The sequence below is a fragment of the Lontra canadensis genome, unplaced genomic scaffold, assembly GCF_010015895.1.
Source record: "Lontra canadensis isolate GAN:19392208 unplaced genomic scaffold, GSC_riverotter_1.0 scaffold57, whole genome shotgun sequence".
NCBI classification, from domain to species: domain Eukaryota; kingdom Metazoa; phylum Chordata; class Mammalia; order Carnivora; family Mustelidae; genus Lontra; species Lontra canadensis.
Genome location: NW_022631051.1, coordinates 10053013 through 10192271, shown reverse-complemented (window position 1 = coordinate 10192271; position 139259 = coordinate 10053013). Strand labels below are relative to the sequence as shown.

Below are 139259 nucleotides of genomic sequence, written 5' to 3'. Positions count from 1 at the left end.
TGCCCGAGGCTCCCCTGGGCCCCCAGTGTGCCCTTGGGTCCCTAACCCTAACCCTAACCCTAACCCTGCAGGGGACGGACCCAAGGCTGAAACATCCTGCAGACAGCCTTTGGCTGTCCCATACCCCATATCCACGGCATCCATGTGCCTCTGTCTTTCATCGGAGTCTCAAAAAGCATCAGCTATCAAGGACATTCTCTAAGCCAGGGACAAGGCCAGGCAGCCATGCAGCTATAGTCCTGTGAGTGAGCTGGCACCACTGTCCCATTCTCTGCCCCCATCTCCCCTCTGGAATCACCCTGAGCTATAGGCAATATATGGAAAAACCTAGAGCACCACCCATCACCACTCTGGCATCAAGATCACTGCTGTCGGCCTCTTTCCATTTTTGGTGTCCCCCCACTCCTCGTCACAGTTGTCTCCTCTCTGGGGTTCCAGGAGGCCCTGCCCACATCCATCCCCCAAACAGGGTCCCTTGTCACGTCCTGGTATCTGACAAAATCTGAAGCCCAGGCCTCTCTGTCTGTGAATATCCCTTTCCCTGACTCTCCCACTCAGATCTTGCTGAGGACATTTGCTGTGTGCCAACTCCTGGGAGTGCTGGGAATGAAAGAGGGAACAGAGGAGGGGCTCCCAGTCAAGACTGGGGGTGCCAAGATGAATGTATGGAAAGACTCTTGCCAAATAAGGGGAGAGGAAGAAGGCCAGAGACAGTGCCTGGGCTCAGCATGGCAGGAGGTGTGTCGCCTGACATTAGGCCATATGGGTAGAAGCCAGGTTGTCGTGGTCCTCAGAAAGGTCTTTGAAAGTGGCCCCAGGCCCATGCTTGACACGGGAAGGAAGGTCCCCAGAAGGCTGAGCGTGTGGGCCGGGGTGGCAAGCCTGGGATGTGATGGGTCTCAGGAATCTCCAGCTCCTGTCTCTGGCTGGCTCCTCTTGGGAGAAACATCAGTTCAGTTCTTTGCCCATTTTGGAATTGCATTGCCTTTTTGTTTTTGTCAGTCTCTGGATTTTTTTGGTTTTTGTGTTTTTGTGGGGGGTTTTGCCATTTGGATTTTTTAAAAAATTATATTTTTAAATACTGTACAGTGAAAAATAAATATGCCTGCTCATCCACCAGACAAGGTTGGTTTCCCCTCCCCTGAGGGACCTTGTCACCCCCCTTCATATGCACCCCTGGTTCTTCTCCGAAACCTTTCCCATGCCTCCTACCCTCTTATACCCTTACTATCCCCATCTTCCACAGTGACGAGGACCCAGAAATGGGGGGTGCAGGATGGGAGGAGGGATAGCAGGGGAGCCCCCTGAACTGTCAAACCTGGGTGGGTCAAGGAGCACCCCACACCAGCAGGCGGAGGATGGGTGTTCATAGAGATCGGGGCATTTAGAGGGTAAAAGCACACCTCGTCTGATGGGAAGGAGAGAGACTCCCCTCACCCTGGGTGGACAAGAGGGAGAGGGTAGGACCCTGTTACCCACCGTTCCATTACCTCCTTGAGGTTGAGGAGGGACCCAAGCTGCTGTGCCACCTCCCTGCCCCCCAGATGAGAGCAGCTCCAGCACAAGTCAGCGGGACCTGTGAGGGCCATGATGTTGGGCAGCAAGCGAGATGGAGAAGGGAAGGATGTGGGCTAGAGGTTTTATGAAACCCCGTTCACCAAACTACCCAACTCCAGGCGGGGGTGGAGAGCTCCCCATTCTCTGAGGGGCCCTTAGGAAGCTTGCTGACAGTCACCCTTCTGTCCTGAAAGAGAGTCCTCTGAGGGTTTGGTGCATTCCAGAGCTGGGGAGTGGGGGGGACTGCTGGCAGCTCTGAGACTCTGCTCAGGAGATATGGTCAGCCACAGTCACTGGCTGGCGGTCTCCACGAATGGAACCATCAGTCCAGTTCCCACGGTTACAGCTGCAGCAGCTCTGTTTTTGGATGCGGGGGTCTTCACTCATCTTCCAGGCCATTCTTTGTCATGCTGGGCCCATCAGATTCCAGGCCTCCATCCATGACAGTCCTGTCCTCATCTGTGTGGCGTCTGGCACTTGACTTGGGTGGGGGGGGCGGGGAGGGGTTCCCCAGGGTCTGAATCAGCTGGGGTCTCTGGCTCAGATGTGTCTAGCAGGCTGTAGAGATTACTGTTTGGATCTTTCCAGCACTGAGCTGATAGATGAAGCAGTGTATCTTGTGGTGGGCCAGGGGGCTGGTGGGGGTCCCCTATCCCAGCCCCCAGTCAGCTGCCTCCAGTTTTCTTCCCCCCAGGTTGGGATCTGGGCTCCTCCCTCTTCTCTGATTTGTTTCAGAAGCTATGGATGGGTCTGAGCTCCCTGCCCTGCCCCCCTCCCAAAGCTGCCCCCATAGTTTCCTGTAGTGTGGAGGGAGGAGGAGGAGCCCCGCCCACTCCCAGGAGGGCCAAAGCCCAGCCCAGTCTAAGCTGCTCCAAGTCCTGAGGGGACCTGAGAGATGGCATTCCAGCAGGACCTGGGTGTGGCTGATACTCTTCTGGGTGCCCGGGAACATGAACAGAACCAGCCCCTCCTCCCCAGGGTTCTTATCATCATCACCTTCTTGAACCCTCGCCACACCAGATTTGTCCACGATCTCCAGTCCCCCAGTGGCCGGAACTTGAGGCAGGCCTGCTCCAGACCTCAGGATGGCTGGTCCTGCGGCCTGGGACAGGACTTCTGAGGCCTCAGAGGTGCTCTAGTTGGACCCCTGGTTAGGCCACTGTCTGTTATGGGAGTCGTGGATCCCCACCCTGGGCAGGGGCTCTGGCAGAGCTTTTCACACTGCCTTGGCAGCAGGGTCCATCCCAGCATGCTGGTCCTGCTCCCAGAAGCATGAAAGTGGGGAGACCAGCCAAGCAACACCCTTGCAAATGCATGCTTTCATCCCCAGCTCTACAGACATCCCTGCTCTCCTCGACCCTGATTTGGCCAGCATCTGCCCAGGACCCCTCAGCCCTGCTCCAGGTGGCCCTCAGGCCTTTGTGCTCAACCTTGATGGCCCATGGCCTACCCCTGGCCTGTGGGTAGCATCCTCTGGGGGCCTCTGGTGTGTTGACCCCTGCATTATGAAGCCCCAGAGAAGGAGGCTGGCAGCCACCACTTTGTCCTACCTGTGCCATACAGCCGGGCAGGGCTGGTGGCTTGGAGGCAAGAGGCACCCTTACCCGCAGCCCACAGCTGCCTGGGAAGTTCCAGAGGGAGGACCAGTTTAACACATCAGCAGTGTGTCCTGCCAAGGAGGCCACTTCTGCCTTCTCACCAGGCGACAGCATGAGGCAGGACTCACTCTAGCACATGCCAGCACCTGTGGATGGTTGGAAAGTGTCATGACTGCAAAAATGAGCCTTTGGCAAGAGCTTGAGGAAGGGGAGTGAGTCCGAGTAATTCCTTTTTCCTAGGGGTCCCACTTCCCAGATCCAACACTGAAACGCACCCTGGTGATGCTTCTTTGGTCTGAACCCCGGCCAGAAGCATTGATGCTTGGTGGCCAAGCCCCGTGCTTCCCAAGTGCCATTCAGAGCCACTGGTGATGTCTTGGGGGTCTTCTTTCCTGTAAAAGCTGCCCAGGCTCGGGAGCTCCATCTCTCGCTGCTCTCCCATCTCAAGAAGACCCTGATGGTGGTTCCCATCTGCCTTGGAGGAGCTCCCGGGCTTCACTTTAAAGAATGTTTGGAGGGGCTCCTGGGTGGCCCAGTTGGTTAAGCACCTGCCTTTGGCTCAGGTCATGATCCCAAAGTCCTGGGATCGGCCCCTGCATCGGGCTTCTTGGAGCCTGCTTCTCCCCCTCCCTCTGCACCTCCCTACTGCTCTTGTGCTCTCTCTGTCTCACTATCTCTGTCAAATAAATAAATAAAACCTTAAAAAATAAAGGAAAAGAAAAGAAAGAACTTTTGGAACGGGGAAGAGGCAGACATCAACTTCAGCACAGAGCATCCTGCCGGGGAACATAGACCTTCCTGCACGCATTATCAAGGCTGTCTCTAGCTGGCCACAGACCTTAGACATTTGGCCTCGTCTAGTGGAAGGAGTGTGGAGGCTTCCTAGTGTATGGCGGCTGGTCTGTCTCCCACCCACCAAGAGCCCCCTTGAGGGCAGCACAAGGCTCTGGCCTACCGTGGGTGTGCAAAGAATACCCAGTGGGGACTGGCCACCTGGAAGCAGAGAGGAGGCAGGGAGAGCCCTTGTCTTCACCCTGGAGGAAGGAGCAGGTGCCCAGCCAGGCCTCAGGGATGATAGCTCCTTTAACTCCCTACCAATGCCCAACCCTGGCTCCCACCTCAATGGTACACTAGCATAGGCAGTGGGATCCTCCACAGCCTGCGACCAGCACAAGGGGTGGGGAGGAGAACCTGAATCCCTGTCTTCGCCCAGCTATGTCCAGTCACCAGAGACCTTGAAAACCAGGTGACTGACGCCCGTTCTGAGGGCCCTATTGTCTGCTTTCTCGCCTGGGTGTGATAGGCAGTGTACTTGCACCACTGACCAGCCACACCCTCCCTGGGAGGGCAGGGGGTGCCATGGCCCTGTGGCCAGCGCGCACGGTGTAGGTGCTATGGACCAGGCGTGTGCCAAGGCCAGTAAGGGACATGGCCTGCATGGCTGGGTGGCACGGTCCGAAGTCCTCCCTACATCCTGTTTATCCTGGGGGGATTTCCTGATCTGTCTCGGCCAGATGCTCACATGGCAGACCCAGAAGCTGGGTGCGGGGGGGAGCCAGAGCCAGCCTTTGGAATCCCAACCCTTGGCCTTCTCTGGCAGGAAAGGCAGGTCACAGGGAAAGGGCGGGAAGCTTCCCTACTTTGCCAGGCTGCTCCGGGTACCCGCGCTCTGGCCCCACACTCTGTCTTTCACAAGCGATCTTAACAATGCTTGCATGCCTCTGGGAGAGATTCCATATTGGCACATTTCACATCTCTACCTTATGCTTCTCCTGAGATCTCAGGGCTGCAGCAAGGACAGAGCCTCAGAGGTGCTAAGATGCTTTGGAGGAGGTCTCATCTTCTCTTGACCCCTGCTTGTATACCTTTGGAGGGCCCCTTTGGAGGACATGGTCAGACATCTCTTCTGTACTGAGTCACACTGCACTCTGGGTCCTGTTGGTCCTGCTCTTGCCCTGAGCTGTGCTCCACAACCTCCCCCAGAACACTTCAGGGGACTATGTTTCATCAGATGTGGCTGGAAGCCCACGCCGCCCCCCACTGACCCTTGCCGTGGGGGGAACCCGTCACCCGCTGCTCTGGGTCCCCAGGTCCCCATGCTGGCTCACTGCCTCAGAGCACAGGCGCCCTTTGTAGCCCTCCGCCAGCTGCCCAGTGAATGGGCAACTCGGTGTGGACCGTGGCTCTGCCCCACTTGGAACTCTGCTCTGTCCCCTGCCACACACAGGCCGCTTTAATGGGGCTGGGCAGCACCCTCCTGGAAGGGGCAGCTGCTGTGGACTCGGCTCTGATTGGCGAGGAAGACGGGCGTGTGTCGTGACCCCCTTACAGTTTTCTAACAAGGAGATCAAGAAAAGCCTTCTCCAGCAGCTCCTAAATGCACACATTTCCCTGTGAGACAGCCGCCCCCAGAACTCCAGGGGCCCACGCACCCCACTCAGGCAGGCGGGGGTTGCTGGGGACAATGCGTGAGGCTCTGAGGCCTGGGCTCCCCCAGGGTCGAGGGGGTAGGGATGAGCTGTCCAAGTAGCAGACGCACAGAGGCACCAAGCTGTGGGATGCACACGCAAGAGCGGGGCGACACTTCTGATGGGGAGCCCCGGGGCTAGGGGTAGTTTCTGGTCTTCTCATAGGGCTGGCTGAGCCAGAGCAGAGGGACCAGCAAGGATCGGGGTTTGGAGGCAATGCCCACCAGCAGACAGAGGCAGGGAGCAGGAGGGTATCTGGTCACCAAGCTGGTAGAGGGTCAGACTGGGGCTGGTCAGGGGGCAGGGCTGGAGGCAGGTCACCCTTCTTTACTGGAATGAGGCCTGGACCAGGAGGTCCAGCTGTGTGGTCTCACCACATTATGAACCTCTGCTTCCGGTCTGTGTGGGGGGCCACAACACCCCTCCCTATCAGGCATCGGGGCTGCCCCAAAGAGAGCCATGTAGGTAGGCGGAGGATGACCAGAGTCGGGGAGGGGAGAATGAACTCACCTCCCAGCAGATCAGGGAACCATTCTCTGAAACCAGGACACTCAGACTGCCTCAGGAGGGGAGGAAGCCCTTCTTTGACCTTGGCCTGAAGCCAGGTTCAAGGTCCCAGCATTGCACAGGGAGGAGCGGGCACCTCAGGAAAGCGACATGGGACGTTGGGGTACAGTCCCCCAAGCCAGAAGCTGGAGGATACTGCACATAAGTGTTCAGGACAGTGTGGCTGGAGGGAAAGGGGTGGGTGGGGCTGGATGTGGAAGGTGGCAGAGCAGGTGGGAGAAGAGGCAGTGAGAGGAGGTGAGAAGAGCCCTGAGCAGAGCACCACCCATTGGCCAGAGCAGAAGGTCCTTAAGCAGGTTTTTACTTAACTTGATCTTGCCTTCCTCTGCACACTGTTCCCATACTCAGCGACAAATCCCTGGGAGTGACTTGGGAGTGTGTCACCTGAAGCAAACCTCGGAACCCTGGCACCTGCTTTGCTCGCCACCCACTTGTCTTTGCGTGGATGTCACCATCCTCGAGGTCTACTGTGAGGCCATCTTCCATCCCGTGTGACCACACTGACACCCACAAGTTTGTGGAAAGGAGGAGGGAAACACAGCATGGGGTTGAACGCAGCCTCTTAACTAAAAGAAAAAATTTTTTTTTCTGGAAAGCATCAAGCTATTTGTAGCCCAAGTTGGTTGAACAGATTTTTCTGGATGTAACTTGTTTTTTCACTCATTAACTTCTTTTCCTTATGAATTAAAAAGTAGCATTTTTCCCCCACCCAGGAGTGTCTTATTTACTTCTCTTTGAACCACAGCCAGCACTTTTTCCGCCTGTTGGGGAAGCAGGCTCAGAGCCTACTCAGCAAGGCCACAGCCCCTTACCTACGTTAATGCAGTGGGTCCAAGCCTGTTACTCCTGCCCCCTCCCATGTCGCCCATCCCCCTCAGGGCTGCACTGATCGATCCGCAGGAGCTGGGTGAGGGTTTCGCTCAGGCCCTCCCATTGGCAGTATCCAGGCTAGAGAAATGGAAGGAGGACTTACGCTGTCCCATCTAGGAAAACTGGAGCCACACCCCACCAGCACCTTCCAGTCCTGGCCTCTGAAATGTCCCAGGCAGATATTCTGCCTGTCAGTCAATGGGTGCTGCCACCCTGGGGTCTCTCAACTAGACAGGGGACAGCTCCAGTATGTCTGTTTGGGGCTATCTGCTGGACTCAGTCCTGGGTGACCACAGCCCCAGAGCAAGGAGTGAAGCCTCCCCCTCCCCCTTCCCCTTCCAGGCCAGCCGCTTCTGGTAGGCATTTCACAGAAGGCATTGACTCAGGCCTGCCCTTGACTCCTTTTGCTTCCAGGGAATGGGTCTGGTCTCTTTTCCATCAGCTGCACACTGCTCCATGGCTCCACTCCAGACCTAAGACACTGGTCCCCAACCCCGCAGCATTTCTGCATGGATGCTTTTGGAGTGCACTTACCTTAAGACATGTTTAGGCAGTACTCCTTGTTCTTGTTGTCTCCCATCTCCAGAACTGTTGCAAAGCCCATGATTCTTCTACATGTGCACCTCCCACCCTCTGCCCGAGCTATGCCCTTGACCTGCAGCCCACTCCCCTCAAGGCCTGACCCAGGGCTGTCTAGAGCCCCGAGGGGGCCCTTCGCAGAGACACATCTGCCTTTTCGAGGACAGGTTCCTGCCTCCTCCTTTGTACCCACATGCCCAGGCTTGTATGGGTCAGTTCATGCTAAATGTCCAAGTGTCAGTTTTCACCAACTGAACCATTTTTGCAAAGCTCCACGCCCCCTGAAATGGGGTTCCCACTGAGCCTCTCAGAGCTGATGAAGCCTCAGAAGTCCTGTCTATCACTTGGAGTGCCCCCTCCCCATCCCATTCCTTTATCCACAATTCCAAATTCCCCCAAAGCTCTGAAACTTAAAGGTGTTCAAAACTCTGTAACAAAGCCAGCCTTGAGCTGATGTGTAGCTCTATATTATGGCCTTTGCTTATTTCAGTTTGTGTGAATGACCACGGTTTACTACAAATGCCTTAATGTGTTTATGAGGTGTAGTCACAGGTTCCAATGAGATCTCATGTAATGTACAAGATATATGACAAATTCTGAATTCCAAGCACATCTGGCCCTGAGGCTTTGGATGAGGGCTCGGATCGGTGGAGTGTCTCCACACGGGTCAAGTTCTGGAGCAGGTGGGTGTCCCAGTAGAGGGGAAATGGGCTTTTGCCACAGAATCTGGCAGAACAATGATGGCTTTTTCATTTACTGGGCAAAGAGCTCTGTGCTAGGTGCCGGGGGTTCAGAGATGGAGGAGCCATGGACCAGCGGACCAACCAAGGGGCACACAAGGGGCTGGGGAGAGAGGAAGGTTTCCTGTGTGTAGAAGGTGCAGCAGCCATCTCCTTCTAAGGGGGCCTTCGCCAAGGGAGATGGTGACCACAGGCCAAGCTGTGTCTTTCTATGGGACTGAATGCTCCAGATATGCCACTTGGCGGCATTTCAGGGAAGCTAAAGGTACTTGGGAGTGTGATAGTAACAGAAGACAGGAATCTGTCTGGAATCTGACAGGAATCTGAATCCTGCTAAGTCAGCAAACTCATCTGCAAATGGGGTGCAGGCCCTGACCCTGCCTTCAGTCCCCCTAACTGCCCTCTAGCACAGAAGTCTGGGATCTCCCTGCCCCACCTTCTCCGGTGAGGGGGGCAGGTCTGGCTGTGGATCTGCAGAGCAGAGGGAAGGCAGGCATGCTGGAGGTCAGGCCATGTCCTGTCCCAGATGTCAGCTCAGTCACTCTTCAGAAATAATCCCAGAAAATAAGCCAGGAAAAGAGAGGAGGGACCACTGTCCAGAGGCTTGGCCTTTGCAGCTTGCCCAGGTATGTCTCCTTCCAGAGCAGGTGTGTCCAGCGCTGAGTCCAGCAGGGCAGCTGGGGTGCTGGCCGAGCATCCGACCTTCCATGCGGTGACCATCACCTTTCCTGCTGCGGCCAGGAGCAGGACTCCCCTGGCCAGCATCTCCCACGTCCATGGTGAGGTGAGGAGGGGCTGGCAGGAGGCTGCAGCACCCGGGGTGGGGGAGGGGGAGGGCAGGCGTTATGGAAGGGCCACACGGAGGTTAGGTCAGAGGCCGAGGAGAGGACCGAGGTCCCTGGAGAACGAAGCAGGCGGCGTCCAGGCCTGTGCACGGGAGACGCGAGGTGGGGCGGGAGTCGGGCAGCCGCCACGCGGTGGGCGGGGGCAGCGCGGGCGTCTCCGGGTTCCCGGGGCGCTGGCGGGCCGCTGGAGGCGAGGGCGTAGCCGGGAGGCGGCGGGCTCGGGGCCTTTGGGGGGCGCCTGGGTCCCCGCCCCCGCAGGCCGAGCCGGGTCGCGCGTGGGCGCGGCGGGCTCCGATTGGCTGGCGGGCGCGCGGGCGGGGCGGGCGGCGGCGGCGCGGAGGGGCCGGTCACCCCGCAGCCTGGCCTCGGCCTCCGCCGCTCATCGCCGCGCCCCGCCCGCGCGCCCGCCGCCGCCCCGTCCCCCCCGCCGGCGGTCACCATGAGCACAGGCCTGCGGTACAAGAGCAAGCTGGCGACCCCAGGTGAGCCCGGCGCCTGCCCGCGCACCCGCGCGCGCCTTTGTCCCCACCGCCCGCCCGCCTGCCTCTCACGGTGTCTTTCCTCTCTCTTCCGCCCGCCGGCCGGGACGCGGACCCTGACCCGACCCCGACCCTGCAGAGGACAAGCAGGTACGCGCGCGCCGCCGCACCCCCCCCCCCCCCCCCCCCCGCCCACTGTCACCCATTGTGGCACCGACGCTGCCGGTGCCCAGGCACGACCCCGCCCCCGCCAGCCGTCATCCCTCCGTGTCGCGATAACCGATAACCGATGGTCAGCTGGGGCAGTGCCGCCAAGCCCGGGGATAGGAAGGGGAGCACTGGGCGTCAGGCCGCTGGGGGCCTGGCCCTTGACCCTTACAGCATGGGCGTCCCTCCCAGCCTGGGGGGATGGGCCGGGTGTCCCTCTTCCACTGATCCAGCTCCAGCATATCCTCCCTGACCTGGCCTTGGGCCTCATGCTGGGGGTCCTGAGTGACGGCACAGACACAGCAGGCCACAGGCTTGGGGAGGGGTCTTTGTCCATCAGCCAGCACCTAGAACCTGAGCAGCCCCACCCCACTCTTGTGCATCTTTTGCCTTTTCTTCCCCACACACCAATTTGAGTGGGCTGATCTGTGGCCAGGCCTCCTCCCCAGTCTGGGAGCCTCCAGGGCCTGGTCTGAGTCATGCCTGTGTCCAGCAAGAGTCTTCCAACCTAGGGGGTACAAATAGGCTTGTGGCTTTCCAAAGGGGCTGGCCTGGTCCCTGTCCTATGGGAACATAGGGCCCGATAGGAGGCTGACCTGGGCACCCACTGTGAAATCCAGCAGAGGCTGGGGTTCAACAGAGCTGAGATACCCTGAGAGTGGGGTAGGGGTGGGATAACCAGGTGGGCAGGGGGCTCTGGGGCAGCCCTGCTGGGGCCTGTCTGGCTTGAGCTCAGTCACATTTGGGGGATTTTCTGGACCCAACTCTGCCCTCACGGTAGCCTTGGCTGCCCTCGGCAGGGATAGGGATTTACACAGTGGGTAGATGCTGGGTGGAACCCTGGAGTCCTGGCCCAGGTTGCGGTGGCAGCCCCGGGAGAGACCCAGCAGGTGGGGTGAGGGCCAGGAGTCACCGGCTACCAGCTCCCAGTCTCCTGGCAGGGACGCACCCAACCCCAGGAGAGGTGAGGCTCTTGGGGAGGGGCCCTTCAACCTCACCCTGTTGGCAAGGGCTGCTTCAGGGAGCCGGAGCCAGGAGCCGCCTTCCTATCAAGGCAGGTCAGACAATGCCTGAGATGCAGGGACACAAGCTGCCAGGCTATTGTTTGAGGGAGAAAGAGACAAGGACTGGAAGATGAACCCCCACACCTTTTTGGGGGCCTGCAGGCTCTTGGAGTTACTGGGCCCAGCAGCTGCTGCCCAGTACCACATAGGGACGCCCTCCTACAGAGGCATGAACCCCTTCAGGCCTGTGTATGTCCAACCTATGTGGTCAGTTAGGAGGCAGCCTCGCCCATCCTCTAGGACCCAAGAGAGAGGGCACCATGCAGGTGGAAGGGGGAGCCCCGGGAACAAAGCCAGGGAGCCAGGTGTTGGGGCGGGCTCTCTAGGATCTGGAGGGAGCTGGAAGCATGTGGCAGTTTCACTGTTAGCATTATTGGTGCTACTGAGCCATAGTCTATCTGCACTGGGAAAGAGGGTCGGGGGGAGTTCTGGTGGCCCTCTGCCCCATCCTCTGGCCCCCACCGGCTCTCAGGCAGCGATGGTGCTCTGTTGGCTCTGGCGGCTGCTTCCAGAGCTGACTCCAGTGATTCTAAGAATGGAAATGCCTCGAGAGTCAGGCACCAGGAGGAGGTGGGCGCAGCTGTGTCTATGGCTCAGAAAGCCCTAAGGAGTATTTGTTGTACTTCATGGGCCAGAGGGAGGGGGTGGCAGGGTCCCTTCCTTGGAGCTCCCCCAGGGAGTCCACAGGCCCTACTGGGGTGAGTTCAGGTGTGGGGACAGGCAGGTTGGGAGCTGGGAGTGAGACTCTTACCCTCCTGACTTGGGCCTCCCCAGAGGCTCTTACTTACCAATGGGGAAATTGAGGCAATCTGAAAATAACAAGCTCCATTGGCCATGGGGCTGTGGGGTGCTGAGGTTCCTTCTCAGCCTGAGGCCCATACCCAGGGGTGTCTACCTTGGAGATGCCCTGAGCCTGAGATGCCAACCTGTCTGGGTGGGGGCTAGGCTGAGGGGCTATGACTACAGTGGGCCTGCTGGTGGAGGCTGGGTGGGACTTGGGCCAGACCCCTCCTGCAGGTTAGTATGGCAGAGGCCTGGGGCCAGTTTGGAGGCTCTCTCAAGGCAAGGACTGAGGGCCCCTCCGAGACAGCTGAGGGAGGTGCCCTGTGGCTTCCCCTCTCCTCTCCTCTGCATGAAAGACTCTCCTGTTCCCAGCTGTGGACCCATCCCTCCTCCCCAGGTGCCACGCCCCACAGCAGCATCATGAGCCTAGACAGATGGACAAAGGACCCTCAACCAGGGTTGCCAAGAAGGGAGGACCAGGGTGGGGAAGAGCTGGGGGGGGGGTTCTCCCCACTGACGCACAGCCCAAGGAGTATGTCTTTTCGTGTTGCAGCTCCTTTCCAAGCCTCCCTCTGCCCAGCTGGCACTGGCTGGTTCAGATTCTGGTGGGGTCCTGGAGGAAAGGGTGAGAAAGGGTCTGGTAGCTCTGTGGTCTCTGGGGTGGTCACAAAAGGTGAGAGTTACACTGGCTGGAGGTCTCCAGTCCCCCGGGCCTTGTCCTGTGGGTCAGAGCAGGCGAGGAAGCTCAGAGGGAGCCGCATACTGGGCAGGGGATAAGTTTACTCCACATACACCCCCACCTTTGCTCACAGGAGTGGTCTAGGGTCAGTTGTGGCCAGTGCTGGCTGCAGCTTCCAAGTTTCCAGAGATAGGGTGGGTAGGCCTCTAGTGCTCTAACTAACCCCCATCCCCAGCTTTAAGCTTCTGCAAACGGGATGGTGGGTGGGGGGTGTAGGACGGGTTGGGGCGGGGTGTTGGGGGTTGTTGTCCAAGCTGGGGAAGTAGGCTCTGACCTCTCCAAGTTCCCACGCGTCTGGGGAGACCATGCCAGTCAAGAACACCCCTGCCCAACCCCCCCCTCCCCCCGCGCGCGCGCGCACACACACACACACACACACACACTCACACGGGAGGAAGGAGGGAGCAGTGCAGGGAGGGGTGTGGCTGTGAGTAGTTGGAGCGCCGTGACACCGCCTGGAGGTTTCCGGGCCAATTCTGCGAGGAGAGAAGGAATGAAGGGGCCGGTTCCCGCGTGGGTGAGCCTGGGTACCCGGAGCGATTCCCCCACCCCCGGCGCCCTCTGGCGGGCAGAAGCCGCGCTGCACCTGGGGGGGTCCCGGGCGCGGGGCGGCCACAACCGCGCCCCCCCCCCGGGCCCTTGGGTGGGCCCCGGCTTCCCCCACCCGCCCACTCGGGTGGTCGCGACGCCGGGACAGAGGCCTCAGATCCGACAGCGGGACTCCGCCCCCGCGCCTATGCGCGCCTGTGCTCGGCACTGCCCTCCGCAACAGCTTTCCGGTGGCTCCGCCTGCGGCCCAATTTCCAGGCGACTGTTTCCCAGCGACCGCACGGGTGGGGCGGTCCTGTCCCCCCACCCCCCGCCAGCGCCGGCGAGGCCCCGCCTCTGGTTCGGATGCGGGAGTGGGGCCTGCTGTGGCTGCGACGCCGCGGGCGGCTTGGGGTGGTCGGCAGAGGCACAGGCATGGCACGCACGGCCTCCGGGGTCGGCGGCACCCCGGGTGGGCCACGTCTCTTCTCTGGGCCTCACTTCCCGCGTCCGTAAAACGGGGGGCGAGAACCGGCCTTCAAGGCAGTACCGCGCGTAAGTCCCTCCTGTAAGCCCGGCCCCCGGGGGGCCTGACCGGGTCTGAGGTGCGGACGCCGCGATGGACTCGCTGGCAGCGCCCCAGGACCGCCTGGTGGAGCAGCTGTTGTCGCCGCGGACCCAGGCCCAGAGGCGGCTCAAGGTGTGTGTGGAGAGGGGAGTGGAATGTGGGTCAACGTGTGTGTGCCCTCCAGGGCCCGTCCCAAGAGCTCTGGGACGTGACAGGGACCAGTAGAGCCAGGGTCCGCTGGGGTGGGCACTGGGACCCCGCGGGCGGGGGCGTCGCCTTGCCGCTGTCTATAAATAGCCCTTGCTCCGCCTTGGTAGCAGCAGCCAGCCACCCCCGCGGCTGGATCAAGGCCAAATGGGGCCTCCCACCCCCGGTACACTCAGGACGGTGAGTATTGAGGCCAGGGGGCCTCTCCGGTCTGTGAAGGACCTTGGGTGTGTCTGAGGGGTCTTGGTCCTGGCGCCCTCTTCCCACCACCCAAGGGAGGGCACAGCCTGGGCCTGCCGCAGCCAGACATCCTAAACTCCACACACACAGACACATTGTCAGGTCCCTGCAGAGCCCCTCGCTGAGGCTGGGCAAGGATGCCTGCTCACCCTCTTACCTGCCTTTCCACCACCAGACCTTCGCCCACAGGCCCTCACCCCATTTGTGCCATTGAAACTCCCCACCCAGGGGACTCTGCCCTCTGCTGCCTCCATGTCTGAGCCAGGTAGGGAATGGGGCATCAGACTGCCCCAGGCACTCCAGCATGCCCTTGACCTGCCCTGCCCGGCCCCCAGGATATCGACAAGCAGTACGTGGGCTTCGCCACACTGCCCAATCAGGTGCACCGGAAGTCTGTGAAGAAGGGCTTTGATTTCACGCTCATGGTGGCCGGTGAGTGGGCTGGACTCCCAGGCAGGGGGGGGCTTGGGCCATTAGCCAGCCAGGCTCTGTCATAGAGGCCTCAGACTTAACCCAACTCTTCCACTACACCTGCTGGCAGGTGAGTCGGGCCTGGGGAAGTCCACACTGGTCCACAGCCTCTTCCTGACCGACTTGTACAAGGACCGGAAGCTGCTCAGTGCCGAGGGTGAGTGGGCCCTGCTTCCCCATCCCCTGCTGCGTGACCCCTCAAAGGGTTCCCTCCCAGATCTGGACCCTGCTCCTCCCTTCTCACAGCATGGATCTCCTGTTCAGGGTCCAGGAGGAGTGGCCCAGATCACAGTCAGGCCAAGGCGCAAATATGAGAATGAATGAGAACAAGGGTCCTGGCTGCCCAGTGGGGGTGGGGACTGGGAGATGGAGAGACCCCCCCCCAGACCATGCCCCGACCCCCGCAGAGCGCATCAGCCAGACTGTAGAGATCCTGAAGCACACAGTGGACATCGAGGAGAAGGGCGTGAAGCTGAAGCTCACCATTGTGGACACGCCAGGCTTCGGGGATGCTGTCAACAACTCGGAATGGTGAGCAGAGCTCGGCCGGGGGACAGTCTCCGCCTAGGCTGGCCCAACCTCCCCTCTGGCCTCACAGACCCTCCTGTCCCTCTGCAGCTGGAAGCCCATCACTGACTACGTGGACCAGCAGTTCGAGCAGTATTTCCGCGACGAGAGCGGCCTCAACCGCAAGAACATTCAAGACAACCGCGTGCACTGCTGTCTATACTTCATCTCCCCTTTCGGCCATGGGTGCGTGAACAGCCTTGGAACGGGCTCCCACCTCCACAGAGCACCACGGCTCTACCGGCCACTGCCTGTCCCCTGGCCTTGTGCTCACAAGCCTGCCCACCCTGAGCCTATCCCAGCCTCTCCCCGGGCCCCCCACCACCCCCGCTCTGCCCCTCACCAGCCCTGGCTACTCTCTGCAGCCTGCGGCCCGTGGATGTGGGTTTCATGAAGGCCCTGCACGAGAAGGTGAACATTGTGCCCCTCATCGCCAAAGCCGACTGCCTGGTCCCTGGCGAGATCCGGAAGCTGAAGGAGCGGGTGAGCCTTGGACTAGGTCTCTGGGATGGACACCAGACACCGTGCTGATCGCGGGTACCAATGTGGCTGGCCCTGAGTACTGGGTCTGACAGCCCTTGCCCCGCCACAGATCCGGGAGGAGATTGACAAGTTCGGCATCCACGTGTACCAGTTCCCCGAGTGTGACTCCGATGAGGACGAGGACTTTAAGCAGCAAGATCGGGAACTGAAGGTGAGCAGCCTGGGGTGGCAGAGGAGGGAACCGAAGGTCAGTTTACATGGAGCCAAGCATCCAGGTCCAACCCAGTGGACAGGAGTCTTTTGTCTGGGCAATAGAGCCCCTTCACCTGGGGCTGGGGTGGGTACAGTCACCCATGTCCCCACTGGCTTGTATGGTTTGGGCCCCATGTGGTTCGGGCCCCATGTGGTTCATGTGTCCTGGGGCACTTGCCAGGACCCAAAGGCACAGTGCTGGCTAGTGCTCCACTCTGACCCTACTCCTCAGTCTTCTTCCAAGGGGTTACCAGCATAAGGGTCTGGCCCAGGGCCCTGTGGTCCCAAGCCTACTCATGCCCTGGCCCCCAGAATTCTGAGCTCCAGAAGGTGGCTATAGCTTTGGGTGACCCAGGATCTAGAGTGGTGAGACAAGACATAGGATAGTTGGCCTCTGGGCCAGGAGCAGAGTGGGCCTCTTGGCCCCAGCCAAAGTCAGCATCACCAACAGGAGGCCGGGGCTCAGCTCTGGGGAGGGATGGCAAAGGTAGCTAGATGGAGCAGTTCCTGATGGGGGGTGGTGTCAGAAGGGGACGATGTGCCTGGTGGCACACGCCTGGCAAGGGCCCCTGGGGTAGAAGCGGTGCCAGGTCCTCGCTTCCGAGAAGCCAAAAGAGGTGGGCAACTCCAGGATCTCTTTGGGGAGAGCCTGTTGGTAATGCTGGAGGTGCCAACAAGGTACGGCATGCCCAGGCCCATCTTCAGCCACTAACCCCACACTCACACTAACTGGGCGTGAGCCCGTGTGCCTGCCCTCCCCAGGAGAGTGCGCCCTTCGCGGTTATCGGCAGCAACACAGTGGTGGAGGCCAAGGGGCAGCGGGTCCGGGGGCGACTGTACCCCTGGGGGATCGTGGAGGGTGAGTTCAGGAGTGGGGCACCGCCTAGGGGGTGGGAAGGCTCCCCCCACCACCACCAGGGCCTGCACCCACCCCCGCTACCCACTCCCGCCCCACAGTGGAAAACCAGGCGCATTGCGACTTCGTGAAGCTGCGTAACATGCTTATCCGCACGCACATGCATGACCTCAAGGACGTGACATGCGACGTGCACTATGAGAACTATCGTGCACACTGCATCCAGCAGATGACCAGGTGCGCATCCCTGACCCCCGACCGCATCATGCGCCCCACGACCCCCAGCCTCGTTTCCCTAACAGAGATCTGGTCCCTGCTGCCCACCCAGACCTGCTCTTGGCCCCCGGCTCCCTGATAGCTCCCTCCGCCCACGGTGCATCTTGTCGTCCCAGAGCCAATGGGAGCTCAGAGGGGGAGGGCCTTCCTAGTGCTGGGTGTCAAACAAACTCCCGCCCTCTGGTCTACCCCACAGCAAACTGACCCAGGACAGCCGCATGGAGAGCCCCATCCCCATCCTGCCACTGCCTACACCTGACGCAGAGACAGAAAAGCTCATCAGAATGAAGGATGAGGAGGTGATGAGGGCCCCAGGGGAGGAGCAGGGGCTGGGGGTGGGGTGGGGGGGGTCAGGCCCCTCCTCCTCCTTTCTCACTCCATCCTCTACTCTTCCTGTCTCCCCTCCAGCTCAGGCGCATGCAGGAGATGCTGCAGAAAATGAAGCAGCAAATGCAGGACCAGTGACCCCAGCCCAGCCCCACATCGCCATGGATAGACTGCCAGTTTCCAGGCTGGCCCTTCCCATTCCTGGACCCCAACTGGCCTGGACTCAACCCTGGAATCATCTGGAGCTGCAACAGACCTGGGCACAACCCCAGTCCCAGAGTGACCCAGACCAGGACTGTTCCCAGCTGTTACTGACCTGACCCAGAGACGCGGGGTCACAGCCCCCAGCCAACCCTAATTTATTCTCAGCATCATTCCCTCCCCTCATTTGTATCTGCTTCCAAGAAGCCTGAGAGCAGCCCCTCACCACAGCTGGCCCCCTGTGGCCTTGGGGGAGAAGCTGCTAGGTTGGGGCATGGCTTTTAAGATCTACCCCTGCCCTAAAAGGCCATGAACTCCAACTCCAGGCCCTACTCAGGTGGGTGGGTAAAAAAAGGCAGAAGAGGGGAGCAGATCCCCAGCATCCCGGGCCTAGTTCCCCACCCCGGTGCCACAAAGTGGATGCGGGAGCCCTCCTGTGCCCACTCCCTCGGGCCACCCAGCTTAAGCCGAGACCTCACTTTGTGCCGAGGTGGGCCAGGTCTTTCCTTACCTCCTCACCCCCTCACCGGGTAACTCAGTGGGCGGGCTGGGCAACAGAAGCACTCATGATCCCTCCAGACCAAAGGAGGGCAGCTGGCTGCAGGCAAGGATTTCATGGGGCTGGTGGGGCTGGGACACCCGTGATCACCCATGCTCCTCACCCATGGCTGTGGCCTGGCCTGAGGGCTCTAGGAGTAGTGGGTGGTGGTGGGTGACCCAGTAACCCCCTATGCCTGCCTAGACTGCCATTCCCTGCCTGTGGCCGGAGGTCCCTTCTCCCCAGCAGCACTGTTGCCCTGAGTTCCCTAGCCCACCCCTCCCAACCCCCAACCCCCAGCATGATACCTTCCCCCCAAACCCCATTCTCCAGTTTTGTTCAGTTGTGAATGCCACGTCCTGTCCTGGTGACAGGAAAACAATGTTGGTGAAGTCGCAGCGGTGTCAGAGTGATCCATGTGCCCCTGGGAGGTTGTGAGGGGGCGGAAGCCCTGGCGGCCTGCGGGCCCTGGTGATAGCGCTCTATCTGGGGCCACAGCGCCTGTCCGCTCGGCCTCCAGGTTATTTCTGGCGGATGGCTGCGCTGTGGTCGGTTTGGTGGGGGATCTGGGGCCTGGCAGGGGCGGGGCAGCCTTATCGCCTGGCTCTCCAGCCCAGGCTTCGCGGTCCAGAGCAAGCCGGGTCACCATCCTCTCGCCATGGGCTTCGGTGAGTCTGGGGTCAGGCAGGGCCCCGGCTGCGCTCCTTGAGCAGAGTCGGGCTGGGAGGCGCTGCGGTAGGGAGACTTGGGTGGGACTTCGAGAGGACCTCTAGCCAGCGCACGAGATGATGGGGGTGGAGAGGCTTGCGGGCAAGGCTCTCGGGACCTCGGGGGCTGGAACCTGGCCCGGCGCCCCGGGGTGCACAGGGACCCGCCCAAGAGCCCCACAGGCCTCCAGGCTCACTATGGCGCTTCCCTTCCAGGGCCGCGCGGGGCGCTGAGCCTGCTGCTCCTGCTGCTAGCGCCGCCCAGCCGCCTGGCCGCGGGCTGCCCCGCGCCGTGTGACTGCGCGGGGACTCGTGTGGATTGCGGGCGCCGCGGGCTGACGTGGGCCTCGCTGCCCGCCGCCTTCCCGCTGGACACGACCGAACTGGTGCTGACGGGCAACAATCTGACGGCGCTGCCGCCGGGACTGCTGGACGCGCTGCCCGTGCTGCGTCTCGCGCACCTGGGGGCCAACCCCTGGCGCTGCGATTGCCACCTGGTGCCGCTGCGCGCCTGGCTAGCCGGCCGACCGGAGCGCGCGCCCTACCGCGACCTGCGCTGCGCCGCGCCCCCCGCTCTTCGCGGCCGCCTGCTGCCCTACCTGGCGGAGGACGAGCTGCGCGCCGCCTGTGCGCTGGGCGCTCTCTGCCGGGAGGCGCTGGGGGCGCAGCTCCTGCTGCTCGGCCTCGGGCTGCTGCACGCGCTGCTGCTGCTGCTGCTGCTGCGCCGCCTGCGCCGGCTGCGCGCCCGCGCCCGCACCGCGCACCCGTTGTCGCTGACCGCCCCGCTGGTGGCGGAGCCCGCGGGAGCCCGCGAGTCCTGAGAGGAGCCCCGAGAAGCGCTGAGCGACGCGGGCCCGCCGACCCGACAGAGTCCATCCCGGGGGAGCCCTCGCTCTGACCGGGACGAGTCTCGCCCTCCGCCTGGGCACGAATTCCAAGACCACGCCAACTCCTACAGGCCCCCAGCCGGGCGCGCGCCCCACCGCCGCGTGCCCGCCGCGTGCCCGGGCCGCTGAGGCAGGTCAAGGGCGGGGGGAAGCTGCAGTCCAGCCGCCGGCGAGGTCCCCCACGCCAAACTCCAGCGCAGAATAAACCCTTCTCCCTATCTGACTGGTCTCTGTGCCCCGCCACCCGGAAATTCCCCTCCGCAAACCGCAGGAACAGCCTTGGGAGGCTTCTCAAGGGGACACATCCATTCTTCGCCCACCCAGAATAACTGCCAGCCAAACACCGGGTTAGTGAGTGACCTCTCCCAGACCACTCACTCTCGCAGAAGTTCAAGTGGAAAGCACGGAAGAACTCGGACAGTGACCACATTGTAGGGGACACTGTGGGGAGTGAGGACAGTGTGGAAACGGTGAGGACACTTTGGGGAGCAAAGACACTGTGGAGACAAGACAGGGTGAACAGTGAGGACACTGGGGAATGAGGACACTAGGGACAGCAAGGATACTGGGGACAACGAGGACACTGAGGATAGGACAGTGAAGACAGTGGATAGTGGGGACAGCAGGGACACTGGGAACAATGAGGACACTGAGGACAGGACACTTGGGACAGTGAAGACACTGGGGACAGTGGGGACACAGGGACAGCAAGGACACTGAGTGCAGTGAGGACTCCATGAGAACAGTGAGGACGCAGCAACAGTGAGGACATGGGACAGTGAAGACAGTGGGGACATTGAGGGCCCTGCAGGGCAGTGTAGTTGGGAGAGAGAATGGATGTTTGCAGTGGCAGCATCTGAGGGGTCAATGAGGAGCTGTGAGAAGGCTCTGAGGACTGTTCTGAGTGTGACTGGCAATGACCATGACCTGTGAACAGCTTTGAGGATGGCCAGGGCTGGGGCTGAGGTGGTGAGGATAGTCTGATGGCCCCCCCTGGAACTCCCTGGGCATCTGAATTATGAAGCTCAGCCTGTGAGGCAGGTCTCTGCGGGGGTGAGTGGGTACCAGGGGGTTGCTTGGTATCTGGGATCATGTCCTGCACTTGGCTGCCACTTCCCACAGGCAGGTCTCCCTGATTGCCCAGACCAGCCCTAGTCCCTGAACCCCGAGCCGAGCAGCCAGGGCCTGGGGCTTCTTGGGGGTTTAGCCCAGCAAGGCACAAGCTGCTAACCAGGGGCCTGGGGTGCCCAAAGGAGGCCTGATGCTCTCCTCACTACTGGAGTCCACCTCCCACCCCCGTGTGGCCCCCACCTGGCTGCCCACGTAAACAATGAAGGCTGCTCCCCATGGACCCCAACAAGAAGCCTCAGGCCCGGGCCCGGGGTGCCTGGCACAGGAAGGCTCCGGCCCCCACTGACCAGGTCGGGGAGGCTGCCGCTGACACGGCCTTTGTCCCAGTCTTTGTGGCACAAGATGGATGACCCTCCGGTTGGGCTGATGCTATCTCGGGGCTGCCGGTCAGACATGAGCCAGGAGCCACCCCCTCCTTTGTGGGCAGGTGCGGGCCATCCGGCCCATTGTGGGCTGTGGCCGACTGCCCAATGGTCCATCCGGCCTTATCACCACATCAGGGATGGTGGCCCCTTTTGTACAAATGAACTGCCACCCTCCCAACCCCCAGGGGTGGCCCAGCACACTCAGAGTCCCTGGTAGGGGTCAGAGGTAATAATCGTTGTCACAGCAATGTACACAGCAACCTCCTAACTCACTCCCAACATGGTACAGGGAGACAGTGTTCCCCTTACTTCCCAGAGGAGGAAACCAGATGCCAGGGAGGGATCCCTGGCTGAGCCAGAGCAGAGCTAAGACCAGGCTCCTAGGTTCCCCCTCTCTTCCTCCTCCCTGAGGCCTTCAGGGAGCAAATGCAGGTCCCAGGAGAAAATGACCCAGGGGTCCTAGATGACCCTGAGCTAAAAGAAGGAGGCCCCCCTGGGCTGTGAGCCAAGACTCCAGCAGGAACTATGAGGAAGTGTCAGTAAGAGCCCAGGTCCAATGCCCATTGCCCACAACCTTGAGGGCTTCTGGGCCAGTGTCTGGCTGAGAGAGTGGGCACACAGCCCTGAGAGCCTGGAGTTGAAGCAGCTGCAGCTTCTCTGTTGGAGGAAAGAGGCTGGCATCACCATGTGGTCAGACCTAAAGAAGAACTTCCTTACCCCCTGGTAGATATGGCAGCTGAATTCCATGGTTTCTCCCTCTTTTTTTTTTGCCAGTTGGGCATGATTCAGATTGGCTTCTGCCAAGGTACTGAGCACAGAGGGCGCTGGCCTGGCCTCAATGGCTAACCTTTTCCAGGCCTCCTGGGAGCTCTCCCATCCCAACTTCTGACCCCGAGCTGACCCTCCATGCACTGACCCTGGGGCCTCAGCTTCCAAGGAGTGTGGAGAAGAGGATGGTCTCAGCTCAGCGCCCCTGAATGGGCCGGTGCTGGAAGGAGGAGTGCACACCTCTACCGCTTGGCTCAACAGGCTATCCTGCCCTTCCCCCCAGCCGTTGTCCTCCATCTAATGGACAACATACCTGCCCCAGGCTCTGTTCCCCATTGACAGTCTGGTCCTCTCTGTGGCTTCAGACTCCTTCCAGATGAGAACAAGGCAATGACAACTCAAGGTGCTACCCATCCCCCCACACCTTTAGTCCCCAAACTGGCTGATTCAGGCGGGTCCTTTGCCCTGCAGCCCAAGGGTCCTCTGACAACAGCACTACCCACCCCCGAGAAGGGCCAGACGGCATCCCTGGGGCAGACACAGCCGTGACCTCCCTCTGGTAGCCTTCCTATCCTTGCCTGTGAAATGCGTGGGTGATAACTTCCCGCCCCAAACCGCATCCAGTTCCCCCCTCACTCGCCACGACCCAGTACGGCCACCAGAGGGCGCTCGCGGTCTGCGGAAACAGCCCGCGTGTGGCCAAGGCGGCCGAAGTGGGCACTGGGCAGGCAACCCGGGTCCGCGGAGAAACAGAGGCCAGGAGAGGGAGGGTTTGCCCAGGCTGGTGGCGTGAACGTCGAGACGGCTGATAGGTCGCACCCCCACCCCCATGGGAACAGGGAAGGATGCGCCCAGCGGCCGCTAGCAGACAGGGAAGGGTGAGCGCGCCAATTCTGCATCCCTCCCTCCTCCTCCCCTCCCCTTTCCTCCGCTCCCCTCTCCTCCCCTCCCTCGGATCGCTGACAGCCCATCAACAGGGAAGATAAGGGACCTCTTCCGCCAGGCGGAGGGGGTGTCATCCCAGGTGCACCAACCGCCCTCCCACCGCCTGTTTGCTCCGTAAACACTTATTGAGTCCCTGCTGTGTGCACCGGGGCGGGGCTGGAAGGAGCTGCTGTGGCGGGCGTGGAGGGCGACTGTGAGGAGCTGGCCTTAGCCGCTTCTGCTGAGGATACCCGGTGGGGACGGTAGAGGGAGCTCCCCCAGGGGAGTGGAACAGACGCTGCGCCACCTCCCAACCAACCTGAGGGCGGGGGTATGTGTACGCGGGTCTTCCGTGGGCCCCCTCCATCCTAGGGAGTTGAAGGGGAGCCTGGGGAGAGGGCGGCCCCTCACTGGGCGGAGACTTGAGTGGGGCCTGCGTGGACGAGGCCCTGGGAAGGTCTGGAGGGGTCTAAGCTCTGGCCACCTTGTGTGGGGGGGGTGCACCCGCCGCCCAGACAGAGCAACAACATTGGGGTGGGTGGCGGGGCCCTGGGGGCCCATAGCTCACCACACCGTCTGCGCCCACCCCTGGCGTTTCCGATGGAAGACAGGCAGCAGGTGATAAATCACCGGCTCCCACTCCCACCCACCCAGGCTGCCTTGGGGAAGGGGGAGCTGCATGTGACAGAGACAGAGCCTGAGACAGAGACAGAGACAGAGACAGAGAGACAACCACAGCAAGAGAGGCAGCTAGGCCTGGCCAGCTGACACGGGCCAGGTCCCTTTGCTCAGGGTGTCTGGCCTCCCACCCCCAGGTGCCCCCTCCACCAGTCCCATCTGGAAACCAGCTGAGAGCTACCCCACCCCAGCCGACCCCAACGGGGAGGAGGGGGAGGAGGGAGGGAGCAAGGCCTTAGCAGCCATAACTCTGTCCACCCTGGTGAACCATAAATCAGCAGGGGGCTCTCGGGAAGCACTCCCCCCTTGGCTGAGGGGTGTCTTTGGGGTCACTGGGCCTGGTGACTGGGCCTGGCCTTAGCTGTTGTGTCCCTCCTTCCTTAAACGGCCCCTGGGGGAATCCCCCAGGCCCATTTCTGTTTTTCCCCAGTGCAGTCACATGCCCAGAACTGTCTACACCCAGTGCTATCTCCAGGGAAAGCACTCTCACCGTGCTCATCAGGAGACCTTTTCGGGGAATGACATCCTGTCCTGTCAGCAGAGCCCCTGGGCTGGCCCTGCAGTACCTGGGGGTCAGCAGTCCTCCCCAGAGAAGCCCTCCTGGGGATTTGCTCTGTCCCAGAGGAAGCACTGTCTGTCCCTTATTTTGTCCTGCTTTTCTGTCACCACCACCCCCAAAGGGTGCCAAGGGCCAGTTGGACAAAGGGTGCTGAGAGATGGACAAGGTGGGGACTCGATGGGTGTGAACACCCCCCAGGGCGGTCAGTGTTCAGTAGGCAAAACCTGAGATAGCCCATGGGAGTGCTCCCAAGACCTGTGGGGTGTGCTCAGGAACCCCACTGCCCAGGCCCCCAGTTCTAGCTCCAGGGGTCTGTCCCAGTTCCACCCCTCAGGGCTCATGTCGCAGAAATAAGACCACTTGTATATGGGCAAACAAATGTCCACTATGAAATCTCTCAAAGAGCAGCGGGACCAAGGACAGTGACTTCCTTCAGAGCTCTGGGAATTCGGTGCCCAAGAAGCCCTGGTGGGGTGGGGGGAACCATCCTCTAACTCTCAGTACAAGCCTGAGTGCCCCAGCCTTGGGACATCAAAAGCAGTGACCTGTGTGTGTGTGTTTGGGGAAGGGAGACTCCTAGGGATGTTCAGGCTGAGGTACAGGGCGTGCAGAGCCCAGAGGGGCGCTAGGCTCAGCCTGTGGGAGGGAGAGGGCCAATGGGTCCCCAAGTGTGCAGGGGGAGCTGCCTGTCCAGTTCTTCATTGGTTCTCAAGCATTGTTCCCAGCAGTGTGCAGCCCTGCCTGGAGGCCACTGGCTGCGTGGGGGAGGGCTTTGGGGTGCAGGTCTCTTGGTCCCCAACCTTCACCCAGGAGAACCCCCCCAACCCTTCTATCCACCCCTTCTACTACTGGTGTCCTTGAGGCGGGCTTACCTCACCCTGTTTAAGTGCGTCAGACAAACAGAGGGGCTCCAGACCATGGACCCTCACGTGGCAAGGAGTGGGGAAGGGGAAGGCTCCAGCCTGCCTGGTCTTCCCCGCCCTCTCAGTACTGCCTCTGTCCCAGGCACAAAGGACCCTGAAATCAGCCCCACAAGGTCACTGTGTTCCCAGTGAGGTAAAGGAACTTTCAGAATTATGAGGGGCTGGTGGGGGGAATCCTTCAAACTTTGCCCGATGGGGATGCTGGGGTATGGGGGTACAGACCCCAGGAGAAGTAGAGGGTTCCCGTGGTAGCTGCTTCTCTTTACCTCCTTGGTATGGATAGGCCTGGTAGGCCCACCCCCAAGAGGGAGGCTGCAGCCTGGAGCTGGGGGTCTGGGAGGTGGGGGTGAAGTTCCCGGGGCAGCCTGGGCATCACCAGGGGGTTGTACCCTCGGCCCCTGAAGCACTCTCAGGCCTGAGCAGGGCTTTGAGGAGGTGCCCTCAGAAGGGTGCCCTAAAGGCCGCGCTCGGCCGTGCATCCGCGTGGAAATCTGTGTTGCTGTGACTTGTATTTAGGAGCTCACTTTTCTCTGTGCTTTGTTTATTTAAAGATGCTCTTGAGGGATTCCCGCGAGTCTTTGCAGATACCGAGGGAAGGGCTTCTGTCAGGGCAGGGCTGGGGAGGGGCGGACGCCCCTGACAGCCGCCTGTCCAAACACGCCTGCCGGCGCCCCTGTGTGCCCACTGAAGGTGCTCACCATGTCCAGGTTGCCTCGTCTCCTGTAAGAGTGCAGCCTGGGCACCCCTGCCCCGGGACAGCACCATCGACATCGACAGACCCAGAGGCGAGCCAGAGCCCGTGGACATGACCACCATCCTGAAATGATCACGAAAAGGGGGACTGGGGGAGACCATTGGTTCTCTTTATGGGAAAAGTGGGGACAGACTTGTTTTGGGGAACTCTGGGTCTCTCCTGGCTCAAAATGCTTCATCTGCATACCCCTTGCTCTGGGGGAGTCCCCTTATTTTATATGTCTCTCTGCTGATAATGCTTTATCCTTTATCAGCAGCCCCTGCTCTATAGGCTTCTTCTCGGTGATCCCTGCTATGGGAATTTCTGGTGTAGGGGTCTGCTGTATGGGGGTCTCTGTTCTGGGGATCCCTGGTCTGAGGTCCCTGTTTGGTGGGTCTCTGTCCTTAGATGTCCCTGATCAGCTTTCCAGGTGCCTGCTCTGCCTCTGGGGGGTCCCCAGTGTGGAGGTGAGTGATGCTCTCTCTCTGCATTTGGGATACCGTGGTTCTGCCACAGTGGTTTCCAGGACACTGGTTAGCCCCTTCCTTCACTGGGGTTCCACAGTTCCAGAAATCTTCCTGGGGGGCCACACTACTGACTCTCTCATGGCAAGGCCAGCAGGATGAGTGGCTAGAGCGTGTCCCCATACCATCCATGGAAGGATGTTGTCAGCTAAGGCTGACCCGCAGCCTAGTTCCACAAAGATCCTGAGTCCCAGACTTCAAAGACGCCAATACGGGCCCACGGAGTCATCCCAGAATCCTCCAAATGCTCCCTGGGGCATGGCCCCGCAGTCCTGACCTCCCACCCCCACACCTTCAGGCCCCCGGGGGGCTGCACCGGGATTGGTCCCAGCCAGCAGGTGACTTCCATCAGCACCGGTAGAGCCTCGAGCCTGGAACTGTCCCACGGGGTCCTTGTGGACAAAGTGGGTCAAGGGTATGCAGTCAGCAGGCCCAGCAAAGGGACTGTGAAGAGTCAAGGCTGAGTCAGGGCCTCACTCCTTGGCACTGCCGACTGGGCTGTGCTCGGGAGCTGGCCCCGTGGGGTCGGGGCTGCCTGGTGCCCCTGGGCCACTTCAAAGCAGGTGGGACCAAATAGGCCTGAGGCGTCACCATCCAGCCCTGGTTCCCATGCATCCTCATCTCCCGACGAATTGCTTGCCCTGTGTCTGCCTTGGGCCCGCTGGTCCCACTCTGTGTGTACACCATCATGCAGTGGCCCTTCCACGGTGGCTGTGTGCAGATGGGAGAGACCCTGCGCACACGCGTGCTCACACACACACACACACACATCATATAAAGCACACACACATGCACAAACACACACGTGCTCACAAGCATCCAGAGAGCCTTCCCTTTCTTCCCTTCCTTGGGTCTGACTCCTCCATGGGGGTGGAAGAGAGCACACCTCCGGGGTGGGTGCCACCTGGGTGTCCCTGAGCACGCCGTGTCACCTTCTGATGTAAGTGTCTGTGTAATCACACCGCTGTGTGTGTCCGCACGTTGGTTGGTGGGGATATCGGCCGTGTATGGTCCCAACTCCCTGCACGAGTGTGTCCACGTCCCCCCACACCTGTGCCACCCCCGCCCCACACCCGTGCCCCCTCACCTCTCGCATGCACGTGTCCAGCCGGCCGGCCGTGCCCCCACACGCCCCCCTGGCAGCCGCCCGTCCCTACCCGCCGCGCCATGTGTACACAGAGGCTTGTTTTCTCTGCCTTGCGGGCCAGGGGTGTGCTCGTAAATCGTGCAGTCGATGACACATTTATCCCTCGGGCGGCTGGCGGTGTGAATTTATGGCTGCCCCTCCCTCCCAGCTGAGGCAGGACAGGGGCCTGGACACCCCCGTAGGCAAGCACCTACAGGCCACTCGGCCAACCAAGCTGTCATGGGGCCATTGGGACCAGGGCCTGGCCAGGAGGAACTCAGGAGCCCTCTCGAGGTCTTGCCTACTCAGAGACCCTACAGTTTCAGGGCGCTCAAGGCAGACGAGAAGCTAAGAGGTTGGGTCAGTTCGGCCTGGGCGTTTCTAACCCGCAAGAGGCAGGGGGGCCAAGTGCTGGGCCTGATATCTGACCTGTCCATCTGCCCTCCCACTCTGCACCTCAGTCTTCCCGCCTATGAAGTGGGATGGCAGGACTGGAGGGGTTGCTCCCCTTGGGGGTGGAGTCAGCCCACCCACTGTTATGGGGTCTCTATGGCATTGAGGTTTGGGGAGGACTGTGTGTAAGGGTGGGGAGCTTGAGGACAGCTGGGGCTGCATGTAGGGAGGAGGACAGTGACCATGGAAAGTCAGGGCAGGAGGACTTCTCAGAGCGTGCCTTCCTTCCTCAGCCTTGTAAAGATTGGGAAACCGAGGCTCAGGGAGAGGCAGGGCCTCAAAACTCCAGTTCTTACTCTCCAGTGTGCAGTGAGAGGGTCCCAGGTTCAGCACCCCCTCCTGGGGCGGTTTCCTTTGTCCCGTGAAAGACTCTGTGTGGGGGAGGGGGACGGCCCACCAGGTCAGACAGGGGAGATGATGGAGCAAGCGAAGGGCCATTGGGGCCACAGCTGGGGATGGGAGCCAGCCAGGAGTGAGAGGCCTGGCTGCCTCCACTGTGTCCGTCTGTCTGTCTGTGTGTGGGGTCGGGTCTCCAGGGTACCCTCTGTCGGCTCTCATGCTCCCCCCCCCCTTCTAGTCCCCAGCCCCCCCCCTTGCTGCCCGCCTGTCAGGATGAGCGATGGCCATGCCCCTCCCTGGGCCCTCGGCCCCAGGCCCGGTTCCCGCTCATTAGCCGCTGACAGTGTTTGCTTTCCCGCCCGGGACGCCCACCCCCGTCACAGGCCATTTCTCCTGGCGCCCCCCACCCCCATGGGCCTGCCCGGGGGTCCAGGGTGCTGGGCAGGACCTGCATTCAGCTCCCAGAGTGATGGCCAGAAGGAGCCCAGCCCATCCTCGCCTGCACACCCTAGAGGACTTGTTCCGCCGCGTCAAAAAGCCAGGCTGCAGCACAAGTGGGACTGGGCCACGCCACCGAGACCAGCTGGCTTTGCATTGCCACACAGGGTGGGTCTCTGAGGACAGGAGCCAGGTTCACTGTCCCAGTTCTCTAGCTCTTGTCTCTCTTCCTTTCCTGGTCTCTGTGGGTCTTGGAACCAGTGTCTCCCGTGGTATAACCCCTGAGCCACCCGCCCAGTGCAGAAGGCACAACTCTGACCTGGAGCCCCTCTGTCCTCACGAGCAGCCCTGATGCACAGCCTGGCTCAGCGTGTGGGTCTGAGAGTAACTCTGTGATGCCAAGGTGGTGGGAGGAAGACAGGAGGCAGAAATGCCCAGAGCAGAAATGAGGGGGCTCCCTGGGCCCATTTCCCCAGCTCTGGAGGGGTCCAAGCAGATGTCAGACTGGGGGTGGGGGTCTTGGCACTGGCTCAGCTGCCAGAGCAGCCTTGCGGGGCATGTTGGGGGCTGCCGGCACTCCTTCCTCAGGCAGATTGGTGGTCCCCCACACTCCCTCTCTCAACTCTACCCCCTCCGCAGCCCTGGCCCGGTGTGGCCACAGCTGGGCGGCATCAGGGTCCACAGGCCAGTGGCAGCTAAGTCCTTCACTTAAAAATGTGTTTGTGATTTTGGCGGCGGAGCAGATAACGGTGACGAATGGCCCGCCTGCCCCACAGGGCCCCTAGCCCATCTGGTTTGACTTTGGCCTGTCGTAGGGTGCCCTTGGGCCCCTACCCGGGCAGTACCCTCAGAGTAAAGCTGGGGGGCTGGTGTGGACAGCCCTGGGCTGCCCCAGAGGATGTCTGACCATGGCGCGCACTGGTCCCTCTGCCCCCCAGTGAGTGACCCCCCCACCATCTCAGGCCTCCCGTAGCTGTGTCCACTTGGGGCTCCCCTAGAGCACCTGGGGGCCTACAAGCACTTCTGCTGGCTGGGGACTGTGTAGAGGTCATGTCCCAGGCAGTCCCGCTTCCCCTCCATAGAAGGGGAATAGTGGCCGCTGTGCCTGGGGCGAGAGTGATGGAGTGGCCGCTGCGGAGGGAAGGCAGGGCAGCGGGGTGGGGCCTCGCTGAGCCTGTCCCTTCGGGCAGCGCATGTGGTCATCGTCAGAAGCAATTTCTGACAAGGCTCCCAACCTTTCCGCAGCCGCTACAGCCCCCAGACCATCGATTATCTGGTCGGAGAGCAGCTTCCGGGTCCAGCCCCAGGCCTGGCTGGGGGGCAGTGGGGTCGAGTCCCAGAGCCCTCGTTCCCAGCCCCTCCTACCTTCTCCGCTCAGGGATTCTGGGGTGGGCGGAGGGGCTGCTAGGGGGAACACCCTCTGCCGCCAGAGCCCCTGTTCTCTCCTCTGGCTCTCCCAGTGGGTGTCCTGGTCCAGGTCTGAGTCCAGGCCAGCTGCGCCCTTGGAAGTGGGAGGACATGTGGCCGGTTCAATGGGGTGTGGTCAGGGTCCACAAAGTGTGTGTGACCCAAGGGACCCAAACCCATGTATTACTCAGTGGACCTTTCAGAACCCTGTCTGCCCAGGTCGCAGACAGACCGCACCCTCCTCAAGAAGATAAGGGATGCAGTGGCCTTGGAAGTCCGCTAACTCACTTCAAAGGCCTGGGAGGGCAGAGAGAGATGGGGGAAGGCATTCCAGACCCAGAGAGTCTGCGGGCCTGAGGAAGAAGAGGGGAAGGTAGCGGGATCCCCCCGAAAAGGGGAAGCCTGAACTGCTCTGTCCCAGAACGTCATCCTCAGGGCAGCTCAGTCCCTGCCCATGTGGTGGGGACAGCTGGGGGAGGGGGAGGGGCGGCGCCATGTCAGGACCCCAGCCCCCCTTCCCCTGTGGCAGGAAAATCCCTCTCCCTCAGTGTCACATTGTTGAGAATTAACTTTGTTGAAATAAAAATTGGTCTTGGTATTAACTCGGCCTCTAGGATTTTCTCCGGGATCCCAGAGGCCGCAGAGGGGTCAGACGCCCATTCCCAGAACCAGCAGCCAGCTTGGGTTTCAGGGGTGCCAACGACCTACTAATCCTCCTGGCTGTAACTCTTCACCCTTCGGGGACACAACACCCAGTTCCTCAGGGTTTGGGGGGAGCTGCTCTGGCCCCTGCCCTCCTGTGGCCCCAGCCATGAAGCAGGACAGTGTGGATATGGGGGATCTGTCCCTGGTCCCCATCCTCCCCTACCCCACCCCCACGACTATGCCTCCAGTCTCTCCCACACCTCACCGTGTCACTTGGCAGTCACAGTTGACAATCTTCAGGACAATTCCACCTCTGTGGGCTCAGCCTCACAGCCTTTTGGGACCTCAGTTTCTCCCACCTGCAAAATGGGACACTTGCCCCAGCCAAGGTGTGGGAGGCCCTGAGAACAGATAGGGCAGCCCTGTGGTCAGACACTCAGCCGCAGCCGACTAACAGTGCAGCGGGGACCCTTCTGAGAGGGGAATGCCCAGTGTGTATGGAATTCTCTGAAAGGCATGACTGGTGCACAGGCAATCAGGGCCTCAGCCACTGACGAAGATTGGCACCGCAGGGTATGCATGGGAGGGGAGGGGTGAGGACAGAGACACAAGGTCTGTGGGCCCCACCCAGAGCTTTCTGAGACCCCCTGGAACTCTCAGGGAAGTAAGTAGATGCTCATCCCACTCATGCTACCAAAAAGGACGGCAGCCACCAGAACAGTGTCTTTCGGCACCTACAAAGATCTGTGCATCTGCTTTGAGAGGTGGTGGGAGGTAGGGGGTCTCGCTGCCCACCCCCACAGTCCCCTGTGGCTGGTGCAGTCCCCCTGGAGTCTTCTAGTCATCTGAAGTGTGTGTATTCCTGCAGGGAAACTGAGCCCATGAATATAAGCAGTGGAATGAGGCAGGGGTCCCATGGGGTAGGGGCCACACTGGGCGTCCCCACAGCCTGCTGGTGAGGCCCTGCATCCCAGTAGCCAGGGAGTAGGAGATTTCCCAGCCGGTGGTCCCTTCACAGCCTCGCCCAACCACGTCCCTAGCAGCGTGTTTTTAGGGGGGTAGGGTGCAGCCTGGGAACAGGCTGGGATGGGGGCCTGGGAAAAAGGCAGTGGCCCCTTGGGGACGCTCGAGTGGGGCCAGCTGTTGCTGCCTGGCTCCAATTCCCGCTCTGCGCTAGGCTGGTCCCCCCGGGCCAAGGCTGGTGGTCTGCCTGGGAGGGGGTGGGCAGGCTATGGAGGCTATGTCTTCCTCTGGACGGTGGTCCCAGGGGTAGCAGAGGTGGGAGGGCAATATCTTCGTGCTGAGTGGCAGAACTGGCCGTCCAGGAGGGCTCTTCTGTCCCCCCAAGCAACAGGTCCCAGACCCTCTGAGCACCAGGCTTGCCCAGGTCCCCATCCCACCCTCACCTGACAGCAGGCCTAATCAAGTACCTGGGCCTATGCTGGAAGCCCTTCAGGGCCCGTGCTCTCAGAGCCCTCTGTTCTATGGACACCATGGATCTGCCACCAGCCTGTGCTCCCCAGGCTGGTCCTTCTGCTAAAGCTGGCCTGTAAGTCCAGGGAAACTGCCCACCAGCACCATCAGAAAACTCCTACCCACCCTTCAAGACCCCACGCAAAAGGTCTGCTTCTGACCCTGGGAAGCCACCTTGAATGCTGGGCCCAGCACCCAGGTGGTGTCATCACCTTTTCAAGATTTCCCCTGGGGGACCCATAGAACATGCAACTCTTAATCGGAGGGTTGTGAGTTTGAGCCCCACACTTGGTGTGGAAATTACTTAAAAAAAAAAAAAAAAGACTTCTCTCTAGCAATCCTGCCTCTGCCACAGGGCTGGACACAGGGGTGGGTTACATAGCCCCACTGCCATGAGTGAGAGGCTCATTTGTAGCTTTAAGGAAGCCTTGCTTCCCCTGGGCCTCAGTTTCCCCATCTGAACTGTCCTTGGCAGAAAGCACCCATGTGTCCACTGGAGCAAGTTGGAGCTCCAGGGGAAGACAGGCTGCTGGGTCCTGCACCACCACCCCACCCCAGAGGTCTGTGGAGGTTGGGGGCTCTGAAGAGGTGGGATTTGATGTGGCCAACTGGGGGTTCCCCCAGAGCAGGAGAGGAGGGCCCCAGCTGGCAGCCACCAAACACTAAGGCTGGCTTCAGCTGAGGCCAAGGGGCGGGCGGAGCAGCTATGGGGTGGGGGCCAGTGCGGGAATCTTCTTACTCCTGAAATCCCTCCCGCCTGCCTGGTGGCCCCCAGGGAAGCCTTGTGAAGCAGGAACCTGATATTTTAAGACTTAAAGCAAATGTTTCTGGAGCCTGAGCTGTGTCAAGGTGCCCGCCCAGGCCTTGTGGGGGCAGGGCCAGCCCCCCTACCCTTACCCATAAAACCACCCACCCCTCCCTGGACCCAAGTTTCTGGGGATGGGGGGCGGTGATGAGGTGGGAACTCCCATGAGGGGTCAGAGCCAAGGGTGACTTCAGTGCAAAGGGTGGGGGGCCCGGTATTAGCTCCCCGCTCTGCTAGTCCCTCTCTCTTGGGTCTCCAGCACCATGTGAAGCCGGTAGGAAGCCCTGAACTCCTTCAGGGCCGGCTTTCCCTGGTCTGGGAGCCCCAGGGAGACCACCAAATGGCCCTTCCCCGCCACCAACAGGGCTAGGCTAGCTGATCCACTACTTTAGACCCCCCGGGGCAGAGCCACCAGGAGCTCAGGGCTGCCAGAAACCTGAGCATAGAGCAGGAGATCTGGGATGGATTGGCAATGCCTGCCTGGGGTGTGGGAGGGAGAGCGGGGATTTGTGCCTTGGAACTGGCTTAAAAAAGCAACAGGACAGAGTTTCTTCATTTCGACATCAGAAGAGACTCCTCACCAGACCTGAACCACAGAGGGGCCAGAAGCATGCCTTGGGCTGAGTAGAGCTGGCCCTGGCAAGGAGGGCCAGGCTCCAGGCCCCACCTGGGGATTCAGCAGAGCCATCTTCCTTCTGGAAGCTTCCCAGGGCCCTGAGGGCTGGAGCACTATGGGTAGAGGGGCTGGGTGGGTGAGTGACAGCAAATGGAGGCTGGGGTCCCCCTGGGGGCTGACAAGGATTAGGGCCTAATCTCTAAGAAATGTTTGGGGGCTGGGCCAGCCCAGGCCTGACTGGGAATGTGGGGGAGCAAGGGGACAGTTGTTCTGATGATTTCTTCAGGGTAGGCCATCATACCAAGCCCAGCCAGAGGGGCCCCCAGCCCTCAAAGCACCTGCGGCTGAGTGCCTGATCTGGTCTCAGTTGGTAGGGCTTGGCCACACCCCCATCCCTGAGCCAGCAAGCCAATTCAGAGCCATGAGCCTCCCCGGGGTCCATAGTCACCATTTTACAGATGGGGAAACTGAATTCCAGGGAGGGGACAGCATGTCCAGGGTCAGAGGGAAAGCCTCCAACCAGCCCTGCTGTATAGACTCCTTCCCCCGAATCTGTCCCAGCCCCTGAAGCCCTTTAACTCTGCCCACAGGAGAGACAGAGTTCTGGCCGGCTGGGTATACAGGATAGACCTGAGTAAATCCCCGGGTCCTGCCTCGAAGGCCTGGGGGCTGCTTGCTCACCCTGAGTCCCAGTTCCCCCACAGGGCCTTGGTGGGCCTCATTAGACTCTACTTCTCACACTTGCCCTTCTGCCCTGGTGAACTCCTATGCATCCTCAGAACCCATGGGGATTTGAACCATGAGCCCCGAATGGCACGCATACTCCCAGCCCCATCTTCAGCTGTTAATTCCCTCTCCTGGTGGAAATTCTGTGCCTCATACCCCACTGGGAGCCCACTAGTCCCCCTCTTTGGCTGTCCCAGTCTTTTTCTTTTTTTCTTTTAAAGACTTTATTTATTTATTTGACAGACAGAGATCACAAGTAGGCAGAGAGGCAGGCAGAGAGAGAGGAAGGGAAGCAGGCTCCCCGCTGAGCAGAGAGCCCGATGCGGGGCTCGATCCAAGGACCCTGGGACCATGACCTAAGCCGAAGGCAGAGGCTTTAACCCACTGAGCCACCCAGGCGCCCCCGGCAGTCCCGTTCTTGCTCTTGCCCCCTCACCTCACTGGATAGGCCACCCTCATTGCTAGGCCTGGATTCATGCTCTGAGGACAGACATCCTAGGTCACCATACCTCCATTTCCCCAACTCCGAAATGGAGATGGTAAGTGTCTAGTGGGTGATGAACCCTGGGTAACCTGACTGAATGATCAGAAAGAGATCAGGGTGGGCTGCCCAGAGGAAGGGCAGCTGCTGGGAGTGTCTGAGAACGGTGCCCACAGTGGGACGCAGATGCTCTCCATAGTTCCCTTGTCTGGCCAGCTGCTCTCTCCAGGTCCCTGCTGTCTGCAAGAAGACACCTGACTAATTATGACCCTGCCAGGCTTGGGGACTGGGGAGTTGTGCCCACTGGGGGCTGAAGCTCACAGAGCAGCCCCTTCCAGGAAGCCAGGCTTCCCAGAAGCCACTGAATCTGGGGGTCCTGGCCAGCACCTGAGCACCACAGCCACCATCGCCCCCCATTAGAGTTCTGGCCACACCACTCAACAGTGCTGCCTCTCAGCCCTTCCTTCCATTCCTTGGGCCTCAGTTTCCCCACATTGATCTGGGAGAAGAGCAGGTGGACAGACTTGAATTGGGAAGAAGAGAGGGCATCCCAGGTATTTAGGGCTGCTGGGGTTAGAGGAAGGGGTTAGAGGCCCCCCATGGGCCATGGGGGGCCAGGAGGCAGGAGGAAGGAGAAAGACCCCCAGCAGTCCTCTCCAGAGGTACAAAGAGGCCTAGGGCCCCCCTTGCAGGAAGCCGAGGAGCCTGGATTTAAACCGAAGGCAGGTAGGTGTCCTGTGGGTGTGACTTGCCTCCCCTAAGAGGCCCCTCCACACTCCAGGGCCTCGAGCCACTGCCCACTGCCCCCTGTCCCCACACACAGAATGCATTACTCAGGCCTCTCCAAGGAAGGCTGAGGGGGCCAAGAACCAAAGCTAGGTTATCAGTGGGAACCTTATCCCACCCCTGACCCTCTGACCACAAAAGCCTCATTGGGGCTGCACTGTGGGTCCCCTCCTTAGCCTGCAGCCAGGCCAGAGGCTGAAGGCAGATGGGTTCAGGACAGACCTCCTCCTAGAAGCCCATGTGGGTGACCCCACGGCTCGAGCAGAGCTCAGTCACCTGTCGGCAGGTGAGGGCAGGTAAGGACAGGAAAGTGACAGCAAGGCAGGTCCAGGGACGGCCTTGCACTCAGGCCTGATCCCTTCCCTCAGCTGTACCTCTGCCAGGGCCCCCTGCTCCTCTCCGCGCTCCCCACCCCCACCCATTCCCAGGCCCCTAGCCCTGCCGGGGCATCCAGGTTCCAAACCAGAAAAACTAGATGAAGAACAAACAAGCCCACATTGCAGCCATCCCATGTCCAGTACAGCAGGGCCGTGGGGCTGGGACTCGCCTTTCTGGGGGCCTGAGAGTCAGGCCAGGAGGGGTGGGGGACAGGGCCTGCAGATTGCAGTCCACACTCTCCAGCTGGCACCAGAACCCAGCTTCCCTAGTCTGCCCCCTCCAGCATCCCGACCCAACCCCTCCCATATGGGGCACCACCCCCTGTGCAGCCCCCGCACCGCACCCCCCCACCAGCACGCTTTCCCTGGCATAGGCTTTCTCCTCAACAACCTGCAAAGCAAGAATTGCAAAGCTCACTGTCCTGGGTGCAGTGGGCTGCTTGTGGGGCTCTAGGGTGCGTGAGGAGGGCCGAAAGACCGCAGCCAGGGGCTATGGAGGGGAATTATGGGATGGAGGGTATGGCCAGTTCCCTTAGGTCCTTCTCAGACAAGAGTCCCTGGACCCCAGACTTCCTCCTAGAGCCCCAGGTTCCAGAATTCTGACCTCTCAATGGCAGCGTGTCATGTGGCCAGCGCAGTGCTGGGCACTGGACATATATTTGTTTATTCCATCAACAAACACCCCAGTGGGGTCCAGGGGCAGCTGGGTGTCTTGACCAGCCCTGCCCTTCCATGTCACTTCTGAGGGTCAGGCCAGACCACTGGATCCCTGTGGTGCCTCGGACAGGCCTCCCTACCCCAGGACCCGCCACTCCTGCCCCACTTCCCCTTGCCCCTGACTTTAGTCAAGAGGGGAGACACTTGTATTTAAGTAACTGGGATGACCCTGGTAGAAAACTAGCAAGGATCCCTCTCTCGGGCTGTTTGGCCTTTTTCAGTATACTTAGAGATTCTTAGCTAGACAGTCTCCTCTCAACAGGAAGGAGTGGAGGAGAAGGCTTTAAGTGAACAGCAGAGCAAGTTGGCTGGCGAGAGCCATGTCCAAGGGCGTCCAGGACTTGCCCAGCAGAGGGGGATGCAGCACTGGGCTCAGGAGACAGGCCAGGGAGGGACCTGGCCTGGAGCCCAAGATGCTGCCTGAGGGAGCTGGGAGGGCAGAATGGGCCCCACCTGCCTTCTTCTGAGTCCTGGCCCCAGTGATGTGGGGCTCAAGAGGGCCTCACCTGTCAGGTCGGGGGGAGCAGCTTGATGCCAGGACAGGAGATGAGGTCCGCGGGTAGCGGGGAGACTCTGGAGGACCTGGAGACTAGCCCCATCAGCCAGGCTGGTGGTCAGCTCCAAAGAGCCTGGAGTTGAGGTTTGGGAGTAGTGCCGATGATGAGCCCACAGCACAGAAAGAGGCCTAAGCATGGAAGGGATAGCAGAACCCTGCAGGGGTGCGGGACGGAGAGATGTTGGGCAGTGCCCGCAGCATTCTGAGCATCTGCTCAGGGACCCCGCATGGTCAGATGGATGATTGGTCACTGTATGGGGCTGCAGGTTCGGGGCTCAGGCTGTGGTGGCCAGAGTGGCAGGGTGGGACAGTGCTGAGGGTTCAGGACATGGCCAGGGCTGGGCGTCCCTGCCCTTTCTGGGGGCCTGGCAGCAGCCTCAGAAGTGGAGCGCAGGCGAGGGCCAGGTCCAGGGTTACCCTAAACAGGGCTGGCCGGGCACCCAGCTGTCCTGTGAGGACATGCCGGCCCACCCTTGGGCCTTGCCACTGGACATTCACATGACCCACATCTGGCTGCCTGCCCGGCCAGCACCCCTGCCAATCACACTGACCTTCCTCCCACTGGCACCTGCTGGGGGCTGACAGAGGTCTCTATTCCCGGCCAGGCGCCTGCTCTGGTTATATTTAGGACATGATTGGGGGGGTAAGGGGGTTGCTGCTGGGCTGCTGACCCCCTCCCTGGGCCTGGAGCAGGGGCAGCTGGGCCTGGGCTGTCTGCCCAGGCCCAGCCCAATGGCTTGGGTTGAGCTCTGAGGCACAGGTTGCTGCCTATGGTGCCTTTCCCTGGGCTCCCGGCCCTCTGTTCATAGTTGTGCACAGGCTGGGAGGCACAGGTTCTGGCCAGGGTTCACATGGGAAGCTGAGACTGGGTGGGAGTCTGAGCACCTGGCCACGGCAAAATAAGTTGGCTGCTGGAAACTCCAGGAACTCAGCCCGAGGTGGGAGCCCAGGAGCTCCAAGTTGGGGGTTAGGGAGAGCCCCGACCGGCCTTTTAGCTCCTGAGGCTCAGACATCCATGAGGTCATTCCCTCCTGGGACCTCCCAGGGCCCTGCCACAGGGACACTGAGCCCCAGTCCCTTCCTGCCCTCCCGGACTAGAGCCCTCTTCCCTGCTGCTGCCTGGGCAGGATGTTCCCAGGGAGGAAATGGCCTCTCAGAGGCCACCCCATCCCTGCTGGAGTCCAGGGCCACTTCCTGCCCTGCCTGGACCTTGGTCCTGCCCCCGAGTCTGCCAGCCCACGGCAGACCCAGACTTCCTGCCCCCAGAAGTGTGGAGGGGCCAAGACATTTCTGTCTGGCCCAGCCCCACAGGCACAATCCAAACCCACCAGAGTGGAGGGCCCAAAGGGCTTCCCCCTAGGACCCCAGATCACTGCCCATAGGACTTCCTTCAAACACTCCAGCTCTGGCATTACCTGCTGCTCCCACCATTCATTTCAGTGGGGGACCATGACCTCAGCCGTAACCAGTCCAGCTCTAGAAGCTAATGGCTGAATCAGGGCGTCACCCTGACCATGGCAGACTTGGACCCAGATGACACCCACAAGGTTGAAGCAGTGGGCTAGCCTGCCCCCAAAGGGCCCTTGGGAAGAGATCATCACCCTGCTCTCTGGGCAGCCTCATCTCCAGGCAAGGTCCCTCCTTGGGCCAGCCCTCCCCCTCTGCACAGGCCCCTCACCCACCAGGTCTTCACACCCCACTCAACGTGACTTCCTGCCCCTGCTGACCCCAGATCAGGGCCAGTCTTGCTGCCCCCTCTGCCCTCCGCCCCGGAAGACACAGAACTGAGGTGCGTGGAGCTATAGGACTGAGTTGGAGTTACCGAGGGCAGGGCTGGGGGCTCTGGAGGGAAGTGGGCGGCCCCAGCCCAGCCTGCTCTGAGGTTCAGGAAGTGGGGGTCTCAGAAGCTTCCTCTTGGCCAGACGTGCTCCCGGTGGGGCTGGGCAGTTCAGGGGGGTGGGTCAGAGGCCTGGCCACAGCTGCCCCTTCCTCTCCAGCCGGTCACCAGCTGGGTGGCCTGTGCTACTGCCGGCCTCAGGCTGGGTAGCTGGGTATCCCTCGGGCCCTGCAGGTGGCCGACGTTCAGGGCCGGAAGTTCTCGGAGCCTTCCAGTGCTCTGGGCTTGTCCGCTGTGGCCTCCGTGGGGCCATCAGCATCACCAGAGCATCCAGCCCTGCCTGGTGGGAGTTGCCATCACTGGGTGATGGAGGACTCAGGGGCACCCAGTGGGGCCAACCTCAGCCCAGGCCTAAGCTCCCTCCAGCCAGAATTCCCCTCAGCCTCGGTTTACCCATCTGCCTGAGATAAAGAGATGGAAGAACTGCCAATGAAGTCTGGAGCAGGGACAGCTAGGGCAGGGGATCCCAGGGCCTTCTGGGTCAGTGCAGGGGATCCAGCCCTGTCCGAGCTCCGAGACTTGGGGTCCCACTGCCCAGCCTTCATTCATACCTGAGACATGCCCAGTGCGCCTGCTCTACACTGCCTTGAGCTCAGGGACCCAATCTCAGCCAGGTGCCGTGCCCTCCACAGCCTGCTTAGGTAGGCTCTGCTGGTAGGGGGACCCAGGCTGCATAGGCCCTGTGAGCCCAAACAGACACATAAAAGTGCTGATAAAGACTTCAAAGGATCCCAGCCTGGCTGGGTCTAGAGTACCGGGCGAGGAAGGGATGCTAGAACTTTGCGAGACAGGTGGGAGCCTTAGAGGTGCTAGGGAGAACCTCTCCCTCAGGTATGTTGGCTCAAACCCTATCCATGGTGGGGGCCTAGACTATGATCCCCCCACACACACACACACGCCATTAGGGAGACTGAGGCTAGGGGAAATGGTGTGCCCGGGTCTTGGTCCACCTGGGTCTCTGGATCGGGGAATGTCTCCAGGTAGAGTGAGGCCAGCATCACGGCTCATGAGCGTGTTTCTGTGCCTGTGGCCAGCCGAGGCTTCTCTGGGCCCCCACCTCTGGCCCACACATGATGGGCGGTCGTCCATCAGCGAGGCCAGCCCCTCTGGCCATCCATCACCAGCCGGCGGCCACAGGAGGAACGGCCTGTTTGTTTTGCCAGCTCCGTGTCGCTCCCTGGGGCAGGGGCCGGAGGAAATGGCCATTTTCTGCCTGGGCGGGCGGGTGGACAGCAGAGGTGTACAGGGCACCAAGGGCAGGGCCGGGATGGATTGTGGCAGAACTCCTGGCTGGACAAGACCCCTCACGGATGCCAGAGGCCTTGCTTTGCTCTGTGCCTCAGTCTCCCCTCTGGAACCAGGGCAAGTGATATTGGGGTTTTCTGACTATTTCCACAGCAGCTGTCTCCAGTCAGGTCACTCACCCCTGCCCCTTGCCACTGGGTGGGGTGAGCTCAGGTGTCAACTGCCACCAGGTGGGGGGTCCCTTTTTCAGAAATCCAAGATGCTTGATGCTGGCTGTCATATGGCTGCGATGAGCTGCTCTGGGACTAGGTCCAGACCGTAGACCAACTGGTGGGGTGTGGTGGGGGTACTGTCAGGAGGTGAGCACCTCTTTGGACATGTCCAGCCTCAAGATCAGAACCAGGGACACTAGGGGTCACATCAAGAAATACAGCACATGTAGAATGGAGGAGGTGACATGTTAGACGAAGGGGCCAGTGTCCAGACCCTAGAGCAGTATCCTTAGCACCTACACCATGACTGCTGCTACCCTATGAAGCGTGGACATAACAGGTATAATTTGCTGACACAATGCTAGGCACCCACCAGTCGATGACTGCTTCTCACAACAACAGCCCCTAAGGCCCCCATGGGCAGACCTGGGAGATGTCTTTCAGCCTCAGACCTCTGCCCTTAGCCCCGATCCATAATGTGGTTAGTCCTCACTGCCCCAGTTCTGGGCTAGGAAGGAGGGTCCCAGGCTCCCACTGGGCCTGTGGACAGGGAAAGTGAGCTCCAAAGCCACAGGTCATCAGCCCCTGCTCCCAGAGCAGGTGATGTGCAGAGAACAGATTCACACTGAGTGTCCCAGGAAGCAAGGCCAGAAGCCCAAAGCTGGAGTCAGGAAAATGTCCTTCAGTCCAGGGGCTCTGTCCCCTGTCCCCCTGCAGCCTCTGCCACTCCAACTGTCTTCCTCCCCTCCCAATGACCACCTCCTTTGCTTGCCTCCCAGATACTCTGCACAATGTCACTGCTCTTCATCTGGGAGCAACAAACTTCCTTCCAGAACTTTCTTCCCTGAGACCTGGGCTGCTTCCTTTGCCCAAGGACAGCCCTGCAGACATTTACAGGGTATCACCCCATTCCATCTTCCCAGATTGAAAGGTGCTCTCCGCTGACATAGGAAATAATCTGTAAAAGTTTCCTCTAAAGTGATGAACAGGGGCGCCTGGGTGGCTCAGTGGATTAAACCTCTGTCTTTGGCTCAGGTCATGATCCCAGAGTCCTGGGATAGAGCCCTGCATCGGGCTCTCTGCTCAGCGGGGAGCCTGCTCCCCCTCCCCCACCCTGCCTGCCTCTCTGCCTACATGTGATCTCTCTGTCAAATAAATAAATAAAATCTTAAAAAAAAATAAATAAATAAAGTGATGAACAGTCATCTTGTCGGAGACCGATGGGAGGTGCTGGGGGCACAGCAACATCTGAGACCCTGTCAGGGAACTCTCTGGGTGCTGCATTGAAGGGACCCTAGGGAGATGAAAGCTCAGGGACCCGTCCCACCTTTGCCCCACCAGTGCGGGCTGACTCCCCAGGTCTCAGCCCTGGTTCAGCTCACCAGGTGTGGCTTAGCTCCCATTCATGTGCCACCTTCTACTGGCAACATTTGAGGTCACCCACCAAAACAGACTGGGCCTGCCTTGCTGCTTATTGCTGCTGTCCACATGTGGCCAGCTTATTCTCTTGATTCCTTTCTTGGCCCCCCCAGTTCCTGGCCTAAAAGGGAACAGGGACACTTTTGGCAAATGCCCTGAAGTAAGTGCTCCCCTACCCACCTCCCCAAGAGTGCAGGGCCCAGCAGGTGCAAAGGGATACAGTCCTAAGATGGGTTTAATTGTCATTGGCGGCAGAACCGTGGCACAGAACCAAGAAGGAGGGGACACATGGTGAGGCACCCAGACGGGAGCCAGGATCCAGGCAATTCAGTGAGGGGCCTGCCGTAGAATGAGGAGGAAAGCCAGGCCTGGGAAGCTCCAGGGGCTCCCGCTTCACATCGCCCTTGTGGGAGAGCCACCTCCGTTTCTCTAGTGGGCACCTCAGACACTCGCATCTGCCCTGGGGCCTGGCCCTTCCCAGGGAGGCCTGAGACAGCTTGGCGCCGCCCATACCCCACCCAGCATGGGGCGGCCTGGGTGCATTATGTCCTGGCAAACGCCCTGGAAGGAGGGGCTGGCTTGGCTTGGGACATCAGTGAAAGCTCGCATCTGTCTGTCTGTCCGCCCATCACAGCTGGTGCCAAGCACCCACTTAGCAGAATGGGGCAACCGGTGCTTCCACACGGCCCACATCCCCTCCTGTCCCCCATGCCTAGTGGCCAAGATCAATTCCACCCTCCTCCCAGCCTCAGTTTCCCTGCCTGTGGCACGTCCCTTGTGGGGAAAAGAGAAGACCCACCCAGCCCCTGCCTTCTGTCCTGGTCACTGTGGAGGGCTGGCCAGGGGAAATTGAGGGTCCAGGCCTGGCCAGGGGCCCCTAATTCCTTCCCCTGCCCCCCATGGGTGTTACCTCAGGGCCTTTGATAGTTTAGTGGGCTAGTGGGGATCCAAGTTGGGGGGCTTCAATAGAGGTAAAAGTGACCCAGCCCTGCCCCGCCCAGTCACTGAAGGCTGTTTAGACAGCAGCAAAGGCCAGGCCACCCTCTACACACAGCTCAGACACAGGCCAGACCCTCTGGGCCATGAAGGCAAAAGAGGCCGGGGGGGGAGGGGGTGGATAGAAGAACCAGCTCCAAGTCTCGGCCCAGGGACCCATCCCAGGACTGACTCAGGGAGTGGGTCTGGCAGGCAGGGGCTCCCAGTCTGGGGGGCCTCAGGGCTGTCAGGCTGTCCCCTCCCCGCAGCTGTCTCAGGCTCCCACCTCCCCCGCCCACCCCCAGGACTCCTATTTCACTGAGGAGATTAAGACCACCTGGCGAGAGCCCCCTCCGCCCCTCCCCTCACCCCAGCCCTCCCTCCTAGCCCCTTCGGCCCCTTGAGGTGCCTTCCCGCCCTTGGCCTGCCTCCCCACCCCCGCGTTCCCACACAGCCACTATGGCCCTGCTGTCTGAGCCTCCATGTCACCACCCCCTCTGCTGGCCGCTTAGGGTCAACCCCCCAGTGCCTAGATCCTTGGAGCCCCCAACCCTTCCAGTCCTCACTAGCCCTGCTCCAACAGCTCTGCCTGACATCAGCGGAGCACCATCCCCCAGCCGCTGTCGCTGTCCCCACAGCAGATTCCTGTTCACCTCCAGCCAGGCCAGGTGTCCTTTCTGTTCCGTGCAGTCTGCAGCCCCCTGCCATGCTTGCTGGTTCTCAGGAGGGAAATGGGGCAGCGCAGTGCTTCGGGTCCACTCTGAGCCTGGTGCCCCAACTCTGGTCCAACAGCCAGCGACCTGGGGGGCTCAGCTGTGGGCCCCGTCCGGCCTGCCGGGGGGCGGCTGGCCAGGCTTGATGCTGGCTCAGACAGACGGGGCGGAATCTGAGCTCTGAAAACCGCAACTCTGAGCTCGCCTGTTTGTTTGCTTTTGAGAAATTCCAACCTGGTTCAGTGGAGTCTTGGAGGAGGGAAGGGATTTGTCTGGCTGGGGTGGGGTGGAGCCACGCTCATGAACATGGGGAAACTGAGGCTGAGTCTAGGCCCCTGGGCCGGGTGCAGAAGCTGGGCAGAGTATAACTGGGCTTCTCGGGGTCACAGCAAGGACCACTCCCCACTGGGCTACTGACTTCCAAGCCAGGCCTGGCAGCCCCAGACAATCACAGAAGCAACATCGGCCCTACCCAGTCCTGGGGGACTAGTTGAGATTGGGGTGGGGGTGGCCCAAGGAGACCAGGGCAGCTGCAATGAGGACGCCAGCAGAGGAGCCGTGTTCTAGAGCTGACATGGGGCCTTGGAGACTTCTCCCCATTTCTCAGACAGGAACACTGAAGTTTGGAGAGGCCAAGGTTGTACCCCAGACATGGAACACCACAGAGCAAGGGTCACACCCGGCCCCAGCTCGTGATGACTGATCCACCCCTGGTTCCCCACTTGCCCTGAAGGGCCGAGAGGACAAAGAGCCCTTCCCTAAAGGAATCAATCTCCAAGATGCTACCCCTGGCTTTTTCCCCAGAAGTTTCCCTGCAATGCACACAGCCTTCTCTGGAAAAGCAGGAGACTGGGCAGGGCTGGAAGAGCTACTGGGGATTGGCATACCATGGAAGTCTGGCTGCCTCCCCAGATCTCTGGGGGGCCTTAGTCTCCCATCTACCCGTTGGGGTGCCGGTACTTGGTGAGAGAAGTCCCCACTCTACAGCCTTGCCCGTCAGGCCTCAGTGTCCTCACACTAACCCTGTGTGACAGCAACGCACGTGCCACCTGCTCCAGCTGTACAGTCCATGGGCCTCCTGACTTCAGCCAGGTTGGCGGGCAGACAGAACCAGGGTGGGCCTGCTTAGGGCAGTGGGTGCAAAGGCTCTGGCTGCCAGGCACCTGGGAATGGCCCCGGGCCACTGGGGACAATGCAACAGCCCTAGAGTCTGAGCCAGGGAGCAGAGTACATGAAGAGGGGTCCAGGTGCAGAGCCAATTCTCCACTGCCCTTGGACCAGATTTTAACACAGAGCTTCTCCCAGGAGTCCCGCTTTGTCATCACAGCAAATATGTGGACAGCTTGAATTTAGCTACTAATTTAACACTTAGCAAAAATTGTAAGTTAGGTATATGCAACTACTGTACATGTTCTAAGCATCCTTAAGGAGAGACATAATAGATCCAAACGCCACAAGGGAGCAGGCCCTCACTAACACCTATTAACATGGGTGCTGACATTAACTGGCTTCGAGGCCATTCTTCGTTGTCTCCGTCACCATACCTGGTTTCTTTCTTTTCGGAGCCTCCACGGGCTCATGTTGGACTCCAAGCCCAATTCAGGCCTGGGGCCTGAGCATGGAGACAATCCTCCCAGGGGATTCCACCCAGAAGGATCCCTATTGAGTGAGCCTGTTGGGAGAGTCTTCTGTCCCTGATGCCCAGGACATCAACCTAGCCATCCGACCTCCCCGACCCAGGGCATCATCCGAGTGTGTCACCTTCAGGAACCCGCATTTCCTTCTTCCTTCATCACGTGGTACCTGCAGCTCCCCGGGGACCTCATCCAAGTCAAGGAAAACTCAGTTTCCCTTGAGTTAGTGAAATGAGCATCGGGGTTGCCAAAGACTCACCAGGGTTGCTGCCTGTGAAGGACTCCCCCGCGCACACATGCACACCTGTGCGTGTGTTCTGCACCAACTGGTGTGGGCATTCTAGCCCGTATCAGTGTCTGTGTGTTTGAAGTGCATGCATGGGTGTGCCCCTGCTCACATGTGTGCACGTCCATGCTCACAGGTATGTGTGTGTGTCCGGTGTGTGCACATGTACGTGTATCCACGTTCCTGTGTATACAATGTGCATGTGTGTACCCCTGTGGGTGTGTTCGTGTGTGTTCGCGTACGCTCATTAGTGTGGGGGTGCGGTGATGTCAAGGTCATGTCAGTGCCTGAGAAGGGGGTGCTGTGCTCCCCACAAGGGTCCCCCACTGACCAGGGGCACCTGAGCAACTCTCGGTTTTCTGGCCACTCACCTTCAGCCAATACACCCCAGGAACTCTGGGGGCGTGCCCCTTTCCCTGGAAAGTGTCAGTCCTGTCCTGATGAGAGAGGCCACGCTGAGGGTGCTGGTGGGGCTGGTCTCTTCAGTCCTGTCAGTGGCACACCTAAGTCTCTGTCACCTGGGTTTCTGAGCCCCACCTCTGCCTGACAGCACCTGGGCTGGAGAGGCTAGCATGACCGGTAGATGGACAGACAGATGGACAGCCGGCTCCCCATGTGGCTGGGTCCGCCCACCAAGTGGGCAGCTAAATCAACAGGCCCAGAAATTCGAGAGGGGCGAGAGGGGCGCAGGGCTTGGCTATGCATCGGCTGTTTGTTTGTTTGTTCTGGAGTTGTGGGAACTTCCAGACTGCAGGAGGCCATGGTGCTTGGGCAGGGGGTGGGGGTGGCGTGCCATCACCCAGGCTTAGCTGACAGCCCCATCTGTCTGGTCATCCCTCTCCTTATCTCCCCATCCTGTCCCCCTGGAAGACAGCTCCCCCAGTGGAGGGGTACAGCTGGGCCTGAGGCAGAGGGGAGACTGTGACCCAGCTACACATGGCCTATGTGTCTCCCTGTCCTGTCTTCTCTTCTCCCCACTACTGCTGTCCCCTCTGGTAGCTACCCCTGGACTCTCAATTTCCCTATTTGCTCATCCCGCAGTCACTAGGCGCCAGGGTCCAGGCCCCAGCCCTCCAGAGAGGTAGCAAGCCCTGCTCTTGGACCAGGAGGCAGGTGACACTGGGGTCCAAAAAGAATCCTAGGGATGTCACGGGAGGTGTGAGAGGCCCAGCCCCTTCTCTAGCCGTCCTTCAATTCAGCCCACCCATGCCCTCTCTGAGCCACCAGAGTGCACACACCAGGCTGTTTCTAACTCCTGGACCTTTGGTATCCCCTCAGAGCCCTCAATCCCCCTCGTGTGAACCCTACTGTGGGCCTGGGGCCCCCAGGCAGGCCTTCTGCCTGCCATCCGGCTGGGCAGATACACATCCCAGCGCATCAAGTTTAGGTTAGAGCCCAACACCAGGGGCGCCTGGGTGGCTCAGTGGGTTAAAGCCTCTCAAGTCATGATCCTAGGGTCCTGGGATTAAGCTTGCATAGGGCTCTCTGCTCAGCAGGGAGCCTGCTTCCTCCTCTCTCTCTCTCTCTCTCTGCCTGCCTCTGCCTACTTGTGATCTCTGTCAAATAAATAAATAAATAAATAAACTCTTTAAAAAAAAAAAAAAAAAAAAAGAACCCAACACCAAGGAGGAAACCTAGAAGTGGGCTCACAGGGGCTTCTGCTTCCGTAGGGGGGACGGGCATAAGGAAGGAAGGGCCAGGGAGCCCTTAGAGGTCAACGGAGCCACTGCTCTCTGGGCACATGGATTCCTCAAGCTGGAGAGAGGGATTCCCCTCCTCCAACCTTGCAAGGCAGTGTCACCAGAGATCAAATGTGTGCTAGACACCGCTCTTGCCCCCCATTCTGGCCCCAGCCCCGGGCCGCAACATAGTCCCTGAACACGCCCCCCACCCCCCACCCCATGCCACCCCAGCACCTGGAGGGTCTGTAAACCCAAGGCATGTGGTCTTATGGTGCTCAGGTGAGCAGTACCCCATGCAGGGCGCCTGCTGACTGCACAGCCTGGGCTCCTGGGAGTGGGGGTGGGGGGGGTTACTGAAGACTAAGCTTGGAAGTTCTCCCTGCTCCGTGGCTGGAGACCGAGGGTAAGGAGGCCACAGACCAGCTACTGCGCAGTGTGGGCATGGCAGCCCCATCCATCTGCCTTCAAAGCTTGGGGTCCTTGCCTAGCCACACCAGTGCCACCTTGAAAGCTACATTGGGAGCGTCGGGGCCAAAGCATTTTCGCTGAATGGAGAAATGATGGGGCATGCCCCAAGTGGCCTACCGGAGTTTCAAGATGAGGACAGGGCTGGGAAGGGAGGACAGAGCCACCCAGTGTGCCCGCCTCCCCGGGGCTCCAGCGAACCTCGCCTCCCTCCCACTCTCGCTGTTGCCCTGTGGAGACTTGGCTCCTCCGAAGGCTCAAGGCTCGTCCTGGGGTGGAGGCGCTGACTGAGGCAGAAAGGCAGGGTACAGGATGCTCCTGGGGCAGGACTTTCCTTTGAGACCCCTGAGGCCAAGTCTAAGCAGACACTTGAGGCAATTCCCGGCAGATCAATCCCGAAACGTGTTAATGGGATCGGGTAAAGCCGGCTCTTCTCTGTCTGTGCCCTGGGCAATGCAGCCTGGTTCTGCCCTGATCCAAACTCTGATTCCAGGAGGAGGGGGGTCTCCAGGGGTCCCCGCACCCACATCCTGTAGGTTCCTGCCTGGATTCTTCTGCATATGCATTTGCTCCCTGAGGGCGGGAGACCCACGCTGGGGACCGTGGTGTCGTGCCCCTAGTCTTCAGGAGCAGCTGAGTGCAAGCATCTGAGGGCTTTGCGCGGGCCAGAAGGGCACAAGGGTGCGCAGGTCCATCCAGGGCTAGGAACAGAGACCTTGGAGGGAATTAGAAGCAGCCATCCCAGCGCTTTAGGTGTGCCTTTATCAATGGACACGGTGAGAAGTGGGGTCCTGCCAAAAGAGAGTTAAGGTGCCAGTGGTGACAGCTCCCCTGGGGGAGACACGTGCACTCTCCAGAGGCGGAGCCAGGCCCGCTAGTCAAGACTCTCCAGGGGGCCACCTCCTGCTCGCTGGGGAGAAAACCTCCGACACAGGGCTTGCTTCAGGCAAAACTCCAGAGTTGCTGGGGGTGGGGGGTGAGTGGCTGAGCCTTCCAGGGTAGTGCTGGGGCGCAGCCGAGCGCCCACGTGGGACCCCGTGCAGGGCCCAGAGGGAAGCAAAGGCTGCAGCTGTCCCGGTGCCGAGGACACGCCGTGGGGTCAGCCTCCTCCCGCCTCCCGTCCTCAGCCGGACTTCTGGTCACCACCCCGTACCTACCGGCGCCCCGGCAACGCCCAGCCTCGGTTTTAGGGCCTGTAAAATGGTCTCATAGTAACCCTGACTTCGCAGCCAGCCGGGCCTCAAAATGCGGCTCTGGTCTTTTCTCTGCTCCCCAGACAGAGGGGCGGACGGCACCCCCGAGAAGGCGGACCCCGGGCGGCTCCCGACCGCCGGCTCTTCGGCCCTCCCGGCCCCGCGCAGGCCGACGCCCCGCCAGGCCTCTTACCTCGCGGTCATGGAGGCGCGGCCGGCAGGGGGAGCGAGGCGGAAGGGAGCCGCGGCCGGCCAGGTGAGGGAGAAAGGCTTCCCGCGGGCGGCGGCGCGGCGTGCGCGTGCGGGACCGGGTGTGCGGGGCGCGGGCCGGCGGGCGGGCGCGCTCCCTCCGGGCTGCCAGGGCTGGGGCCGGGGCCGGAGCCGGGGCGGTGGCGAGCGCGCGGGCGGGTTGCGGGGCGGTGGAGCGCAGCGCGAGAGGGCGGTGCGCGCCCCAGGAGGGACTGAGGGTGGTTCCGAGAGGCGCAGTCGGGGTGGGCGGGGGAGGCAGCGACTCCGCCGCGGGCTGGAGGCTCGGGCGGCCTGGCGCTTCGAGCGCTTCGGGCCCCTCCAGTCGAGGGCTCCAGGAGGGCCCGGGCATTGAGCAGCGGGGTCGGGGGTTCTGCAGTCGCGCGGGTGAGTATCGGTCGCGGGTGGAAAGGGGTCGACCGCGCGACGACGGAGCGGCCCGGGTGAGACCCCTCACCTCTTCCCGGCGCGCTTTTCCTTGACCAGGGTTTGCCCACCCCACAGAGTCATCTGCTCCCGCACTCTTGCCCTCCTAGCCCAGCCGGCAGGTTCCAGTCCGGCAGGAAGGGGTTAATGAGGGGCTGGGGGGATCGTGCGCTCCCCTCCACCACCTCAGACCCGGAGGGCCAAGGGCCTCAGGACGGTGCCCCAGAGGCCCATCCAGGAAGCCCCAGGGCTTTTCACTTTCACTTCTCCCTTCTCAATATTGGTGTCACCCGTTCCACTCCACATCTGGCCATTGCCCTTAGGTATGTGCCCAGATACACACGGGAGGCTTCCCAGGTGCACAGGACACAACTACTAGCATTCCCCCATGCTGGGGCAGCTTGCATCCCAGATAATGCACAACCACACACAGGAGCCCCTCCCAGACCCCCCCCCCAACACACACACACATGGGCTGCACACTCAGCCAGCGCTGCCCAAGGCCTCTTTGGGCTCGGACTGCCAGCGTGAGGTACTCCTGGTGACAACTGCCCTGTGTGCCTTTCTGGGTGTTAACTGCCAGCAGTGGGGCACGTCTCGTGGGACACTGCCACGACCTGGCCACACCGATGTCCCCTCCCAGCTGGGCTCTCCCCTCCCGCAGCTTTTCCTGGGGTCCTGAAGGCAGTGGGCTGCCCTTCTCCGGGAAGAGAAAAAGGGACTTTAAGCCCCATTGGTTCCACATCTCACTCCCCTCCGGCCCTACCTATAGGTCCCACAGGTCAGTGTCATTGTCACAGCCCCAAATAGCCAGGGCTGAAGGCACGCTCTGGCAACAGCTTCCCTTTCCTTCCACACTCCACAACTACAGCTGCAGCCAAGGGGGCAGGTAGGGGGACTCACGGCACAGGAAGTCACACACACCACACCCCAGTCATAAACCCACATGCTCCCGCACGCGTGGCACTCACTGCCTCATGCTCTTTCCTGGTCCTCAGGCCCAGAGGCCAGTCCCTTCCTACTGGAGCGTACTCCCCAGTCCTGGGTTCCTGAGCCATCCCCACTTCTACCCAGCTCCCTCTCCAGCCTGGGGTCTGAGGCTCGGGCATTATAAAAGCCCTGGAAGAGGCCCCCTGCCTCCCACCCCGCCATCCTAGGCAAGGTGGTGGGGGGGGCGAAGGCCTACAACATGGTTGCAGGCTGAGAAGCTTTAGAAACAGAGGTCCGGGACTGCCAGAGCCTCAGTGAAGGGCCAGAGAGGCTCCTGGGAGGCTGAAAGACTTGATGCTCTGCTGGGGAGACTCTGGGCTGCGAAGTCGTGGATGCCTTGAACTGGTCAGCAAAGGCCTCAGGGGCAGTAGGTGAAGGAAGACGCAGGCCAAGTTAGGCCCTTAGTGTCCTGAATGCCTGGGCCTAGAGGCCTTGAGGCCTTAGGGTGGGCTTTGCCTCACTCTGTTGGGCCTGGCTGGACACCAAGGCAGCAGGGCCTTCCCAGGTGGGCAGGGTGGGTGGCAGGGTTCAGCATACAATCCGGACCCGGTGGCCTGAAGTCCTCCGACGTGTCCTCGGCTCCCTGGGCCGGTGCAGGCCCCGCCCCCGGCCCTCCCTGCGCCCGGCCGGTGCGCGGGGAGGTCGGAGGAGCGGGCACTGCCCACCCTCCGGATGTATAAGCGTCCTGGCCAGAGGCGGGTGGTGCGCGCGCGGGTGCGCGTGACACTCAGGCTCCCGGGCTGCGCGGCCTGGGCGGCGTCCCTCTGCTCGGGGTCCCCAACCACGACAGTGAGCCGGCTGAAGGGGGTTAGGGGGGCGTTCGCTGGGCTGGGTCCTGTTCTGCCGCGCTGAGGGACGGAGGACGCCACAGCTCTGGGGTTGTCCGCCCGTGGCCAGTGCTGGAAGTCCGAACTGCCCTCTCCCCACCCAGGTGCAGGGGCAGCCAGGGAGGAGGAGGCGGGAGAGGCCGAGGGCAGGGGCATGGCTGAAACCAGGCGGCCCCAGGGTGATCCATCGGTGCTTCCCTGACACCGGCTAAGGCTGGGCACTCCCCATGTAGCTGCTTCCATTCAGGGGCTGTCGAACCCGACAGTGGCTTCGCTGGACAGAGGGAACCCTGGCCTCGGTGGGAACAGCGGGATGTTTGAAGGGCGCTGGTCACGGAGGTCCCTGGGAGCAGAGGCCAGGGGCAGGGAGCTTGAAAAACAGAAGGGCCCCAGGCTCCCAGGGCGCTCCACCCATCTGGGCCTCTCCGCTGCCACCATCCCGGAGTAGGGGGCCCGTGACGCCATAATCCCCTGGGCCCAGGGCTGGAGGCTGTGAGTGGCACCGCAGGCCCCCGCCCCCGGGTCCCGTGGGCTGGGCCGGCCTCGGTGCGCCTGGGTGCACGCAGTCGGAGGCGGCGCCGGCCAGGCCGCCCGGGCGCCTATGGACGCGCGGAGCCCGCTGTCTCCCCGGGCCAGCGCGTTCAGCATCGCCTCTCTGGTTGCAGCAGAGGCCGCAGAGCGCACCGTTCGCCTGGGCCCCCGGTCCTCCGACCAGGCGAAGCTTCACCGGCTGTTGGGATCCCCGGCCGGGATGCACTTCAGCACCGTCACCAGAGACATGGAAGGTGAGCCGCCCCGCTGTGTCTACAGGCACCCGCCCGCCAGACCCCCTGCCACTGCTGCCGTGGGGCCCAAGCAAAGAGTGTTGGCAGGGCCCGAACACAGAGTAGGTGGAGGGAGCCCTGGCAGAGGGGACTCCAGGCTTCCAGCGACTCTGGAGCAGAGAAGAAGGGCAGGCATCCTGCCCAAAGCCTGTGCACCCTCCAGCCTGGGGTCCCAGCTGTAGAGACCCACAAGCAGGAGATTCAGGCCCAGAATAGGACTTAGTGGAAGCCAAGAGGGACAGGAGAGGAGGACGGGAGAAAGGTGGCAGCGGGGGCCGCAAGCTGGGAGAGACAGAGGAAAGGTGGCAGGAGAGGAGAATGTCATAGAGTCTGGGAACGGGAAAAACGAGAGAGAGAAAGTGGTGAGGACAGCGGGAGGAGAAATTGAGAAGAGAGAAAACCCAGAAAACTCCAAAGGAAGGTCGGAAAAATGAGAAAGGTGAAAAAGAAACAGTGAGAACGAAAAAGAAGAAAGTGAAGGGAAATTTAAGATAGAAAATAAAGTCATAAAAGAGGGGGGAAAGCTTGAGAAAATCTCCAGTTTTTATTTTGTTTAAAAAAAAAAGAGGAAAAAAACCCTGAATAACAGGAAAAGACCTACAGAAATAAGAGGCAAAAGGCTGACTGGAAAGAAAGACGAAGTGATGAAAAATGAAGTGGAAAGAAAGGAGAGGGGCAGAACTGGAGAAAGAAAGAGGCAAAAAATAAAACAAATAAAGAGAAACGAAAGAGATAGTGGAAGAAGGAAAGAGAATTAGGAGGGAAATTTTCATCGAGGAAGACAAAGGTAAAGAAATAACAAATTGGAAAAAGAGCCTGGAGAGAGAAAGGAGAAATGCAACGCGGGAGGGCGGCAGAGCGAGGGGCGGCGGACGGCCCGGCGCACTGGGGAGCCGGTCCGGGCGGTCGGGGGGCCCGGGCCGAGCGAGCCGCGGCGGGCGGGCTGGGGGCCGGGGAGGGGGGAAGGAGCGGGGGAGGGGCGAGAGACGGGGGAGGGGAGGGAGGCCATTGTCTCGGCGCTGGGGGGGGGCGCGGGGCGGGGCGGGGCGGGGCGCCTCCTCGGGGCCGGCCCGCGGTGTAGGGCGGCGCGGCCCGGGGCGCAGCGCAGCGCCCGCCACTCGGCCCGGGGCGCGGGGCAGCGCTCACCTCGGCGGCGGCGGGGCGGCGGCGGCCCGCGGGTCATGATCTCCGCCGTGTCCAGCCCGTGGCTCACTCAGCTCTCGCACTTCTGCGACGTTGCAGCCTTCACGGCCAGCAGCCTGAGCAGCCTGGGGGCCGCGGGGGGCTTCCCGGGCGCCGCGTCGCCGGGCGCCGACCCGTACGGCCCGCGCGAGCCCCCGCCGCCGCGCTACGACCCGTGCGCCGCCGCCGCCCCCGGCGCCCCGGGCCCGCCGCCGCACGCCTACCCGTTCGCGCCGGCCGCCGGGGCCGCCACCAGCGCCGCTGTCGAGCCCGAGGGCCCCGGGGCCAGCTGCGCGGCCGCCGCCAAGGCGCCAGTGAAGAAGAACGCGAAGGTGGCCAGCGTGAGTGTGCAGCTGGAGATGAAGGCGCTGTGGGACGAGTTCAATCAGCTGGGCACCGAGATGATCGTCACCAAGGCCGGCAGGTCAGGGTGCCCCCCTCACTGCCCGCGACCCTCCCCACGTGGCCCCGGGCTCGGGCAGCGCGCCTCGGTCCGATCCACGCGAGTGGGGCCGACAAGCGGGGTGGGGGCGCGGCCCCGCCACCTGCGGCCCCCTCTAGGCGCGAGCTGACTCTTGGTTCTCCGCGGTCCCGGCTCCGGCGACAGCCGCCCGGCGTCTGGGCCAGGGGACGGCGCGGGCAGCCTCAGAAGGCCGGTGGAGAGAAGCCCGGCGGACCGGCTCGCTCCTCCCGAAGCCCCAAGGCTCCCGCCGCCGGAAGCCCAGGGCCGGCTCAGAGCACACCGGGCTAGAGGGTTAGGCAGCTGCCCCTGAGCGGCCCCGCCAGCCAGCCGGCTTCCAGCGGATCCCACCTCAAAGGAAATTCACGTCTTTAGTTCCCCAGTTCAGTCTACACGGGTTAGATAAAGCGGGGCAGCTGGACAATTGTCTGCAAAATTTTAGGAGAAAGTTAAGACCCTTAAAAACAGTAGGGTCTCTCCCCTGGAAGTTGCTACCCAGTTTCCTCACCCAGTTTTCTCAGGCCTAAATTTCGGGTGATTGTGGGGCCTGGCTCTGCTGTTGGGGCTCGCCGCCTTCCAATTGGCCTGTATTTGCTCTAAGCGCCCAGAGAGAAGGGGAACAAGTTTTGCGATGCAACCTATTTGACCAGCAGACAAAGGCGGGTGCCGGGCTGTGTCTAATGTACACACGGAGACACCAGCTCTTCGAACACACAGCCAAGGGGAGCTCAGGGCCTGTTTGCAGAGCCTTCTCACAGTTTCTGTTTCCCTCCGGAGGCTGTCCTCCCTGGGGATCCTGGGGCCTGTGCTCAGCTTCAGCTCTCTGGGTCTTCTGCAGGCTCTCCTTACTGTCCCATGAGGATAGCACCCCAGCCTCTGGCCCGGTCCAGCCCAGCAAGGGCTGTCATGGTGGCCAGGCTTCATCCCAGAAGCCAGCATTCTGTAGCACCCACCAGCCTGCAGAGGTGGGGGTCGCAGGCCTGGCTAGGAGGCCCAGCCCCATGGCCTCTGTTTTCTGCCCCTGCACGGAGTTACCTATGAGGGGAAGCCGTAGGAAGGGCCGGCGGGAGCCAAGCCTCATGCTGTCCTCCAGGGCACAGGGGCTGGCCCACAGCCGTGGCCCATCCAGGAGCTGTGGAATGTCCTTTCAAGAGCCTGGATGGGTCATAGAGTCAGAGTCCAGGGGAGGGGAGAGTTAGGTGACCACAAGGGCACAAGCCCAAATTCTCCCAGAGTAGCTGAATGGGGGGTGGGGTGGGGGGGTTATAGTGGGGGACTGGAATTTGTGTGTATCCCTGAGGAAAGTAGGGAGACTCCACCACTGGTCCGGAGACAGGGCCTAAGAGTTGGGGCTGTGGGCTCTGAGGCCTCAGCCTTGCTGGAGAGACTGGGGAGCAGCCGCAGACCCAGCCGAAAGGGCGACTGGGACTCCTGGGAGCCACACAGAGGGCCCCGGTTTCACTTTGTTCCAGCCGGGAGCTTACATCCGTGGCTTACATAGAGCTGGGGGAGGCTCTGTAGAGGATTGAGACTCTCTGGGACCGAGTCTGGGGAGTCTTGCTGAGCGGGTACTGCCGACTTCGGCTAGCTCTAGACCGGACAGCCGAGAATTAATTAGAAAATGCGAGGCCAGCTCTGTGCAGGCAAATGTGGCAGAAGCAGCCATAGACCATGCTGGGGCACCGCCAAGGCTGAGCTCTAGTGCTTCGTGAGCCATTTTGGGGTCTCTAAAAAGGGGGCTGCCCTGCCACTCCGCTTGCCCTCAGCTGGGCAGGGGCCTAGCTGGGTTAGAGTAGCTGAGGGAGAGGAGAGGAGGTGGACAGGTCAGGCTGCTGAACTCGGCGGCCAGCAGGAAGCTACCGGTCCGGGGTTGTTCAAGGTGGGGCAGCCCTGCCTTCCCCCACCCGAGGTGACCGGAGGCCTCGCCGCCCCCCAGGCGCATGTTCCCCACGTTTCAAGTGAAGCTCTTCGGCATGGACCCCATGGCCGACTACATGCTCCTCATGGACTTCGTTCCAGTGGACGACAAGCGCTACCGGTGAGCGCCCAGCAGGACCTGGGAGGGTGCCTTGGGAAGCGGCTGCTGCCTGCCTGCTGATGCCTCTGAGGGCGGCCCATGAGGACATAAGGGACCAAGGAGTCTCGGCACCTGCCCGGCTGTCCCACCGGCTCCCCTTGATCAGCTTCCTCCCCAGCCCTGTCAGACCCTCAACCCGAACACCCCACCCCCAGTGGCTCTTGGGAACTCCCCTCAGGAGGTCCCCCCGGCTGGGCTCCTCCACTGGGCCTACAGCCCGAGACAGCTCCCCCGCCCCTGGCCAGTAGGCCCCTCGCACACAGCCTCTGCCCTTTTTCTCATCTTCTCCCACGAGGTGAGCTTGGGGCACCCTGTCCCCTTCCCCCATCCCCCAGGAATGCTGGGCCCTGGAGCCGAGCAGGAAAGGTGGGGTGGCCGCCAGAGATTATGCAGGGCGGGCCTCAGCTGCCCGGACAATTAACAGCAATTAATAAAGAGACCATGGTCTGCCCTGCGCCTGAGGCCGCCGGCGCCGCCAAATCCAGGCCGGGCACGGGCCACTCGGAGACCTCCAGGAGGCCCAGAGTGGGCAGACCCGCATGCAGCGAAATGTGGAAATGTGGCGCCCAGAGCCCAGCCTCCTCCTTCGGTGCCGGGCTTCCTGCGGCCTTTCGTGTGTTGGGACGGGAGGGAGATTTTGGTTTTCTTCACAAACCCCTCGGAAATGCTCCCAGTCCGTGTGGCAGCTGAAGGCTCCATTTCACTGACGATGGGGAAACTCATCAGAGGCACTTTTGGGGTTCACTCAGCAAGGCCCTCTCGGTTGAGCTCACGTAGCATGACCCCCTGTTCTGGTGCTGCCCCAGGTACGCCTTCCACAGCTCCTCCTGGCTGGTGGCCGGGAAGGCGGACCCTGCCACACCAGGCCGCGTACACTACCACCCTGACTCGCCTGCCAAAGGTGCCCAGTGGATGAAGCAAATTGTGTCCTTCGACAAGCTCAAGCTGACCAACAACCTGCTGGATGACAACGGCCATGTGAGCGGTCCCCCTGCACCTCCCCAGGCTACAGCACTCGCGCTCTCCCCCGGTGCGGGGCCTCCAGAGTCCCTGTTGGCCAGAGCTTGGGCAGGTTGGGGTGTGAATGAGGGACAGGCTGAGGAGAGTAGGCCCCTCTGGGTCAGGGGCTCACAGGGCTTGGTGGCCCTCATGCCTGGGAGAGGGTGTCACCTTGCTTCCTTCGCTCCACTCCTGATCTTTTGCTGGAAGTTTTTTAACTAGAAAGGATGGGGCTGTGTGTAGGGATAGCGGCCGGTGGCTTTGCAGAATCCAGGCGGATGATGCTGCTTGCCTGCTGGGCTGAGCTCTGGCCTGCAGCCCCCTACCATCCACCCATCCACCCACCCACCGTAGGCCAGAAGTAGGTCTCTCGGGGACCTAGGCAAAGAGGATCGAAACCCTGATCTTTGGCCATTTGGAGTGTCTTTCCTGGTGGTCCCAGCTGAGTGCAGTCTCTGCTTGAGCCCCATGGCCCGACCTCATCTGGGGAGTTCAGAGTTTTGTCCAGGTTCTCTGGGGAGTTCATGGCCTATGAACTTTCGCCCATTTCCTAGTTCCAAACCTGCCACCTTATCTTCCAGATTATTCTCAACTCCATGCACAGATACCAGCCCCGCTTTCACGTTGTCTATGTGGACCCACGCAAAGACAGTGAAAAATATGCTGAGGAGAACTTTAAAACCTTTGTGTTTGAGGAGACTCGCTTCACTGCGGTCACTGCCTACCAGAACCATCGGGTGAGGCCCTGGGGATGGGCATATTCAATAGTTCTGGGTAGCAACTTCCAGTTGCCTGTGGGACAGAGGTTTGGACCCAAAGGTTGTAGGTCCTGGTGGAACCCAACACCCATGGCTTCCCACCCCTAAGGGCCTCAGACAGCGTCCTCCTCTCTGTCGCCTGCTGGCCCAGCCTCCTATCAGCTTGACCTCTCCAGCAGCAACTGTCACTGCAGCTGAAAGTTTGTTTTCCAAACCATTCCGGAAACTCCCCATCAGGGGCCTGATCCACGGTTTACCCAAATTCCTAGGGCATCCCCCCCCACACACACACACATTGCAGGGTGGGCGGTGGAGGTGACCACATTCTCATCCCAGCCAGGGACACAGGGGTCTACATCCTAATCACTTGGGGCCACAAAGGGGTTCTTTAGCGAGAAAGAAGCTTCCCCATTTGGTAGGACAGAGGGACAACCTCAGTGAGGGAGTTAACTGTGGGGAGGTTCTCGTCCCGGGAAAATAAAAGGGCCCTTATGGGGGAGCTCCTCCAAGCCACCCTACCGGGGTGCCCCCACCCCTAGCGCAGGGGCTCTAGCCACTTGCTCAATGCCCGCCTGCCCCTCCCCCCATCTCCCGCCCTGCAGATCACGCAGCTCAAGATCGCCAGCAACCCTTTCGCCAAAGGCTTCCGAGATTGCGATCCGGAGGACTGGTGAGTGTCCTCTAAGGAGCCGGCGACTGCTCCGGAGCCTGGCGGGAGCGCCCCCCTGACCCGCTGCCCTTCTCCCTCTCCGCAGGCCCCGGAACCACCGGCCCGGCGCGCTGCCGCTTATGAGCGCCTTCGCGCGGTCGCGGAACCCCGTGGCCTCCCCCACGCAGCCCAACGGCGCAGAGAAAGGTAGGGCCAGGGTCGGGGGTTCCGGGCCGTGATCCTGCGCGTGCTCCGCCCCGGGCAGACGGCCGATCCTGGCCTCGCCCGCGCCGCAGGGGCGCTCGCGGCCTTCGCGCCGGTTGCACAACGGCGGTGGCGGCGGGCAAGCGCGCACTCGCCCGCCCGGCCCGACGGCTGCGCCCCGCCCGCCCCGCCTGCCGCCCGCGGAGGGGCGCGGGCCCCTGGGAGGGCCCGGGTCTCCCGCAGATTCGGCGAGAAGGGGTGGGGAGCGCCCGAGTGCGGGCTGGCGCCTCCTCCCCGCCAGGAGCGGCGGGGCGCTCGCGGGTCCCCTCTGCGGTCCTGACCCCGCGCGCTCACCCCTCGGCCCTCCCCGTAGACGCGGCCGAGGCACGGCGAGAATTCGAGCGCGACGCGGGCGGACCGGCCGTGCTCGGGGACCCGGCGCACCCGCCGCAGCTGCTGGCACGGGTGCTGAGCCCCGCACTGCCCGGGGCCGGCGGCGCCAGCGGCCTCGTCCCGCTGCCCGGTGCGCCCGGAGGCCGGCCCAGCCCTCCGCACCCCGAGCTGCGCCTGGAGGCGCCCGGCGCGTCCGAGCCGCTGCACCACCACCCCTATAAGTACCCGGCCGCCGCCTACGACCATTACCTCGGGGCCAAGAGTCGGCCGACGCCCTACCCGCTGCCGGGCCTGCGGGGCCACGGCTACCACCCGCACGCGCACGCGCACCCGCACCACCACCACCCCGCCGTGAGCCCGGCGGCCGCCGCCGCTGCCGCTGCCGCCGCCGCCGCCGCCGCCGCCGCCAACATGTACTCGTCGGCCGGGGCCGCGCCGCCCGGCTCCTACGACTACTGCCCCAGATAATGCGGGCGTCCGCCGGCTGCTTCCTCGCCCGGGGTCCCCGCACAGCCCCGAGGGCCGTCGGGGTCCCCGTCCACCCAGCCCCAAGGGCCGTCCAAGAACACGTTCCTCCAGCCCCGGGGGCCAGTGCGGGTCTCCCCTTTCCCAGCTTCGAAGCCATCGGGGTCCTCCACTCTCCAGCCCCAAGGCTGTCGAAGGATCTGGTTCTCCAGTCCCGGGAACCACCGCGGGTCCCTCCCCAGCCCGGAGGGCCACGGGGTCCGCGCCCGCCAGTGCCAAAGCGCCCGGTCAGCGGCGGAAGGAAGTGATATTTATTGTTCTCCGCGAGACCGCGTCGCCCCCTACCCCCAGCCCCCGGCCCGGCCGGCAGTTGCAGTGTAGACGACCCGAGAGCCCGTCTGCAGGCGGTGTAGATACGTGTAGATATTTGTAGATACTGTAGATACCGCGCCGGCGCCGACTTGATAAAGGTTTCGCCTCTTTTGGAAGTTGCCTGCGTGTCCATTTATTTGTGTCCAGTTAGACCTCACGGGGGATGTCGGGGAGAGCGTCTCCGGTCGACTCGGGGGCTTCGGGGTCTCCCCAGCTCCAGTCCCACAAGCCGAAGCGAAGAGGGTGTCCCTACAGTGCCCTCCGAGCGCCTCCTCCCGGCCCGCGGCAGAGCCTCTTCCCCGCCACGCCCCTCTCCGTCCTCTCCCCGCCCCCTCTGCCGTGGCCCCATCCGGGTTCGTTCCCAGGGTCTCCTTCAGCCCTGCCCGCCCGCTCCCCGCCCCACTTCCACCTTGCAGCTTCATCCTACCCTCCCCAAGGCCAAACGGACTGGGGCTCCGCCCCAGCCCCAGGTGTGCATAGGGCCGTTTTGCTTAACTCTGACGGGCAGGCAGTTGTCCCTCCTCTGGGATTTAGGCGGACAGCCCTGGCCTGTTTTCAGAACCAATGCCTGTCCTGGGGGCTTTTCCACCGGAGCGGGAAATAACCAACGCGGCAGGACACTGTCCGTTGGGGGCTGGGAAGGGGAGAAGTTCTGACTGATGGCAGAAAGACAAAAACAGGCAGTTCTGCTGTTCTAGCATTTCCCCCGGCTGGCCCTAGCCCAGGCCCGCGTTTTCCCCTGTTTATTGACTTTGCTCCCTGTGAATGTCCCCACGGAGTGACCTGGGCAGGGGGCACAATGACAGTGGTCATGAGTCATCTTGAAACCTGTCTGTGAAGCATTTTTCCCAGGCCAGGTGGTGAGGGACCGCTCCCCATTAACTCAACACCAGGGATGGGGCCAGAGGAACCCTTTGATCCCTCCCTTCCTGAGTCCAGGCAGGAAAAGCTGACAACCGGTCAACGTCAAGGCTGCTAACTTGGACACAAGATGGACGGGAAATGCAAGTGGCTGAGGTTCTATCCCCTTTCTATGTCTGTCCCAGGACGTCTGTGGCAGTTGCTGCCACATAACAGTGGCCACCTCTCCCCAGCCCGGCCAGGCATTTCCCCATGTCTATCCTAGACCGGACACTTTCTTCCCTGGATGTGTTCACCCCAGTGGCATGAGGTGACCCAAGACTTAGGAGTTGGACAGCAGGAAGCGTTTCCATGAGGCAGGTCTATGAAGGGAGTGAGCCCTGGAGCCAGGGTCCGCCAAAGCTTCAGAGTCCATCTAGTGCCAGGGCATGAAGACTTGTTTGAGTGGCCCGTGGGCTGGCCAGTGGCTAGTGGTTTGTAGACATGGCTTCAGGGACTCGTAGGGGCAGCTCTGGACGTCCATCCCCTGTGGGCATAACCCCTCACTGCAGACCTCCCCCTGGGTGAGCCACATGCACCATTGGGCTCCCCACTCGTGCAGCCTGTTTCCCATTTGTACCACAAATGCACTCTGCATTCTTGTCCGGGAAGGCCTGCAGGAATGATGGGCTGTGGCCCACAGAGCTAGTCTCCCTGCAGGGGCTGGCCTCCCCTCCCAGGCGCACTGTGATTCCCCTCCCGGGCACCCTCTTCCTCTTTATACCTTACACTCTGCCACAGAGAGGGTCAGGGGTTGAGAACCACAGCTGGAAAGATCTCCATTTTGGTTCTGTTTAAAGCTAAAGGGAGCGGAAGCTCCCATCTGAACTGGCAATGGGGCCGGACATTTGCAGCTTAAGGGTGCAGCTGAGCACACGGGTCCCCGGTGTGCGGCTTGCCAGCTCCCGCCTGTGCACCCGCTCCCAGTCATCACCTACTCGAGATGGAAAGCTGCTGCTGCTGTCCAACACAGTGGCTGCTGGCTGTGGCAGGCTGCTTCCATGTTAATGAACAAAAATAGAATAAAATGAAACATTCATTTCCTCCCTGGGTGCATTCTGAGTGCTAGACAGCACAGGAGCGGCAGGTCAGCTCTCTGGACGCTACAGGTGAGGGCTCCCCTACACTGGGGAACAGCCGCTCATGCAGGCATGGTTTTCTCTCCTCTGCCCCCATAAATGAGTTTGCCTTCCTTAAGAACTGCCCATAGATGAGATCGTGTCACAGGACACCCGGGCTGGCTGCTTTCCTCTCTGGGGTGTTGCAAGGCTTACCACGCTGCCGCCCACCCAGCAGTTCTCACAGCGTCCAGTTTCCTGCGAGGGACACTTGGTGGCTTTAATTTGGATGCCGTAGGACTCGGTGCTGCAGGTGGGACTGGTCCCTCCCAGCAGCCATGCAACAGCTCAGTAGGCTGCTGTCATCCACCTTCCATCCTGGGGAGGCGGTGAGGAAAGGGTGGCTCGGGTCACCCAGCTTCTGCTGGGGGCCCCTCATTTCAGAAAGGCACTAGGGCCACTTTTAGTCACTTATTCCTGAAATGGGCGCCTGGTGAGCTCTCCCAGGGCTGTCGCCACTGCCTGCCGTGTGGGGCTGACATTCTTTTGGGCAACTACCCCAGACTGTCCTTGACTTCCCTGTAAAGCCACTGTCCTGGCAGGTTCCATGTCCTTGCTTTGGGCTCCTCTGTGGATGCACCTGGCCTGCCCCTTCCATGAGGCGCCGTGCTGCGCTGTGTGGGGGCTCTGGGCCCCTCCGACCCGCTTCCTTGTGGACTGTCCCCTCAGAGTCTTGCTCTGGGTTCCTCAGTTGGCCCAGAGGTCCCGTTCTGCTCCCTTCACCTGTCTCCAGGTATCCAGTCACTAGGACTCAAGAGGACAAGAGCTTGGATTAGAAGGGACTCCGGAGATGTGTCCAGGGACCCTCGACTCCTTAACCCTCGAAGCCCTTCAAAAAACAATGGCTGTCCCACAAGGGAAACAGGTTAACTCTTGACTAAGTAGAGGAGGGGTGGAGCCTGTCTAGTCCCCTCTTCACCCCTCTGGGTGCCCCATAAGGGATCTAGGGAAGCCAAGGACCCTGGGGTGTGGTGCACGATCCCCTCCCCACCACCAGCAGCCCAGCTTGCTCTTGTGAGAGGAGGAAGACCAAACCAGAGCCGCAGGTGCTGCCTTCCTCCAGTCCAGAGCCTCTGTCTTCGACGCAAACACTCCAGCTCCTAGGAAGGCTTGGGACATGCGGCCTCTGACAAACCCACCGCCCACAGGGTCCCTTCCGCAGGCTCACGGCTAGGGCAGGGGTGCTCTGGGATGGGAGGCCCCGCCCCGCGCCCATACCATCACTAAGTAAAGCTGGCAACACCAACGCGGCTCTCCTGAGACCAGGAGATAGTGTCCCAGACAAGCACGTGGGTGAACTGTAGGGCACAGGCAGCTGGGGGCACAGGTCCCCGATGAGAGGCCTCCTGGAGGGGCTGGTGACACCATGTCCTGTGCAGGGAAGTATCTGGGGGGCAGAGCAGTACACTGAGATTCTGCTGTGGGATGAGGGGAGTCTGGTGGAACCTCAAGCCAGGAGTTGCAGAGGAAAGGAAGCCTGGTTGGGGGGCGGGGAGGGGTGCCTCAGCCACCCCTCTCCCTCTGGCGGGGGAAGTCCACAGAGTGTGTGGGACCCGTATGACGAAGGGTGGGTGAGCGCGAGGCACTGCTCTCCAGGTGTGCTGTAGATCAAAGCAGTCGTGCACGCTAGAGAATTCCATGGGGCCACAGTTGCTAGGGGGGGCAGTGCAGAGCCGGCACAGCCCCGGGGAGCCACGTGCAGGCAGATGGAGGGAGGGTGGGGGCCTGAGGTGCTCCTTCTAGGACAAAAGGAACCCCTCCAGTGACAGCAGGAGTGTGGCCCCCCCTGGAGCTGGGTGCCAGGGAGACCCTACCTCCCAGGGGCCACAGGCCCTGTGCCTGTTTTCCCTTCATGCTGGGTACTGACCCCTGCCCTGCGGGAGCAGTTTAAGTCTCAGAGGCCCGTGTGAGCAGCGGGGACAAGCCTCTCATCCTCTGTGTGGGTTCTAATGAGGCTGTGCCGTCTCACAGGTCCCCGGGTCGGGGCAGGGCCAGGCTTCTCCATTTGGGCGTGTCTGATGCCTCTGTACAAACCTGATCCCCACGTGCCTCCCTCACCCCCAAGGCCGCCTCTATACCGTGACATGAGCGGGGTGGGGGGAGGCCTGACATGGCCGCACATGCAACCTGGCCCTGGGAGGGGAGGCTGGGGTTATTCCTTGGGCTACTCCACACGTTTTCTGTATTCGAAAAAACACACAAATCTCGCCTTTGATTCGATTCCCTGCGCTGCTTGTTGTGCTCCTTCAAACCAGATGGGTTCACAAGCTGAGACTTCGTAGTCTCGGCACTTCTGCTTTACCCCCGCCAGGTCTGTGTGTTGGGAGCAGCAGAACTGAAGGTGTATGGAGAAAAGCAGCCCCCCTGGGGGAGAAGCTTGGGTCTTAATACCAGTAATTAAATTATTTTCTTAATTATAAAGAGGAATGGCATTGCCCACATCCTTTATCTCTCAGCTTTCAGCTGCGTCAAGTCAGAGCCTAACCCTCTGCCTCCCGTGGCCGCCACCCGTGTGTTGCCCCCAGCTCACAGAGCAGCCCTGACAGCTAAGACCTGTGCTGGGGACACGTGAGGGTCTGGGCCCCCCGCTCCCGGTTGTGCCACCAAGGAAAAGGCCTTCTGATCAGTTTGTGACCCCCTTCAACGGAAACACGTCCTGACTTTCTCCTGCTGCTGGGGTGCCCTCCAGTTTCCAGCTCTTGCCCACGCAGGTGTCTCATCCCAGTGAGAATTTAAGTTTCCAGAAGAACGAGATCCTATCACATGTACACCCAGAAAATAATTTATGATGAATGAAAAACTTGGTTGAAACCACAAGAGAGGGGCGCCTGGGTGGCTCAGTCGGTTGGGTGTCTGCCTTCGGCTCGGGTCGTGATCTTATGCTCCTGGGATTGAGCCCCACCTCAGGCTCCCTACTCCTCGGGGAGCCTGCTTCTCCCTCTCCCTCTGCCTCCTCACCCTTGCTCATGCTCTGTCTCTCTCTCACAAATAAACAAATAAAATCTTTAAAAAAAATAAAAAATCAACCACGAGAGACTTCGTACCCATTAAGATGGCTGCTATGAACACACACTCACACACACACACACACACACACACACACACAACAGAACACACGTGGGTGAAGATGCAGAGAAATTGGGCCCCTTGTGCTTTGCTGGTGGGAGTGTAAAACGGTGCAGCTGCTGTGGAAAACAGGCTGGAGGTCCCTCAAAAGCGTAAGCCTAAAACTACAGAGGACCCAGTAGTTCCACTCTGGGTGTAGATTCCCACAGAACTGAAAGCAGGGACTTACACAGATATAACCTGTGTCCGTAGCCGTATCAGTCACAAGAGCAAGGTACAAGCAGACCAAGGGTCATCAGCTAACCCATGGATAAAAATGGACTTATGGGGGCGCCTGGGTGGCTCAGTGGGTTAAAGCCTCTGCCTTCAGCTCGGGTCATGATCCCAGGGTCCTGGGATCGAGCTCCGCATCGGGGCTCTCTGCTCAGCAGGGAGCCTGCTTCCCTCTCTCTCTGCCTGCCTCTCTGCCTACTTGTGATCTCTGTCAAATAAATAAAATCTTTAAAAATAAAAAAAAATAATTTAAAAAATGGACTGATAAATGGACAAAAATATGGGATGGCCATACAGTGGCACCCTATGGGGTCATATAAAGGAAGGAAATTCTGACACGTGCTTTGCGATGAGGATGGACCTTGGGGACATTATGCTTGGTGAAACAAGCCAGACACAAACTATAGGAGTCCACTGACATGAGATACCCTAGAAAAGTCAGATCTATGGAGACAGAAGGTATTGGAGGAGGGTGCAAGGGGCTGGGGGAGGAGGGTATGGAGGAGTCGTGTTTAATGGGGACAGAGTTGTATTTAGATAACAACGCTCTGGAGATGGATGCTGGGGATGGTTGTTCAACATCGTGAATGTGTTTAATGCCACTGAACTGGACACTTGAAATGGCTAAAATGGCGAATTTGTATCTTTCACGTATGCTTACCCGTATTTAACAATTAAAGAAAGGCTGGGGGTGCCTGGGTGGCTCAGTCAGTTAAGCGTCTGCCTTTGGCTCAGGTCACAATCCCACGGTCCCAGGATCAAGTCCTGGATCGCTCTCCCTGCTCAGTGGGGAGTCTGCTTCTCCCTCTCCGTCCACGTGCCACTCCCCCTGCTTGTGCTGTCAAATAAATAAAAAAAATCTTAAAAAAAAAAACCCATAAACGAAGAAAGCCTGGACTATCTGTAATCTACAAGAGCCGCTCTGTTCATCTTGGATTGACTGAGTCCCAACCTGTCTTAAACCAGGGGTTTTTAACATGGAAATTTCGTTCTGCAGGGCCATTGGGCAGTGCCTGCCCGGAGACACTCTGGATGTCTCCTTTGGAGGCACTTTCTGGTGCAGAGGACGGTCCCAGCACAGAATGATTGGGCCCAGACATCACAGAGTCACAAGCCCCAAGTATTTGGAGCCCCACATAGCTGTGCAGCAGCTAGACCAGCGAGCGTCCCTCCTGGTGGGAGCTGCTCTCTTGGTGCTTCTTGCCCCAGGCTGAGTCCACCCCAGGCTCTCTCTACAAGCTTCTCTGGTGTCCAGGGACCCAGACTCAGCCATGAGGCAGGCTGTCCGGCCCACCAGCCTGAGAGGTTGGTCCTAAACCCTGGGGGTTGCTGGTGACTGCCCTGGGTGTGGGGTTTAGGACACCTGGGAGATGCTTCTCCAAGCATCTGTGCCCCGGCCAGTCCAGCTAGTTCCTTTGCCCCTCTTTTGTTGGTATAGCTTTAGTTAGGTGTCCCGACTCTCCAGGAGGGCCACTTAGCTCTGGGAGGGCCCCCACCAGCCCTCTCTCTTTCGGAGGAGGCAAAGGTGTGGTGTGAGGTAGGGAGCATGGAGTGACATGTTCACACGTTCACCTGCCAAAGTGGCGGCCACACAGTATTGGTTGAGATAGAGCTTCTGCTCTAGGAGAATGCATGTTCCCACAGGGAGGGACAGATGCCCGTCGCTCTGCTGGCCAGGGCCTTGGCAGGCTTTACCAGGGCTGGGGGGTGAGGGGCTTGAGACAGGCTCCACAAAGGCAGACCACCTTGATGGTGGATCCAGATGCCTATACCCTGCTCAGGAGCCAGGTCTCCCAGGCCCAAGGGTCACTCTGGGAGAAAGCAGCCATTTCTCAGCAGGGTAGCCAGCGCCTGGACCCCAAATGCAGAGTTGCAGGTGACCAGAGGGGAGGCACCGTGCTGTGGAAGTCCATCTACACATGTTCTGGAAGAAGCAGGCTGCAGAACAGGAGAACAGACTGCTGGGTGCCGGGGCTGTGGGGGGGGGCTGGCCAAGAGGTAGGAGGGTGTTCCCGGGGGTGGAATTTTGTCACGGTTCACACAACCGTCTCCGAAGGAGGGTAACTGTACTGGATGTAAGTTCTTCTGTGACATATAAAGAAGCTGGCAGCCCCTTTCTTTTGTTCTGAGCCCACTCTAGTGTCCTTTCTCCTCTTGCCCCCTTTCCACTCTCTTCGCTCTCTGCCCCTGGAACTGATCTGAGCAGCGTGTGGCGGAATGACCATCGGATTTATTATTCCTGATTAGCAAACAGCAGGTTCTCGTTCTTTACTTCTCTAGCTAGGGAAGGGGGAAGTCGGGTTCGCAGGTTATGGATGGGAAAGGTGTGTGCCACTGTGGGCTTCACCGCTGTGGCTGTGGACTTGGGCAGAACCCAGTCCCCCCCACCCCCACCATCTGCCCATCGGACACCTGACATCTGTCTAGTCTACAAGGAGAAAGAGGTGCATTTCATGAGGAATTGTTGCCCCCCGCATCTGCTGGAGTGGTCACTCCCATGTTCTAGATGAGAAAGTTACAAGCTCCGGATGTCCCAGAATTCACCCAGATCCTGGGAGCCTTCGCTTCCCAGAGGAAGGTGCCAAGTGCCCACCCTTCAACCCTGGCGGCAGCCAGGGAAACCTTAGTTTAATGTTTAAGCTGAGCACTGGCTCCCTGGGGGTTGCTGTGCCTCCCCTCACTGTGGCCTCTGTTTGAAATCTCCAAAATAGGGGGCGCCTGGGTGGCTCAGTCCTTAAGTGTCTGCCTTCAGCTCAGGTCATGATCCCAGGGTCCTGGGATCAAGCCCCTCTTTGGGCTTCTTGCTCAGTAGGAAGCCTGCTTCTCCCTCTCCCACTCCCCCTTCTTGTGTTCCCTCTCTCGCTGTGTCTCTGTCAAATAAATACATGAAATCTTTTTTTTTTTTTAAATGAAATCTCGGGCGCCTGAGTGGCTCAGTGCGTTAAAAGCCTCTGCCTTCGGCTCAGGTCGTGATCCCAGGGTCCTGGGATCAAGCCCCGCATCGGGCTCTCTGCTCAGCATGGAGCCTGCTTCCCTTCCTCTCTCTCTGCCTCCTTGTGATCTCTGTCTGTCAAATAAATAAATAAAATCTTTAAAAAAAAATGAAATCTCCAAAATAGAAAACCACACCAATGGTTTGATAAATTCTCAAGATTTATAAATTGTTATGTTGCAGAATAAAGAATTCTCACAATAGCTGCACCTGAACTTGGTTGATACAGCAAAATGTAAGGTTATAATAGAATAAAATTCTCCCGACATTTAAACACTGGTTGCAAATGCACTAAAAACACTTCTAAATATTTAACAAGAATGGCAAGCCTAACATAGGGAATCTGAAAATATCTTAACATCTTAGGAAAGACACACACACACATACACACGATATGAGATTCACTAAAGCTGATACTAAAAGTGCTGATATGTTGCATTTCTCCTTGGGCTGCTTCTTATTTTTGCTTAGGTGTGTTCTCAGGACCCCGATGGCTCAGACTACCTACCGGGCCATCAGGCAGCTCAGCTCTGGGCTGGGCACCGCAGGAGGGCACAGTGCGGTCACTGAGTAAGGCGGGTCGACCCTGGCCTGCTCGGTGACAACTCTTCTCCATTACTCTTGATCAGAACCCCATCTCTCATATTCCCTGAGATGAAGGATTCTTTGTCTTTCATGTGGATGGGAGGTCCAGATCTGCTCTCCATTTATTTGGAAATAGGGCCTGGTGTGTCAGGATGAATAAGCTTCTTCGTGAGCATCTCATCACACCCTGCAAATTTGGGGTGCCCTGTGCAGGACTGGAGGGAGTTTGTGGCTGGTTGCTCCCTCCTGGCCATGGCAGGAGGCCCAGGTCCTGCCCCAGGCTCCTTCCCCCAAGTCCTGGGGTCTCAGGTATCTGTGCTCTCGCTTTCTTGCTACACAGAGAAAAACAAGGACGTGCCTTATTTTGTAAAGGATGAAAATATTTTGACTTTCCTCCCTTACCCAGTGGGGTCCGTGTCCCTTTTCTGATACCATGGCTGGGCAGAGAAGACTCCTGCTGGTTTGTTGGATGAGCTCTTGGAGGGCCGTTGTAAAAAGCCTGATTCTCCTGAGACCATCATGCTGAGAGGCCATGCAAAGGTGCTCCCGTCGATAGTGCCCGCTGTTGCCTAGCCCTCCCCAGGCTCCGCCGGCCCACCGAGGTTCCTAGCTTCCTGACCCCTGGATGCCACATGCATTGAAGGCTACTATACACTGCTAAGTTTGGGCTGGTTTATTGATGCCACGACAGATCATTGCAACAGGACGAAACCAAATGACTTGATTTCCTAACATTCCACTTGTTTTTTTTTAAAGATTTTATTTGTTTATTTGACAGACAGAGATCACAAGTAGGCAGAGAAGCAGGCAGAGAGAGAAGAGGAAGCAGGCTCCCTGCTGAGCAGAGAGCCAGATTCTGGGCTCCATCCCAGGGCCGTGGGATCATGACCCAGGTGCCCCTCAACTTTCTTTCTTTTTTTTTTTTTTTTAAGAGGCAGGGAGGGGCAGAGGGAGAGGGAGAGAGAATCTTAAGAAGGTTCCATGCCCAGTGCAGAGCCTGATGCAGGGTCCGATCTCACAACCCAGAGATCATGGCTTGATTTGAAATCAAGAGTTGGATGCTTGACCCGCTGAGCTACCTACCCAGGCACCCCCCTAGCATTCCACATCCTAAAAAACAAAACAAAACAAACAAAACAAAACAATAAATTACAGCATCTTGGGGCGCCAGTGTGGCTCAGTGGGTTAAGCCTCTGCCTTCAGCTCGGGTCATGATCTCATGGTCCTGAGATCGAGGCCCACATCGGGCTCTCTGCTCAGCAGGGAGCCTATTTCCCTCTCTCTCTCTGCCTGCCTCTCTGCCTACTTGTGATCTGTCAAATAAATAAATAAAATCTTAAAAAAAAAATACAGCATCTTGTCTCAGTCCGTTTAGGCTGCTCCAACAAAATACCACAGACTGGGTGGCTTATGAGTAACAGAAATTCATTTCTCACTGTTCTGGAGACTAGAAGTCCAAGATCAAGGCAGAGCCAGTATCTGGTGAGAGTCCGATTCCTGGGTCCTCATGTGGCGGAAGGGCAGGGGTCTCTTTTATAAGGCCGCCACCCTCCCCTGCTCTCTCCTGGGGTCTCTTTTATAAGGTGCTAATCCCATTCACAAAGGCTCCATTTAGAGGCCCCATCCTAGTACCATCACCTGCGGGGTTAGGTCTCAACCTATGAACTTCTGGAAGGACACAGACATGCAGCCCATAGCAATCTTCAGGCACGCTTGGCCTACTTCACTATTACAATACTTTTCTGATCTACTTCCTGTTACCTTGTCCCATTTGAGTATCAATGAGACTTCTTCGCCCATCGGAATCTTGTGTGTTTGAATAGATGACGGTGACCGTCGTCTTGCTGCCTGACGCATCCCAGGCCCGTGTGCAAGGCCCCTTGGCCCTCAGCACTGCTCTTGGCCCCTCTGAAGGCCTCCTGGTTTGGGGGCAGTAACAAGATTCCCCACATCTGCCCCTAGGAGCCAGCACCCATGAATACTCCTGGCTCTTTGGGCCCGAGGTCCCAGAGGCTAAGGCCCAAGGGTGTCTATTGGTGGCACACGGGATATACTTTACTGAACCTGCTTCGAGCTCTGAGAGCCCACCGTGGGTGCTGGGTGGATGGGTGGAGCGGCTCTGGGCCCCCTCCTGGCAGGGATGGAGGCCAAAGCATTTCCTCAGCAGGCCCTGAGCACCTTTTCTCAGCTGAGCCCTACTTCCTCCGGTCTGGGGCTCCATCTCTGGCTTGCTCAGATGTTTTTTCCCGCAGGGATTCCTTAAGCTGAGGTTTAGGACTGCCTCTGCAGAACTGACAGTCCTGTACTTGGGGGGCACATCTCTGGGCGGGTTGGATGTATGTCTGCTCCACTCAACAGCTGCTGCCTGGCTCTCAGCCTTTTGCTCCGCTCTGTCCAGCCCAGGTGCTTCCTTCCCGCCCGGCTCCCAAGCTGGAGAGCTTGGCCCCAGGGGGAGCGGTCGAGGCAGGAGTGAGTGTGGTGATGCTGAGGGATAGGAGGAGTGGGCCAGATGTGGGGATGTGGGGGGTTCCCCCCACAGCACCACCACCCTCCCCCACTCTTGAGCCACGGGCTGGGGGAGGAGTCGCCCCGAAGCACAGGTGCACAGCCAGCTCAGCTGTAAGGTTCCTGTCTGTGCCAGCTCGTCTTTGACACCAGGCTTTGCCATGAAGTTCTAGCTAGTTGAGTATCAAGCATTTCTAAAGAACCCCCTGAAGGAATGTTTTTCCTTTGTGCAAACAGTCCTTTTGTGCAGAGGATGTTCTGCGGCTTCTTGGCACAGACACAGGTGGGTAACACCTGATTGAACATCACTCACTCCGGAGCGCAAAGACACGCACGGCACGTCAGCACCAAGCCAGCCGGCCGAGCGGGCACGCCACGGTCTCCTGGGACACTGCGCCTCAGCAAGCCCTTCATCAGTGAAGCCTCAGCGTTAGAGCACCCCATCCGGCTCCTCAGGGCTCGCCCCCCTGTCACACACCAAGGCTGGTCTGCCTATTTCCCAAAGCCATGGCAGCCTGACGTCATCCCACCTGTGAAATGGAGAGAGCGCAAGAAAAGGTGGAGAATTCTGTGTCCCCACGGCCGCCCCACTGGTCATGTCCTGGTCTGTCCCCAGCCTCCAGATTGCCTGTAGGGGATGCTGGGTAAGCGCTATACCCCCTGCCCATGTGCACGGTAACCATGGGTCTGGAAGAGGATGGGTGGAAGGTTCCCGAGGTGGGCTCTCACCAGAGGTACACGCTGGGCTGCTCACTTTCCTGGGCTGGCTGGTCGGGATGGCATAGCTGCTTGCCTTGCCGGGGAGGTGGCCTGGAGGGGGGACCCGCTGCAGCCCAGTCTGTCCTGCTGATGAGAAGCACGCTTGGCCCCAGAGGCGGTGACTGGGGGTGCTTTGTCTCTCCAGTAGAACATCAAATCCCACCCTGGGCCACGAAAGGCTCCACAAAGAGTACCCCAAGGCCACTCCTGCTGGCCCTGAAGAGGCTGGGTAGACCCCAGGAGCTGAGAGCCTCAGTCCAAGAGCATGAGGCTCTGGATTCTTCTAACAACCAGGAGGGCTGAAAGAGGTGCCCACCCCTACTGACCCCTAACTATAGCCTGTGAAGCTCCAACCAGGGACCCTGGCCACACCGTGCCCGCACTCCTGACCCATGGAAGCTCTTCCAATGAGGATAGAATGGCAGAACACATTAAGCAGAGCCAGAACTGCACCTAAGAAATTGCATCGCTACTCCGAACGAGTTTTCTCTGCTTGTGAGCAGCCTCTTCACTAAGAGAGGGTCTTGTTTTGCTTTTTTTTTTTTTTTTAAGATTTTATTTATGTGACAGAGAGAGAGAGAGAGCACACAAGCAGGGGGAGCAGGAGAGGGAGAACCAGGTTCCCGCTGAGCAAGGAGCCTGATATGGGACTCGATCCCAGGACGCTGGGATCATGACCTGAGCTGAAGGCAGACGCTCAACCGACTGAGCCACCCAGGCACCCCTCCACTAAGTATTAACGAAGAATTCTTTGAGACTGGTGAGCCTCTCTCCATGGATAGTTTGGACTAGAAAGCGTCTTGCTGAGGGGGAGGACACCTGATGAGAGATGCTTGGCCAATGGGTCCCCCATCACTCGCCTGGGGAACCTCAGGTCTCTGCCTGGCGCATTTCCTGCCCCCGGGCACCTGAGCCACAGCCTTCCTCATCACCCTGGATGATCACATTGATGTCAGTGCTGCAGAATCACCACGGTTTGGCCACTGTGGATTGTGCTAAATTCAAGTGGCTCCTGAATGAGAAAGGTTGCTCAGTGAACAGCGCAAGTAGCTAGGAAAGGCACTTAGGAACTGGGCAGAAAATCCCAGGGCCGATTTTGCAAAACCATCCGGCTGCCAAGGACAGAAGTGGCTGGGAGTGCAGAGTTGCTGCTGGGCCTGGGGTGGGGGGTGGGGGTCTTGCTGAAAGCATCTGACGTGAGGGCACACGGCCGGCCGTGCGGCCTGAGATGCTCATGAGATGCTTGGATGCTGCCTCCCCACCCTCGGCCCGGCCCCTGAGGTACCATGGGGACAGGCAGACGCCACCTGTCAGCAACCGCGGTTGCTATTGGCCTGCAGGGGGGTGACCAGGAGGGAGTGGGGCTTCCCACATGGCCTGAAGGGAAGGCCAGGAGGCCTGGCCCAAGCTCTGCTCTCATTCTTTTGTCTGTTTAACAGGTGGAGGAACACCAGCAGTAACTGGACTTCCAAGGACAAGTTTTACTGACGGGCAGGAGGCATGTGGAAAGATCTTTAAGGAAAAGCAGGCCTTTCTGAATAGTGGTGAAGTGAAAAGTGGAGAAAACTCTATCAGGGGGTGTGGGAGGCCTCTTACCGCCTCTGCCTGAGGCCATGCCCAGAGCAGCCTTCACCTCATGGAGCCCCACCTGCACAGACACCTCGCACGGCCTGCAGGAGATCTGGGTTACGCTGAGCTTTCTGGCCTGTAAGGACCATGGCAAGACTGTGGCTTCCCCCCACCCCGGTTCTTCTGGATCCATCCAGGCTCCTCTTCCTGGCTGGTGGGACTACACCGTACATATTTACCATGGTTTGCTTCCCTGTCCATTCACCTGTCAACCCATTTGGGTTGTTTCTGGTTTGGCACTCTTAGGAATAAAGCCACTATGAGCATCCATGCGAAGGGGAAAAAAAGGCCAATCCCAGAACATTCAGGGCCCTAAATTTACATCAAAGGGACCGACCCTGAGAGTGTATGCGCCCTTCTGGTAAAGGGCAACCTTGGTTCCACACAGAGGCTCCTCCTCGTAGAGCACCTGCCTGTACTGTGGGACAGCAGCAGGCACAGTGCTCTGCCCACTCTGCAGCTCATCCTGGAAGCTCAGGGAGATCGGCTTGAGCCCTTCCAGCAAGGGGTTCACACAGCTCTTGGAAGATGGCAGGGCCCCTGCACACCTGGGTCTCGCGGCACAGCCAGCCCCCAACACCAGGTCAGGTCTGAGGAATGACTCAGCCCTGGAAACATGACAAGAACCATCTGAAGCTTTGCAAACAGGAAGTACCCTCCCCAGGCTGGGTGTCCGATCGGGGCCCCTGTTTCTTCTTACGCCCTGGGGAGTTTGAGACTGGTCGGGTCTGTGGTGATTTGCTAATGCCTCAGATCCTGCTGATGGAGGCCATGTTGTGCAAAACTGTGGGCCCCACAGCGGGCACAGAAGAGGGCCCCACTGTTTCACACAGTAGTGTTTCTAGGAAGTCGGTGCCGCTGCAATTCCAGGGGGCTCGGCTGAGCAGATCCAAATCCTGGCCACCAGTCTTTCCACAGGACATCCAGAAGGCCTGCGTGGCCTTGGAAACTGCTTGCCTTAGCCACACAGCCCCATCAGACACACAGGACTAGGAAAGCTCTGCCGACCCAATTTGGCCTCCCGTATGCCACGATTTGGCCACAAGATGTCCCTGAGATACTGCTCACCAGCGCATGACCTCTGTAAGGAGTCAGTCACCTGCGATCCTCCACGCATCTTTGCTTGTGCCTTCAACACGAAGGTGAGGGCCGGATATGGACTCTGGGTTCGTGTCTGCCAACACCACCTCCCTACCATCTCCAGGGGCAAGGCGCCCGTAGTCTCACCTCAGACATTCTGGAAGCATCTCTGGGTTTAATAAACCTCACGCCGACTTGCAGTGCCCTGTCCCTTTGTCTGGAACACACACTTCTGTGGCTGTTTTTGTAAATGCGGTGATTCTACCAGAGGGCGAGTCACCAAGATTCTTGATGAGCTGATGACACAGGCCTACGCAGGGGTGGGGGCACCACTTTCTCAGCCATCGGGTTTCGAAGCCTCTCGAGGCGGCAGCAGCCCCGCGCCCAGCACCTCGGAGTCAGAGCTGAGGCAGGGGGCTGGCACCCCCACAGGGGCCTCCCAGCCTCGGCAGTGGGTTGTGGCAGGGCTGCTGGAAGGGTGTGCAAAGTAACTGAGGAGACTCACATCTCCCCTCCCGCCCCACAGGCAGACAGCCGTGCCCCTCCCCCTCCGTGACCTCCTGCAGCGCAGCACACTCTCCAGAAAGTGCTCTCGAGCACTGGATGTTGTCACCACTCACTCTGTGCTCACAGCTGTGCTCTAACAAGGAGGCCAAGGATGCTTGGAGACTCTTCGGATCATTCTTTGCCGTTGGGCACCAGCCCATGGCTGCCCGGCCACAGATGGGATTTGCAGAGGCTCACCTTCCAAAATGAGCCCCCACAACCAGCACCCCAACTGCCTTTGGTGGGGTCAGCAGAGAGAAGAGGGAGATGAGAAAAGGCACTGAGCCAACTACAGCTGGGTTCCAGAACACCCTCAGCACACGGCCTCTTGGGGGAGCCACGTGGGGCTCTGGCTTGGTGAGGCCCCTCTTCACTGTCTCTGACCCTACAGCCTCCCTGTGAGGAGCACCCCAAATGTGGCTGACTTGGCAGTTTTCCTCACGTCCATGAGGTTCAAGTGCCTGCAGCCTAAACAAAGCCCTTCCTTCTGACATTTGTCGTGCGCAGATCCTTCTGGATGTGTCTTCCCAACATCCAGTGACGTGGCCACAGGATACTCGGGGGCCAGCGTGGCCCCTCCCAGGGGTGCTGGAGGACACTCGCCAGCACCTCCAGCCAATGGGGTCCAATGGGGTAGTAGGCCAGTCCCCAGAATGGGCATTCCGGGAGCTCCAACGGTATACCGTCCCCTAGGGAGTGGCCATGTCCCTGGGGAGGCTGGGCAGAAGATCAGCAGTATACGTTTTCTGCAGTGTGGTGGGGTCTTTCCTCAAGGGGCCTGGGCGGTGACTGAAGGGGTTGTGACTCTATTTTGGTGGCCCCGGTCACATATCTGTTGGCTCAATCCAGAACGCTTCCGCTCAAGCTAAACCTGATCCGGCTATCACCTGCACTCCTAGGACCCCAAGGTCACCAGCCCACGCCCGCATCTCCGCCAGTCTGGCTGCTGGTGGCTGTGGCTGCTCACCACCCAACCACGTCTACTCCGTCTTGGGCAGTTAAGGCCACTGCTAGGCCTTGCCACTCGGGAGACCCAGTGACTCCACTGTGTTTCAAGATCCTCGTTCCATGGCAGCGGCTCCAGCCGACCTGCAGAGAGGAGAAACCACAGAGCTCTTCAAGGATGCCAGGCTCCCCTTGCAGATGTACTCCTCAAGGTCACGGGGAAAGGCTTTTGTGGAGGGTTGGCAGTGCCTATGTGTTGAGTCCCCTCAAATACCACAATCCCCCCGACCCCACGGCTCACTCCCTCTGCAGCACACTGAGGTGGCTCTGGCAGTTAACTGTCCTCAGTGAACCTGCCCTGTGGTCCAGGTTTCAACCAAGCAACCATACCCTGGGGCCCTTTCTTAGTCCTCGGGCTGCAGCAAGCCCAGACCCTCTGTGAGTGGTCCTGTTTCCATGGATCTGGCTTCATGCGTTTCATATCCCTGCCACCTGGATCCCACACATGTTCTCCAGATTTCTATCTGCATGAAGTTCTTCTGGAGCGTAGCCACCTCATCACGGACCACACTTCGTACCTCACCCTTTGGGGCCTCCTGGGGCCTGAGTCTAGTTATAAGCAAAGCCAGTGTGGGGGGAGGTGGTCAGGAGTGTCCCACAGGGACCCCGCCCCCGGGGGAGCCATTCCGGTCCTTCAGGTAAAGGAAGACTGACCTCTTCAGGCAGACTGAAGGGGGCTCTTCTGGCAAAAAAGGCAGCGGAACAAAGGGGTTGGAGGCCCCCCAGCTTCCTCAGTGACTGCTCACAGCCCCCACCCCAATTTCCAGGGTCCTATTCCTTCCCAACCAACAGCCCAGCTTTAAAAGAGGCCCTGACGGCTGGGCGTGGTAAGAAGACTCTGGACACACGAGCTGCTTTGGCTGTTCATCCCGTTGCCCCGGGTGCACAGTGCTGGCTCTGTGTCGTTGGTGGCTGTGTCGGCCGCACTTAATTCTGCCATACTTTCCACCCACAGCACCTTGCCGTCTTTGGTCTTTCTCTTTTGGGGGCGGTGCTTCCTCCCACGGATCCCGCGCTTGGCCTGCCCCTGAGCCACAAGGTCTCTCTGCCTCTGCCCTCACCCACAGCCCATCCTCCTCCTGCCTTTCTTCCCCAAGGGGTCTGGTCACTTCTTTCTACTGGTTCTGGCTTCAGCCCTGAGCATTGGGAGCTCCTGGCCAGCCTCAGGGTGAGGAGCCAATGGAGTCCGCAGGACCTGGGGGCCACATTCACTGTCCCCCAGTGGACAGGGGTCAATTGCCCTGCCCAACAGAAGGTCTGAGGAGAGCTCTCAGAGCTGACCCGAAGGGGGAATCCAGGATGTCACCTTGGAGAATCTGTACCTTGAGCCTGGGGGTTTGCATCTAGAGGTTTATTGTAAAGCAGGCCCAGGTTGGTCTCTCACCTGGGCCACAGCTGCCCAGGCGTCTGGCCCAGTTACTCTTGTAAGCTGTAGAGTCACTGTCGTATAGGTGCTGTATTTCACAAAAGGAAACACGCACCTTGAGCGGAAAACAAAGACCCCACAGACCAAGTACCTCTTGTAACTGGAGGAGGGGAACTGCGGCTGGCTGTTGCAGGGGTCCTGAGGTTCCACATGCCTGGGTCAGGCCACAGCATGGGCCCCCACCTCCCTGCCCTCTGCGTGGCCCAACAAGGGAGCAGACATGTCACTGTGGGTCGGGTAGAGGGACCAGATGCTGATCCGCTGATCCCCAGATCCTGCGGCCAGCAAGCCATCTGCGGCAAAGGCCACACAGTGGACGGTGGCACTGTGGAAGGATAGTACGGCCAGTGGCTTCATCGTCCGCCAGTGAAACACTCGGACCCGGTGGTCCCAGCCCGCAGTGGCCAGGATCTTGCGGTCTGGCCGGATCTTGACATCAGCGATCCCAGGATTCGTGAGTTCATGAGTTCTGCACACCTAGAAGACCAAGAGCAGCAAAGAGAACCACAAAGTGGCTTTTAAGACTTGTCCCAGGGTCTCCCACCTGTGGGCAGCCCTGGTGTGGCAGGCAGAACAAGGAGGGAAATGCAAGCTGCCAAGATGGCCGAAAGCTCCTGCAAACTTACCGCCTACATCCCAGGAGCCAGGCACAGACCCACTGAGGGGAGCAGCCTAACTGCTGCCCTTGGCCAAGCCCTTGCGTAAGACGTCAGGCCCTTCTCTCAGAGAGCCCCTGAGGTCCCGCAGAGCTGTTCCCCTACACAAGGCCTGAGAGGAACTCAAGGGCTGCTCTATTTCTCTGCCTGTCAGGCCTTCAGGAAAGACCTCAGTGGGCTGGGTCCTAGGTTTCCTCATCACAGAAATACACTGCACTCTGGCGTCCAAGCAAGATGTATCTCCAGCTTGAGAGCAGCATAAACTCATGCCTACCCACAGCATGAGGAGGATGAGAGACACCAAGTCCATCTTCAGCGACAGGGCTGACAAGCCACCAAGTGGAGAGCCAGTGGGCACAGGCAGGACCTTGCGAGGGGGGGGGGGACAACAGTGAAGGTGCAGAATGCAGGAGCTCCTGCAGGGCCTGCCACACTGGCCATGGCCAAAACCTTAGTCCCTAGCTTGGTTCTGAGTGGAGGGCAGGCAAAACAAAACATGGAGGTACACAGGCATGTTCTATCTGCACGGAGACACTGGGAGCCTACCTCTTTCTGGACACTGAGTGCTCCCATAGTCAGTGCTGGGTGATGACCCCTTACCGACACGTGCCTCCCTCCCAGCAGGTAGGGAATCAGAGCTGCTTTTGTGGTCACAGCTATTCGTGGTTACATGGCACTGTCTCATGCATTGCAATCTGGCATTTCCATTGTGTCCATTGCGATGGACACTAAATGACAAAGGCACTTTGCCGTCATTGTGACAATACACAGTAGCCACTTCCTTCTACTGATTCTGGGTGTACCACAAGCTCTTATTGACCTAAAGTTGCCTTTGCTGTCCCTTACCAGCACACCGTTTTCTCCTAGTTCACTTCCCCATGGTGCCATGGTGTTTTTGGTTAAGAATCACTCACCTATGCAAAGATAACACATGGGAAAAGGAAGAAACACAGAAAAGCCATTTGCGATATTCCTTGGAAGCAACAGAAATTGTCACCAAGGATTTCTTTTACCATGATTTTATAAAATAAAACCTCATGAAGCAGTTATCTCCATAAAACAAGAACATGAAGCAAAACACAGAGGAGGAAAACTGAACTGACAGAGCTCAGGCAAGAAGAGGAAGACCTCAAAGAAATGGAGGGTAACGGGAAATGGCAGGAGACTGGAACAAGACAGTAAGAACAGGAATGATACAAAGCGAGCAAAGTGAAAGGGAAAACAAAGAGTTACAATGGACTGGAGAGAAAACAGCAGACATGGAAGAAAGGCAGAGGTGCTCTAACATTCAGTGGTTTAGAAAATCAATTGTAATTTTTAGAAAAACTGAAGCCTTATGGTCCAGATCCAAAGACAGGCTACAGGATGGTCAATTTTAAGATACACCTTAGGAAAATCACTGGACTTGACAGCTTAAAAAGTCCTTTTGGTAGTCAGAAAAAGAGCATGTCAATTGTGAGGTAGAGTTCGGCTGTCCTCAAAATGTTCCACAGCCACATCTGTGGCAGAAGACAGCAGAGGCTGCAAAGACAGGCATGGTCCAAGAATTTTATATCCAGCCAAACTGCTGCTCAAGTATAAAAACAATGGACAAGCATTTTTGAACATGTAAGAACTTAAAGAATTTGCTCCCGTAAGCTCTTCTTGAAGGACTGGAAGATTAACTCCAGTGTCACGAGAGATAACCAGAGAACTTTAGTAGATGATCTGCCAAAAGCAAGGAATCTACTTACCAGTGGGATTAGGTCTAAAACAATACATGGATTATGGCTACAGAACCAGTTATGTAAATAACCAAAATATGGGAGCATAGTGAGATGGGCTGTTTGTTAAATTCACTGCTTTGCTCATCTTTTGTCATTTGGGGCATAACATACAATAGTCAACCTCATACTTGAGAGATTATCTGACAATCCACTGTGAGTAATGACAAAAACAACATGACTTTCTTCCCCAACCCTGACACTAGATGCCATGTTTTCCTAGTATCTGCCCTTGTATTTTTCCATAAATATACTCAACAGATTTATAATTAGATTCCAAAGTTAAATCCAGATCTGTGCTACATGTAAGAGAGACACAGAAAGATTGACTGGCAAAGATGTACCAGAAGAGTGCGGACAACAGAGACAGGAGTCCAGTATCAGTAACAGGAGACACTGAATTCAAAGGAAAAAGCGAGAAGATAGACATTGGTAAGTATGGTAATACTTAATGACAAAGGGTACAATTCGCAGTGAAGAGCTATGACTCTCAGTTCTAGAGACAAACGGGCATATCATTCATGAACCAAGAGCAACAGGAATGTGGCCATGGTGGAGTAACTGGTACCAGACCAGTCCTCATGCTATAGACCACCATCAAACTGGACAAAAGATACCAAGCAACCTCATGTGGGCGGGCTGTGGACAGCAGGAGGGGAGGGGAAGCTGATGGGGTGAGCCTCACACTCTGGCAGCAACCTGCCCAGGGACATGTCCCAGCCATGAAATCTAGGTGTGCACAGAGGCCACATGAAGCTGAAGAGGCAGAGACCAGAGTGTGGAGGCAGCTGGAGTGGCTAGATTTGTGGGGTGAGCCAGCAGCATGGAGGGAACTGGGGGAGGGACTGAAAGCCGCATCTGGGTTCCCCATCAGGCCTTGTGTGAGAGCTGGGCTGTGGGTGCTCAGGACACCACATGAGGTTGACCGGACAGGGACTACAACAGGGTGAGATGGAACAGATACAGGAGATCAGCTGTGACCCTGGGTCCAGCCGGCCCAAGCCAATATACCACCTGACAACCCAGCACTGGCTGGGATGCCACAGTGGTCTTGCTTCAGGAATAAGGGTCACATGTTCGGGTAGGGCCCACAATGGAACAATGCTAGAGACGGAGCTCTCTGTGACCTGAAGGAGAGGCGGAGTTCAGAAGGTGAGCCCTACCACATCAGAGGAGCCTGGGAAGGACCCTGGGCTTTCCACGTATCTGCCCTGACAGAACATAAAGCCAAGCTGCCACAAGTTCAAGGTGAACAGCCAGTAAATGAACTACCTGCCTGTAAGAACAAAAGTAAATATCCTTCAGAGCAAAAGATTAGAGTGCGGAGTCTCCACCACATATCACTTACAGTGTTGAGCACACAAACAGAAAAATTATTAGACACGCAAAGAAGCAGGAATATAGGACCCACAGTCAACTGGAAAAAAAAAAAAAAGCGGTTTATAGAAATTGGCCCAGAATGGCACAGATGTTGAACATATCAGACAAAAACTTTAAAGCAGCTATTTAAGTATGTTCAAAAAAAGAAAAATGAAAGAAAACGCATTCAAGTAATTATAAAGAACAATTTCCCCGATGAGTGAATGGACAGGAATTATTAGCAGAAAAATGGAGATTACAGAAAAGAACCAACTCAGAACAGCCAACATATTATGTTAAAGAAGAAGAACAAAGTCAGAGGCCTGACGCTACCTGACTTCAGGACTTACTATAAAGCTGTAGTGGTCAAGACAGTGTGGTACTGATGAAAGAAGAGACAGATCAAAGAAGCAGCACAGAGAGCCCAGAAACAGACCCACATAAACAGAGTCAAGTCATCTTGGACAAAGGAGCAAAAGAAACATAACGAAGGGAAAGATACTCTTTTTAACAAGCAGTGCAGGAAAAACTGGACATCCACGTGCAAAAATAGGAGTCCAGACAAAGACCTCACTCCTCTAATTCACAAAAAATAACTTGAAATGAATCATAGACCTGAATATAAAACACACTATTAAAATCATAAAAGATAACAAAGGACAAAAACCTGATGACCTTGGGCTTGGCAATGACATTTTATTTTAGTTTTGGGGTTTTGTTTTTTTTTTTTAGTTTTTTAATTTTTATTTTTTTTAAAGATTTTTATTTATTTATTTGAGAGAGAGAGTGAGAGAGAGAGAGCATGAGAGGGGAGAAGGTCAGAGGGACAAGCAGACTCCCCATGGAGCTGAGAGCCCGATGCGGAACTCGATCCCGGGACTCCGGGATCATGACCTGAGCTGAAGGCAGTCGCTTAACCAACTGAGCCACCCAGGCGCCCCAGTTTTTTGTTTTTTTTTTTTAAGATTTTATTTATTTTTGTGTGTGTGTGAGAGAGACAGCATGTTACCTTTGAGCAGGAGCAGTAGGATGGGCAGAGGGAGAAGCAGACTCCTCACCGAGCAGGGAGCCTGATGCAGGACTCGATCCCAGGACCCCAGGATCCTGACCTAAGCTGAAGTCAGATGCGTAACCGACTGAGCCACTCAGGGGCCCAGCAATGACATTTTAGACACAATACCAAAGGCACGATCCATGAAAGAAAGAACTGATAAGTGAAGCTTCACTAAAATTACAATTTTCTGCTCTGTGAAAGATATTGGCAAGATAATGAAAAGACAAGCCACAGAACAGGAGAAAATGTTTGCAGAAGACACATCTGATAAAGGACTATTAACCCAAATGTACAATGAACCCTTAAGATTCAACAATAAGAAAACAAACGACCTGACTAAAAAATGGGCAAAAGACCTTAACACACACTTCTCCAAAGAAGATCAACACTTGGCAGTAAGCACATGAAACATGCTTCTGTCATACGTTATCAGGGAAATGCACAATAGAACAACAACTAAGATAACACTGTACCTCAATTGTATTTCAATAACAATGACAAGGAAAAAAACCAGATACCACTATACACTTGTTAGAATGGCCCAAGTCCAGAACACTGACAATACCAAATGCTTGTGAGGACGTAGAGCTACAGGACCTCTCCTTCACTGCTGGTGGGAATGCAAAATGCTACAGCCACTTTGGAAGGCAGCTTGATGGTATCTTAACAAAACTAAACATACTCTCACCATGTGATCCAAAACAGCATGCTTTGGTATTTACCCAAAGGAGCTAAAAATTTATATCCATACAAAAAACTGTGGGGTGCCTGGATGGCTCAGTTAAGCTTCCGACCCTTGCTTTCAGCTCAGGTCATGATCTCAGGCTCATGAGATCGAGCCCCGAGTCAGTCTCTGTGCTGGGTGTGGAGCCTGCTTAAGAGTCTCTCTTCTCCCCCTCCCTCCAGTCCCCACCATGCCAAATACCATACATCAGTGTTTACAGCAGCTTGACTTGTAACTGCTAAAACCTGGAAGCAACCAAGATGTCCTTTAATAGGTGAACGGGTAAATAAACTGTGATGCATCCAGACAATGGAATTTCAGTGCTAAAAAGAAATGAGCCGTCAAACTATAAAAGACACAGAGGGCCTTTAAATGTGTATTACTCACTGAAAGAGGCCAATCCAAAAAGGCAACAGACTGTATGATTCCAGCCTTATAATGTTCTGGAAAAGGCAAAACCAAACCATAAAGACAGCAAGAGAAATCAGTGGTTGTCAAGGGTCAGTGTGGGAGGAGGCATGACCAGGCAGAGCACAGAGGATTTTTAGGGCAGTGAAAACACGGTGTGTGATACTATAATGGTGGATACACATCATTATACATTTGTCTAAACAAATGCACACCACTAAAAGTGAACTTACTGTGAACTGTAGACTCTGGGTGATAATGTGTCAGTGGAAATCTGTCTGTTGTACCAGTTGTCCCACTTTGGTGTGCTGTAGATAATGAGGGAGGCCGTGCACGCACAGGGGTGAGGGGCAAGGGGCATGTGGGATATGTCTGTACCTTCCTCTCAATTTTGCTGTGAACCTAAAACTGTTCTGAAAAAAATAGTCTTTTTTTTTTAAACAAAAGAAGAAGAGGGGCACCTGGGTGGCTTAGTTGCTTTAAGTTCTACCTTCAGCTCATGTCATGATCCTGGAGTCCGGGGATTGAGCCCCGCATCAGGCTCCCTGCTCAGCAGAGAGCCTCCTTCTCCCTCTGCCCTTTATCCTGCTCGTGTCTGTTCTCCCTCCCTCCCTCTCTCTCTCTCTCTCTGTCTCACTCTCTCAAATAAATAAATAAAATCTTAAAAAAAAAAAAAAAAAGAACCACAATAGAAAATGGAGAATGGAGCAGCTCAGTAACTGAAATGAAAAACTTGTGGGATAGGCTTAGTGGCAGATTGTAAATCATTTTGAAAAGTCAGTTAACTAGAGGACATATCAATAAACATTATTCAATCTGAAGAACAGAGAGAGGAACATGATTGAAGAAAACTGAACAGAGCCTCAGGGAGTATGTAATGATACCCAACTGTCTAATTTATGGGAGTTCCAGGAGAGTGAGACTACTGAAAACCACAGATGAACAAAAACTTGAAAGCCACCATGAAGTGAGATGCATGGTGTGTCTAGGAATAATGATGAGATACAATGAATTCTTATTTGAAACTATGGACACCAGATGACGATGGAACAACACCTTTAAAGTGCATGAAGGAAAACAAAACCATTATCCCTAGACTGTTTTTTTAAAAAGAGGATGAAATAGACATTGTTCATAAACCGAAGCTAGAGAATCTTTTGTCAGAAGAACTACACTTCAAGAAATGCCAAAGGGTATTCTTCCACATAAAGGGAAATAAAACCAGACAACAACTGGGATCTACAGGAAGAGCACCAGAAATGGTAACAGATGGGTAAATATAAACTCCAGTTGACCCTTGTACAACATGCAGGTTAGGGGTGCTGACTCCCCATGCAGCTGAAAACCCACTTATCACTTCTGACTCCCCCAAAACTACCAACAGCCTTCTGGTGACTGGAAGCCTTACTGACACCAGAGAAGAGTTAACATGTATTTGGTATGCTATATGTATTATATCCTGCATATTCTTGCAATAAGCTAGAGATAAGAAAATATTAGTAAAATCTTAAGGAAGAGAAAATACATTTATAGTACTATTCCCTGTATGTATATATATATATAAAACACCTGGGGGTGCCTGGGTGGCTCAGTCAGTTACGCTCCTGGTTTTCGATTTCAGCTCAGGTGTTGCTCTGAGGTTTAATAACTGATAGTTTAACGCAAAGCCAATAACACTGAAAAGTTTATAAGGCATGCAGAAGTAAAATGTATAACCGTGGCAGGAGAAAGGGTGGGAGGGTGGTAAATTGAATCCTTCTAGCATGGGGTATGACACACGTTGGGGGAGTGGCGCAGCAGCACTGACTGAGTAGGGCTGGGCACATTGACAATGGGTACTGTGAACCTGCAAGGAGCCACTCAGAAGAAAAGGATAAGAGTGATATCAAAGAAACCAAGAAAGGAAATAAAATGGAAAACCAAAAAATGAATATTTGATTAACACACAGGAAGGCAGGAAAGGAGTAAAAGAGGGTCAAAAACAGAAGTGACAACTGGAAAACCAGTATCAAGATGGCAGGCTTAAGGCCAGGCACATCACTAATTCCATTAAGTACAAACAGACTGAATGCTCCAATCAGAAGGCAGAGATTGTCAGGAAGGACTGAAAAGCAAGACAGCCAAAGATCCACTTTAAATATAAAGAGACGGACCTAGGTTGAAAATAAGGGAGACATGCCTCAAAAAGAGGAAACCTGAGGAAGTTGGTGCTGCTGCATTAGTTTCAGACTAAATCGACCCCAAGACAAAGGATGTGTTACACCGGAAACTAAGGTAACGTTTGTTGGGTGTCAACTACACTTCCATGTAAAAAAAAATTAAATTACTATTAAAAAAAAAAAAAAGACATGACAAGAGCTACAGAAGGATATTTCATGATGACCATTCAGCCGGATGTGGTCACCACCTTAAATGCACGTAATGACAGCGCTTCAAAATTCATGAAGCAAAGCAGACAGAAAGGGGGAAATAGGCACATTCATGACCACACTCAAAGATCCAAAGACCTCGCTCAGTAACCGGCGAAAAACTAGATGAAACAATCGGCAGGGATATGGCAGACGCTAATGCTACCAACCACCTTGACCAAGGTCGTGCTGACGGAATGCTCCACCCAACAAATGCGTAACACACGCGCTCACCGAGATGTAATGCAGTGTGTGCTGGGCTAAACACAAGCCTCAATAAATAGCTAAATGCTGACATTGTGCAGGTTCCTTCACTGACAGCAGAATGAAGCTAGACGAAAGATATCTACAAAATCAACAAATATTTGGAAATTAAGCAATTTACTTCTAAGGAACAACTGGATCAAAGAAGAAATCATCAGGGACAATAGAAAGTATTTCGAACTGAACAAAAATGAAGACACAGAAATCAAAATTTGTGGGCCAGACCCCAAAGGCTGGTGAGTTGGCTGGGAGCTGGCTCCCCCACAGTCCAGTGGGGAGCCAGGACAAACCTGGAAAAGCACCTAGAACTGTGGGTACCATCAACAGGCAGATTCACACAGTCGGAGGCCCCCACTAGATGTTCCGTAACAGGCAGCCCTCTCGGCCTCTGGGAGGAGTGTCTGAGGAATAAGAATGACTGGGCAACGTTTATAGTACAAAAGAGCAGCAATGAGACCCAATCCGTGTGCAAAGCCAACTCTGCGAGAGAGATACCTATATCTGAAGACAAGTTGAAGGCAAAAGATTTTTTTTTTAAGCTATAAAAGGAAGTAGTATAATCAGAAGAAACCTGGCATGAACCACATTAAGAGTTGGCAAAACAGGCTTTTAGGCAAAAATCCTTCTCAGGGATAATAAGAGTCACAAAAGTATAAAGGTTCAATTCCCCAGGAAGGTGACCGTGCTAAACCCGGATGTTCCTAAGCCAGCTTCAAAATGCAGAAGAACACATAGGATGCCAGAGAAGTTGCCAAGATGTGTCTTGGCACCGGGGTCTCCCTGCCCCTTCCCGAGGCGCCTAGTCACACGGACGGTGTCGGACTGCACGGCACCCACGGCTGCCTGAGCACATGCAGCGATGGCCGTGCACCCAGCAACGAGAAGCACTTCCTTCCCACACACATGTGGAATACTTATGTCAACGGGACTGGCCTCCACATTTCAGAGAGCTGATATCATTCAGACCTTATTCTCCGACCACAACGGCATTGAGTTAGAAATCCAAAAATTAAAAAAAAAAAAAAACTGGGGAGAAAGAAAAAAATCAAACATTTGGAAACATAAAAACACTCTGATCAGCTCAGTGGTCAGAGAACAAGCAAAAATTGGGTCCCCCTCAGAATGAAGACAGTGACATCTCCCAACATGGGATGCAGCTAGAGGGCTGCAGAGAGGCTGCAGCTACCACTGGGGGTCGGTCGGCAGAGAGAACAAGTGGGTTCCACACCCAGTTCAAGTCAGAGCAACAGACCAAGCCCCAGAAAACACGGGAGGAAGGAAGGGAAATATCAGAACAGAAATGATGAAACAGAAAAGGATTTTTCTTTTGTCTTTTTTTTTTTTTGCTTTTTTTTTCTTTTTCTTCTTTCAAACCATAAGAGACTCTTCATGATAGAAAAAAAGATTTTTAAAGATCAACAAAGATAAGACTGATCAGAAATTAAAAATGGGACAGTTTTGTAAATACAGTAGAGTCTACATAGTCATTTCAAACAACTAAAAAAGGGGTAGTATGAAAAATATCTTAGGTGCCTGGGTGGCTCAGTTGGTTAAGCAACTGCCTTCAGCTCAAGTCATGGTCCTGGAGTCCCAGAATCAAGTCCTGCCTCGGGCTCCCAGCTCCACAGGGAGTCTGCTTCTCCCTCTGATCTTCTCCCCTCTCATGCTCTCTCTCACTGTCTCTCTCTCAAATAAATAAATAAAATCTTAAAAAAAAAAGGGGGGCACCTGGGTGGCTCAGTGGGTTTAAAGCCTCTGCCTTCCGCTCAGCTCATGATCCAGGGTCCTGGGATCGAGCCCTGCATTGGGCTCTCTGCTCAGTGGAGAGCCTGCTTCCTTTCCTCTCTCTCTGCCTGCTTCTCTGCCTAGTTGTGATCTCTGTCTGTCAAATAAATAAATAAAATATTTAAAAAAAATATCTTAAAGGTTTTTATGCCCAGAGACAAATTCTTAGAAAAAGGCAACTTACCACTCCCCCCACCCCCAAATCCAGAAACCTAAATCAGTCCAAGAAGAAAATCAAGCCTTCCTTGCAGAGAAAACACCCGTCTCAGTAGAAAACAGCGACCTATGGCCACTCATAAAACAGACCCCCTACCACCTTATCCAGAGGTCAGGAGAGGAGGGGATGCCTGCCTTGATTCTGGGACTCCCCATACCCCAACACCATAAGCAGAGACGGGTAACAGGGGAGGGGGTGCAGCTTAGTTTACTGAGAGGCCGACAGAGCCCCAACCACACGGAAATCGACAGGCTCTCTAATGGGTTATTTTAAGACTATGTGGTTATTTTGAAATCATAAAATAACGCAATTCATTTAAGTTAACTAATTTGAGAAGAAAAGCCCCAAGTCTGACATCTCAATGCCTATTCACAATCTAGATTCTTTCTCCACTAGGAGCAGAAGGAGGATCTTCTACAATGAGACCCCTGCAAAACCTGATAGGAAACTTGCATGACGTCCAAGCTGTAGCATGTGGGTGGCTCACTACAGCCCCGGCCTCCTCGTGGCACGGCCTGGGCTCCTGGCCAGTGCTATCAGCACTCAGGCAGCCCCCCAGAGACCCGTCCAGTCCCCTCCACGCCTGCCCCACATCTCATGGTCAGGGACTCCCCCTCCTACTCTTCCAGGGCTCTGGCCAGTACCTGGCCCACCAACTGGGGCACCACGATGTCCAGGCCACCAAGTGGCACATGCTGGAGAAGGACCGTGAGAGCCAAGGCCACTGTGCATGGGTGAGAAGGCAAATCCTATGTGTACCTGAACCCCTCTCCACTCACACGGACCAGAACACGGGGCTGGAAATGAGAACTGATGACCATCACCATCCCTCATCCTTTTCTCTTCTGTGGACTTTGCCCTAAGCCAGGGGTAGCCAGGGTACACCTGGGCTCGGAGCCATGGACTCCCTGGAACCCATGTGGGGTCCTGCTTCAGGGTCACCTCCTTCATATTCCATCGGGGAGTATTTTCCAGGGAGAAAAGGGCTGCTTTCAAGTCTGCTCTTGCTGACGATCATCAAGAACCAAAGGCAAGTGGAAGAGGAATTTGAATTTCCATAGACGCCCCGGAGCCATGGTTCTCACACACTGGAAGCTGGGTCTAGGGCACAGAACACCTTCCACGCCATGTTACTACCTGGGAGGAGCGAAGATGCCCAGCGCTGCCCACGGGGGCAAGAGTGACTCTGGTGCCGAAGCAAAGGCAGAAAGTAGGCTCCCCTGGCAGGAAAGAAAAGAAGCAGCAGCAGAAGCTTTGATGGCGACCTCAACCACAAGAGGCCAGTCCCTATCCTGCGCTTGTATTCCCGAGGAGGAGACTCCCGAGGAGGGTCCAACAGGGTCCATTCATGGTCACGGCTGCCAGAGCCTTGCTTATTCTGCTGTGTTCCTGAGATGCCTATGGGTGGTTGAGTTGTGTCCACAATTTGCTTGGTCTCAGGTCCACAGGTCCTGCCGCTGACAATTTAGAGGGTGGGGACTGGGAGAAAGGGCAGCAGATGCACAGCAGGACAAGGGGACACCTGGCCAACCAGCCGTGGGTGCACCTCAGGGAAGTGTGGTTGGTCCGATTCCCAGTCCAGGCTGCCCGGGTGGGGGGCGGGGAGTGGTTCAATATTACTTAAAGGCCTAAAAATACTGCTGGCCGTAAATCAGCCCCTGCTTCAAGGCCATGCGCCCTGCCCAAGTGTGGGAGGAAGGAGCAGGTCTGCACACCACCTGTGTCTGACGACAGCCAAGGCCCGATCCCCTGGAGGCTGGAGGAAAAGCCACCTCTGGAAGGCAAGTGAGTGGCCCAGCATTGCCACGTGCCCCCGAGACCACAGTGTCCTGAGGAGGGTGGCCCAAGGCTCCCAGTCACTGCCACGGTCCCTGGCCGCACCCACCCGGAGGGATCCCTGGCCACTAGTGGCTCTCACAGCACATGACCTCAGGTGCCAGGAATGTGCACGCGGCGCGGCCGCCATCTGGTTCTCATTACCCACGCTCTGCTGCGGGAAACCTCATCTGCGTCTCCGCTCCCATCGCCCGCCCGGGAGAGATTGATTTGGGCTCATTAGAGACTCCAGCAGCGGGTTGTGAGGTGAGGCCCATCTGTGCCCATGTGGCTCAAGGGCCAGGGAAGGCAGCTGCAGCAGAGAGCCAGCACGGTGCACCAAGGACCTCGGGGCAAGGATGCCCGTGGATGCCTGTGGGCACCGGCCCCTGATACTTCCTCCTCAGGGGCCTTGTGTCACAACCTGAAAACCTCCAGGGCCTCTGGGGCCAACTCGGAACCTGACATGCAGCCGTTCTCAGTGGCTGTGCTCGGCGGGAGGGGCACTGTCCTCCTGCTTTGATGTGTGCTGCTGAGTGGGGCCCAGAGCCCTGAGTAACACCGTCACGTAACCACCACGTCCACCCCGCGGTGCCTGGTTCCCCTTCTGCTTTAACTTTCAAATTCATTAATAATCCTCTGTGCTTTAACTTTTCAGTTCATCAGTACAGTAAAAGTTCATCTCTGGACTGGAACGTGCCCCATAAATTTAAGTCTTAAGTTCCAGCAGCTGTTTCCCCAGCAAGCCGGCGGAGACCAGGCAGATCTGGGCCAGGTCGGCAGGAGGGGACCCTTCCCGGGGTCCTGGGAGTACTGCAGTCTGGCGTGGGGTTCTCAGGGAAGCACCCTGAGTCTTCAGCCTTTTGCAAGGTCAGGCTGATGAAATTCAAGCCACAGTGGGATGGAGCCCTGGACCCCACAGTGGGAAGGTGGAGACCCAGGCTTGTCCCCACCAGGCTCAAGGAACAGGAAGGAGGGGTGTAAGAGAGAACTCCAAGGCCTACCTGGCTGGGCTCAACACCCAGTGAGATGCCCTCCTCTGCTGAGGACAGGAAGACCCAGCACCAGCCTGGCTCTGCCCCAGTCTTAAAGATGACACCCATCACGACGACATTCACTCCCATTCCTGCTCAGGTCCACCATTCCAAGGGCTTGGGGCCTTTCTGCTGGGACAGAGGCATGAGAAGCTCTGCCCCACCACAGCCAGGCCTGGCCCCATTTGGAGGCCTGTCTAACCCCCCTTCCCCCAGGGCCTCCATGGGCTCTCTAAGACAAAAGAAGGACAGAAAGACAGACAGCCAGTTGCCTTTACTCTAAGTTGGCCAGGTACTGCCACAAGCTGATCTGCTGGGGAAGAGCAGTGCTGAGGAAGTATAAACGTGTACCCGTCCCTTAATATCACACTGACCCGCTTTCCCCTCTCTTGCTGGGCTCTGGCCAGCCGCTCCCACCCTCAGGTTCCTGTTCTGATCCCACCCGGAGAGACACCAGGCAGCCTCACACTAGGACAGTGGGCAGCTCCTCCCTGCCACTGCTGGCCACTTGCTCTGGATCATTTTCTAGGATGCCAGTCCCAATTCCAGCTTCAACATGAAAGCGCCCTTCTCAGGTCTCTCTCTGCCTGAGCTGTGTCCATCTCTGGGCCTCTTTGTCCGTCACCATTCCCTCTAGCACCTCGCTGCCTTGTTCCTTCTCAGCCTCTGTCTTCCCCAGGACTCCTCACCTACCACGTAAGGCCCCTGCCCCAGCTGTCCTGGCTCCGTCCCTCTTTCGGGATGACCTGGTGGCAATGCCACAACCCCCCTCCCCTGCCCAGGGTAGCACCTAGGATGCGTGACACCTGCTAGGCACTGCAGCATGCCCTTAGTTTCCCTGGGGGCCCGCCCCGCCCCTCTCCAACCCACGTCATGCCTCAGGGGCTTGGCCTGCCCAGATCTTTTTCCTCTGGCTGTGAGGGTCCAGGCCAGGCGAGTGTGAGGTACAGCAGGCTTGCCAGGCTAGCAGGAAAGGCTTTACCACCTGGTGAGGGGAGATGCCTTCTTCTCCCCCACAGCTCCTACACAGAGGGGCAGTCCTGTCCTCCAGCACTCCAGTGATGAGCGCCCAGGTGAGGCCAGGTGCCGAGCCTGCCGCTGCTTCTGCTGGCAATCTCCCCAAGGGCCACGCATTTCCCAACTGGGGCCCTATTCCCCAACCAGACCTGGGTTTAGAGTGCTGCCCTTCCACGCAGCTTCCACGAGCTAGTCAAATGGCCAAGTCTCCTCCTTCCAAGGATTCCTGGCTAATAGAGACTCCTCAGCCACCCCAAGACGCCAGAGTGCACCAGGCCACCCTCTGGGGGTCAAGAGACATCAAACCTCTCATCCCGTGACCTGCAACCCCCCTGGGACCTGCCCTCGTGTGAGGCCTGGACAGGATGCTCCCCGACCCCCAACTCTACCCCCAAGGTCCCAAACAGGGCTAAGGGTGCAGGCTGGGCCACTGCAGGCCAAGTACCAGCCACAGGCCCAGACCTGGCCTCCAAGTGCTCCACAAGCCATGTGGGAAGGGAAAGTCCACTGAGACTTCATGGGAAGGTTTTCAGCAACACCCCGCTCTGGCCTGAGGCCTCACACCCCCTTCCCTGTCGTGGCAGGCACAGAGGAACAGCTTCCCTGGGGTTGGCCTGCAGACTGCCCTGGGGGGCGTGACTCCGTGGGTTTCTCCACACTGGGTTGGTTTGGGTTGATTAATCAGTTCCTTACCTACCGAATTCCTCTGAGTCTTTGCAAATGGACTTGCCTACCCCTGGACTCTACATGCCTTTTCTCTAGATGGACAAGACGTGACTGCTGTTAACCCGAGGTCTGAGAGAAACCCAAACCATGTGAACGGTTCACAAGCGCCCACGCCCCCTTCTTCCTGCGCCGGCCCCGCGGACAGGCTGGCCTGCACCCCGCCTCGCAGTGATTAATTAGCCAGGGATCTGCAACAACTCCTCTTCATGCCTAAATATTGTTTCAGCCTATCAGACTGTTAGTGCAAAGCAGGATAAATGACACCTCAGGTCTGGCGTACTGACCTGCAGGGCCTGCTGCTCATCCAGGCTCCAGACAGCCAGCGCCTTCTCCGCGGAGCCCGAGACGCCCCTGGCCTTCTGGGAGTCAAAGTCAAAGCCCATGACGGGCTCCGTGTGGCAGGCGACGCGGCTGCACACCTTCCGCTCAGAGACGTCCCACAGGGCCACCGATCCGTCCTCATAGCCGGCCAGGAGGAGTGGGCGGGGACTGGAGTCGGCCTGCGGGGACAGCACAGCAGTCAGCTCCCGAAGAAGGCTCCGGTACATTCTGGGGGAAAAGGGGCTCTGGAGAGGGGCGGCCTCCCCCGCTGGGCCTTGGAGGTGGCCCAGCCAGGTACCGATTCCCCGTGTTCCCCACATGGCAGTAACAGTTTGGAGGCTCCATGTGTCCCCTTGAGAGCAAACACCAGCGGCACCAGGCTGGCACGGGCCAGCATTGGCGCACTCTGAAGACCGAGACTGGAGGGCGCCGAGCCCAAGGTCGCCCAGCACGGCCCCCACCTCACGCTGCCAGGCTACTGCTGCTTGCCAGCCGGGACGGGCGCTGCAGCTTCCTCCTGCCTCCTTTCTGCAGGCTGAGACTTGCGGCCACCCCTTCGTGGGGCCGGTCACCTGTCTAGAACTGCCAGCCAAAGGAAATCGCGAACTCCATCTCAATGAAAAATGAACTTTCTGTGCTTTGTCAATGTCGCCGCGGAAGCCCCCCACCCCCCCAGGCCTGGTGAGTCGCCAGGGCGCTGACTGGTGTGAGCCGAGCTCTGCCGGCCCTGAGCTATTGTGATGAATGAGGACGCGGGTCAGAGGGCTCTGCACCCGGGACAGACGCCTCGTTTATCTCACCTCGGCAACCACTCCAGGGGAGCGCCTCAGGACGCTGTGTCACCCCAGCACTGAAAGTGGCAGCCCAGTGCTTGGTGCCCAGTCTCCAGGACAGGGACCCAGGTTGCTTCTGGGGCAAAGCACACGCCTGCCAATGCCTTTTGCTCTTCACTCGTCTCTGCATTTCCTGCTGAGCTGCCTGGGGTCAGCGTCACTCAAATGTCAGAAATAACTGAGCACACCCCCTCCCCAGTGAATTTTCCAAGAGCCAGGAGCTCAGCTGAGCCTCCAGGAACTGTGGGCCTGGCCTCTGCATGCAGTGGTAAGAATGGGGTCCTGGCGGCAGAGGGGTTGGAGCTGCTCAGCGAGGCTGCTTCCTGGGTCACCTGCAACTCCCAGAACAGTCAGTCCCCTGTTGGCGGCAAGGCTGGCACTGAGCAAAGTACCTGGGCCTCATGGGTCATGGGCTGATGGCACCAGGGAGCCTCTCCTTCCCCACCTGCTGGAGCTCCCGTTATGAGCTGCGTGGGTGCTTCCACCCACCCCGAGGGGCTCTAGGCCCCAACACTGTACACATCAGAAGAACCTTTGCTCGGCTAAGCAAGGTGACTGGGTTCAGCCAAAAGGCACCAGATCATGTGTCTAACAAGAGGACACTATATCCTCTACACCTGGAAGCAGGGCTCTCTCTGTGTATCAGAAGGGGAAACTGAGGCTTTAGGGTACGATGTACGTCACTGGGGCCCTGGTTAGTGAAGGGAGCCAAGGGGAGCCTGATGCAGAGTGGCTCTTTGATCAGAAGGAGATGGCAGCTAGCCTGGAGGATATCTCCCGCACATCCACAGGAACGGCTCGACATTTTTTTTCTGATGATAATACGTGTTCATACATACAAAGAAAGGCTCCTAGCTTCACTTAGCCTGTGGCAGCCTATGCCCCTCCCGAGGGCCTCTTATAGGCTGACCCCCCCACCCAGTGGGCCCGAATGAGCAAGCAGTTAGGAGAAGGGCCCCATGACCATGAACCCTGTGTGTGCACCCGCCTGCTGATGCTGCCACGGAGGGGCCAAGGCTGGGAGCAGCCGAGCGTAATCCCTGCCTCCGTCTGGCCTCCCATGCAAACCCGTCAGGGTCGGTACGCTTTCTCTGCAGTTCTGTAATGGGGAAGAGCTCCACTTTGATATCTTTCAAGTTACCTGAATGGAAACTATTTGTGCAGCATGAAATATTTATAAGGCTTTTCTCCAGACACGTATAGACTGTTTGAAGAAGCGATTAGGCCCTCTGCTTAGGTACCTCATCTCAGGCCGCTGTGCCTCTCCAGAAAGGGCCTTCCCCCATGAGCAACCATATCTGGACCCTGCTAGGAGGGTGAGAGCCAGATGAGAACAGCCCAGTGCTCGGTCTGCTGACCAGGAACTCATGCCAACCCCCTAGGCCAGACCTGCCCGGTCCCACCCAAGAGGTCAGCTCTGAAGAGCTCACCTGGGGCCCACTTGGGTCTGTTCCCTTCAGGGGAGTGATTTGTCTTGTCGCTGCCTTTCCCATCCACCCTGCCTCTGCCCAGCCTCTCCTCCACCCCGCCGCCCCAGGGCGCTGCTCCTCTCAGTGCCAACACATTGGTTCTGGTCTGTCTCTGCAGCCCAAGTTTGTAGCATGCCCGTGGTCTCTGGGTTCTGAGCGTCTCGGCTCGTTCACGGGCTGCATGCCAGTCACCCACCTATCAGAATAGGAGCCAGACCGACCTGCAGGGGCTCGCCTCACTGTTGCTGAGGGTGACCAAGCACTGAGCTCTAGCCCTGATGGCTGCTGCTCCCCATCCATGCTGCAAGCAAGGCCCCTGCGAAGCCCAGCTACAGGCGCAACAGGTAGAACAGCAGTCATGGCCTCAGGCCTTTGGGGACAGACTGATCTCCCTGGGGCGAGGACCTAAAGTTGCCAGAAGGACTTGCTTTGTGTCTTCTGTCACTGGGCGTCCTAACTGGGTGAGACCCCAGCAGGCAGGCCCCGCCTACAGCACTTGCTGGGATCAGTACTGTAGGGAGCTCCCAGCTCACTAGAGGGGACCCTAGGCCCAGGGTCTGAAAGCCTGTTCTCAGGGCTGCTGTGATCAGTATTCCTGAGCTTTAATGTGATAATCAACCTAATTCAATGCAAGAGCCAAACAAGAATCTGGAGTGCTTGCGTGGCTCAGTCTATCTGCCTTCCCGCTCAGGTCTTCATTCTAGAGTGCAGAGGTGGATCCCCTTGGTGTGGCGCTGGGCAGTGAATCTACTTTCTCTTTTCCCTCTGCCCTTCCCCACCACTTGCATGCTCTCTCAAATAAAGTTTTTTTTTAAATCTAAAAAAAAAAAAAAAGGATACAGAACACATGGGTGGCTTAGTCGGTTAAGTATCTGCCTTCAGCTCAGGTCATGATCCCAGGATCCTGGGATTGAGCCCCACATCAGGCTCCCTGCTCAGCAAGGGGTCTGCTTCTCCCTCTGCTTCTGCCCCTCCCCCTGTTGGGTGTTCTCTCCCTCTCTCTCTAATAAATAAAATCTTTAAAAAAAAAAAGATTAAAAAAGAATACATCTGAATGTTTCAGTAAGAAATACCGTGTCAGGTCCCTCTGCCACACTCAGATTAATAAACTACAACCTGGACCTTCAGGTTTGAAGAGAAAAAAAAGGACATTTCAAATTAATGTCGACTCTCTTTTAACAGAACGCTTTGCGTTGGATCTGTATCAACTAACAAAAACTCGATTTGTCCTTCTGTCAACTATATTAATTACCTTAACAAGTTTGTACATCCCGTTTCTATACATTTTTCTGCTGGAATTTTTACATGATTACGCAATGACGGTGTTTCCAGGGAAGCAGAGTGAGCGGGTGCAGCCGCAAGGTCCTGCCCGGAAGTGTGAGCACCACACCGCAGCCCTAGGTGTCTAGACCTCAGGCGGTTCCCCGCCACAAACCTGCAGGTGCCAGGAGCACGGTCATCTTGCAGCCCCACCCCAACCCCTCTGCTCAGCTCCCCGTGGGCTTGTCTCTGAGCGGTGGAATCAGCTTATCGAAACAAATTCCAACTGGAATGTTCGTGAAGAAACTGCACAGGGGGAAACCAATGGCAAGAAGGCGCAGGTCTGTGGAAGGACGAAAAGCATGGGACAAGGGCTCTGGTGGCGTACCTGGCCCTGTGGGTCCTCTTGGCCCCACAGACATCCCCAAAGTGCCCAAGCCCATCTTGGGAGAAGTGCAAACAAGCAGCGCAGCACGAGGCAGGAATCACCTCCTCCCAATCTCAGGCAGGCTCAGGTAGCTCCTAGAAGGTGCTGGTGAACTGAAGAGAGCTGCGAAAATGGCTATAAGCCGTGCTTTCCAAGGCAGGCACCGGTCAAGGACCTATCTACCACGGTCTCTGTCACAGCAAAGATGCTACCTGGCATTCTTACCAGGTGAACACACCAGATCATCAGCTCTGTTGCCCCAAACAGCAGCAGCCCTGAGAAGCAGAACAGTAGTACACTTTGAGCCAGTGCTGTCCCGTGTGGCCAGGAGGAGGCTGTGCCCTGTGGAGGGATGGGACTTCTAGTAGAGGCAAGTGGGCGGGCCCAGGAGGATCCCTCCCAAGACCTCACTCTTTGCCTTGGAGCCAAAATCCATGCTGCCAGGACTCTGGAGTGTGACCCACTCCCTGGTCCTAGGCTTCAGCTGCCAGCCCCAGGAGATGTCTTCTGACCCTCTCTAAGCAGAAAGAATAGACTAGAAAGAAGGAAATGGCTGTAAATCAGAAATGCCAAGTGTGGCCGCAGGGAAAGTCAGCATGTTAAGCCCACTCCTGCCTTGGAGGCAAAAAAGTCACAGAAGGTAATCCCCAGCCAAGCAGGGGCCGAGCGGACTTGCAGGGTTAGTCAGCACTTCCCTCCTAGCCCTGTACAGGGCTGCACGTGGGCGTGCAAAGAGGAGCGGAGTTCGTGGCCCTCTGCAGGAGGGGGCTGCTCTGCTGACCCAGCTGTCCCTCCTCACTGCCCGGGCTGGTGCAGGGGGCGGGGGGGGGGCCACCCTGCAGAGGACAGCATAAGCCAGGCCTGCCCCAGGGCAGTTTGTAGGACAAGCAGCAGCGGCAGGGGGGCAGCAGGAGGCCCCGGGGGGACACTGAGGCTGCAGAAGGCAGCATGCATACAGGCTCCCAGGGGGCTCGTGGTTTGACGATAAACCAAATCCTGAATGGGGCATGATTCACGACCTGGAAGGCGTGACTGGCAGGGCGTGGTTGGCGTGCGCTGGGCCTTACCTGCCACAGCTCCAGGCACATGGGCATGCCTGGCTTGGCATCGGCCTTCGGCTTCAGGGTGCACACTGACGTCTTGGATGGCATCTCCAGAATCTGAACCTGACAGTAAGAAAACAAGTTGATTTGGGCAGGCGCCAAGTCGAGCCTGTGCTATACAAACAAGAGACTTTTAAGGCGATTAGCCAAGGCTGCTGCGAGTTTCTGTCTGCTCCCCAGAGGAACCTGGGAGCCGAGCCTCCTAATTAGGCCGCACAGGCTCGTGGGTTCAGGCGCTGCTGGGCGTTGTGAAACTCACGTCATTCCTGAGTGACCGGCATGTCCCTCTCACCAGCATCACCACCTCTGGCCTTTCCTGATTTTACCTCTTCACTGAGCAGGGGGCTTGCTGGGCACTGACTCAGTTTACCCATCCTCCCGATCTCTGCCTCCTTCTCTTTCCTGATGTGGGCTTTCATGTGAACAACTCTGAACTATCTCAGGTGCATCAGATGGTTTACAGAAGTGCACGTGGGGGTGGGCACCATGGTGGCTCAGTCGGTTATATAGGCCTCTGCCTTCAGCTCAGGTCATGATTCCAGGGTCCTGAGATCGAGTCCCACATCAGGAATCCCTGCTCAGCAGGGAGCCTGCTTCTCCCTCTCCCTCTGCCTGCCACTCCCCCTGATGTGCTCTTTCTCTCTCTCACTGACAAATGAATGAATAATCTTAAAAAAAAAAAAAAAGAAAAAGAAAGAAAAGAAAAGAAAAAAAATGCACAAGGGACCCTTGGGGATCACCAGCAAGTCTAGGAAATGAACATGGTGTGCACCAAGGGGAACTGTGTTTGGGGCCTGGCTGGTCCCGACACCCTGCACCTCTATACTGGGTATCACAGTGGTGTTTTGTGTCACCTGAATGCAGGGGCAGGCCCTCCTGCGCCCGGGCTGGAAGATGGGCCTTTCTGGTCCACACAGCCAGGTCACATTCAGGCCTGTCCATCTGAGCTGGGCCAAGCTCTGCCCCACACCATCTGCAGGGGATAGCTGCAGCCACAAGGAGCAGGCTTGGGCACTAGAGCACTGTCGCCCAGAAACTGTCCCCCCCACCCCATCTGCATCCCTACTGCCTCATCTCCAGCAAAAAGGGACAAGGGCGCCCCCTCCTGTGGTCCTTGGAGGTAGAGGGGATTCCATGTGAAGCAGGCCTGCCACTCCATGATGGGGAGGCTCGACAGCCCTCGGGCCCCCTTGATGCCAGTGAGAGGGGCTGTGCTGACAGTGTGCAGCCACTATGAAGCTACATCGTCCCTCGCCAACAAGAGGACATCTTCTGGTGTGCAGATGAAGAGTCTGGGGCAGGGGCGGTGGGCGTTGAAGGGACAGCTGGCCTGCTGTCTCAGTCACCCAGTGAACTGGAGGCAGGTGGGTGTGAGCTGGGCTACTCTCACTAACCCACAGGGGAGAACCAGCCCAAGGCCTGAGATTAAGTGCTGAGTCCTCTCACGATCTGCTACCTGCACGCTGGGTCTGTCCGAGGGCACCCTGCAGGCAGGGTAGAAAGCCAGTGGCATGGTGGCCCGGGCCTCCCAGCTGCAGGCCTGCATGGGGGTGGCACACCCACAGGCTGAGGCTGTGGAGACCTTCTTGGCAGGGCTCTTCCCAGAGGCCCACGTAGTGTCCTCGGGGAGGGGCTCGCTGCAGAGTACGAACACGTCCCCACAAAGAGGCACACACCTATGTACGCACACACATACAGGCTCCCCCAGCGTCTGCGGGGCCTGCAGGATCAGTGTCCATACCAGCCCGCGCAGCCCTCACTGCCCACGAAAGAGACAGAAAAGACCCTCAGTGATGTGAGCGGTTGTTACTGTCGTCAAGTAAGAGGCTGCTAGAAGGAGCCCCTGGAACAGCAAAGATGGCTCAAGGAGGAGCTCTAGCAAAATAAAAAGACATGCAAGAAAAGTCACGTGGCAACCAAGACACAGCGGAACCAGAAGCCAGGTGAAAACCCAGGAGAAGGGGAGGGGGCTTTCGGAGCCTCTGTGTCCTTGGCAGTGAGTACCAGCGACTCAATTTCAGGCTTACTGTTTGAGAATCGGCTGTAGACATTGTGGGAAGCCTGTGGGCCCCAGCCAGGGCGCGCTCACCTGGGAGGCCAGATGCTCCATAGAACAGAGAAAGAACTGCTCCTCTGGGTCGGGACACCGACTAGCAAAGCTGCTAGCAGTGTGAGGGCAGAGGGAGAGGGAGAAGCAAGCTCCCTGCTGAATGTGGAGCCTCCTTAAGATTCTCTCTCTCAGAGCCAGTTAAGCATCTGCCTTCAGCTCAGGTCATCATCCCAGGGTCCTGAGATCAAGTCCCACATCGGGCTCCCTGCTCAGATGACAGCCTGCTTCTCCTTCTCCCTCTGCCTGCTGCTCTCCTTGCTTGTGCGGTCTTTCTATCAGTGAATAAATAAAATCCTTTAAAAAAATTTTAAAGAAATATGGGTGCCTGGGTGGCTCAGTTTGTTAAGCGTCTGCCTTTGGCTTGGATCAGGATCTCGGGGTCCTGGGATTGAGTCCCACATGGGGCTCCCTGCTCAGTGGACAGCCTGCTTCTCTCTCTCCCTCTGCCTCTGCCCACGACTCATGCTCTCTCTCTCAAATAAATAAATAAAATCTTTTAAAAAAATTAAAAAAATAAAAAGATTCTCTTTCTTTCCCTCTACCCCTCCTCCCACTAAAAAAAAAAAAAAATTTTAAGTATATTAAAAAAAAAAGATACTGACTGGGTAGTTGGGACCTGGGAGGAGAAGACCCTGATTGCTTACATGTGCTCATGAGGAGACGGATGCAAGAAGAAACAGAAGTCCCTGGACACACAGTCTGCATGGGCCCACACCCTGGATGGCCTGGTACAAGGGCACACAGGTATGGTGAGGGATGGCCTCTCCCAATCTGTGGGCCCAGGAAGATCCCTCTGTGGCAGTGAGGAGGGGTGTGAAGGCAAGGGACTCAGGTAGGGGTGAGTCACCCTGCAAGTCAGCTCGGGGAGGAGAGGGGGAAAACCAGGATAGCCCCAAAGCCTGAGCAAGACACTATGGGAGGAAGAGTGAGTGGCAGTACCCACAGCCACATCCTGGGTGTAGGAGAGCAAGGAGCCCAGGGCCCAAGGACCAGGGCAAGCCCAGGGGCCGTTGTGAGTCCGACAAAGGGCTCTGGGCTCTGGCAAGGGCCTGGATGCCTGCGCTCGGAGCCTCCTCCAGATACCAGTGTACTTTCCATCTGGCACTCAACTGCAACCTTAGTTTCCAGAAGGTAAAATGTTTGGTTTGGGCAAGCGTGGCCACCCAGACGGCCGAGCAGGGTGGCAGCATGTCCTCCCTGGGCATTGTCTGGGCATAGGCCAGCAATGCCTTTCCAAGCAGATTCCATCCAGGCAGATTCCAGGTGGGAACGTGGAAAACAATCATTTTCCCAGGATATCTGAGGTCCTTGGACTGGCTGCTCCTGAAAACCACAGGTGCCGCCCGCACTGGCAACGAGGGATCCAGCAAGCCAGTTAAAAACAACCTGGAACAGCACATTCTGGGTATCAGGGGCCAGACCCCGGGGGTGGGATGCGCAGCCAGGAAGGCCCAGAGAGGCTGAGAAGCAGAGGGCAGCACGGGGCATCCCCGCCTCAGTGGAGAGGGCTGGGCTCTACAGCGTGCAGCACAGAAGCGAGGCTTGGAACTGCCTGGCCCCGGCTGTCCGGGAGGAAGCACACCCCTCTCTTTTCACATTCATAAAACTTTTAACAGGTTTTTGGCAAATTGGCAAGAAAAGTGTATGTAGCTCCTAATTGGCGATTTAAGCTCAATCATGAACAAATAAATGCCTGTTCCTTTCTCATTATTTATGAACGGAATCTGCTTTAAGATAAACGAGTCTTCTTGGGTAGGGGCCAAACCTCGCTGCTGTGGGCATGGGGCCCCGTGTCCTTGCCCAGCGCCGCCTGCCGCACAGCCCCTTGGGGCCGGCAGGGAACACAGGGAGACATGGCCGTGGGTGGCAGACAGGAGGCTCCCTCTCCCTGCATGTGTGCACCCCCAGGCCCTCCCTGCCCCACGCTCAGAGCCCCTGGCGCCCCACACTCGGCCCAGACCCTGAGCGCCTATGCCCCCAACACTCAACAGGCCTGTCCGATTGCTTTTCCTGGGTTTCTTCTTCAATTTCCCTTCAGCTCCCCAAGTGCTGGCCCCTCCAGCCACACCCTCATCCTCCACCTTACCCTCCACCCTCGCTTCCCACCACCTGTTCCCCTTGGCGGACTCTGCCTCTTCTGCCTCTGGGGGTGTGGACACGCTGCCCAAACTGACCAGATCTCCATCACCAACCACTGCTGGCCACTTGGCCTGAGCTCCATCTGACAGTCACCTCCGAGGCTCCACCACGCCCACCTGGAGCCCCGTTCTCTGAGTTCCCCTCTCACTTGCACCCTCTGTTCTGCAATTACTACCCTAGTGCCAGCTTCCCCCAATCCTCAGCATTCCAGGTCTGGATCAAGGCCTCTCATGCCAGAACTCAGTTCAGCAACCCAAAAGGCTGCCCCTGATGCCCAGACTATCAGAAGGCCACGATTTCTCTCCCACCATCTCCTGCTGGCCTGCCCGAGACTCCCCACCATGCATGCCTGCTCCTAAGTCCTTTGAGGACCTCTCCAGGCAGTCTCTGCCCCTGCACTCCTGATGGTCTCAAGCCCCATGCCGTGCAGTACTGGGTACTGGGGCAGCAGCCAGACCAAGGCCCCTGGAGTTGCAGTCGGCACTCCATGGGGCTCCTGGGGCAGGCACAGCAATCCCCTAATAGGTGTTCAGGATGGGGAACCAAGTGCAAGCAGCTCGTGAAGCCAAGCACCAGGCAGGCTGGCACTCACCTCGTCACTACCTCTCCCCGGCACAGCCAGCATCCAGCGCTCCTGAGCCCCAGCGAGGACGGAGCTCCTGCAGAAGCCCATGCTCTCCAGGGCCACAGAGTCCACGATGGTGTTCCTGCCCTCTGCCAGGTCCCACAGGCGCAGCTTCAGGTCCCGGCCCTGACTGCCAAACCAAGAGAGAGGCCATGAGCCTCCAAGGTGAGCAGACCGGGTATCCCACCTGGACCAATACCAGCACGCTGGGGCCAGCCTGATGCTGAAGAAAGGCAGGGGACACCTTCCAGAGAGGGGCCCAGATGGTATGCATTACCTGGCTGAGGACACCTCAGCCAAGGAAGGGCTTTGTATCCAGGATGCCTGAGGCCTGACACCTTCATGGGCCATCCCACAGGGGCACCATCAACCATGTGCCAGTGAGCTTTGCGACACATGCCCCATGACCAGCCTCCCGGGCTCTTCCTGCCATTCCCCGTGCTGCCAAAGTGTGAGTTCACCCTCCTCCCTCCCTCTGTGAATTAACTGTGATGGCCCAGCAATCCCTCCCTCACGAGTTTTCCCAAATGAATTTAATTATTCACACAAAAGCCTGTACACAAACAGCAGCTCTGTTCCTAACTGCCCAAACTAAACGCGACTCTTCAGTATGAGGCTGGGGAACCAACCATGTGCCTCCACATCACTGAATTCCACTCAGTGACAAACAGGGACAAACTGTGACACGTGCTACAACCCATAGGAATATCGGATGCCTTCTGCTATGAGCCAAAAGGCCACCTACAGCATGATTCCCCTGCTGGCACTTTCTGGGACAGCATGACGGCAGGTGGGGGACTGGGGCTCCCGTCTACAGGGGGCAGCACAGAGGCTCTGCAGGGTGCTGACAGCCCTATGTGGCCCGGGGCGGGAGTGGGGGGGGGGCGCACCACCGTGATGGTGGCCATCATCAAGCCCACAGAACAAGCCACAAAGAGCAAACTTTAGTGTGTATAAGTTAAGGAAACAATCAGGGTGCTGGGCTCCCAAGATGGACTGCAGACAGAAAAATGTCTTGCACACTGTACCCAGGAGGAGGGCAGATAGCCAATCTGTGGAGTTCTGGAAAAGTGTGTTCACTCGAGTTAAAAGCAAATACTTTTACAGAGACATCAGACCGGAATGGGACTCCCACGCCCACCACCTCCTCCATTTACGAGACGCTATCCTACAGGAAGAATGGGTGTTCCCCCTCGCCTTCTGTTCTCTCTGTTTCCATCAGCTTGGATTTGCGTGTTCCTGTATTACTCAGTGGGCTGTCATCTACACTTCCCATTATTTATTTTTGTGCTCAAACCATCCCAGATTGGCCAGCGGGACCCCCTTTGAGCTGGCTCAGAGTCCTTCTGACACGTGTCCATCAGCAAGATATTCCAGACCCAGAATCATTTCTCCAAGGAATCCTTGTTCCCTCCAGTGCAGAGAGATATTTGCAAACCAAGGTCTGGGCGCTGGTGTGGTTATTGCTGTGGGGTGCCGCTGCCGCCAGGCCCTCTCAGCAGAGCCAGGAAATACACACACAGTCACACACACACCCACCTCTCACACACGCAAACGCTCACACACGCAAACACACCTCACATACCCCCCTCACCCACACACGCAAACACACATGCAAACACACCTCACACACACACGTAAACACACATGCAAACACACCTCACACACACACGCAAACACACATGCAAACACACCTCACACACACAGTCACACACAAACATACCTCAAACACACACAAGCACACCTCATGCACACATTCACACTCACAGACATACTTCACACACACACCTCACTCACACATGGAAACATAGCTCATACATACACACCCCTCACACACACACAGGCAAACACACTCACACACACAAGTATTTCTGTACCTATCTTTGGGTATATACTTTCAAAACTTCACAAGTTCATGCTGATGCCCCAAGGCTTCTTCCTCCCCTTCCTCCTCCTCAGGTGTGTGACTCCATTCTCTGACTGGGAGAGAGCTGCCTCCCATTTTCCTCAAGATATTCACTGCCACCCTCCACTGACAAACTTGGTTGCATGATGCAGCCAATCTCCCAACCTCCCCAGCCACCTCTGAGACCTTGCCCCCATCACCCTGGTTCTCTGCCCACTGGGCACGCTGCTCTCACACCTCTGCCTGGAAGCCACCCCGCACCATCCACTTCCTCAGCCGCCCGTGTCCCTGAACTTGGAGGGGAAATGAGGGAAGGGAGGATGGAACCACTGGCTATCCATATAGAAACAAAGAACGCACACCTCACCAACAGCCAATTCCAGCTGCAGTGTGGGCCAAAAAGGAACAGGAGGGAAGCTCCTGAGAAATCAGCTCTTCACGACCTGTTGCTAGAACTTCTTCACATGACACAGAAGCACCAGCCATAAGGGAAAGATGCAGCTCTGACCCCATTTAAATGGCTAACTTCCACTCATTGACACATCATAGAGTGAGAACTGTAGTCACTTTGTGGGAGCAGCACCTGGTGATATAAATATCAGCCACATCTAGAATATAAAAAAAACTCCTGTAACTCAATGAGAAAAAGGTAGTCAGTCTGCTAGAGAAATAGGGATTGAAGGGAGACTCTATCCCAGTGGCTAACGACTGCAGAAGAGGGCTGGCTCATTAAGTGGTCAGGAAAATGCAAATCAGGCTGTACCCAGAAAGCAGCGCGGGGGTGGGGGCGCTTGCACAGGGGGAAGCCTGGCACTTTCTGAGCCACCCAGCCACGTGCATACCCTGTGGCCGATGGCCCACCTCTGGGTCCAGGGTCCAATCCGCAGACACGCATGCACCGGGCGCCCGGAGACCCAGACTGGGGTCTTAATCCTTAAGCTTCTCAGCCCCAAGTGGATGACCCAGATCTCCACTGACAGTAGAATGAGCATTCACACACATCCAGTGGAACACCGCACAGGAAAATCCCACACAGTGCCCTACAGCTACACGCATCCACCGTGGAGCTCACAAAGTAGAGCTGAGCGGAAGCAGTCCCATACAAAGGAAGCTGTTCTGCATGGTGCCATTTTTGTAAGAAAAAAAAAAAAACAGACCTAACAAGTCTATGCTTTTTGGAGATCCATGTTCCAAATGGTAAGGCAAGAACAAGGGGCCAGGGGGCTGCCTCCTGAGGACGAGAATGGAGCCAGCGTCAGGGCTCTGCCTCTGACTTCAGTGGTTACCCAGGTGTCCACTCCGTGATAGTACAACAGTCTGCAAACTTGTTCTGTGCACTTTTCTGCAAGGGTGCTGTGGTCGCTATAGAAGAGGTAGGAAACAAACCCACCCAGGTGGCTGTAACTGGGCACAGGTGTGCCCTCGGGCCCCCAGCTTTCTGTCCTCCAGCCTCCCCTTGACATGAAAGCGTACCTTCCTTTCTCAAGAGCCACTTTGGAGAGACTTGGCTTCCAAACACAGCTGGGCGCCCAGCCTCTAGTGCAACGTAAACGCACCTGGGCATTCCAAGAACGTGCATGGTCTGCGCTGCAGACCTCCCGATCCACGGGCCCCTGCCTGGAGCATGGCTACCGCGGTGCCGTCCAGCTTGGAAAGAGGAAGGATCGACCATCCAACATTCACTCACAGGCTGCCCTTGCCGCTTGCCTCCCCATACAATGTCAGGCCAGCTTTCTTTCTTTCTTTCTTTCTTTTTTTAAAGATTTTATTTATTTATTTGACAGAGAGATCACAACTAGGCAGAGGCAGGTAGAGAGAGAGGGGGAAGCAGGCTCCCTGCAGAGCAGACAGCCCAATGCAGGGCTCCATCCCAGGACCCTGAGATCACGACCTGAGCCGAAGGCAGAGGCTTTAACCCACTGAGCCACCCAGGCGCCCCTCAGGCCAGCTTTCTGAGGGGCAGACCCCAGGGCTGGGGGTTCCCTGAGAACAGCCCAAGGCATCTGGGCCCTGGAGGAGCAGGAGGCGCCAAGGTTCCTAGGCCTTGGCTGAAAACACAGGAGGAATGTTTACAAGCAGCAGCATCCAGCTCAAGCGGTTCAGTGTGGTATTCGGACGCAGTGTCTATTCTAAGCATCAGGGAAAGTCCACAACCATACGGAGGGCCTGCCACACCAACCGGGGGCGAAGGGGACCAGCGTGTGGCTCTGCAGGCACAAGCGTCCAAGGCCACCAGCCTCCTGGATGCCTCTGGTTCTTTGATCACCTGCGAGCCACCTTCAGGGGTGTAGCAGCAGCATGTCTGGCACAAAAGTGCTTTGCAAAAGGGTGTGTCCCTGACAGGCCTTGTCCTCTGGGGACTGGGAACCGTGGTGCCTAGATGCCCAGGATCCGAGTCCACACAGGAAGGCAGACCTGCCCTGGAGGGCATTCAGGAAAGTTTCACTTAAACTTAGACATAAGCTCATTCTCTCCCCCACCAGCCCCTTCCTGCTGCCTCCTGGCCCACCTCTCACCTGAGTCTCCAGCCTGGCACCTCTTCAAGGCCGTGGTGGCAGTGCCAGAACACAGACCCTCTGGGCTCTGCTGCCTGGTCTCCAGATGCTCACAGCTGGGCCCACCACACAACTTCCTCTGTCAGGAGTGCCACATGCCCACCCTGCTCTCCTTGTCACCAGTGAGCCCAAATGCCATGGACCTGGGCGCCCCTGTGGCACTCCCAGTGCCCAGAGAGGGTGGCTGCTCTCAGGGTTTGGAGCACAACCCCAATCAGTGGGTGGCTTTAGACACAAGTTCTACACCACTGTGTGGAAATGGGACCGCTCATCAGAGGAGGTGTGGTGACACCAGAGCCCTGGGGTACACAGGAAGGAAGCTGAGGCTCCTCTAAGAAGAACCCTGGAGCTCAGCCATGGACCCCTAGCTCTTGCCACTGGACACCCCTGGCAGACCAGGAGGCCTCTGCTCAGGCCACTACAGAGTTGTTTTGTGCATCCATCAGGCTCATCTCAGTAGGCACCTGCCTGGACAGAGCAGTGGTCACAAAGACCGCAGTGACGGGCACCCAGTGGATCTGGACACTGTCTCCGGATGGGCCAAGGGCAGAGATCACACTGCTCTGCCATGGGGAGGGGCTGCCCTGGCAGCTGGGGGAGACCCGAGAGCATCCAGTGGCAAGTTCATGGCCCCTGCTGAGGGCCACAGCTTGACTCTTTTGGGACTGTACTCGCTGCCATCAAGACCCACCTGAGCAGCTGGTGCCCTTGGGGCAATGTCTGCAGCCAGGTCACACACTGGCCCCCGTGGCCATCCAGGGTTGCAACTGTCCTCCGCGTCTGTAGGCTCCAGATGTGCACCAGCCCGCTCAGGGACCTGTTGTGACAAGCGCAAAAGCACAGGCTCAGGGAGAGGGATCGGAGGACAGTCCCAGCATACTCTGCGGGGCTGGCGGAGAAACCACCCAGCTGGTGAACCAGGCATTTCAGTCGGAGCTTTCAGTTTAGAGGACAGCTGGACGTGTGAACTAAGGGTAAAAGTGGCACAGTGGTCCTTTACCAGGGATGGCAGGCAGAGAGCCCTCAGGAGCCTCAGAGGGCACCCGAGGCAGAGTCCACTCCTCTGGAGAGGCATAGGGGGCTACAGCTGACACTGTAAACTGTGTGGTGTCTGTGAGAGAGGGTGTGCTCCCTGCCTCCTCCAAGGGGGCCAGGCCCGAGGGACGGCTTGTCGGTGGGTTCTGAAAAGTCCATGTGCCCGAGGGATGGGCAGCCTGAGCCTGTCACTGAGATCCCCAAATGAGCCCTTGGCTCACCGGTAGCTCACTGCCCCTAAATTCACCATGGGCTAACCCCTGGGGTTGGGTTGGGGCCCGAGCTACTCACCCTGAGAGGAGGAGTGGGCGCCCCTGTCCTTGGGCTCCTCTGAAGAAATGCAGTGCATGCACCGCCGACTGGGTACCGCGGAGGACAAACTGGGGGTCCGGCGGTGGGAGTGGGTTGGCTGCCATACTGGCTGGGGGTGCAGGCACCTGGGGACCAAGGAAAGGCATAAGTGACCCACCTGTTGTCCTTCAGGAAGGCAGTAGGAGCCTCCCTGGATGCTGCCCAGCCCCTTCAGCCTGTCTTCCCTCCCACCTATTGGCCTCTACACCCAAATGGCATCACTGTGGCCCCAACCTGCACCATCTCTGGGGGGGCACAGTGGCGCCCGCACCCTTCTGAGGTCACTCTCACCCTCAGCACCCCGCATAGAGTCTGCCTCTGGCCTCCAAGGCCTGCTGTTCACTCACCCTATACCCTCTGACTCCCTGAATCCCACTGGCCACAGCAGCGGGAGGAGTGGCTCCTCCTCCCTCAGGCTGGCTTCTCCACTCCTGGGCTGTCCACACGCCTGGGGGTGTCTGTCCTGCCTCTGAGCCTGGCTGAGTACTGCAAATTCAGCCTCCCTCCTCCCTCATGAGGCCCCTCTCCTCTCCTCCCTACAGTGGAGCAATGACATGGCTGGACATGCTGTCCACTCTGGCTCCACAGCAAGCTCAGGGAACAGGGGCCACACTGGCCTGCTCCCCCCAGACCACAGGCCTGACCACCGGCATCAGGCACACAGCAGCTCCTCAGCACGTGCATATTGCAGGGATGAACCGAGGGACAGACAAGAGGTGTGTGGGGGCCCTAGTGGCTGGGGGAGTGAGCAGGACCCAAAGATAGAGAGGACTCTCTCTCACATGTGCTGCAGACCCTGCCTGCTGGGTCCTGAGGGCCTATATGTCCGCCCTCAGAGAAGGCAGCACCACATTCACTGCTGGAGAAAAGGAGGCAGGGAATGGTCTGGTGAGCTACCCCAGGCCCCTCAGATTCAGGCCTGAAGTCTGCACGCTGCCACCAAGAGGCAGAGCGGCCAGTGCACTGGTGTGTGGGGAAGGGGTAGGGACTGAGTTACCATGTCACTCCCCAGGAGGACTGATATGACAGATAAGTGACCCTTCCTCAAATCACTGGTCCCATGGGGCCCACCCTCCTGAAAGGAGAAAGCCTCCCAGGGTCACCACTGAACCCACCCCAGCAATGGTGCAGGGGGGGTTGCTGGACCAGAAGTGACCTGCTCCAATGACCAAGGGGCACATCTGTCAGCCTGCAGGTCCCAGGCCAGGCTGAGGGTACAGAGGGAAAAGCCAGGAGCAGACTGCTGGGAGGCTGCAGCAACTTCATCAGGGGGCCTCTGCTGGGATCTGAAACGCTTCCCCACCTGTCCCTCTCCAGCCTGGACACAGACCAGGGAGGAGGCTACCTGGCCACTGAGGGAGCCACAGCCACCACGGGAACTGGGCAGGGCAAAGAACAGGAGCAGAGAAGATAGCATTCCTCCAGGAGGGAGCCTTTGCCAATGCCAGAGGCTGGAGGGGGTTCCAGGCCAAAGACAGAGGCTCACATGGGATGGGGGCTGAGCCAGAGGACAGGCGAACATGCAGTCGCAGAGGAAGGAGGGGCGTGAGTTTCTCCAGCTGGAGACTGGTCCAGGCACCACTCAGCAACACCCTCACTGGGAAGCCCTGTACCTCCCCTCGTTGAAACCATCCCAGACCCTTTCCTTCTCTCTCTCTCTCTCCAGAATAGAGCCCGGGGTTGCTTCACTAGAGTGCAAGGTTCAAACACCTGAGAAATGCCACTGTCAAGGCAGCGGGGGCCTTGGAGGCCAGGGGGCTCTGAGTCACCAGACAGAAGGGGAATGGGGAGGGGCAGGTAGTGACCTGAGACTTCGGAGACCACTGGAGCCAGGGAAACGCTGCAGAGACCCGGTGGAAAGCCAATGCCAGCACCAGGCCAGCTGAGGCCTGGTCCACATGAGGGCTGGAAGTAGGGCTGGGGCTGATCCTAATGACTAAAAGCAGACATGGCAGGGCTGGGGACAGGAAGGGGCAGATGCTCACCCTTACTGGGGAGAGACCATAGGCAGCCGCTCCTATGCTTGATCCCGCCTCTGTCAAAGAGAAGGAAGGGATCCCTGAGAATGGACCTTACAAAATGGCCAAGTCCCTGTTTGTTTCTTTCTTTTTTAGGGTTTTTGCTCTGAACGCCTCTCTCAGCTTTAGCTAAAAACTAACTGACTCTTCCCAAACACAAGGACGGCCTCCTGTGGGCAGAGACCTGACCCCACATTGCTCCATGACCCATGGCCCCTGCTCTGTGGCCTGGGACAGGTGAGCTGCCAGGAAACACTACACGCACACACACGGCATTCATGCACACGTATGTGCACACGGACAGAGGGCACACACTCACATGTGTACACACGCACGCACATGCCTGCACACACTCACACACACGCACAGGCAGCACAGGGGCCTTGGGCGGCGCCAGCCAAAGCGCAGCCCACACTTGCCACCTGCCTGCGGCCTGATGGGAGTTTCCAGAACCTCACCAGCACAAGGCTCCGTCTGAGGTGATGAAATCAAGTTCTCCTCTATTGTTTCCCCAGAACTGCGGGGAACAAACCCGTCACGTTGTTACAACAACCAAACTGTTCAGGCCAAAATGATGCATCAGCAATTAAGGGCTCCATCATTTCAAGCAATTAAAATAAACGCTTTATTTGAAAACTAATTAATTCTAGCTACATATTTTTCCCATGACAATATCCTATGATTACTTGATTTATGACATCTAATTATTCTTTATTAATCTAATTGAGAATAATCGCGTTATCCTATCTCCCCTGGCAGTGAGCCTCCTGGAGCGGAGGCCGCAGCCCCTTGTGCAACACCGGTGCACGGTACGAGCCACCCGCCACTGCCTCATTCCCCTGTTCTGTCACTCGTCTTTTCCTCCCAGAGGGCAAAGGAACATGAAACTTAATCCACCGAGCACAACTTTGGATTCTGCCTGTTCTTCGAGATGTCAAAGAGTGACACATTCTTTTCAAAACTAAAAAGAAAGACAACCTGACAAAATTTGCGCAACTCTGACAGCCTTTCCAACCGATGCTGCGAACCCCGAAGCCCCTCAGGCCCTGGGCCCATGGATGGAGGATGACAGTGCCCCCCTGCGTCCCACCTCAGAAGCAGCAGCCTGGCAGGCCTCAGGGTTAGCCCCACAGAGAAGGGCCCCGGATGGAGACTTCCTCCTGGCATGAGGAGCAGCAGGCAGACAGGGTCCCATGGGGAAAGGCATAGGTGGCTGGGACCAGGCTACACCCGGCACTCACCCTCCCACCAAGCCATGCATGCCTCAGGCAGGCACAGCAGCCATGGGACCCAAGCGTGCCCCTCATGAGGAAGGCAAGCAAACAACCAGAGACTGGCAAATGCAGAGGAGGCAGGGAGGGCCAAGGGAGAAGATGGTACCCAAAGATCACAGCCTGATCCCTGAGTCAGCCCTGAGCACCCCACCGTGCCCTCGGTCACAGAACCCTTTCCTTTTACTGCAACAGGACCGCTGGTCCTTGAAGAAGCTTGGAATCAATAAGGAGCAAGAAGTGAGAAGTGAGCCAAAGCAGGGAAGCCACCACCAGAGTCAACCAAGCACTATCCCTGCTGACTCCAGCCCACCAGATCTTGCCTCACTGACTGCCTATGCCTGGGAGAGCAAGGACAAGCCACGTGGGATGCTGCGAGTACCTCAAACAGCACCCCCCATCCCAAGCCCTCCATAAGTGGGCCACAGGAGAGCACAGAATGGCTTCCAGAAGCCCCACAAGGCACCTAAGAATTCCATAACCAGCAGAAACTAGGGAGGGACCACTCTGTGACAGGATAGATGCCCACAAAACAACTAAAATAAAAACCCAAACTCAGGGCGCCTGGTTGGCTCAGTGGGTTAAAGCCTCTGCCTTCGGCTCAGGTCATGATCTCAGGGTCCTGGGATGGAGCCCCGCATTGGGCTCTCTGCTCAGCGGGGAGCCTGCTTCCCCACCCCCTCTGCCTGCCTCTCTGCCTACTTGTGATCTCTGTCAAATAAATAAATAAAATCTTAAATAAAATAAAATTTAAAAAACCAAACTCTTCAGTACATCACTAAGCTATCCAAAAAAAAAAAAAATAATAAGTTTAGAACCTTCAAAGGCCAAACACTAAGTAAGCAGAAGTCAAACATAGTAAGGTCTATGGAGCCCCCCCCCAATTGGCACCTGCCCTGAGGGCATTTGCTACATTAGTGATCTAGAATTCCGGTTCTAAGGCAAGGCCTCCAAGTCCATGAAGACAAAGCTTAGGGCCTTCCCAAAGTGGACAATCTCCTAGGAACATCTCCATAAAGATGAGACCCCACAGGACTAAATGCTCAGTGTTAAACTGAACCAGAAGTAGACCTACACCAGAGGTGCCAGAATGATGCTTTAGTCCTAATTTACACCACCTCAGGAGGTCTCCAAAACTTCAATCTGTGAATGTCTCTCAGAAGAAGACCACCTTGGGGCACCTGGGTGGCTCAGTGGGTTAAGCCTCTGCCTTCAGCTCAGGTCATGATCTCAGGGTCCTGGGATCAAGCCCCACATCAGGCTCTCTGCTCAGCAGTGAAGCCTGCTTCCTCCTCTCTCTGCCTGCCTCTCTGCCTACTTGTGATCTCTCCCTCTCTCTCTCCCTGTCAAATAAATAAATAAAATCTTAAAAAAAAAAAAAAAAAGAAGACCACCTTCAACACAGGCCTGAATCAATTCACTGATAAAGTCCTATGAAATGCAAGCAGTCAGAACTCATAGAAAAGAAAAAGGAAACACAGCACCATGAGTGAGAGCCATGAGAAACAACAAAAGGCAGAACTAGACCCCTAGAGCACAAAGCATCCAGGCATATAGAATAAAGATGTTTAAGGCTCTGAAGAAATAGAAAGAGGGGACTAAAATCACAAGTGGAGAGCAAGAGATCACAAAATTCACCACTCAGATTTGAAAAAGGATCCAACTGGGTGAAAGGCTGTTGGGAAACAGGAGATTTGCACTGTGCCAAGGTATTACATTACAGATTATTTACTGATCGCAGAAAGAGAATATTCCTTAACAATGGAGACATCTGGCTGTCACCACCTTCACCATGAGATTGAAGCTGGCACCACCAAGAGTAAACAAACCAGCATCACTTATCTCCTGTGGTTGATGCCAGAAAACATAGCACCATCCTCGTACACCTGTGCCAATGACTTGCAGAAAACAGACACATCCAGATTACAGGATATTGGGAAAGGCTGCTAGCTCATACTTATCAAAAAGGTCAAGATCAAGAGAAAAAACAAAAGCAAAAAGCAGGGTGAAGGTTCTAAGTTGAGAGACTAAAGAGGCATTGTGACCAGATATAACACATGAACCTTGACTGGATCAGAAAGGTAAGGGAACTGGGGAGTTTCTGAATATAGACTGTAGATAATATGGAATAACTGTGCGGCACCTGGGCCACTCAGTCAGTTGAGCATCTGACTCTTGATTTCAGCTCAGGTCTGATCTCGGCATCAGGGCAGAGTTGGCTTGGGATTCTCTCCCTCTCCCTCTGCCCCTCCTCCCGCTCATGTTTAATCTCTATATAAAGAAATATAATATCTTTTAAAATATGAAATTATTGTTCATTTTCTTGGGCAGGATAATGGTATTTTGCCTAGAAGAATGCCCTTATTCCCAGGCTACAGTGTTTTAGGGCTGAAACGTCATGATGTCTGCACACTGTTTTCAAATGTTTCAGAAAAAGAAATTCTGATCTCTATCTACATACAGACAGGTAAAGCAAATGTGGCAAAATGTGAACAATTAATGAACATAAGTGAAGGGTATGTAAGTATTCACTATACTATACTTGCAACTTTTCTGTAAAATTATAAAAATTATAAATTATAAAGTTAAAATTATAAAAGCATTCTTAAAATTATAAAAGCATTCTAGAGGAAGGAGAGGAAGACAAACCCACACTGGACTCATATCTAGAATAAAGAACACACAGATCAATACAATAAGAAAGCAAACGCCAAAAAGGAAAATAAGCGAAAGACTTGAACAGATATATCACAAGAAACATAAATGGCTAATAAACATATGAAAAGATGTTTAACCTAATTAATAATCTTGGAAAGCCTGTCAAAACCACAATGTGATATAATTACACTCCTAGCAAATTAGCAAAAGATTAAACAATCTGTCAAAGGTTGACTACAATGTGGGACAACCTGAACCCTTTATCTTGCAAGAGAGAACATAAATTGAAAGAATCACTTTGGAAAACAATCTAGGACTAGTCTGCACACCTTATGAGGCAGCAACCCCTTCTTAGATAAATACCCTAAAGAAATTCTCACATATGTACAAGGAGAGGTTTGTACAAGAATCTTCATAGCAATATTATGCATGCTAATAAAAACTAGAAACAATGCAAATGACCATCAACTGCACAAAGTAAGTACATACATATAATAGAAAATGCCACACAACTGAAAATGTATAAACTCCAGTCTCACATGGCTGAAACTCAAAATGATAATTCTCATTAAGAGACATTAAGAACATAAAAAAGGAGGCTATAGACAGGGAGAAAATATTCATGACACATATATCTGATGATAAGCCATACCCAGAATACTCAGAATATAAAGCTAATAAGGAAAAAAGGTGGGGGGTGCCTGGGTGGTGCAGTCAGTTATGTACCTGATTGGTTTCAGCTCAGGTTGTGATCTTGGTTGGGGTCCTGAGACTGAGCCTAGGGCTCTGCATTCAGCACAGTCTACTTGGGACTTGTCTCCCTCTCCCTCAGCACCTCCCTCAGCAGCCCCCCACCACTGACTCATGCACACGTGCTCTCTCTCTCTCTAAAATAAATATATAAATTGTTTTTAAGTTAAAGCGATTCCAAAAGGCTAAAACTAGAGATGGACAAAGGTATTTCAGACAAACAGAAATAGTAAAAAAGCAGGGGTTGAAATACGATGTCAACAAAGTTGAATTCTAGCCAAAAAGCATCAGAATTGACAAACCCAGATACTTTGCAATACTGAAAGCTGCAATTTACGATGAATATATGATTGTTTCGAATACCTAGGTACTAAAAGACAGAAACACCACCTTTATAAAACAGAAACTACAGGAAATGCATGGAGTCACAGAAAAAATTCACCAATAATAGGAGAACAGGATATACTACTACTCTTAGTACAAATCATAGCAAGTGAATAATAAATAATAAGTAAGGAAATAGAAGACTCCAAGGGGTAAATATTATGGATCCATATGGAACTTTACACCCAGAAAACAGAGACTAGCCCTTCTTCTCAAGTGCATGTGAACATGTATAAAAATTGTATACTGGGTCACAAAGAAAACATCAGTAAGTTCCATAAAGAAGAAATATTATAAGCACACACTATGACCATAGTGCAGTTATATCAGAAATTAGCAATTTAAAAACTAAAATGTCCTCCCAACTAAAAATTTAAAACCATTTATTATACAACAAATTTTAGGTGAAATGGGAAGTACTTAATCTACTAACTTTAAGAAATGACAATGAAAAGCACTATAAACCAGAATTCATGAGGTATATTTAAAGTGTTGATCAGAGGGAAAGTAGAGACCAATATAACTTATGATTATCATACAAAAATAGTAAATAAAATATTAGCAAACAAAATACAACATCAAATTAAAGAAATAATACAGGATGACCAAGTGGAAATGTAAGGTTAGTTGTTGTGTGTTTTTTTTTTAATATTTTATTTATTTATTTGAGAGAGAGAGAGAGAGAGTATGTGTGTGTGAGAGAGAGCAAGCAAGAGAGAACATGAGCAGAGGGGGTGGGAGGCAGAGGGACATGGAGAAGCAAGCTCCCCACTGAGTAGGAAGCCTGACACCAGGGTTGATCTCAGGAACCTGGGATCATGACCTGAGCCAATGGCAGAGGCTTAACCCACTGAGCCACCCAGGTGCCCCAATACCCATTTTTTATTAAAACATTTAACCAGGGCACCTGGGTTTTTATTAAAACACTTAACCTGGCCCCCTGCTCAGTGGGGAATCTGCTGCTCCCTCACCCTCTGCGCTTCCCAATCACTCATGCTGTCTCCCTCTCTCTCTCAAAATAAATAAATAAAATCTTAAAACAAAACAAAACAAACCCCACCTAACCAAAGAGAAACTTATGGGTTTCTTAAAAATTATTAAAATACACACACACACACACACACACACACACACAACCTCTTTCTACAGTCAAAACATTACTTTATAAAGAAATATTGGAGGTATTTTCTCTAAGATCAGAATACCCAGTATCTATACTACTATTCAACACTATACTGAAGATTTAAGCCAATGCAATTAAATAAGAAAAATCAATTAAAGGCATATGACTTGGAAAAGAAAACATTAAATAATCTTCCAGATGACATGATGATATACTTGAGAGCCTTAGATAATCAATGCTAAAACAAATTCAAATGTTAAAAAAAAAAAAAAAAAAACCTTAGTATGGTATCAGGGAAAAAAACTAACAAAGAGAACTTAATAGCTTCCATATGCACAAATAATAACTTAAGAGAAAATTTCGTTCAAAATACCAATTAGAAGATAAAACTAAGACATTTCTAAAGTTTATCATGTCAAAAGAGATAAAATTCAAATATCTTTACAATATACAGAAATCTTCAAAATTAAGGAAAGAAAGTCTGAAGACCAAATAGAAAATGGGCAAAGACATGAATTCACATTCACAAAAAATGAAAATGGCCCTTAAACATATACAAAGATGCTTAACATGACTCATGGGGAAATGCAAAGTAAAACTACATTGACAGGCTTCTGGATCTGGCGAGGATGAAATAAATTCACTATAGCCTCTTTCTCCGGCTGACTATGACTAAAAACTCTAGACAAAGTATAAAAAGCAATTACCTAAAACCTCTGAAAAGTGAACAATGACAGACAGATTTTGGAGGCAAGTAAAACCTTGGAGGAGAAGTGATCTATATGGGGTGAGCTTTCCAATTTTATTCGTATGTCTTGGGGCATTGCCTTGGGTAGGCCCAGCTTGCATAGCTGCAAGGCAGCAGTAGCTAAAACTTAGACTAGTTTCTGGACAACTTTACAAAGAAAAAGTCTAAAGAATGTGAGAGGAAATCCCTGATGGCTTGTTTTTCTCTTCTCTCTCAGCACTGCCTAGACAAGAATGGGCCCTGGGCACAGAACTGTGTGGAAGAAGTGACTCTGAGAGAAACCTCTGTCTTTTTGGTCAGAGGAACCATAAGAAGCGAATCCTGCTGGATGGAGTGTGTGTGCAGAGTTGGGCATGGGGGTGTGGAATGCAGAGAGGAAAGAGCTAAAGAAAAAGGTCTCTTAATTCTGTGAATGAACTCACAAAAGTCCCACGCTCGTTACTGAGTTTCATAAGCCTGGGAGAGACCCAAAGGAACCTCTCAAAAGCTTTGAAAATTGAAGAGATTAAAACCATAGCCCAAAAAGGGCAAGACAGAACTTGTGTGGCAATTCTAACTGGGCTGACTGCCTGCTAATACAAAATTCAACATTCTCCAGAGGACCCCATGTAACACTCAACCAGAATATGTCTAGGATATAATACAAAGTTATTCAACATACCAAGAACCAGAAAATGAGAGCAGTTCTCAAGGGAAAAGTCAACTTACAGATGCCAACTTTGAAACTATTCAAATATTGGGAATATCAGAAAAGGATTCTAAAGCAACTTCTATAATTATGCTCCATGAGGCAAAGGTAAACATACTTGAAATGAATAGAAGGAAAGTTCTCAGCAGAAAAACATAAATTAATTTTTTGAAATTTCAAAACAATAATACAATATCCAAAACAAAACAAAAAAAAAATTCAATAATGGAATGGGAGATGACAAAGGAAAGAGCCAAAGAACGTGAAGATTGGTCAACAGAAATTATCTAATATAAAACCAGAAAGAAAAAACATTGAAATAAATAATTAGAGCATCAAGGACTTGTGGAATAACAGTAAAATATTTGAGATTCGTGTCACTAGAGTCTGGAGAAGAAGAGAAAGAAATGGAGCAGGCAAATTACTTGAATAAATAACTATCTGAAATTCCACAAATTTGGAAAGAGACAAAAATTTATAGATTTAAGATCTCAATGAGCCATAAGCAGGATAAAACCACATTCAAACACAGCATAAACTGCTGAAAAATAATAAAGAAAAAATCTTGACAGTGATGACACATACATAGGAAAATAACAATCTGAATTAGTGTGGATTTCTCATCAGAAACCATGGAAGCCAGCAGACAGTGGAATATCTTTAAAGTATTGAAAGAAAAAAATCTCTATATCCAGTAAATTCTCTTTGGGGAATGAAGGCAAAAACTGATATTCTCAGATGAAGGAAAACTGAGAGAATATTTGGCAGCAGATGTGGCCTAAAGGGAGTATTAAAGGAGGTTCTACAGCTCAAAAATAAGGTTAATCAGAAGGAATCATGGAACTTCAAGAAGGCAGAGGAAGAGAAATAGTAAATATCCAGGTAAATATAAAAGACAAATTTTCACCTCTTAAGTGAACATGTATATTGTTAAAATGATAATACTGTCTGTTAGGATTCTTAATAGACAGCTATCACATGAAGGCAGGAGGGCAAGGGGACCTATATGATTATAAGGCTTCTATATTTTATATGAAATGAAAAATAATATTAACCCAAAAAAACTGTGAAAGGTTGAGAATGTACACTGCTACCTCTAGAGGAACCACTAAAAACATATAATACAAAGAGATACAGCTGAAAAGCCAACAGGAAAATTTCAACAGAGTATTTGAAAATATTTAAATAATTTATAAGAAGACAGGAAAGAGGGGCGCCTGGGTGGCTCAGTGGGTTAAGCCGCTGCCTTCGGCTCAGGTCATGATCTCAGAGTCCTGGGATCGAGCCCCGCATTGGGCTCTCTGCTCAGCGGGGAGCCTGCTTCCTCCTCTCTCTCTGCCTGCTTGTGATCTCTCTCTGTCAAATAAATGAATAAAATCTTTAAAAAAAAAAAAAAAAAAACATTTATTTGACAAAAAAAAAAGAAGACAGGAAAGAAGAGACCAAGGAACCAAAAAATTAAAGGAAAAAGAGAAAACAACAAAACAGTGAACCAAAACAGAATCATATCAACGCCTACAATAAATATAAATGCTCTTAACATGTTAGTTATTAGATCTAACAATTATAACCTATTAAAAAAAAAAGACCCAAATGTAAATTATCTGGCAGAAACCCACTTTCAATATAAAACACAGATTAAAAGATGAAAAAGAATTACCATACATATAATAAAAGAAAGTTGGTTGGAGAGAATATGTTAATGTCACAGAAAGTACACCTCAGAGAAAGGAACAGTACCAGGGATAGGAAGGATAGAAAATAATAAAAAGTATCAATTAATCAAAAAGATGTAAGAGTCCTAAATATGTATTCAGCTAACAATAGAACTTCAAAATGCATGAAGGAAAAACTGATGGAACTGAAAAGCAGAAATAAACAAATACATAATTATAGCTAAGACTTAAACTCCTCCTTAGAAATTAGTTGAATAAGTGGCCAAAAAGTCATACAGATTCCTGATTAATACCATCTACCTACCTGACCTAGCTGACATTAAGAGAATACTCTACCCAACAGAAAAAAACACATTCTTCTCAAATGCACATGGAATATTCATCAAGATAGACCATATCCTGGGTCATAAAACCTTAAAAAATGAAGAAACAAAAACATACAAAATATCTTCTCTAACATTATGGAATTAACCTGGAAATCAATAATGGAAAGGTAACTGGAAAATCTCCAAATACTTGGGAAATGAACAATATACTTTGAAATACTCAACTGGTTAAAGAGGTACGTAGTCCCAAGAAATTAGGAAATATTTTGCACTTAATAAAAATGAAAAACAAAATAATCAAAATTTGTAGGACACAGCTAAAGTGAGGCATGGAGGAAAAAATATAGCATTAAATGCCTACATTCAGGGTACCTGGCTGGCTCAGTCAGTACAGCATAAGACTCTTGGATCCCAGGTTTGTGAGTTCAAGCCCCATGCTGGGTGTAGAGATTACTTAAAAAAAAAAAAAAAAACAAAAAAAAAAACCCTATAATTAGAAAAAGAAAAATCTCAAATCAATGATGTAGTCTTCACCTTAAGAAACTAGAAAAAGAAGTGCAAAATAAGCCCCAAAGCAAGCTAAAGGAAGGAAATGATAAGGATAGAGCAGAAACAAATGAAATAGAGAATAGTAAAAAAATGGAGAAAATCAACAAAACCAGAGACTGGTTCTTTAGAAAGATTTACAACATTGATAAATCTCTATCTAAACAGATAGAAACAAACGATCTTCATGAAAAAAGGATTATCACTTGAGACACAACAAACGTTAAGGAAATGCTATAAACAACCCAATGCACATAAATTTGACAATTTAGCAGAAATGGAACTGAAGACCACAAATATTAGAATGGAAAAAATAAAAAAGAACAAAACCAAGTGCTGACGGAAACGTGGAACACAGAATTCTCATACACTGTTCCTAAGAATGCAAAATGGTACAAGCATTCTGGAAAACACCTGGGTAGTTTCTTATACAGTGAAATATACATGTATCATATTGCCTGGCAATCCTACTCCTTGATAATTATCGGAGAGAAATGAAAATTGATGTGCAAACAAAAGCCTGTACATGAGTGTGTACAGCAGTTCTGTTCACGTTGCTCCCAATGACCATTCACAGGTGAATGGAATACTCTCGAGCAATAATAAGGAACTATTGAAAAACCCAACAACATGGATGGATCTCCAGAGAATTATGGTGCGTGAAAGGTTACATACAGTATGAGCCTAGTTATATGGCATTCCGGCCCAACTAGGAGAGCACAGGTGGGCATTGGCAAAGGGCCAGGGGTTGTGGGGAGAGGCTGACTATTGAGGGGGAGCAGGAGGAAGGTTCTGAGATAATGGATCAGCTTCTGGGTTGGGATTGTGATGGTGCTGGTGCAGACAGGTGTTAAGAGTCACTCAAAGGATATTTCATAGTAACAATCATATTAATAACAGATCTTCGTGAGTTCATTCTGATATAATAAAATAATTTAAAAAATAAACGGGGGAGAGTAGACAAATATTGCATGTAGGAAAATTCCCAGTCATTTGTGGAGATACTCAGCCCTCAAGAAACCCCTCATGAGGGGCAGCCCATACTGAGTCCTTCCTAAGAGGACAGTCTGGAAAGGGAGAGAAAAGACTAACTTTACAGAAAGGAAACCTGACAACCACTACCTTAGCCAGGTGACCAAGGCAGACATCAACAGTGATGTCATTTTGACAGTATGTACCATTAATATGTGATGAGATGATGTTTTATCTTTGAGGTCCAGCTCCGGGAACCCACAGCCCGTCTAATCTTGAGAAAGACACGTGACATAGCCTAGCTGAGGAACGAACGTTCCACAAAAGACCTGACTGGTACCCCATAAAATGGTCAAAGCTAGAAAAATAGGGGAAGTCTAAGAAACTGTCACAGCCCAGAGGACACTAAGGACACCTGACAACGAAATGTAATGGGATGCCCTGGATGGCATCCTTGGACAGAAAGGGGACGTTAGGTAAAAACTCAAGAAATCTGAATAAATGCAGACTTAAGTCAGTAATGATGCACCAATGTCAGTTCACGACTGTGACAGCTGCACCATGCAAATCACATAAAATGTTAATAAGAAGAGAAGAGGACTCGAGCACGCTTCTGTGCACAAGGTAATGCACTGGGCCACTGCTCTCTTGGGATCCCAGAAAATGTTCTGTGATGCTATTTTTCAAATAAAATATATTAGACAATATTGTGCTGGTTTTTTTTTTTCAAGCTACAGTCTATAGGAGTTACCACTAACACATTATGAAAACCCAGTTTCCTGCTTAGACTTTTCTGGCTTAGAGACAACTTCTAATTCTACTTAGGCGGCTTTAAAAAGATTCAATGCCAGGGGCGCCTGGGTGGCTCAGAGGGTTAAGGCCTCTGCCTTCGACTCAAGTTGTGATCCCGGGGTTCCGGGATCGAGTCCCGCGTCGTGCTCTCTCCTTGGTGGGGAGCCTGCTTCCTCCTCTCTCTCTGCCTACTTGTGATCTTTCTCTGTCGCGTAAATAAATAAAATCTTTTAAAAAAAAGATTCAATGCCAATTTTTAAGGGCTTAGCCCACTTAAAATAATTCACCATCCTGTTTTTGCCCCCAGAGAAGCAGACTTAAATTCATCAGTAGTGTTCCTAATAGCTCCCTAATAGCTAAGCAAATTAGCTGATGACTTTTGTCATAATCATCACCACCACCATGGTCACCTGGAGAAGTAGAGCAGCGCGCCAGGGAAAGGAAGAATGCATCTGCATCAGCCAGACCAGCTCATTCTCTGGCCAGCCATCCTAGTGGGAAGGCTCTGAAGTGGCCGGCTCTCCAGACTGGCAGGAACAGAAACCCACTTTATGCTTCCCAGGCTATACCTGGGACCGCAAAGATGCTCTCTGGACAGGCCTGTCCTGAGCACTGCTTCGTCACCCTCCAGCCTTCCTGATCAGGACAGACTATAGCAAGAGTCCCAGAACTGGCCCTTGGAAGCCACATCACAGACACAGTGACCTGGGCAGCCCAGTCCAGGTCACTGAGAAACTTTCCAGGGCTGCTGCTTCCCACCATGGGAATGGAGGTTTGACCACTGCCCTCCATGGTCTTTGAAATACAAGGAGTCCCAGGGGAGTCAGCAGGTGCATAAACAGGCATCAGGAACCAGCCTACGACTTAGGACAATCCCTTTCCAAGTCGTCACCCTGTCACTGAGGCCCTGGGGGTCTGTGTCCCATCCACAGCATTGGCTTACCACTGAAGCCAGGGTGGGGGCAGCCCAGTAAGTGATGCCCAGGCCCCAGAGGGGTGGTCCTGCCATAAGTAAGGCCAAGGGCACAGTCCCTTCCAGGGAGGCCGGACTACGGGGCACCTGGGTGGCTCAGTTGTTAAGCGTCTGGCTCGATTTCGACTCAGGCCATAATCTTAAGGTTGTGAGATCAAGCTCTGCACTGGGCATGGAGCTTGCCTGAGACTCTCTCCCTCCACCCTGTCCCCAAAAGCAAAACAAAACAAAACAAAACCAGAGAGCCTGGACCTGCCCACAACAGCTTTAGAAAGTGTGTCTGGATGAGACAATGGAAGGAACAAGCCTGGGGGACAGTAAGATCCCTGTCCTGCTACCTGCAGCTCCCGGCCACAAAGAACTGGACACACTCCCCGGGCCAAGGAAAGCACGCTGCACCTCCCTGCTCAGGCCCACGGACTGCCAGGCACAGGCCCAGCCTAGGAGGGATCGGGGCCAGCCGGGCCCATCCCAGCACCAGCCCAGCCTGTGCCCACAGCACCCCTCCCCAGCCCCGAGCCAGGGAGGCAGGTTTGCCGGGGGTAACTCAAACTTCACAAAGAAACCATTTCTGGAATGGGGCTCCGTTTGGCGATTCGGAGTCAAAGGCGCACTTCATAGCTCCTTTCCAAACCCCATGCATTGTCAGGGCCCTTTCCTCTTTGAAGCCTCGGTGAGTGATTGAAGCGTCTACTTTCCGAGGGGCAGATAGCACTGGGCCGGTAATCTGACTCTAAGCCCAGGGATAAAGGTAGTTTGTTTCCTCTCAGCCCATCTGTCAACACCTCCTCAGTAATTAGCCCTAATTATTACCAAGGGCCAGCCTCCCATTCGGTTATTAAATCAGAAATAGTATCGTGGCCGGGCATCTGTCAACGCCCGACTGGCGACCTTGGATTCATTGAATCCTCTGTCAGTATCCCTGGCTTCAAAGATGCAGATCCCAGGGAGGGGTTCCGGGGACGCAGTGCGGCCAGCCCTGCCAGGGAGGGGGGGCTTAGGTGAGGGAAGACAGCGCTCTGAGCAGCCCTGAGCCCCACAGGCCCCATCCCTGCACCTGCCTTCCCCCTGGGCAGCAAGTGCGCACCCCAACTGCGACCATCCCCACCTCTCCTGGTGATTAATGGAACTGTGTACAGTGCGGGGTGGGTGTGTGTGTAAAGAATGCCCTCCAGCAGCGCTTACCCTAGGGGACCAAAGGTCAGTCCCAGGCCTGCCTGCCTCCAGCACAGCCATGTCCCAGGAGCAGCAGGTGAAGGTGACCTGAGGCTCCACAGGGCCCTGTGCTGGCTGCTCCTTGAGAGTACAGGAAAAACCGCCAAGCCTCGCTGCCAGGAGGCCCCTCTGAGCTTTGAATACAGACAGGGCATCTCTCCAGGGGCCAGAAAGACCGCGAAGCAGATCTGGGGGACAGCTGTTGAAACAACAGGCTTCTCTGGTGGAGTCAAGAGTGCTGCACCCCTGAAGGCCCTTGGGAGACTGACAGCTGCCTCCACCCTCAGCCTGAAGGTTCTCGTTCTGTCCAATAGCAGCAAGTCATAACTTGGGAGTCCTGCTCCTGCAAAGCTCATACGTTCCTGGCTCCTCTGAGCGGGGAGGTGCTCCGTCCTGGCCCCAGGAGCTCCTTGCCTGCAGTAAACCCGGCAGTGCCCCACATGTGTCTAGACATCATCCCGCCAGGTCTGCAGGCACCCCTTCTGGAAGGGCTCCATGGCGTTTGGAGGAGAGGGCACTGGAGGCAAAGTTACAGTCAAAACCCCTGGGACGTGGCTCCTCTATGGGCATCAAGGCCCATGTGGTACAATGGGTGCCCAGGCAGAGGGGAGCATGGCGCTCCCAGCCGCATGCCTGCTCTCCCCTGCCACACCACAGCCAAGTCCCTGCTGGGTACTCGGCCGGGGCTCCCACGCCGGCCGGGCGAGACTGCACCGGGGCGGCCGGAGTGAGCCTCATAGACAAAGGCACAATGATGTCGGACAAACTGGCAGCTGCAGTGTGTGAGGTGTGGCCATGTGCTCCGCGGCCAGCAGGGGCTTTGGAGCTGGGCCGCTGAAGCCAGCAGTTGCAGACTTCTACTCAGGATAGCGGCGGGGGCGGCGGGGCGGGGGGGGGGGGGGGGGGCCAATCTTGCTAGACTAAAAGGAAATGCCAGGGAGAGGGGCTGCCGGGTAGCTGAGGCAGGCCGGCTGGGCAGGCAGCGCCACTCCATGAACAGGCACCTCAAGCTGCAGCTGAGGACGCCCATCACCCCCAGGGGCAGGTCCAGGGAGCCTGGAAAGATGGCAGGAAGGAAGTCCAGTTCGGGAGCACTTTCAGCTGGCCTGCCCCCACAAACTTCCAGGCAGGGGTGGGAAGCCAGCCAGACCAACAGCATTTTTGTCCCCGGTGAACACACGGAAAAGCTCACTGTTTTACAGGAAGTGTGACCATTCCCACACACCAGTGACAGCCTTTGGGGCCTGCTTCCGCCATGAGATCTGGTCCACGGCAGCCAGCTGCCCAGTGCTGATGACAGCCCCTCGACAACTCTCACCCTGGGCATGGAATGGGCCAATCCCCAGGGGATAGTGCCCAGGCAGCTCCTGGGAACCTGATCCCACTGGGAGAGAGGGTCTGTAACCATGGTGGTGGGGATACACTTTCGGACAGGGATCCACGTGTTTGCTCCTGCAACAGAGGCTACCTGCCTGCTGCCTCCTAGCACATGCAAGGCAGAAATTCTCTCCATTACCCAGGCAGCAAAGGGAGCCTTGCTAAAGTTCAGCAACTTGTGGGGGATGAAGGGGGACGGGGGCATGGGATGTGATGATAGGGGCCAGGAAGCCATGGTGGAACTCAGGAAGCGGGAACCTGGAGTGGGGTGGGAACACAGGGGCAGAGCTGCACTGGCTCTGGGGTTACCCTCCTGCCCGTCACCATCCATGGCTCCCATCTGCACCGATTTTCAGGGAGAGGAACATAGGGGTCTTGGTGGTGGGAAGGTTGCCATGTCCTAGAGGACAGTGCACTGGATGGGTTACCTGGTCACCCCATGCTTCCTGAATTCCCCTACCCTGTAGGCCCTCACAGGCCTCCCATCTCTCTACCTGTGGCCTTCAGAAAACCTTGGTTTTGGTGCAAAAGTGTCAAGGCGAACAACACTCTGCACTCAGGACCCCATGGGGCATGAGAAGCAGCACTCCCAGTGCCAGGTGTCCCTGCACCGACCACACAGCACCTGCACGTATGGCTGAGTGTGGGCTCACTGTCAGCCCAGGCCCTGTGCTACTTAGGCACACAGGTGGAGGAGAGCCTGGAATGCTCCTCTCCACCGCTGGCGGCCCCTCCCGGCAAGTGGATGAGCACCCAGCACCCACAGGCCCCAGCCCTGGCTGTGCCCCTCCTGAGGCCAGGAGAGAAGGAATGGGCTGCCAAGGGCACCCCGCAGACCAGGGACTTCTTCCGGGCTCACCATCAACACCCTTATAACAGAGATCACGTTGTCCATTTACAAATGAGGACACCACAGCCTGAAGAGAAGGTGAGCTCAGGACGCCTGCTGTCTGGCACGGCAACAGTTGGCCAGATGATCCACCAACAGGGTGCCCCCAGGATAGGGACTGACCAACGCTGGAGCCAAGCGGACACACCACGGTCCACTGTACCATCCTCTCCATGTCTGTTTTTGACATGTTTTTATCACTAGCCAAAACAACTGAAAAAAAAGTGTCAGTGAGGGGGAGGAAGAGTTGGGAATATTTCTCTATCAAATAATGAACACTCACTATAAAGCCAGATAATTGGTGGAGGACCAGACCAGAGAGCCAGGCATGTATGAGAAAGATGGCACCATGGGCAGGCTGGGTCTGCTTGGCATCCTCAACCTGGGGTGGGAAGGTCTGCGCCCTGTGGGAAAAGGGTCCTCTACTCTTTAGCGTAGGATAGGTCACGCTGTGGAAAACACGAGCCCCCAAATTCATCAGCTCCATACCTCAGAGATTCCCACTCCTGTTATAAGTCTGGCACAGGTGGGTAGGAGGCCCTGCCTGTCACTCAACGATGCTCCAAGGGTGCTCACCATAGCACTGCTGGAAATTGCAAAAATGAAAAACAAGAACTCCATCATGGGTATTATTAGGGGCAAATTGTGTCCATCCCCCTCCCCCACAATTCACATGTTGAAGTTCTAGCCCCTACCCTTTCAGAATGTGACTCTATTTGGAGAGAGGGCCTCTATAAAAAGGGCATTAAGGTTAAATGAGGTCATGTGGGTGGCCCCTAATCCAACAGAACTAGTCCTTATAAGAGGAATTAGAACCAACAGGCACAGAGACACACCATGTGAGGACACAGGGAGGAGATGGCCATCACAAGCCAAGCAGACAGACCGCAGGAGAAACAAGCCTGCTAGCACCTTGATCTTGGGCTTCCAGCCTCCAGAACAGGGAGGAATACATTCTGTCGTTTAAGCCCCACAGCCTTTGTAAACTTGCAGGCATCTTTCCACGGATACTGATGAAGGCCTGCCCCCACTTTGGCAATAGCTGCCCTGTTGAGTGTCAGGTTCACCTTCTCCACGCTGATGGCCTCACCCCACGGGAGGATTAGCCACTCATCTCTCAGAACTCAGGTGTGGTTTGGCAGCTTCCTTTGGCCACCATCATGGAAAAGGAGTGACAAGTATCACTTGTGGTTCACTGCGGTCTTTCCCCTGCCTCTGTGGTTGTGGAGAAGTGCGTCCGGTGAACTCCTGTTGGCATGGTTCCTCTGCCATGGGCGGAGGCCGTACCGGTTGGTCTGTGACAGATGAGTAGTGAGACATGGGAGGTTGTGACTGCAGCACAGTCTGGCTCATCCCAACTGATGGGACTGGACAACAGCTCTATTTACCTCAGTCCGTGCTATACGACCTTTGGGCCGTTTCCAGTCTTGCTGTTAATGCGGTGAGTGCCTGCTAGGCACCTGACAGGGCTCAGGCCTTACCCATTTGCTCTTCCCACTGCCTTATGAGGTCAGGCGACACCCAGGACCATGAGCTTGCAAGTGGAGGCAAGGTGTGACCGAACTCAAGTCCATGCTCTGAAGCCCCACAGTGAGGAAGAGCAGTGGCCATCTGCACGTAAGTAAGTGGTCAGGGTCTGTGTGCTTAGAAATGTTATGGGGGGGTGCCTGGGTTGTTCAGTGGGTTAAAGTCTCTGCCTTCGGCTCGGGTCATGATCCCAGGGTCCTGGGATTGAGCCCTACATCAGGCTCTCTGCTCAGCAGAGAGCTTGCTTCCCCCTCTCTCTCTGCCTGCCTCTCTGCCTACTTGTGATCTCCATCTGTCAAATAAATAAATAAAATCTTTAAAAAAAAAGAAAGAAAAAAGAAATGTTATGGGGGTGATTTGTAGTATTGGATAGTCCCACCAATAGCAAAAAAAAGCCTCTTTCTCCATACCTTCAGCAATTCTGGATATTTAGAACTTTGAAAGTCCTGGGATCACAGGCAGAAAAAAAAAAAAATCACCCATATTTCCCTGTAGTATTTCCATGATTTTTTTAAAATATTGACATCTTTAATCCATCTGGAGTGGAGCCTGGTGCAGAGTGAGGTGGGTATCCAGTTTTACTATTTTCCAGATGGCTAACCAGTTGTTCCAACTCCTTTTACTAAATAATCCATTTCACCCCCATTAATTTGAAACCATACCTTTAGCATGAACCAAATTCCTTCATTTATTTGGCTTTATTTCAAAGTTCTCTATTCTCCTCTGTTCATCCATCCACACCAATTCCAAGTACATTCATTGTTGCAGCTTTATGAAGAGTGTGGTCGCTCAGAGGACTGTATCCATGATACTTCTGGTGTTCAACTTTTCCTCGGAGACATGCACTTTAAAAACTCTTCTATTGTGCCCACTGTGTCCTAGCTTTAGGAAATAAAATCTCCATGTTATTTCCAAGGCCAAGTACGGGACAGGCACAATGATCTGGTAGACAGACCCTAGCACATCGGCCGGACCCTGAGCACAGCCAGCAAACCTTGCCAGACTGTCCTGGTCCCAGAAGCAGCCTCCTCTAGCCTCACACCTATGTGTGAAGAGGCGGGAGTGGTCAATGCCCTGAGGATTCTCCTCCCATCACGCATGGCAGGGCCTCCTCTTCTGGTTCTCTGTGCTCCTTCTCCCCGCTCAGAACGGGAAAGCAGCTAGGTCACTGCATCTACCCAAAGACAGGGCACAGCATCAGCTGCCAATAAACCGTCACCCTGCAACACCATATGCACTGCCTATCTGCAAGGCCAGGCCAGAGCCCTCCCCTCCTCTCCTGATGCCACCCGCAAGGGCACCCAGGAACTGGCAACCTTGCCTTTGCCGCTTAGGCCCCACCCTCATTTCTTGTTCTTTGTGATGAGAGCCCAACCACAACCAGACCCATTTTCCAAATTAAAACACAGGTTGTCTGGCCCCTCCACAGGTCCTCTTGGGACTGCCTCTGGAGACGTGGCCCTCAGGAGAGGGATGCCGGACTACAAACCAAGCTGGCAGGAGCTGTCTGGGGCCCAAAGGAGATGGCACTGGGGTCAGAAGGGAAGATGGTGATCTTGAGCTTAAAGGGATTCACTTCAGATTCACTACATGTGGATGAGAAAGGTGCCCTGTGCAGAGGCCAGCACTAGAGGGGATATTAACTAAGGTACTGGGACATCAGCCCAGAGAGTAACCCCAGGTTCTACGGTCAGAGACGTCTTACCAACTCAAAAGATATGGCCAAGAATATCAGACCCACTGGCAGGCCAGGGTCTGCCCTGCCATGGGAAACAGTCTGAGCTGGGTCTGGAAAAGGAGGAGGGTCCAGACCTGAGCAATAGCAGTGGCAGGGGGGGCAGCAGTGCGTCTGGGGCCGGGTAACAATGTGCAGAGATTTCCTACACTTGATCAGAATCAAGGCTGCAGTGATTTCTTCTGTTCGATTGCTTGTTTGCTTTTAGGGTTCTATCAGCTTCCCACTTATTTCTAAGACTTGCACCTGTTGTACTTACAGGGCATCAGGGCCATAAAACAGCTCATCCATAAAACCATCTGAAGCCAGAGACTTTAAAAGTGACAATTACTAAATACAATAATCCCAGCAGTGTCTATTTTACTTAAAAATTTTTACCAGGTATTTATTTGCTTCCTAATTTTTCTCTAAAATAACTAGTTTTAGCAGCAGTTCACATTTCCACTTACTTTTTCTTCCTACTTTCCAGGAAAGCATTGTTTCCATAACTGTAAAACTGGAGGGATATGACGTTCTTGTCTAATTATCCCTCTGGGTAGGGGCACTATACCTATCCTGTGTTAAACTTGGCTGAAAGGAGCTTCTGAACTCAGTTCTCATTATTAGAAAATCCATCCTTGTACAGAACAGGTCTTCCTTAATCCCAATCCAAATCTCTGGCCCCTGGGTCTAAAGCTCTGGTTTGCAGCCTGCTGCTGGATTTACTTCCGGCTCTAGGAAGTCAGTTCTCAAAACCACACTCTACCTGCCAAGCCTCCTGCTCCCACCTATTCAGCCTAACTCCCGCCTTCAACCAGACTCTTCAATTCTCAAAGCCCCCACCAGAAACCACACCTCCAACACTGACCTTGAGTGCTTGAGGCTAGGGCCTACCCTGTTCCCAACAGAAAAGGCAATAGTGCTCCTGCTAACAAAATAAGGGCTCTGTCCGCCGGCACCCACCTCACCACAAGTGGAGCCATGGATTCAACATATGTTTAATGAGCACCGAACTGTGTATCAGGAACACAAAGCTGATCGAGATGGAGCTCCTGCCCTAGAGGCTCACAGTCTACCCAGAGATCCAAGTCATTTATAGTGTTATGGTTTAAGCACAGAGTGAGCAATGTGCAAGAGTGGGCAGGGAGACAGGGACCGCTGAAGAGCAGAAAGTGGGAGGGCAACATAGGCAAAGGCACTGAGACAAGAAATTCATGCCAACTTCTGAAGAAAACCAGGTATCACTAGAATGTTGATAAACAAAAGGGGAAAATGAGAATTGAATTGAGACTGGCCAGGAGGCCTGTATCTTACCTTCCTAGCTGGCCAAGGCTGGTGGTAAGCCCAAGGGAAGCGTCTTTCTCTGCCATCCAACTCATACTAAATGATCAAAGTGGCTGCTTCCTCCATGCAGCCATCCTTAAATTCCAGCCCAGAGGACAGAGGTCACAGGGAGCCAAGATGGGGAAGGGGGCCAAAGTAGAGACATCACCCAGGGGCAGATACACAAGGAGCTGACAGGACAGACCTAGTCCAGTCCAGCCAACATTGAACAAAGGGGTCCAGGGAGTGGAACGGCTATAAAGACAGACAAAAATCTGATGAGACTGCTTTTGAAATTGTCCAACCAGTGGAAACGCAGCTGAGAACCTACTGGGAGGCAGATTCTGGGCCACTGGGCAAGTCATGAGGATGATGCACACAGCAAAGAGCCCACTATTCCGTTCTAACAGGAGGTGGGGTGGTGAAGGGGACGAGAGGGCTGTTTGTGCTCAGAGGAGAGGCCACATGGGTGCACCTCCTACCCAGCAATAAAGCAAGTAGGTAGGGCAAATATCTGGGAAAGCCATCCTGTCCTGTTGCGGGGCTGTGGGCTATGTAGCTATGTAGGCCACTTGGTCACAAGGAGCACTGCTCTACCTGCCTGGACTGTGTGCAGAACCCAGGGCTGTGGAGTGGGGAGTGGGAGAAACTGCTAAGTCTCCTGGGGCTTTTGAGGTGTCCGCCACCCACTGTGGGGTACCTAAGGATGCCTCCTGGTCTACCTCCGTCTCAGAAATCTCCTCCTCTGTCTTCTGGGGGTTCTGGACGCCCTGGTGGAACTGGATCTGGCTTCTGGGCAGGCAGGTTAGCAGATCCTGAAAGTACAGGAACAGGTGCAGGGGTCCTCTCCCCTGGCTGGGACGGGGCTGGCCCCACAGGACCAGGATCAGTGTTGCATGCAGAGCTAGACATGGTGGGGGACTCCACAGACCCAAGGCTGTTCTCCTTGGCCCACTGCTCTTCAGGGAAAGTATTTCTGCGTGTAGAGATGGAACTACAAACAGCAGAGGTGGCCACAGCAATGGGGACAGCGCCCATGTTGAGTACCAGGCCTCTGAGTACCTAGCTAAGTACTGCCTCACCATAGGCAGCTGTGGGGCCATTGTGGGCTGGCTTGAGGCAGCAGGTAGTGGGGCAAGGTGATACAGCATGGTATTCAGTGAAACTGTTCGGGTTTTGAAAAACTGCCTTGAGATCCTGGCAGAAAAGCTCATAATCACAGGAAGGAGCAGGTCCCCGTCGATGTAGGGGGCTGCCCATGCCTGGGGTCAGTCCATCAGGTGCCCTAGGATCTCCCAAGACACGGGAGAGGTTGTCCTGATAGTGCTCAAAGCAAAAGGACAGATCGGTCCAGAAGCCATGGGGAGCCATCAAAAGTGCATGGGTGTGAGATTGGCACACAGCAGAAGTCCACCCTGGGGGCCATGGGCCAGGCATGCGCAGAGCCAGGGGCCCCCCCTTCTGTGGGTTTACCATCAGGAGCACTAATGGCCGTGCTCTTCTGCTCCGTGGTTGTGCAAGCACACACACAGGGTCCCCACAGCAGAGCTGCTCAATCCAGGGATCCACTGGGTGGGGGACTGCTGCCCAGGGTGTGCAATGGCATAACTGGTTCCCACCTAGATGGGATTGTGAGGGCCCTGCCAACACACCAGCCAAGGGGCATGCTGGGAACAGAGGGGAGTTTCCACACCAACTATTAAGAAGAAGGAAGAAAGAAGAGATGGTGCAGTGGGAGAGTGGTCATGACACAACGGGACAGAGATGGGCTGAAAGAAGTGTGGCAAACCCAGGCATCCCAGGTAACTGCTGAGGGTCAGAGGAGCTGACAGCTGTGGCCTCAGGAGTGTTGAGAAGAGCTGATGGGACTGTCAGACGCAGGCCACCATCCAAGGCAATCTGTCCAAAAACAAGGTGAGGAAGAGCGGGAACACGGCCAAACCAGCTCCACTGTGCAGCAGGAGGAATCCCAGGCAAATCCCAGGAACCCAATTAGGAGCTCTGAGTGGAAGGAGAGCCCAGAAGGCAGGCCTGTGAGGTCTGAGAAGGTGGGCAAATGCCACCTGTGATGTTTCACGGGCAAGGTGTGACGGCAGATGCTGTCAGTCACAGGAGAAGGAAAGGGGGCCAGATCAGAATCCCCAGGGTTTCCTTGGATGGCCTGGCTGGCTGTTGGGGAGTTTCAGGAAAATGACAGAAGCAACCTTTTACTGAGTGCTCTAACTGTGCCAAACACTAACCACCTGATGAGGCTGGTACTCTTATCATACCAGAGGCAGAGTGGTGAATGAAGTCATTTGTCTGTGGCCACACACCAACCACCACTAAGTGATGGAGGCAGCTGAACCTGACTCTAAAGACCACAGCTTAACCACCGCACGTCACCATGCTGGTTAGAACTACCCTTCAATCCACCGAGAAGGAGTCCCCTAGTCATGCCAAACGCTGTGACTGATATGTAAGTGTCAAAAGATCCTTTAACATCAAAGCACTAGGAGCTTGAAAGGTGCTACCTTTAACCTCAACAGAGGCCTGGAGACCCGCTATTCTCTGTGCCCTCCAACCTCCTCATCCACGCTTCCAGACTCACCTCACCACACAGACTATAGCCCGTTGGCAAAGACACCCCACCTTGAACACCACCTCCCTGTGTCCCCATTCCTGTCAACAGCCCAGCATCCACACCCCCAAGTTTAATCCCACTTGCTACATCTTCTTTCACCATCCCAAAGTCACTCCTGTAAAGGGCCTGGAGAGCAGTGGTCATCAACCCTAAGCTGCCCAAAGAGCCCCAATGTGGAAAAGGAGGCTGCAACCATCATCTTCCAATGCCAGGAGCCCTCTCCCAGGGCTCTCACGCTGCCCAGCTTATAGTGGCCACCTCTTCAGTCTCTCTGCAAAGGGAGGTCCACTCATAGCCACCACAGAACACATACTGCAACCCCTGCACACAGACCCTAATCCTCCATCAACTCACAACGGGGCACCACGGCCTGCACACACCTTTGGGCATAGTTGCCCATGTGTTTATCTCTCCTGTCCCCATCAGAGTGAGATCCTCCAGGGAGATACAGCTCTGCTGGGCTTTCTGCTGAGCACCTCCCAGAGCAGCCTTCAGCACTCGAAGCTGCTAGGACCACCAGCACCCACCTTTGCCACCCAAGAATTCTGGAACCTCTCAGGTTCCAATGGAGGTTCTTCCACCTGAAAGCCCTTCCCATCCTAACACAGGAAAAGAATATGCTAGAGTCTGCCAGCAGCAGTGGCCTAAGGGGCAGCACACAAATGCACTCCACTTGTGAGCCCAGTTCAGTCCCTCATGGAGTTCTGAAAACCAGTGACTGTGAGCCATGCCCCTCTCCTGCCACCAATCTGAGGTTAAGTGCCAGGCTGCATGCAAAAACCACATCCTATGCTCAGGACAGAGTGCACACGACCCAGGTCTCTGCCCTGGATTCCTCCCAGTCCCAAACTCCTACCCCCAATCAGAACCCCAGCTGTTTCCTGCCTGCTCACCAGCATGCCTGTGTGCCCCCTGCAGCCTGAGGGGGAAGATAAGGCTCCCTTGCTCCAACCAGCCAGCCCTGGTTCAGGCTTTGGGCCTGAAGCTTCCCTGGCTACCAGTCTGTTGACCTCTACCCCTTCTCTCCCCACCCTAACACTGAAGAATTTGGGCCCTTCTCCTGGACTGCACAGCGCTTTACTCAAGGAACACGTACGGGGACGCACGCGCATTTGCCTCCCCGCAAAGCCCCAAAGCACCTCGAACGCTAGAGCATTCTCAGCTCCGAGGTGACCAAGGTCCCCGGGGGTAGAATAACTTGCGTAAGGCCTCACAGCGAGTGGAGGGCAGACCACTGCACCACCCCTCCCGCAAACGTCATGCAGGAAACAGCCGGGATATGAGTTCACAAGTCCCACTGCAAAAAGAAGCCGACCTACCTAAGGCTGAGCGAAGCGTCTGAGAAGAGGGTCCACGGATCTGCGGCTGGAGACTGCGGACCGGTCCCCTCCCGGAGCGAGAGTCCAAGTGCCACCTAAAAAGTGCAGAACAATATCGGCCGCCGTGAGGCCAGGCGGGGCGCGGGAGCGACCTCCGAAGACCGCGAGAACCACCCGAACATGACTCCAGGATCTCCCCAGCCTGCGGCGCGGACCGAGAAACTGAGGCTTGCCGTTCGGAAGGGCAACTGGGACACAGTCCGGGGACTCCGAGCGCTTCTCTGCGGACAGGGGCTTAGGAAGGGATGGAGGGGCGGGGGCCCAGCCGGCCGCTCGGGTTCCCGCCGCCCCACTAACCCGCAGGGCCGAAGGTTGCTACACCCGTTCGGACTGGCGCACCGTTCAGAGCCGGAACACGTCGCGCAGCCACGCCCCCTGCGTGCGCGCGGCCGCCCCATACGACCCACGCTCGCTTCCCAGGAGGGCCGCGCCTGCGCCCTGAGCCTTGGGGCGCAGGGCTGCGCAGGCGCTCCCAGGCCTTGCCAGCGCGGCAGTGCGGCGCGGGGGTTCATGGGAGCGCGTTCAACCTGGCGGCGCCAAGTCCGCGGAGAGGGTCGGGTCGCTTTCGCGCGCGTGGGGCGGCCAGGGCTGGCGGTGTCCCGGAGGGAGACGTGAAATCCTCTGGGGCTGAGGAACGGATAGCTGGAGGGAGGGGCCGAACACCCACCCGGCTCCCCCAGAGAAGTTTGAGACGTTGCCACTGCCCTCCGTCAGCTGGGCACTGGGGCGCTACTGAAAGTCGGAAGGGATGCTGGGGACAGAGGGCATCAGAAAGGGTTTGGGCATAGAAAGGCAGCGGCGCTTGCATGTAAAGTTTCTCTCACCACCCATTGCCTGGTTCTACATAACCTCCGGCCCAGGAGTAAAAGGGCAGGGCAGGGCTGGCAGCGAGGAATCCTCACCGGGATGCCTAGGGGCTGACAAGCGGGGGCCTGTGGGTTTTCTAGTGGGTGGGTTTGTGCTACCTACCCCGATCGCGGCTGGACCGAGAGAGGACAATGAGGGCAAGCTGCCAAGGCCAAGTTTGCTGCCCAGGAGTGGCAAGCCCAGTCAGCACCCAGAGACTTTGCAAAAGCGAGTGGAACATGAGATTGGGTGCTTCTCGCGTGCACCGCTCCATGTTTCCTCTTCCTGTGCTTAAGGTGAAGAGGTGGGAGAGGGGGCCGGTCCCCCAGCCCAAAGACCAAATGCCCTGTGGACCAAGGACCTGGATGCCGGCCAGATGTTATTAAAGCCATCTGCGGAGTGGAATTCACTGGAAAAAGATGTTTCTCCAGGCGAGCACACACATAAGAGACCAGCTCCCTCTCTGCCCTGGTCTAGTGACTCCTTTCATGAAACCATCTCTGAAATGTTATCTGCATTTACACCCAAACTCTCTCTCTTTGATCTTTGAAACGCGAATCAAAGATCACATTGTACTTTTACTTGGGTCTGTGAGGCTTTCAGCCGCGTTGGCCAAAAATAATAAAAGTGGCACCCAGCCAGGAAACGCCTCCTTGAAGTGTGAATGAAACTTGTATTTTTCGGTTGTATCTTTCCTAATTGACCTGATAATTTAAACTTCCTGCCTCAAAGGAGAGGGGGAGTTCCCTACAATTTGGCTTACCTCAGGCACTAGGCAGCTCAGGCCAACTCAAGGCCGGTCAGCAGAGAGCAGGCAGCAGGCTCCTGTAAAAAAAAAAACTAATCCAACCCAGCCAAGCTATCAGAAATCATTTTTTTTTTTTTTAGATTTTATTTGTTTATTTGACAGAAACACAGCGAGAGAGGAAACAAGCAAGGGGAGTGGGAGAGGGAGAAGCAGGCTTTCCCGCCAAGTAGGGAGCCCAATTCGGGGTTCCATCCCAGGACCCTGGGATCATGACATGAGCTGAAGGCAGACGCTTAACAACTGAGCCACCAGGTGCCCCAGAAATCACTGTTTTTTTATTCAGATTGCTTTCATTCAGGCCAGCTTCTATGTATAAATATTTTTAAATTGCAGTAAAATATACATAACAAAATTTACCTTTTTTCTTTTTTTTTCCAAAATTTACCTTTAAAAAAAAGATTTATTTATTTGAGAGCAAGAGAGTGAATGAGAGAGAAAAAGCATGAAAGGGGGATGGGTCAGAGGGAGAGGCAGACTCCCTGGTGAGCAAGGAGCCCAAAGCCAGACTTGATCCTGGGACTTTAGGATCATGACCTGAGCCAAAGGCAGTTGCCCAACCAACTGAGCCATCCAGGTGCCCCAAAATTTGCCCTTTTAAAACCATTTCTAGGTGTACAATTCAGTGGCATTAAGCATATTCACACTGTTGGGCAACCTTCACCACCACCCATCTCCAGAACTTCTTCATCACCTCAGACAGAAACTGTACCCATTCTAATTCCTGGCCGCTACCTCTGTCCCAGCCTCTGGTAAACTCTATTCCATTTTGTTTGTTAATTTACTTATTCTAGGTACCTCATATCTAAGTGGAACCATACATTATTTGTCCTTTCACTAACAATAATGTTAAAGAGGTTTGCAATGTAGCACATATCAGAATTTTTGTTCCTTTATAAGGCTGAATAATATTCAATAATATGTACGTACCACATTTTGTTTATCCATTCAGCTGATGATGGCCACTTGCTTTGCTTCCATCTTTAGGCTATTGTGACTAATACTGCTATTAACACGGGTGTACAATTATTTATGTGAGTCCTGTTTTCAGTTTTTTTAGGTATATACCTAGTAGTGGAATGGCCGAATCACATGGTAATCCTATGTTTAACCTTTTGAGAAACCGCCGGACTTTTCCATAGCAGCTGCATCATCTAATATTCCCACAAGCAATGCACAAGAGTTCCAATTTCTCCACATCCCCACGCTTACTCTTTTCTGGGTTGGTTGGTTTGTTTGTGGTGTGTTGTTTTTTTTTTTTTTCTTTTTTTCTTTTTTGATAATAGCCATCCTAGTGGGTGTGAAGAGGTATTGCACGGTTTTAATTTTTAGCGATGAGAGAAATTCAACATCTTTTCATGTATTTATTGGCCATTTTTATATCTTCTTTGGAGAAGTTTCTGTTCAAGTCCTTTGGCCATTTTTTAATTGGACTTTTCTTGTTGTTGCGTTGTAAGTGTTCTTTGTAGATTTTAGATGTTAATCCCTCATCAGATATAAAATTTGTGAATATTTTCTCTCATTCTGTGGTTTATCTTTTCAGTCTCTTGATGGTTTCCTTTGAGGTACAGAGCTTTTAAATTTTGATAAAGTCAAATTATCCTTTGTTTTCTTTTGTTATTTTGTGTCATATCCAAATCG

At 55.9% G+C, this 139259-nt stretch overlaps 4 protein-coding genes across 12 annotated transcripts; 3 read left to right on the top strand and 1 right to left on the bottom strand.

The window, feature by feature from the left end:
• The first annotated feature begins 9584 nt into the window (after positions 1-9584).
• On the top strand, positions 9585-18405 carry SEPTIN5 (septin 5). 2 transcript variants are annotated; one of them, XM_032875894.1, is made up of 12 exons: positions 9585-9706; positions 9843-9853; positions 14375-14471; positions 14581-14667; positions 14918-15041; positions 15129-15263; positions 15443-15560; positions 15670-15771; positions 16575-16671; positions 16770-16905; positions 17141-17243; positions 17353-18405. In XM_032875894.1, the coding sequence occupies exons 1-12, from the start codon at positions 9664-9666 to the stop codon at positions 17407-17409; spliced, it is 1110 nt and encodes a 369-aa protein (XP_032731785.1). In that variant the 5' UTR covers positions 9585-9663; the 3' UTR covers positions 17410-18405. The 2 variants fall into 2 exon arrangements, with proteins under 2 accessions (XP_032731785.1, XP_032731784.1); XM_032875893.1 differs by lacking the exons at positions 9585-9706; positions 9843-9853 and adding an exon at positions 13468-13724.
• A 105-nt stretch (positions 18406-18510) lies between these two features.
• On the top strand, positions 18511-19650 carry GP1BB (glycoprotein Ib platelet subunit beta). The gene is made up of 2 exons (XM_032875895.1): positions 18511-18678; positions 18934-19650. Exons 1-2 carry the CDS (start codon positions 18669-18671, stop codon positions 19536-19538), a joined length of 615 nt encoding a protein of 204 aa, XP_032731786.1. The 5' UTR covers positions 18511-18668; the 3' UTR covers positions 19539-19650.
• Positions 19651-49401: 29751 nt separating this feature from the next.
• On the top strand, positions 49402-59867 carry TBX1 (T-box transcription factor 1). 3 transcript variants are annotated; one of them, XM_032875891.1, is made up of 9 exons: positions 49402-49508; positions 52030-52149; positions 53431-53794; positions 55767-55868; positions 56714-56885; positions 57488-57643; positions 58267-58334; positions 58420-58520; positions 58891-59867. In XM_032875891.1, the coding sequence occupies exons 2-9, from the start codon at positions 52116-52118 to the stop codon at positions 59376-59378; spliced, it is 1485 nt and encodes a 494-aa protein (XP_032731782.1). In that variant the 5' UTR covers positions 49402-49508; positions 52030-52115; the 3' UTR covers positions 59379-59867. The 3 variants fall into 3 exon arrangements, with proteins under 3 accessions (XP_032731782.1, XP_032731783.1, XP_032731781.1); XM_032875892.1 differs by lacking the exon at positions 49402-49508 and adding an exon at positions 51217-51326; XM_032875890.1 differs by lacking the exon at positions 49402-49508 and having other exon boundaries at positions 51614-52149.
• Positions 59868-77541: 17674 nt separating this feature from the next.
• GNB1L (G protein subunit beta 1 like) lies at positions 77542-136255 on the bottom strand. Of its 6 annotated transcripts, XM_032875886.1 has the most exons (10): positions 135908-136255; positions 132688-132780; positions 131957-132220; positions 129591-130102; positions 108936-109081; positions 108301-108426; positions 103116-103278; positions 98239-98337; positions 93146-93361; positions 77542-78108 (listed from the first exon to the last, which is right to left on the bottom strand). In XM_032875886.1, exons 4-10 carry the CDS (start codon positions 129597-129599, stop codon positions 77791-77793), a joined length of 1077 nt encoding a protein of 358 aa, XP_032731777.1. In that variant the 5' UTR covers positions 129600-130102; positions 131957-132220; positions 132688-132780; positions 135908-136255; the 3' UTR covers positions 77542-77790. The 6 variants fall into 6 exon arrangements, with proteins under 6 accessions (XP_032731777.1, XP_032731778.1, XP_032731776.1 ...); XM_032875887.1 differs by lacking the exons at positions 131957-132220; positions 132688-132780; XM_032875885.1 differs by lacking the exons at positions 129591-130102; positions 131957-132220; positions 135908-136255 and adding an exon at positions 133439-133533.
• Between the last annotated feature and the right edge of the window lie 3004 nt (positions 136256-139259).

Coding starts and splice junctions, on each gene's coding strand:
- SEPTIN5 (XM_032875893.1), top strand. CDS start 13,644: ATGGACTCGCTGGCAGCGCCCCAGGACCGCCTGGTGGAGCAGCTGTTG. Junction 15,264..15,442: donor ATCTCCCCTTTCGGCCATGG/GTGCGTGAACAG, acceptor TACTCTCTGCAG/CCTGCGGCCCGTGGATGTGG. Junction 16,672..16,769: donor CCCCTGGGGGATCGTGGAGG/GTGAGTTCAGGA, acceptor CCCGCCCCACAG/TGGAAAACCAGGCGCATTGC.
- TBX1 (XM_032875890.1), top strand. CDS start 51,966: ATGGACGCGCGGAGCCCGCTGTCTCCCCGGGCCAGCGCGTTCAGCATC. Junction 55,869..56,713: donor GTGGACGACAAGCGCTACCG/GTGAGCGCCCAG, acceptor GTGCTGCCCCAG/GTACGCCTTCCACAGCTCCT. Junction 57,644..58,266: donor CTGCCTACCAGAACCATCGG/GTGAGGCCCTGG, acceptor CCCGCCCTGCAG/ATCACGCAGCTCAAGATCGC.
- GNB1L (XM_032875882.1), bottom strand. CDS start 128,025: ATGATGGAGTTCTTGTTTTTCATTTTTGCAATTTCCAGCAGTGCTATG. Junction 98,338..103,115: donor CGGGGAGAGGTAGTGACGAG/GTGAGTGCCAGC, acceptor TCTTACTGTCAG/GTTCAGATTCTGGAGATGCC. Junction 93,362..98,238: donor TGTGCCTGGAGCTGTGGCAG/GTAAGGCCCAGC, acceptor CTGTCCCCGCAG/GCCGACTCCAGTCCCCGCCC.